Below are 140,385 nucleotides of genomic sequence, written 5' to 3'. Positions count from 1 at the left end.
CCGCTGTTGGAGGAGACCAGAAATTAGACCAAAGCATTAACCTTTCATCTAAGTGCAGCGATGGAGTCATTGGACATGCAAAGCAAAAACAGTATGTCGCCCAGTGGGACCTAATATACCATGAAATGATGGCAGTGAAGAACCTACATCGGCAATACAGTGCTGTGATTGACAGGACACATGAGACTTACAGCCACCACGAATCATCTCAAGCCACAACGAACCGCAAAGAAGGACATATTCAGGAGATGATGAGATTCATTGAAGAGAAGGGGTCCCCTCTGTCTCTAGATGCTTCCAAAACACTACAAAACTTTGTGACAAAAGAGGTTATGTCCGATGATATAAAAACTGACATGCTCAATGCCTTTTCAAAAGGAAAAGAGAAGTACCTGAAATTCAGAAAGGAAAGGTTTGTCACCAAGACTGAACGAATAAGCAGTACCATTCACCACACAAACTTGAAGACGATGAAAACTCTTCGAAAGAAGCCACAGAAGACTACCAAGACGACAGTGAAGGAGATGAACATCGCTGAGAGAAACATAGAAATAGCTCGGGAGCGTGGCCTCACCACTGATGATCTCTTAAAGTACGATGTTGTTCCCTCCCCAGTGTTGTTTGATGATGCAGGAATGATGACTAAACCAGCAAAGAGCCAGCTACTGAAGGAGTTGGAGACGCACCTAAAACCGGAAGAATTTACATATAGTCATCGGAAAGACGCATCATTTGTAGTTGACATCATGGCCACAATCCGAAAGGTTAATGTTGCGAAACTCTCCAAATTCAATGACCTTCTATCAAATTTCATGTCATTTTCGGCCATATATCATCGGTTTGGGCGGACTGACTATGTCTTTGACATGTATTCTGATGACCCATCAGTGAAGGACAGCGAGAGGAAAAGGCGAAGTGACACTCTACCCATCGAATATACTTCAATAGAGCCATCAACACCACTACCTAAGGATATGAACACATTCTGGCCTTCCAACAACAACAAACTTCTCCTTGAAAAACTGATCTACAGCCATGTTCGTTCAAATATTGCAAATACCGGTCAGTACCCAACTATACTCGGACAGGTGACCAGAGAGAACGAGGATTGGAAATGTATGAAAATGCACAACGGAGATGAGAGCGCACTGGTACACCTTCAATCCACATTTGAAGAGGCGGATCTTCGCATACTCCTTCATGTTTTGGACGCGCTCAAAGAAGGACACAAAATATGTGTTGTCATCTCCAATGATACTGATGTAGTTGTTGCCTTGCTCCACCACATGCCTGTCTTTCTCCAACATGACCTAGAAGAGCTGTGGGTACGAGCTGGAGTTGGAGATAGCACTCGGTATGTGCCCCTTCATACCTTGTTCGAGCGCATCGGATGTCAACTCTGTGCTGTTCTTCCTGCCGTACACAGTCTTACAGGATGTGATATCACTAGCAAAGTTGGGACCAAGAAAGCCGCCTTGAATGCCGAGCCAGAAAAGTTATTGAAGCACTTTGGAGGGTTGCCGACCCTTTCTCAGCCTTTGATCAAGAATGCAGAATCCTACTTGGTCAAAGTACTGAAACCAAAAAGCGATGCGAAGAAATTTTCGAACTTGCGTGCGGAGATCTTCCATCATGTCAAAGGGAGTTCTCATCACAACCTGCCACCAACCAGCCAAGGTCTCCTGCCACATATGAAGCGTAGCTTTTTCAATGCCTACAATATCATGCATGCTTTGGAGCTTCATCAAGATTCTGAAAATGTGATCGCACTTAAGCCAGAGGATTGTGGTTATATGCATGACAAGGAACAGCTGATACCTGAGACAACGTGGAAAACTCTAGAATCACATTGGACAGTTGTCTGTTCATGCACTAAGTGTGCCAGGTCAACATGCCCCTGTAGGACCGCCATAGTCAAATGTGTAAATTTTTGTCATTGCAAAAAGGCTTCCCCTGATGCCTGCAAGAATCCTGTCGCTTGATAAAGAGTACATGTATTGAAGTTGCACGGGTGGTAAATGGTGGTAATTGACAGCACGCGCTTCCTTGTTATGACAGTTATATTGGGTTTGTGGACATGTTATGATTTTAATTCATGAATCCTTAAGCTATGTAAGTGTAATAGTTTTGCTTAAGCTGAATTTTGAGCGAAATTTAGTCAACATCATTGCCAGGTGTTTGGCGGCCATTTTGAAATTATGCAAATTAGGTATATTCAAAAGGGGTTGATTATGGTTCCAATGAATAGCTTGCTATCAAAAACCCATACATAGACACCAAAATCAGCCGAATATCACACTTACTTCTAAAGTTAGACCAATTTAACCAATTTTGGTTTATACCGCTTTTTGGGGTAGGGGTAACCTTTGTTAACATTTGACCCCACTGTCACTATACAATATAATGAATCATAAATATGATGCATGGAATTATTAAAGGGATTCATAAGGAAGCTTCTGACAAATTTTGGTTGCTTTATCTACATAATTGGGTGTATGAGAGGTGATCGGATTTTGAGCGCCTTTCAAACTGAAAGTGATTTTTGGAGAAAAAGAAGCTAAATGACGTGTTTTTTTTCCTAAAAAAGACAGTTTATAGTATTGAACCATGCTAAAAATGTGTTAGTTATGTCTAAACATGATAAATAAATGTTACATTTGAATCTAAAGCTGCCTACTCTTGAATTATTCCATGAAAACTGAATTTTGCTATTTCGGCTAATTGGCCTCAAGTCATAATCACGTATTGGGGTGTGCAGAAAAAACGTACTTGATCTGGGAGTGTTACCCAGATTTTTTCCAAGGGTCTCAACATATAGAACAGGAAAATCAAAAGTTTTGCCGTAGAAGAGAGATGTACACAAGCAACCCCCCAGAGCCTATACTACTGAAGTGTTTTGTTCTGTTGTATATGATAACACACATTTTTCTTCTTCTTTACAAGGTTGTTTTCGAGTTGCTCACCAAATGTCTTCATTTCAAATAAAAATTCAATCTCTTACAGTTCTTCCTTCCGACATTGCCGAAACTCATCTGCATTCCAACCCTCCTCCAACGTATTCAAACGGATCTATGACTTGAAAATCACAAGAAACTCATTTTGCAATAAAAGTTCGTTTTCCATTAATTGTCTAACACTTTCCAAAATCCAAACTCATCCTTCCCCTCCGAAATTCCCCCCGTCACCGCCCCCTTCCAAAACTCCCCACTCGACCTTCCCCTCCTAAACTCCCTCCTCACCCCTCCCCTCCCAAACTTACCCCACACCCCTCCCCTCCCAAATTTACCCCTCACCCCTCCATTTCAAAACTCCCCCCATCCCAATAAATCTCCCCACACTCCTTTTTTCTCCAATTCTCCCTTCTCACCCCACCTCCTCCTCAAAGCGTCATCCCCACTTTCTCTCCCTTCCAACTCTTACCTCCATCTCCTCCAACCTTCTTCCTCACTCTGCCACCCTTCAAGCAACACCTCATTTGCACCTCCCCCAATCACCATCAAACCTTTTGTCCTCCTCATCCTTCCCTTTCTCCTAGCTCTTCTGAAATCTGTGACACACTATCAACAGCTCTCCCAACCTCCTCCTCCTCTTCTTCCTCATCTTACCCTATCCCTCCCCTCCCTTGTCCTCTCCTGTATCCGGTGCTCCCCCTTCCTCTTCCTTAATGGTATGCACCTCAAACATCCGGGGCCTTCGCTCAAATCCGATTGACCTCTCCATGCAGGTTGCTTCTGACAAACCAGACTAAATCTGCTTAACAGAAACTTCCCTCCTTCAAGATGTCTCTGATTCCTTAATATCTCTCCCTGGTTACTCCCTCCTCCGGTATGATAGACCTGAGCCTCGTCATGGAGGTGGGGTTGCTATCTTTATCAAAAACTCTCTTACTCACTCTCCCTGCACTGCCCTCTCTCCACCTCACCCCCAGGAGTACCTCTGGCTATGGCTTCCACTTCACTCCCACCTTTTGTTCATATGTGTTCTGTACCATCCACCAAACAGTGATGACTCCATCTACATCTCGCTGTCTGATGATATGGACCAACTTTATATCTACTCATCCCAACTCTCTCTTCCTCATATGTGGCGATTTCTACTGTCATCATGCCAGCTGGCTGGGTGTGCGTCCCTCTCTCACCAGCCATCGCACCTCAGCAAAGGACTTCTGCGACTCATTGGGACTGACACAATCTGCCAATTTCCCGACCCGGATATCAGTCAATGGAGCATCTTCTCTTCCAGACTTGGTTTTGACAAACTTCCCTGCAAATGTCTGCTGCTCTTCTTCTGCTCCAATCGGTTCATCTGACCATATGCTTGTAAAAGTAGACATCTCTCTGGCCATTCTCAGAGAGCCTCCGCAACGTCGACTAGTCTGGCATTTTACTCAGACCAACTGGCACGGTCTTCAAGCAGCCATCAATCATCTGGACTGGTCTCCCATCTCGACTGCCTCTGACATAAACTCATCCTGGGAATTCTTCCAAAGTAAACTGCTCTCTCTCATGCACAGATTTATCCCATCCCGTCTTCAGTTGTCATACCCTTACTCCCGTCCATGGTACACAGAATCTTGTGGTGAGGCAGTCGCCCTGAAACAACTTGCCTTTGCCTCCTGGAAGGCAAATCCAATGGAAGGCAATCTCATTTCCTTTCACAAAGCCTGGAACAAGTGTGTGTCTACCCTCAGGAGAGCCAGGAAACATTATCTCTCTACTCTCAAGACTGAACTCTCAAACCTGTCTCCCTCTTCCAAATCCTGGTGGTGACTTTTCAAATCTATTTCTGGTGATTGTTCTCCCTCCATCTTCTCCCTTACCTCAAACAGCTCCACAGCTGACTCAGCAAGTGAAAAAGCTGAATGCGTCTGTGTTTGCTTTGTTTCTGTTTCTGTTTGCTTTGTTTCTTTCTTTGTCAAGTGAACTCTGTGTTTGCCTCAAAATCCTGTGTTCCAAACCCGTCTCTCTCTGTACCCACCATACCCAGTCGTACCCAGCTGCTGCTAGACTCTGTGTGCTTCTCTCCTGACAAGGTGGAGAAGTTTCTGTCAATACTCGACACTGATTCTGCAACTGGACCAAACGGCATCAGCCCACAGGTCCTAAAATCCTGCTCTGCCGCTCTTTCACACCCTCTCTCTGTTCTCTTCACCCTCTCTTTTGCTCAAGGTCATCCGACATCAGTTTGGAAATCAGCCAACATCACCGCTTAACACAAAAAGGTGCAAAAACAGATCCTTGCAACTACAGACCAATCAGCCTTCTCCCAATTATCAGCAAAGTCATGGAATCCATCATTGCTTTGCATATCAAATCTTTCCTCTTCTCCAATGGCTTGATCTCTGATCATCAATTTGGATTCAGACCAAGTCACTCTACCCTGGACATGCTGCTTCTGCGGTCTCAACAATGGATGGAGGTCCTCAAGGCCAAACAGGAAATTAGAGCCGTCTCCCTTGACATATCAAGTGCCTTCGATACGGTCTGGCACCCCGCTCTGCTCACCAAACTCTCCTCCTATTATATCCATGGAAATCTCCATGCATGGCTTGCGGACTTCCTCTCTGGTGGTAGTCAACGTGTGGTCCTGAACGGGTTTCCCTGATATCCCCTTCCTGTTCAGGCTGGAGTTCCCAAAGGCAGTGTTCTGGGCCCTGTGCTTTTTCTGGACTTCTTCAATGATCTCTCCAACTCTCTGTAAAATCCTCTCTATCTCTTTGCTAATGACTCCACTCTCTGCCGCTCCATACCTCATCCCTCAGATCGGCAGTCTGCAGCCTCCTCACTCTCTGCAGACCTGGACAAAGTTAAAGACTGGTCAAACAAGTGGAAGATGTCTTTGAATCCTGACAAATCTCACACTCTCACTATGTCTCTTCGAAAAGACCGTCTGGACAATCCTCCCATCTACTTTCTCAACAATCCTCTTCAAGAAGTTCTGTCACTCAATGTCTTGGGTCTCACAATCTGCCATGATCTTTGTTGGAAAAAACACATTTCCAAGCCAGTCGCCGACTTGGCATTTTCCGTCGTGCGAAGTCCTTCCTTGGCACACCTGAGCTCCTCACCACAAACAAGGCTTTCATCCGCAGCTCAATGGAATACTGCTCTCCGCTCTGGACTGGTGCTCCTGCCTCACACCTAGCTCGGCTTCACGCCGTTGAAACCAATAGTCCAGGAGCCAGAATCTGCTCAAAATGGTTTCGTGCAACACCCACTACACAGTTGGTTTGTCACTTCCAGGTGATTGGGGAACTTCTATAGAACAAATCCAGCCCTGATGTACAGTTGAATTGTGGCAGCAACAATAAATGGCAGCCACTTTTCTATGAGGGGGGTGGTGTCCGAGGCGTAAATCTGAGATTTTGACGGATTTAATTTATTTATTTTTTCTCTGGTGTTGGCCTGGTGTTGGCTTAGAGGTTAGGGTGCCGACTTCGAATCCCAGTCGATCGCTAAATTAACGCCAGGGGGGTTGACTCAGCCTGTCATCCTTCCGAGGCCGGCAAATTGAGTACCAGCTTGCTGGGATGAATGATCCCGGTGTCTACCCCGGCTTAGAATAGGTACACCGTATCCCTGCGCATCGTAAGAGGCGACTAAGGGTTGGTGCCAGGAAGGGCATCCGGCCATAAAAACATTGCCTCAAACAGGGAACCATGATTGTCATGGACCCGCAAGGCGAACCCCTGCTCTAGCGGGGAAAATGGCCTTAAACGTTCATTCATTCATTCATTCATTCTTAGCCCCTACAGGCCACAGGGAGATATTATCCAACCGACATAAGATACTGTCCGTGCTTGTGAACGGTTCATATGCTCCCTGTACACAACAGCTCAGGCAGCAGGTGACACGGCGGACGAAATCAGATATTGGATGTTCTGCCAGAAAAGGCAGAAGAGTGAATGCCTACCACCAACATCTGACAGTATTAGGCAACACATTTATCGAGCTAACAGTCAGTCATTCATCTGGAAGGAGTGATTGCTCCCCAACCAAGCACTACCAAAGACAGATGGTAATGGATGGAACATCGAAGATGGAACTCTCCAGCCCACCCTCATGAACAAAGACCCTGCTCCAGTTGGACTAGTTGAGCTGACCACGTGCAAGTGTAAAGTGTCTGCATGTCAACGCAGCCACGTATGTGCCTGCAAGAACAATAACATGCCATGCACAGAAACCTGCACTTGCATGGGAGGTGAACAATGCAAAAACCCAAACAAAGAACCTTCCACAAGCGACTCAGAAGATGATGATGATGAGGAAGATTAATGATGACATTTTCGTGATTTGATACCACTTGGAGTATGATTCAGTAGCAAAATATGTGTGTTTATTTTAATAACACAACAAATAAGTTATATGTTCACATTGTAATGTTCAATGAATGACTATGGTTATGATACGCAGCCAGATTTGACCTGGTGAGATATTTTTGCTGAGATTACTAGTGGACTTTTGGTCATAACAGGAGTGGGGTTGATGATTTAAGGAGAAATGAAATCTATATTTTTCTGACTTTACTTATGGATTGTCCAATTTTGTTTCTTGAAAAGATCATAAAGATATATCATATTGCAATCATAACCACATTTGAACAACATAAAGATGATATTGCATAATTACAGTCGTAAAGCAAAAACTACATATTTCAGCGATTTTGTGTGTTTTGGGTATAATTCAAGGTATTGTAGTGGTTACCTTATGCACATGTCACGGTTACCTTATTCACTTATCCGCATGTGACGGTTACCATTACGATGGGTTTGTTCTAACCCACGCACACGGGTGTTTGGTTGTGTCGTCATGACACACGCGCGGCTGTTGGAGGCACGCCCTCCGAAGAGGGTGCTTGTTTTATATAAGCCGTTACGACTTCCTTTCGTGAGCAGTTGCTGGAGATTTCTGTACAATAAACTACCTTTTGTACCCAACGAAATGGCCTCTTCTTATCGTCTTCGGCAACCGCTAAACTGGTGACCCCGTTACCCCCGAACGGATTCGGGGGCCGAATGAACACGGCAGGATTGCGACCGCAATTTCTTCCACACTGGAGGGGCGAACCAGCTCCGGGACCCTCCGAAGGACGCCGTTACGGGGCGTTGGCGGCACGGCTACTTCGTCGCCTTCGCGCACACAGGCCGAGTACTGCTACTTCGTCGCCTCCGCGCTCACAGGCCGGGCACGGCTACTTCGTCGCCTTCGCGCACACAGGCCGAGCACCGCTGCTCGTCGCCTCCGCGCACACAGGCCGAGTACTGCTGCCCGTCGCCTTCGCGCACACAGGCCGAGTACTGCTACTTCGTCGCCTCCGTGCACACAGGCCGAGTACTGCTGCTCACCACTCCTACTACTGCCCCTACGGCGGATCCCGAGGCTGATGCTGCTGCACACCTCGTGGGCGCCGCCACGCCCCGCCCACCACTCCTACTACTGCTCCTACAATGGATCCCGAGGCTGATGCTGCTGCTCGCCACTCCCGCAATTCCTACTGCTGCACCTACAACTGCTACCGCTGCTCAGCACCCGCGGCCCGGCTCTGTTCCACCCGTGGCCCGGCTCTGTTCCACCCGCGGCCCGGCTCGGTTCCACCCGCGGCCCGGCTCGGTTCCACCCGCGGCCCGGCTCTGTTCCACCCGCGAACTACGTACACGCCCGTGGCGTGCCTTCTGGGGGGGGGGGGGGGGGAGGGGGGGGCGCATGTAGTGGTTACCTTATGCACATGTCGCGGTTACCTTATTCACTTATCCGCACGTGACGGTTACCATTATGATGGGTTTGTTCTAACACACGCACACGGGCGTTTGGTTGTGTCGTCGTGACGCACGCGCGGCTGTTGGAGCCACGCCCTCCGAAGAGGGTGCTTGTTTTATATAAGCCGTTACGACTTCCGTTCGTGAGCAGTTGCTGGAGATTTCTGTACAATAAACTACCTTTTGTACCCAACGAAATGGACTCTTCTTCTTCCCCAAGGTTGTCTTCGGCAACCGCTAAAGTATAATATTAAATTTTTTTAAATCATACTTGAGTTGCGGGGAAAAATGGCCTCTAAAGGTGGTTATTATTTTATATATATACTTGAACAGCATAACGAAAATCGCTTCATACTTCCCACTATCCTTTTAATTATAATGTGGAAGAATCCCTCTTGGAAGAGCTGAAAAAACAAAAATACAAAAAAAAAATGGGAAATTTCGAGCTTTGCGCTTCCCCCTTAATAGAAAAGTGGCTGCCATTTATTGTTGCTGCCACCATTTAACTGTACATCAGGGCTGGATTTGTTCTCCAGATGTATCCCAAGCACCCTGAAATGACAAACCAACTGTGCAGTGGGTGTGACACGAAACTCATTTTCTAGGCTTCTCTTGAAAACTGCCTCCTGGACGACAAAGCTTTCAGAATCATTGGAATCTCCCGAGATGAAGCTAACTCTGAGGGCCTTTCACTCTCTCACCGCAGGCAGGTTGGTGGTCTTTCTGTCTTCTATTGACTCCTCTCTGGCCTAGCCCCCCCAGCCCTGTCTGTGCTCTGCCCCCAAATACTCCTGCAGGTCGCACAAGATCTGCCTGCAACCCTCGTCTGGTCCAACTGCCAAAATCAACTCCCTGCTCACCTTCACTCTTTCATTCCTCTTTTCTCCCACCCTTGGAACAAACTCCCCCACTCCCTTCAATCGCACTCCTACCTGCAGGTCTTTAAAACAGCTGTTCACCACCATCGCTTATCTTCCCCCATCAAAATCCTTGATCTTTTCTACCCTCGCTAATTCACCACAGATCTACTTTTTTGAAATACCGACTTCTGTCTTGGAATTGCTAGCAGTGTCCATGCGTTGCCTCCTCCCCCCAAGCCCTCTGCCTCCCACAGATCTCCCGATGTCCCTGCTCTCAAATGTACTGGTGTGCTTCCCCCTCTCTCCCCATCTCGTCTCCCGCTCCCTTTATTTCGTCTTATGTATCCGTTTGTTTGTTTTTGTCATTAATGTTATCTCTTCCACGAGCCTCGATCTTGCATACAAGAAAAAAAACAAAAAAAAAACACGGTGGATGCGTTTGGTCGGTGACAAGAACAAGCTGATTCGGGTTTGGTTCAGGACATCGACACGATCTTGTACGAGGGAACCCGATCAGGACATTGACACGATATTGTATGAGGGAACCCGACCAGGACATCGACACGATCTTGTACGAGGGAACCCGATCAGAACTTCGACACAATCTTGTACGAGGGAACCCGATCAGGACATCGACACGATATTGTATGAGGGAACCCGATCAGAACTTCGACATGATCTTGTACGAGGGAACCCGATCAGGACATCGACACGATCTTGTACGAGGGAACCCTCCCCGTACATGGTGTGATTCCCCATGTAAATGTATTTAAACAGTAAACATCACGTACCGTGTCCGGACTTGTTCTCCTCAGGTCGAGCGATCCTGAACCTGCAGTCCGAGTGAAAATCTTCAGGACCGACCAAGTTCCTTCCATCGGAGAAACTCGAGGATCCCGGAGGGTTCAACCTGTTATCCTCACCGGAGAGATCTCCATTCATGGTGAACAGTACAGTGAAGAGTACAGTCCTGTACAGTGCAGTGCAGACAACGTGTGAGTGAAGACAATCAGTTCACTCAAGCAATCCCTGAAAATAGTTAATTCACAAATTCCAATCCGCAGATTCGCCGTCGATCGAGGATTTCGTTGTAAACATTCGGGTTTTGTTTAATTCCAACCCACAGATTCGCCAGATTCGCGGATTTCGTTGCAAATATTCGGGTTTTGTTTAAAAACGAACAAGAATTCGTGATCGAACCCCAATCGAGGAACCACGGCTCGTATTTGAACCTTGAACTCTAAAATGGGACAATAAGAGATTTCCGTGTGTTCTTCATTCAAATATCAATTTGTTCTATTTTGTGTTAAATGTTGAGGATTCTGAACCAGAAGACATTAATTATCCTCGCCAATGGAGAGGGTCTGCGCCACTATGTGTTACAGCCGTGGGTTGGGGCTAAAACGGGGTTACCGTGCAGGGGTTTGGAGTGGATCGGCCATGGTTTTGCCTCGTGCGGCATCATTTCTATTGGTGTGAATAAAGATGATTTTTCACCTCAGCAGGACAGGTGTTTGGTCCTGGTTGCGAGTTTGGAGATTCCTTTTTCACCAAAATGGCGCCGTTTGTCTGTTTGTTTGGCCTAGAAAAATATATTTCCGGTCTCTGGTCAGCGCGCGCATCGATTTTGACCCTGCTCATCAACAAATTAAAAAAAATTTTTTCCAACGGTACCGAATATGAATACGCATTGCGTAGAGTGAGATTCATCGACAATAGTCAGTCGATCGAGTACGCAGCCCTCGCAAACATCTGTAGGCCTAGGCCTAGCTAGGCTAGGTTGTTTGATCTTGGGCTTAGAATTAAAATTCAAATTAATTTTATTGAATGGATAGATTGGGATAGAATGCAGGACTTACCTACTGTCGGCTATATAGTCTAGACTTCTAGTCGACTGGACCAGGTACGTCGGTCCGACTGGCAGGTACGTACTGAAATCGGTGTACCTAGCTTAAATGAAGTCAGTGTAGCTGGCGGAAAACTGAAGCCGGTGTAGCTGGTGGAAAAAAGAAGTCGGTGCAGCGGCATAAATGATGAGCGGTTTCGAATTCAAAATCCGTTCTGTACAGCACTGTATTATAATTTTTTGATTTTAATCACCAGGTGAAAATAATTTTAATCAACAGGTGAAAATAATTTATCGGTCGCGCCAGACCAAAGCAAGATCACGTGAGCAAGATGCTTTTATGAAAAAGCGAACAATGAACAATAAATGAAATCATTTATAGAGAGCTGCGCAAGCGAACCTCGATGCCAATTGCCTGTATATGTAAATCCATTCAAAATTTCATTTTCATTTCAAATTTCACAAAAAAAAAATTCAAATTTTTCCCCATTCCCTTGGGAACAAAATTTCATGTTGTCATTTGAAATGTCCCTTCCATGATCCGCCATCTTGCTGACGTGATCTTGCTTTGGTCTGGCGCGACCGATAAATTATTTTCACCAGGTGATTAAAATCAATATATTGAAGGAGCTGTGCTCCAACGCGAGTCGAAAGAATTGACGCGACCAAAGACGGAAATTCGTCCGAGTTGCTTTCATGCACGTATCAAACTCGGGTACTCTGAAAAGCCCGTTTATCGGGCAGCACTATATATACACATTTATGCCGGAGCGTTTGCCCGGGAAAAGTGAGACCGGGCATGCCCGGGTGTCAAGGGCGAGTCCTGGAAAGGCGAGTCTGGACCTGCCCAGGCGTGCTGTACGAGGCCTGGCAAGTCGAGGGCGGGCATGCCCGGGCGTCCTGGACGAGCCCTGGAAAGGCGATAGCGGGCATGCCTGGGCGTTCTGGGCGAGCCCTGGAAAGGCGAGTTCGGGCATGCCCGGGAGAAGCGCGTCTGGGCCCGTCCGGACGAGCCCGGCATGGCGATTGCGCCCTGGCCCCGTCCTGGCAGGTGCATGGCGATTGTGTACACCCAGCGGTAACCGCTACACACGCCCCTCCAGAATCGACCTGCACCGGCAGGGTCAATTTAAGGGGGGTCCGGATGACCCGGCCGAAGCGACCCCTGGAGGGTCGTGGGGGGGGTTCGATGTGGTGGTGGGTGGGCGAGCGGGGGGAACTGTGGACGGGGGGCGGCCTCGCCACGGAGGAAGGGCCAACCGTGGTGGTCGGTCGACGTCCATGTGCGCCAGTTTGAGGCGGTCCACAGAAATCCGGTCCGACCGGCCGCCGAAGTCGACGACGAAGGACTTGTCGCCCCGTCGCAGGACCCGGAAGGGCCCGTCGTACGGTGGCCCCCGGTGTGCGTCATAACGCACAAAGACGTACTCCGCTGTGCGAAGCGCCGGGGGGACGTAGGACTGGGGGCCACCGTGACGGGACGTTGGCACGGGGGCAAATCGTCGGGCGGCCTCCTGGAGGTCCGAGCGCAGGCGTGCGGCGGACCAGGGACTGGTAGCGTCAGGCACGAACTCGCCCAGGACGCGGAGCGGCTGGCCGTAGACGAGCTCGGCGGCGGACGCCCGGAGGTCCTCCTTGGGGGCCATGCGGAGGCCCAAAAGGACCCACGGCAGCCGGTCGGCCCAACCGTCATCCTGAAGGCCGGCCATGAGTGCGGCCTTCATGGAGCGGTGAAACCGCTCGCACAACCCGTTGGCTTGGGGGTGGTAGGCCGTGGTGCGGTGCAGAGTGACTCCCAACGAATGGGCGACCGCACCCCAAAGTTCAGACATGAACTGTGGGCCGCGGTCGGACGAGATGTCCGCTGGTGCGCCGAAGCACGTGACCCAAGTGGCGATGAACGCCTGCGCCACGTCGGCGGTGGTGGTGGAGGTGAGGGGCATGGCCTCCGGCCACCTGGTGGTCCTGTCCACCATGGTGAGCAGGTGGGTGAACCCCCGCGATGTGGGCAGGGGACCCACCAGGTCCACGTGGACGTGGTCCAAACGCCGTTCAGGCACGGCGAAAGGTGACAGCGGGGCCTGGGTGTGGCGGTGGACCTTGGCCCGCTGGCAGGCCGTGCAGGCGTTGGCCCAGTCGTGGACGTTCCGTCGAAGGCCGTGCCAGACGAAACGCGCCGACACCAGCTTCTGAGAAGCTTTCCGGCCCGGGTGAGAAAGGCCGTGGATGGAGGCAAAGATGCGGCGCTGCCATGTAACGGGCACGATGGGGCGAGGCTGGCCCTGGGAGACATCGCAGAGCAGGACAGTGTCCGTGAAGGGGATGTCGGCCAGACTGAGGCCCGTGTCCGCCGCCCGGAGGGCCTGCACCGAGGTGTCGGTGGTCTGGTCGGCCGCCATGAGCACGAAGTCCACGCCGAGGTGGACCGCGTTCGCGCTGGCCCGAGAAAGACAGTTGGCCATGGCGTTGTCTTTGCCGGCGACGTGCCGGATGTCCGTGGTTAATTCCGACATGGCGGAGAGGTGGCGCTGCTGGCGGGCCGACCACGGCTCCGTGACTTTGGCCATTGTGTAGACCAATGGCTTGTGGTCGACGAAAGCCGTGAACGGGCGGCCCTCCAGGAGGTGTCGGAAATGGCGAACGGCCAGGAATAGACCGAGGAGCTCGCAGTCGAACGTGCTGTATTTCAACTCGTTCGGCCGGAGTTGCCGGCTGAAAAAAGCGAGTGGCTGCCAAACCCCGTCCACCCATTGTTCATGGACGGCGCCCACCGCGTAGTTGGAGGCATCCGTAGTGAGGGCGATGGGCGCGTTGAGCACTGGGTGAGCCAGCAGCGTTGCGTCGGCGAGGGCCGGCTTTGCGCTCGCGAATGCTGCATCCATGGACGCGGACCAAACGATGTCATGCTTGGCCGGCTTGCCCCAGAGGGTCTCGTAAAGGGGCCGCATGAGCTGAGCAGCGCGGGGCACGAATCGGTGATAAAACTTCACCATGCCGAGGAACTCTTGTAGGGCCTTGATGGAGCGGGGACGCGGGAACGTGGTGATGGCCTCGACCTTGGTCGGCAGTGGCACGGCCCCGGACTTGGTGATGCGGTGGCCCAAAAAGTCAACGGTCGTCGTGCCGAAGTGGCATTTGGCCGGGTTGACAATTAAGGTGTGCTCGCTGAGGCGACCGAACAGTGTTCGGAGGTGGAGGAGGTGCTCGGCGCGGGACGTGCTGGCGACGAGGATGTCATCCAGATAGACGAAGAGAAACGGCAGGTCGCGCAGCACGCCCTCCATCAAGCGTTGGAACGCCTGGGCCGCGTTCTTGAGGCCAAATGGCATCCTCAAAAATTCGAACAGGCCGAATGGCGTGATGATGGCCATCTTCGGGACGTTGGCCGCCGGGACAGGTACGTGGTGGTATCCCCGTATCAGGTCAATTTTTGAAAATATGACCCGTCCCGCCAAACGGGCGGAAAAGTCCTGGATGTGCGGGATCGGGTACCTGTCGGGGGTGGTAGCGTCGTTGAGGCGGCGGTAGTCGCCACACGGGTGCCATCTGCCCCCCGGCTTTGGCACGATGTGCAGTGGTGAGGCCCACGCGCTATCGGAGTGCCGCACGATGCCAAGGCGCTCCAACGCGTCGAACTCGGCCTTTGCCATGGCGAGCTTGGCCGGTTCGCCATCGGTAGGACGCATGCCAGTTCGGTCAGCGCGGAGCTGCTCATCGTACACGCCAGGGAGCTGAAGGTCTCGGCGTTGACAAGGCGACGTCATTTGACGTCGACCAGCAGCCCGTGCGCGCAGAGGATGTCGGCGCTCAGCAAAGCCATGGGGACAATGGCGGTCACAATGGTCCACTGAAAGCACTAGCTGCCGAAGCAAAGGGTGACGTCGCGCGGGCCGAAAGTGCGTATGGCCGAGCCATTAGCAGCGACCAAAGAGGGGCCGCAAATGGCGTTCCGCCTGTCCTGCTCGGAGGCGGGTATGACGCTCAGTTGGGCGCCGGTGTCACAAAGGAAACGCCGCCCGGACGCTTTGTCCCGAATAAAAAGCAAGTTGCCCGAGTGGCCGGCGGTCATGGCTGGTAATGAACGCCGGCCCGGCCGTTTCCCGACTTGCCGAAAGTGCACGGGGGTCGGCATGTCGGAGCCTTGTGTCCGAACCTGGCGTGGTAATAACACCACGCCTGGTCAGGTGGAGGCCCCGGCCGTCGTGTCGGAAGCGGTCGGCGCGGCGTGGCGGCCGCCAGTTGCACCGGCAGTTCGGCCTCCAACCGCGCAGGGCGCTCGGGCGTCGTGGGCGTCGCCTCGGACGGCGGCGGGCTCCAGGTAGCCGCGCCGATGTGCTGGCCCGCCAAGGAGATCTTGTCGGCTTCCCTGGTGAGGGCGCGGGGATCTGTGATCGACGTGCCAGCCAGGGCGAGGCGTACCGGGTGAGGCAGCTAGCGAAGGAACAGCTCGTGGAACAGAAAATCCGGAGAGTGCTCACCGAGCAACGAGAGCATGTAGTCCATGCACTCGGACGGGCACGTGTCGCCGAGCTCGGGCAGGTCGAGCAGGCGCCGTGCGCGTGCCGCCGGTGAGAGGGCGAAAGCGTTGAGGAGGAGCGTCTTAATCGCGTCATACTTGTCAGCAGCTGGCGGGCGCTCGAGGAGGCTCAGGGCGCGGGCCGCGGTGGCGGAGCCGAGCGCTGCCACGACATGGTGGAAGCGGGTGTCGTCCACGGTGATGTCTCGCAGGGCGAACTGGGAGTCCGCCTGGGCGAACCAAACAGCCGCGTGAGCCTCCCAGAAGGTAGGCAGCTTAAGAGCCACTGCCGTATCCATATTCGGGGTCACCAAAGAAGGAGCTGTGCTCCAACGCGAGTCGAAAGAATTGACGCGACCAAAGACGGAAATTCGTCCGAGTTGCTTTAATGCACGTATCAAACTCGGGTACTCTGAAAAGCCCGTTTATCGGGCAGCACTACATATACACATTTATGCCGGAGCGTTTGCCCGGGAAAAGCGAGTCCGGGCATGCCCTGGTGTCAAGGGCGAGTCCTGGAAAGGCGAGTCTGGACCTGTCCGGGCGTTCTAGGCGAGCCCTGGAAAGGCGAGAGCGGGCATGCCCGGACGCTCTGGGCGAGCCCTGGAAAGGCGAGAGCGGGCATGCCCGGGCGTTCTGGGCGAGCCCTGGAAAGGCGAGAGCAGGCATGCCCGGGAAAGACGAGACCGGGCGTGCCCGGGAGGTTCGGGCGAGCCCGGGAACAGCAAGTTCGGGCGTGCCCGGGAGGTTCGGGCGAGCCCGGGAACAGCAAGTTCGGGCATGCCCGGGAGAGGCGCGTCTGGGCCCGTCCGGACGAGCCCGGCATGGCGATTGCGCCCTGGCCGCGTCCTGGCAGGTGCAAGGCGATTGTGTACACCCAGCGGTAACCGCTACAATATAGAAATGAATTCATTCATTATTTATTGTTCATTGTTCGCTTGTTCTCGTCCTCGTCTGTGTGCATTGCCACAGTATTTACATGTGGCCCCGGTCGTCTGTCGACATGCTGGGAAGGTGGTCGTTTTGCCTTGTCGCTTTTGGAGAGCTGGTCCTGCTGTACTGTTGCCTCGCTGTGACATTGACAATGTCGATCAGCGGCCTTTGCTGCTCCATTGTTTTCATCCGCATGTCCGCGAGCTCCGCTGCCCGGCATGTCTCGATGGCTGTGTTTAGGGTTAAATCCCGTTCCCTCAGGAGGCGACGGCGTGTACTCTCATTAGCGATGCCGAGAACGATTTTGTCTCTAATCAGCTCGTCCTTCAATAAGCCACATTCACAAGATGCCGCTTTCCCTCTGAGACGCGTAACAAAATTGTCAATCGATTCTCCCTCTTCTTGCTTACAGCTGCCGAACACGTATCGTTCAAAAATCACGTTTCTTGCCGGCTTGAAGTACGTCTCTAACGCAATTAGTATGGCCGACACGTCTTTCTCCTGCTCGGCTGTGAGATTCAAGTTGTGCTTATAAACATGACGACATTCGCTGCCATCACCCTTCTCAGAGTTACCGCTTGCACTTCCCTTGGCTTCTCATTCAGACCGGTTGCGAGTAGATAATCCTCAAATTCAGCTCTAAAATTGTCCCAATTACTTCTCCAGTCACCACTCATTTTCATCGTGTCCGGGGGTGGAATGTTGGCAGCCATGTTGGTCATGGCCTATGCCCGAAGCGTTTCAGCACAGCACGTTGCGGCGGGAGATCACAGTTATTCAATCACTTTTGTACACGCGGTGTTGCTTGAAGGAGTCCGTTATGGGGTAACTTGCATCAAGCCACTTCTGTCACCATGTTTCAGACGCTCGTATAAAAGGACACGGAGCCGTTAGTAGTTCAAGCCATACATATATAACACTAGATGTCGCGCGACACCTCCCCGGATACGTAGAACAGTCCGCCATCTTGGGGAGGTCCTTCAAAGCTGACGCGCTGGTGCAGTTAAAAGCGGCGAAATGCCGCAATTTTGTGCAGCGTACGGCTGTACAAATAAACGTACATTGGAGTCAAGGGACAAAGGCATCACATTCCACAAGTAAGTCATGTCGATGGACTCAGGTAATCGTGTTGATGAGCGGGAAACCACCATTACTGATTGTGTTTAATTCAAAAGTTAACACGTTGACGGACTCGAGTCGAACGTGAAACAACTGGATGATTTACACGGATTATCAAGATTGAAGTTGAGATCCTGCGCGCAGCGTATGATAGGTGATCATATGAAGATTTGTTATTTCTTTTTTTTTGTATACAAAGTCGAGGCTCGTGTAAGAGCTAACGCATTAAACACAAAAAAAGACAAACAGACACATAAAACATAAAATGAAGGGAGCGGGAGACAAGAGGGGCAGAGAGAGGGAAACACACAAACACAACAGTGGAGAGCAGGGACATCGGGAGATCTATGGAAGGGAGAGGGCTGGATGTTGTTGGAGAGGGGGGGGGGGGGGCGAGTGGTACACAGAATATAACAAATGGACATTGCTAGGAATTTCCAGAATGAAGTCGGAGATTCAAAGAGGTGGATTTGGGATGTATTAACGGGGGTAGAAAAGATCAAGGTTTTGGATGGGGGAAGTTAAGAGATGGTAGTGAACAGAATGAAAGATACGCTCATTTTACCCCACAAAAACACAGACACACACACACACATAAACACACACACACACACACACACACACACACACACACGCATAAACACAGCCATATATATACGCACACATACACACAGGCACACACATAAACACATATACACACACAAAAAACGCACACAGACATGCACACACACACACACACACAGAGACACAGACACACACATAAACACACACATACACACAAAGACACACAGACACACACACACACACACACACACACACACACACACACACAAACATACACACACACACACACACACACAAACTCAAGCATACACACACACATGCACACATACACTGTCTCTGCCATGCCTGTGGGTGTCTGTCTGCCAAGCCGGTCTGTCTGTGTCTTCTGTCTCTGTTGCGCCGGTCTGTGTCTGTGTCTGCCGTGCGAGTCTGTGTATGTGTCTGTCGATCCGTGCCAGTCTGTGTCTGTCTCTTGACACAGGTGTGTGTCTGTCTCTGCCGCACCAAGCGAACAACACTCAGCCTTCCATGCACACATCTTCCATCCAAGCACAAACCGAGTTTCTTAAATGACAGCATTATGTGTGTTATACATGTACATGCATTTAAACACAACAATTGTTTGAGGTAGGGATTAATTGATTGAGCTTCATTGATAGCCTTTTAAAAAAGTATTGTTACGGATTCGGAGTACGGCGCTCCCCTTACCAAGGGTGGGGTTAATCCCCTTGTCTTTTACACTGGCCGTCTCCGATCCTGGAAACTATGATGTCACTTCCGGTCGGTAGTAGCCAGGGTCATTAGTCAATGAAGTCCCAAATACCTGCGTACTAAGACCGGCCGTAAGCGAGGAGATAATTTCCACCCAAGCCGCAGCGTTAATGGATTACGTCGAGCGAAGCGGACTGCGGCACGGGCCGTTAACAATGACTAACCCGATTCATGAGCGTTGGCCGAATCGTGCCACAGGTATTCAATCGGGAAAAGACAAAGACGATCGGACGAGAATGAAAACCAGAAGAGTACGGAGGAACAGGTATTTATTACTAATTATTTACACAACCCAAAGAAAGAGAAACGAACGTAATTTACAGAAGAAGACACAGTGCAATTCTTAGACAAGCTTACTTATACCAACAGGACAATACAAACAGACTCACACGAATAGGGAATTGCAGGCAGGAACGAAGGGCTGGAAGGAGAAGGTTCAGGTGGGACCACAGGGCTGGAAGGTTCGGCAAAATGCGCAGCAGAGAGGTCCGCTCCAGGTTCACAGTTCGGAAGCGAGCAGCCGGCGGCTCCACGTACTCGGCTTCACACGGCAGGGCTTTCTGCAGCAGCTCGTCTCTCCTTACTCGTCTGCCTCATACCGACTCTCCCTTGCATTTGCCTCAAAAGCTGCTTGCCAATCTGTTGCGTGGTGGGACGTATCTCTTCTCTCATCTGCGTGCGCGTCTCTGAAGCTCTCTCTGGGGGCCTCGCGCCAAGGGTTTTTATAACCACCCCTTGGAACCTTCCCAAATTCGCCAGATCTTTCTCTGCCACGCCCTTGGAACCTTCCCAAATTCACCAGACCTTTCTCTGCCACGCCCTTGGAACCTTCCCGAATTCACCAGACATTTCTTTGCCACGCCCTTTCAAGCCAAACCCACCGAGCCCTGGTTGGTTAAGGGCTCTGACTCCACCTTTGGTGACGAGGTGGGGCCACGCCTGTGATGTGGTAGCTCCTCCCCCTTCTTCTCCGAGATGACCTCGTGCGCAATGGAGTCTGGGGCGCAGAAAACAGCCCAATGCAATGGCGGCAATACGCCGCCTTACTGGCACTTTTACGAGGCCACGGGGATATTGCAAGGGATCCTATCTTATTTGATTTGATGCAACGTAGGGTCACGCTATTGGAAACACGTCCTTAACTGAAACACATAATAATGAAATAACTATTAAGGGAGCCTATGGTTCGCTACGTGTTGTACATGGACTAACTAAGGTGCAATCTTCAATTAACAGCCAATTAAGGGGAAATGTACACAGGGGTTATTTATAAGGAAATTTACTACTAAATTTACATGTGAAGGTTCTAAAAACCGCAATAGTATTATTTGGTTAGTCCATATTTAACATCATGTTATATGTACATCTAATCTTAATTAATTTCCTGTGAGTCACAGAGAATGTTTATTCAGTGTCTGGTCTGCTCCTGCTGTGTGGGTGGTCTGCGATTCTGGATGGGTCACTTATTCTGGCTGGTCTGTTTTTTACAGTTCCCCCAACTTTCCTCCTATAAAAACTTTGCTCTTATAAAATAGAAATTTTCCTCAGCATTAAAATGAGGTATTAATTGTACAGATCCGTTTGTGGTGCTGTGCACACACGACTCGTTTGCCAAGAAGGTAGGCCACAACGCGTTGTACAAACCAAAACACTTTATTAACAGCTCGCACGTCAGCACTGGGCGGGCTCGACTTTCGAGCCTGCATATATGTCCCGAGGCCACGCCTTGCCCCCGGGCCTGGCCGGTCGGCCGAAAGGCGGGGCATGTATCTCAGATCCACCCTGCGTCTCGTGGCGCCTTTGCTCCGGGCGTGGCCCGAGCCGCGCTTCCACGCCCGGACGCTCGCTCCACCCAATGGTGCGCGGAATTATTGCCCACTGGCATTGTGTCCGCCACACGCGCCCCCCCATAATTCCCGCGCACCTGAAGGGTGAGCTTGCGGGGAAACCAGATGACGGCGGGGATGGGGGGTGCCGGGGGTCTGCCTGCTGGGGGGCGGCCTCGACGCGGAGGCAGAGCTGCTTGCGGGGGGTGGTCCAGGTCGAGGTGGGCCGGCTTGAGGCGGTCCACGGAGATACAATCTGGAGTACCGCCGATGTCCACGGTGAAATGCTTGTCCCCGGTCTCCAGCACGCGGAAGGGCCCGTCGTACGGGGGCCGCAGTGGCGCCCGGTGGGCGTCGTGCCGGACAAAAACGTACTCTGCCGTGCGAACCTCCGGGGCGACGTGGGAGGACGGGCAACCGTGGTGTGCCGTCGGCACCGGGGCGAACCTCCTGGCAGTCTCCTGAAGGGTGGAGCGCTGTTGTGCCGCGGACCAAGGTGCCGTGGATTCGGGGATAAATTCGCCCGGTACCCGCAGTGGTTGGCCGAAGACCAGCTCTGCCGAGGCCGTGCGCAGGTCGTCCTTGGGCGCCGTCCTGAGGCCCACCAGGACCCAGGGGAGCCTGTCAGCCCAGCTGCCATCACGGAGGCTGGCCTGGAGCGCGGCCTTCATTGAGCGATGGAAGCGCTCACACAGGCCGTTGGCCTGGGGGTGGTAAGCCGTGGTGCGGTGCAGCTTGACGCCGAGCCCTTGTGCCACTGCTCCCCAGAGCTCTGAGGTGAACTGGGGGCCGTGGTCGGACGAGATGTCCGAGGGGGCGCCGAACCGGGCAACCCAAGTCGCGATGAAAGCTTGCACGACGTCAACCGCAGCCGTCGCCGCCAATGGCACGGCCTCCGGCCACCAGGTGGTGCGGTCCACCATGGTGAGGAGGTGGGCGAAACCCCGCGAGGGGGGCAGAGGTCCCACCAAGTCGACGTGGACATGGTCGAACCTACGTTCGGGCACCATAAACGGGGCCAACGGGGCTTGGGTGTGGCGGTGGACCTTCGCGCGCTGGCACGTGAGGCACGTCCTGGCCCAGTCGCAGACGTTCTTCCGGAGGCCATGCCAGACGAACTTCGCCGCAACAAGCTTCTGGGAGGCCTTTGTGCCCGGGTGGGACAGGCCGTGGATGGCGTCAAAAACCGGGCGCTGCCAGCCAGCGGGCACGATGGGGCGAGGCCGGCCGAGGGAGACGTCGCACAAGAGGGCAGTGCCCGTGACGTCGAACGGCACCTCTGTGACGCGGAGGCCCATGACGGCGGTCCGCAAGACCTGAACGTCGGGGTCGGCGGTCTGGTCCATCAGGGCATAGACGATCCCGAGGTGGACCGCGTGTGCGACGGACCGGGAAAGGCAATCCCCCTCCGGGTTGTCCTTACCCGCAACGTGTCGGATATCCGTCGTGTACTCGGACACGGCAGAGAGGTGACGTTGCTGCCGGGCCGACCATGGCTCGGTGACCTTGGCCATTGCGAAAACAAGGGGCTTGTGATCGACGAAGGCCGTGAACAGGCGGCCCTCGAGAAGATGGCGGAAGTGTCGGACCGCCAGGTGGAGCCCGAGCAGCTTGCGGTCGAAGGTGCTGTACCGGCATTCGTGCGGGCGGAGCTGCCGGCTAAAAAACGCCAGCGGCTGCCAAGCACCACTCACCCAATGCTCGTGCACCGCGCCCACCGCGTAGTCCGACGCGTCGGTGGTGAGGGCGATTGGTGCATCGGGCGCCGGGTGCGCCAGCATGGTGGCATTGGCCAAGGCCAGCTTTGCGCCCGCAAATGCCGTGGCCATCTGCTCCGTCCAGGCGATGTCACCTTTGCCCAGCTTCTGACGGAGGGCCTCGTGCAGGGGGCGCAGGAGCTGGGCGACGCGGGGCACGAAGCGGTGATAAAAATTCACCATGCCCAGGAATTCCTGGAGCCAGCTGATCGTGCGGGGGCTCGGGAAACTCCTGACCACCTCCACCTTGGCCGGTAAAAGGGATGGCCCCGAGCCTGGTGATGCGGTGCCCCAAGAAGTCGATGGCGGTGACGCCGAAATGGCACTTCGTGGGGTTGATTATCAGGCCATGCTGGCGCAGGCGTTCGAAGAGCATGCGGAGATGGAGCAGTTGCTCCTCCCGGGACGCACTCGCGACTAGGATGTCATCCAGGTAGACGTAGATGAAGGACAAGTCGTGCAAGACGCTGTGCATGAGCCGCTGGAAGGCCTGGGCCACATTTTTCAACCCAAATGGCATCCGCAAGAACTCGAAGAGGCCGAAAGGTGTGATGACGGCCGTCTTCGGTACATCGTCCGGTTGTATGGGGACCTGGTGGTCACCCCGGATGAGGTCCACCTTCGAGAAAATGGTCGTTTTCGCCAACCGGGCAGAAAAGTCCTGAATATGCGGGACCGGGTAGCGGTCGGGGGTGGTGGCGTCGTTGAGCTGGCGGTAGTCACCGCACGGCCGCCATCCGCTGCCAGGCTTGGGCACAATGTGCAGAGGAGAGGCCCATGCGCTGTTGGAGCGCCGTACGATGCCCAGCCGCTCCAGCGGACGCCACCAGGATTTGGGGTCGTGGGGTCGAGGCGGTGCGCCCAGGCATAGACCGGTGGTCCGACGGTGGGAATATGGTGTTCCACCCCGTGTTTGACGGCCACCGCTGAAAAGGTGGGCCGTGTGAGTGCCGGGAAACTGGCGAGGAGGCGGGTAAACTCGACCGCTGCCGGAAGCGTACAGATTAACCTCGCCGGGACGGAACCGCTCAGCAAGCTGCTTGGTAAGCCGCTCGGTGAGCCGCTCGGTGAGCCACTCAGCGAGCTGCTCAGCGAGCCGCTCAGCGAACAGGCGAGCGAGCTGAAGGTTTCGGCCTGGACGAGGAGTCGACGCTTAACGTCCACCAAAAGCCCATTCGCACAAAGGAAGTCCGCACCGAGCAGGGCCATTGGCATGCTGGCGGTGACGAAAGACCATTGGAAGCGCTGTCCTCCGAAACGCAGCGAGAGGCAATGCTTCCCGAATGTGCGGATGGGAGTTCCATTGGCGGCGAGCAAGGCGGGGCCCCTGCCCGCGGCTTGTTTGTCGGACGCGGAGGCAGGGAGCACGCTTACCTGCGCTCCAGTGTCGCAGAGAAAACGGCGACCAGATGAGGTGTCTGTGATGAACAGGAGGCTGCCGGAATGGCCGACGCTCATGGCCGCAAGTGAGCGCCGGCCCGGTCGTTTCCCGACCCTTCGAAAGAACACGGCGGGCGGCACGCCCTAGCCTTGTGGTCGAACCTGGCATGAGAGTAACACCAGGTTTGCCCCGGTGGTGGCTGCCGCGTCGGTCGTGACGGCGGTGGTGGACGGGTGTAGCAGCGGCCACGAGGGGGCGCAGCGCTGAAGCCTCGGCACCGGGATCCAGTACGGCAGCGCCCTGCATCGGCCGCGTGTGCGGCGCTGAAACCTCCACACCGGAATCCACTACGGCAGCGCCATACGTCGGCCGAGGGTCGCAGACCGCAAAAAACTTGTCCGCCTCTCCAGCCAGGGCACGGGGTTCCGTTATGTTCGAACCGGCCAGCGCAAGCCGCACCTGCGCAGGTAGCTGGCGGAGGAAAAGCACGTGGAAAAGAAAATCCGGGCGCTGGTCTCCAAGAAGGGACAACATGTAATCCATCCGAACGGACGGTTGTGTGTCGCCGAGGGCGGGAAGGTCCAGGAGGCGGTCGGCCTCCGTGAGCCCGAATGTGGCGAGGAGAAGACGTTTAAGCACCGTGTACTTGTGGGCGCCCGGCAGGCGCCGAAGGATGGACACGACGTGGGTGGCAGTGCCGGGCCCGAGGGCGGCGACCACGTGAAAGTACATGGTGTCGTCCGCCGTGATGCCCCGGAGATGGAATTGGGCTTCGGCCTGCACAAACCAAACGTCGGCTTGTGCTTCCCAGAACTCCGGGAGTTTAACGGCGACAGCGTTGGTAGCCATCGCGTGTTCAGGGGTCAGCTACAGCTGAACCAGTCGGGGTCACCAGTGTGGTGCTGTGCACACACGACTCGTTTGCCAAGAAGGTGTTGTGTGTCCACCCTCAGGAGAGCCAGGAAACAATATCTCTCCATTCTCAAGACCGAACTCTCTTATCTGTCTCCCTCTTCCAAATCCTGGTGGCGTCTTGTCAAATCTGTTTCTGGTGTTTGTTCCCCCTCCATCCCCTCCCTTACCTCAAACGGCTACACAGCTGACTCCGCACATGAAAAAGCTGAATGCCTCAACTCTGTGTTTGCCTCTAAATCTTGTGTCCCAAACCCATCCCTCTCTGTACCCACCCTACCCAGTCGTACCCGGCTGCTCCTGGACTCCGTGTCCTTTCCTCCTGACAAGGTGGAAAAGTTTCTGTCAACCCTCGACTCTGATTCTGCAACTGGACCTGACGGCATCAGCCCACGGGTCCTAAAATCCTGTTCTTCCGCTCTTTCACTCCCTCTCTCTGTTCTCTTCACCCTCTCTTTTGCTCAAGGTCAACTGTCATCTGCTTGGAAATCAGCCAACATCACCGCTTTGCACAAAAAAGGTGCAAAAACAGATCCTAGCAACTACAGACCAATCAGCCTTCTCCCAATTATCAGCAAAGTCATGGAATCCATCATTGCTTCGGATATGAAATCTTTCCTCTTCTCCAATGGCTTGATCTCTGATCATCAATTTGGTTTCAGAGCAGGTCACTCTACTCTGGACATGCTGCTTCTGCTGTCTCAACAATGGATGGAGGTCCTCAATGCCAAACAGGAAATTAGAGCTGTCTCCCTCGACATATCACGTGCCTTCGATACAGTCTGGCACCCCGCTCTGCTCACCAAACCCTCCTCCTTTGGTATCCATGGAAATCTCCACGCATGGCTGGCGGACTTCCTCTCTAGTCGTCGTCAACGTGTGGCCCTGAATGGGTTTCCCTGATCTCCCCTTCCTGTTCAGGCTGGAGTTCCCCAAGGCAGTGTTCTGGGCCCCGTGCTTTTTCTGGTCTTCATCAATGATCTCTCTGACTCTCTTGAAAATCCTCTCTATCTCTTTGCTGATGACTCCACTCTCTGCCGCTCCATACCTCATCCCTCAGATCGGCAGTCTGCAGCCTCCTCACTCTCTGCAGACCCGGACAAAATCACAGACTGGGCAAACAAGTGGAACATGTCTTTCAATCCTGACAAATCTCACACTCTTACGATGTCTCTCCGAAAAGACCGACTGGACAACCCTCCCATCTACTTTCTGAATAATCCTCTCCAAGAAGTTCTGTCGCTCAAGCTTTTGGGTCTCACTATCTGCCATGATCTTTCCTGGGAAAACCACATTTCCAAGCTGGCCTCCAAAGCCAGTCGCCGACTGGGCATCCTCCGTCGTGTGAAGTCCTTCCTTGGCACACCTGAGCTCCTCACCACATACAAGGCTTTCATCCGCAGCTCAATGGAGTACTGCTCTCCCCTCTGGGCTGGTGCTCCTGCCTCACACCTAGCTCGTCTTCACGCTGTTGAAACCAAAGTGTTCAGTATCATTGGAATCTCCCGCGATGACGCTATCTCCGAGGGCCTTTCACTTAATCACTGCAGGCAGGTTGGTGGTCTTTCCGTCTTCTACCGACTCCTCTCCGGCCTTGCTCCCCCAGCTCTCTCTGGGCTCTGTCCCCCAAATATTCCTGCATGTCGCACAGGATATTCCTGCAACCCTCTTATGGTTAAACTGCCAAAATCAAGACTCTCTGCTCACCTTCGCTCCTTCATTCCTCTTTTCTCCCGCTTCTGGAACAAACTCCCTCACTCTCTTCAATCCCACTCCTCCCTCCAGGTCTTTAAAACGGCTGTTCACCACCATCTCTTATCTTCCCCAATCCAAAACCTTGATCTTTTCTACCCCCGCTAATTTCACCCCAAATCCACTTTTTTGAGGTGACTTTTGACTTCTTTCCTGGAAGTCCTTGGTGTCCTTGCGTTTTATACCTATCCTGCCTCCCCCCAGGCCCTCTCCCTCCAAAAACATCTCCTGATGTCCCTGCTCTCAAATGTTGTGTTTGTGTGCTTCCTCCACTTCTCTCCCCATCTTGTCGACCGCTCCCCTTTTTATATACTTTGTTTGCTTGTTTGTTTGATTTGTTTGTTTGATAAATGTTAGCTCTTTCACGAGCCTCGAATCTGCACACAAAAAAAAAAAAAAAAAAAAAGGTAGGCCACAACGCGTTGCACAAACCAAAACACTTTATTAACAGCTCGCACGTCAGCACTGGGCGGGCTCGAATTTCGAGCCCGCATGTATGTCCCGAGGCCACGCCCCGGGCCCGGGCATGGCCGGTCGGCCGAAAGGCGGGGCATGTGTCTCAGTTCCACCCTGCGCCTCGTGACGCCTTTGCTCCGGGCGTGGCCCGAGCCGCGCTTCCCCGCCCGGATGCTCGCGCCACCCAATGGTGCGCGGAATTATTGCCCACTGGCATTGTGTCCGCCACACGTTCATTATTAACCGAGCTATGGTCAAGGAGTCCATTTTTTAGCCTTGGATCCAATGATCACACATGCTGGTTGTACCTCCGCAAGATGGCGGCGCTTTCGACGTATCGCGACAACAAGCGCTGATAGGCCATGCAGCATCTAGTAATATATCTATGGTTCATGCAATCTATGTTCCGCGTCCGGCACTCCCGGCCCGGAGGTGACTCCGGAAGTACATGTGCACAGTACACTGGGCGGTGTTATCAACACAAGCTAACACCTGTAACAGTCATCGTGTCGCTTGAATAATTCTGTAGTTCCATGCAAAAGACTGTTAAATGCTTGATGTTTAAATAAAATGATGGTCTGTCTGTCTGTTAATCTATCTATAATTCCAGTAATCTCTGTACGTTTGTACGTTTGTACGTTTGTACGTTTGTTTGTCTGTGACCGCTGTTTCTCGACAACCACGGGTCCGATATACTTTAAACTTGCCAGGTATATTGCTGGGGACCCGAGGATGTGCCTTTTCAAGGTTTTAAATTAATCGGACAAGTACTTACCGAGCTATGGCGATTTAGCCGTTCGCCGTTCGCTTTGGCGTTGCGAATGGACCAAACCATTGCATGTAAATAGAGGGGGGGGGTTCTGTGGTCGTTGCGAATGGACCAAACCATTCATGTAAATAGAGGGGGGGGGGTTCTGTGGTCGTTACTGCCACGTGGTTTCAAAGTTTTTTTTTGCTGTTGTTGTTTGCACGCATGTTTTTTTGCACCCACGTACGGGCACGCCCGAGGATGTTTACACACACACACCCCTACACAAATTTTTTTTTTTTTTTTTTTTTGGCAAGGAACGGGCACCCACGTACGGGCACGTCCTAGCTTATATATAGTACGGGCATGCCCTAGTATCTATTAATGTTAATGGTTTGTGACGAGATGAATGAATTGATAGGATTGAGGTTGCCCACAGGAAAATGATGCAACCAGCCGATTGAGGCTCATATTCCAACCTCTGTGAGATAAATTTTGTGTCTATGAATTTGAGTGTTAAATAGATGCCACAGGTGAACCAAATGCCCTCACAGTGTAAAAATGCCTCAGCTAAGCTAGTGCTTTTGGGACTGTGTAGGATCGTTAATCCCAAAAGCACGAGTTAAGCATATCCCCCATCCTCCTCTCTCCCCCTTTCTCTCCTCCTCTCTCTGTCCCTTTCTCTCTCTCTCTCTCTCTCTCTCTCTCTCTCTCTCTCTCTCTCTCTCTCTCTCTGTCTCTGTCTCTGTCTCTCTCTCTCTCTCTCTCTCTCTCTCTCTCTCTCTCTCTCTCTCTCTCTCTCTCTCTCTCTCTCCACCTATCGGCTGTCGGTGCGCTGGGTGCGGTGTCATGGCGTCTGTTCGTGTCTTGGCATTGTAGCTCCGTGCTCGTGGTTTGTATCTTTACCCTCCCCTTACCTTTTCTCACCTTTGTTCCGTCTTTTGTGTGTCACCCTTCCACGTTATCATCCCTCCCCCCCTCTTGAGAGTGAGAAAGTGAGAGAGCACACGTGGTGAGACCGGTAAAGGTTCCCCCTTAGGGCGGTTCCCTCTTCGGGTTTTTTTCGCCTCGTGTTACAAATCATAATACTTTTTCCGTTTCTTTTTTCGAAAATATTTTTATTTTTCGTTTGTTTACTGGAGCTTTTTGGCTTCATTAACCTTTTATACATTTAGCCTTTGTTTAAACGTGCAAACGATGGCGGATAGCTCTCGTTACACGTCTCTTGAAGCGCTAACCCGGAAGCATGGGTTAGTTTGCTCACCTCCGTCGGGAATCGACGTCGAGGCCATTATCCTTGCGGTCGGAGAGTTAATCGGTTTGGATAATGTAAAAGCGGCTTCTCGCATGAATAAACGCGTTGTAATCTTTGTTTCCACAGTGCCCATGGTTGCTCAAATAGTCGAGCACGGGCTCTTCTTTGCTCCCGACGTGTTTGTTCAGGTATGTCCACTCGACACGCCGGCAGTTCGGATTTCTCTCTCTAACGCTCCTCCGTTCCTTAAGAACAAAGACCTGGTTACTGAACTAAACAAACTTGGTTCTGTCGTCTCTTCAGTTACGATGGTTCCTGTACGAGGAAAAAATAACCGTTTAAAACACGTCATGTCCTTTCGTCGTTTTGTTTATATGATCTTACCGCGTGGTGTAACCTCTTTAAATGCGGTATTGCCTTTCAAGGTCGAAGGTCACACTTATCGGGTCTTTGTCTCCACAGAGTCTCTAGTTTGTTTTGAGTGTGGTCAATATGGTCATTTAAAGGACTCGTGCTCGAAAAAGTCCACAGATAGAGTCACTAGCCTGAATGGTGATGAACAGCAGGGCTCTACTGAGATCGTTGTCGATGATGTAAACAATATGGGTGGTGCTGATGCAGACCCCATTGTAGACAAACAGAGAACCAGGAAAAGAACCCTCCCACCTTCTAGCGACCTCAACGAGCCTGATAATAAGGTCTTGGCCGGTCCTCCAACTTTCGCTCAAGTGGTTAGTGAAGGTTATGGTGGAGCGCGACCTCCTCCTCAGCAGTTTCCTCCAGTTGAGGAAATTCCTCAACCTCCCCCGCCTTCAGAATACTCTGAGGGTAATGTGATAAATGCTGAAAATGTATGTGTTGGCCAGACAGCACCTGAGTCTCTCCAGTGTTCTGAGGGTAAACCTCCATGTGAGGTTGAGCCTCCATGTGTGTCCCCTGCTGAAGCTTGTGTTGATTGTGCCACCCCTCCCTCTGTGGGGAGTGGTGAGTGTGTTGAAACTAGTGATCTGTCTGTGGAATCCTCCATTGAGGCAGCTGAGCCTTGTCAAGCTCATGGTCAGCAGGGTGATAGTGCTGAAGTCTCAGATTTTCGTGTCGATGAGCCCGTTGCCTCGGCAATGGACTCTCAATGCAATGATTGTGGCTCTGATGGGGGTTCTTCCGTTGCCTCACTGAGTGATGGTGAGGCCGACTTCTCATCGGAGCATGTCTCTGGAGGCTCTGTCCCTCCTGCTGAAATCGTGGATTTCCTTCAAAAAACCTACCGTAAAAAGCGCGTGAAAATCTGCGATTTCTTCGTTGATACTCACGCCTTCATTAGTGGGGCTCAGGAAGTTGTACAACAATCTGCGGCCCTTCATATTTCTGATCAATCACTGAAAAGACTGAAGAGGTACCTTGTCACAGCAAGGAAAGAATTAAACCTGTAATGGCTGTGTTGCTGCCTATGTTTCTATGAACATAGCAAGCTTGAACATTAATGGTGGGCGCAGTCAGCTGCGTCGGTCCCAAACTGTGCAATTAGCCAGGAGGGAAAAGATTGATGTACTTTTATTGCAAGAAACTCGTGCCACTGCAGACTGCATGGCTGATTGGCAGCAACAGCTGATTGGCACTTGGTTTTTTAGTAACTAGGGCATGCCCGTACTATATCTATATCTAAAATTATATCCCCCCCCTCTATTTACATGAAATGGTTTGGTCCAAAGCGAACGGCTTGCGAGTGGTGACAATCCCCCCCCTCTATTTACATGCAATGGTTTGGTCCAAAGCGAACGGCTTCCGGAGTTTGGTAAAGAAATCGCCATCGCGTGCACAAACGCGCAGGAAAGCGAATGAATCGCAAATTCGTTTTTATTAGTTGTAAAACATAGTTTAACGCCAACATAGTTTGCAAACGTGAAATAAATGAATACGCTCTCAAATGTGCCGTCCGAGGCAGAGTGTGTCCGCCACGTTCGGCACACGTGATCGTTCGCTGCTCTCTGATTGGTTGAATCGTTTTTTGGACATAGCTCGGTAAGTAATTGTCCGATTAATATGAAACCTTGAAAAGGCACATCCTCGGGTCCCCAGCAATATACCTGGCAAGTTAAAAGTATATCGGACCCGTGGTTGTCGAGAAACAGCGGTCACAGACAAACAAACAAACGTACAGACGTACAGACAGACAGACAGAGATTACTGGAATTATAGATAGATACAGATTCTGTGAGTGCGGGTATTGCTTTTTTTGTCAGTTCACGTTTGTCTGTCTCCCCCCCCCATCTTTAAGGAAATCGTACCAGGCTATCTAGCCTCTGTAGAGCTTGCATACAATCAGCAACGATTTATGTTTGTTAACGTCTATGCTCCAAGCGATAGCACAGATAGAGGAACTTTTTTTAATCAGTCCTTTAATTTCCTGAGACACCTCTCTTCTGATACGTTGTTGTGCTTAGGGGGTGACTTTAACTGTACTGTAAACCCAACTTTAGATAGGAACAGTGCAGAGCCACATCCAGCTTCAAGTAGGCCTCTTTCCAGTATAATTTCACGGCATGACCTCAACGATGTATGGCGGCAACAACACCCAAACCTGCAGCAATTTAGCTGGTGTCGGGTTTTACTAAATCATCTTTCACTTGCTCGTCTTGATAAATTTTATATTCCTAACTCTGCTGTCAACCTTGTGACATATACGGCTATTGTCCCTTCAGGCTTCTCTGATCATTCTTTGGTAAAACTGTGCTTTTCTTTTCCTCGTTTCAAACGCCGCACCCTGCATTGGTCCTTTAACACCTCACTTCTGAGCGATCCTTTCTTTAAATCATCCTTTGTGGTTTTTTGGGACAAGGTTGTGGATTTCCAACATCGTTTCCTAAATCTCTGTCAGTGGTGGGACTATGCTAAAGCGCAGATCCGTGTTTTCTGTCAGCAATACAAAACCAATTGCTCTCAAAGTAAACAATTATGTATTGATGCCTTGAAACAAGAAATTCTACGATTGCAGGAAGGTGCTGAGGTCCTCAGTGATGAAAGACGGTGTCAACTCCTCTTTGAAAAACAAACTCTGCTTAAGGAATTAATTCAAGAAAATGGTATTGGTGCCTTAGTCAGGCTGAGAGTGAATGGTTTACTGTCGTCAGACACATGTTGTAAAGATTTCTTTAAGTTTGAGAAGACGACGAAGGCGAGCCAGCAAATGCTTAGTCTTCGGGCTAGTGATGGGCATATTCTTAGTGATAATACGGCGATTGTTCATTTTGTTCGGTCTTATTTTGAGAATGTGTTTTCCTTTAAGCCCAATGATGTGCCTGCAATGCAGAATATTACGACCAATTTACCGCAGATAGATGAGCATCAACGGCATGTCTTGGATGAGAACATTACTCTCGGTGAACTTAAAACTGCGCTCGATGGCCTTGCTGATCATAAGGCTCCTGGTTTTGATGGGCTACCAGCTGAATTTTATAAAACCTTTTGGGACATGCTTGGTCCTGCTTTGCACTCAGTGTTTTTATACAGTCTGCGTGAGGGATTGTTACCCCTTAGTTGTCGGCGTGCAGTTGTTTGCCTTATCCCTAAGAAAAATGACCTGCAATTGATACAGAACTGGCGTCCAATCTCTCTTCTCTGCACAGATTACAAGATTTTTGCCAAAACGCTAGCTAACCGTGTAAAGACTGTTCTAAGCACAGTTATACATCAGGATCAATCGTACTGTGTTATGCACAGATCTATGCACGATAACATTTTTTTGGTACGAGACCTGTCCTGTGGGATGTGTGTGCATTTCAACAACAACATACCGGTCTCTTTTTTATTGACCAAGAAAAGGCTTTTGACTCTGTTGATCATGAGTATTTGTTTCACATTTTAAAGCAATTTGGTTTTGGGGCATCCTTTATTTCATATGTATCCTTATTGTATAATCACATTTTTAGCTTGATCAAAATCAATGATGGTCTCTGTTCACCTTTGCGGATTGGGAGGGGAATTCGGCAAGGCTGTCCCTTATCTGGAATATTGTACTCTCTTTGCATTGAGCCCCTTTTGATTCGTTTACGATCTTCTCTTATGGGATTTTCAGTGACTCCCTCAGAAAATCCCGTTATCATTTCGGCCTATGCTGATGATGTATGTGTTGCTGTTCGCAGCAGTAATGACATTGCTCTGCTATTTGAGTGCCTACGGGTTTACTCTCAAGCATGTACAACGCAAATTAATTGGTCGAAATGCAAAGCAGTTTGGGTCGGCGGTACGCCACCTTCTGCCCTTCCAATTCTCCCTATGAATTTGACATGGGAAAAAGAAGGTGTGAAATACCTCGGTGTTTACCTTGGAACCCCAGGCTTTGTCAAAAGGAATTGGGATGGTTTGCTCCACAAAATCAGCAACAAATTAAACAGATGGAGAGGAATTTTGTCGACCTTGTCTTTCCGAGGTCGTGCCCTGGTCATTAACAACCTGGTGGCCCCTCTCTTATGGCATAAAATGATTGCCTTGCAGCCACCTGCAACGTTGGTGTCGTCAATCCAAAAATGTTTACTTGACTTCTTTTGGGATGGCAAACACTGGCTAAAGCCAGAGACTATTTGCCTCCCACTGGCAGAAGGAGGTCATGGGCTTGTGGACATTCTTTGTCGGGTGATGGCCTTCCGAGTCTCCACAGCTCGTCGTTTTATATTTCTGGAGGCCTTGCCCTGGAAATCGACTGCAAACTGTATACTAAAACAAGCCGGCATGCTTGGGTACAATTGTGAACTCTTCTTCATGGAGCTGCAACATGTCGATGCTTCGCTGCTCCCTGACTTTTACCAAGATGTCTTGAACGTCTGGCGGTCCATTTCAATAACTCGCCAAATGGAGACATACAACAGTGAAAGGTTCCTCCGGGAACCCCTTTTCTACAATGCCCTCTTTCCTGCTATTCCTCGCTCACGTGCCTTTGTGCAACGTTTTGTGAGTGCTGGCGTGAAAACGACTCGGGACCTTCGTGACTGTAACAGGAACAGTTGGTTCTCCACAGGACATCTTCAAGTAAGAACTGGCATCAGATCTTTGAGGAGCGTAGCCAAGGTCCTACAGGAAATCCTGTGTGTTTTTAGGCACCTGGGCCTGAGCTCAACTGCCAACATTGGTGACCACCATACACCACCACAGATCTGTGCTAGCTCTAGCCTGCCAGCTGATAGCGCCACAACATCTATCTTGCTATCCTCATCACCACTTTCCAGCAAGGATAAAAAGAGACTGTATCGTTTGTGTATCTCAGTTCGGTTTCCCTCGTTACAGCCTCTTTCTTTTGGGGCTCGATGGAAAGAGAAACTGCCTTCTGGGTCTCCCTCCCATCCGCAATGGTCTGCAATGTATGTTTCACCGATTGTTAAAAGGACTGGTGATATTGCTTGGAGACTCGCCCATATGGTGTTGCCCTCCAATGTTTTATTACATCGTTTTAATGAGGATAATTCAGTGGAATGCCCCTTTTGTATGATTTCTGAAGACCTTTTCCATGCTTACGTAGATTGTGCAAGACTCTTTCCCTTCTTTGGTTTTTTATCAACTTTTTTTAATCGTATGAACTTTTCTTTTTCTACACGTGTTTTTATCTTTGGAACACCACTTAGTTATAAAAAACGCTCTGAGACTGCTCTTGCTAATTTCTTAATTTCTATTGGAAAATTAGCAATCTACAAAACAAGAAAAGCAAAGCTCCTGGCAAATGCTGATATTTTATGTGATGTGGTAATTGTGTTTAAGGCTCTAGTCATGGCAAGGTTACGCTTGGAATTTTCTTTTTGCCAAATGAAAGATGATTTACAAACCTTTGTGGAAAAATGGTGTGCAAAGGGTGGGTTTTGTAAACTTGATCATGGTTTGTTAAGTTTTTTATTTTAGTGCTTGGTGTTTTTATTGTTGTTGTTTGGCTGCACATGTTTCGAATTGTGGTGACTTTATTATTTGCATGACTTGTATGGTTTTCTTACCTTTATAATAAAAGAGCTTCAAAAGTCAAAGTCTCTCACTCTCTCACTCCCTCCCTCCCACCTTTCTCCCTCTCCTTCTCTCTCTCTCCCTCCCACCTTTCTCCCTCTCTTTCTCTCTCTCTCCCTCCCACCTTCCCCCCCCCTCTCTCTCTCCCTCCCTCCCACCTTTCTCCCTCTCTCTCCTCTCTCTCTCTCCCCCTCCCACTCTCCATCTCTCTCTCCCTCTGCTTCTCTTGTTCTCTTCATTCATCTTCTTTTTCATCTCTTCTCTGACAATTGATGAACCGTATTAGCATATGATGTGTGATATTTTGATTTGTAATCAAAACGGGATTGAATCAACGACCCACCCCACCCCACCCCACCCCCTTCAACCCAGGTTTGTTCTGGATGTGGTGGTCGTGAGGTGGCGACCATTGTGTAATTGGCATTGGTGGGTCAATTCATTTTGACTCGCACTCGGTTGGTGATGATTCAGAGTGTGTACGTGCCTGTGACGTCATTATGTTGGATTTCTTCTGTCCCAAATTCGTTCATAATTCGTTCGTTGACGGGTGACAGTTTAGTTATTAGTTCGTTAATATTGTAATATTATTATCTATCTATAATTCCAGTAATGTCTGTACGTCTGTACGTTTGTTTGTTTGTCTGTGACCGCTGTTTCTCGACAACTACCGGTCCGATATACTTGAAACTTGCCAGGTATATTGCTGGGGACCCGAGGATGTGCCTTTTCAAGGTTTCATATTAATCGGACAATTACTTACCGAGCTATGTCCAAAAAACGATTCAACCAATCAGAGAGCAGCGAACGATCGCGTGTGCCGAACGTGGAGGACACACTCTGCCTCGGATGGCACATTTGAGAGCGTATTCATTTATTTCACGTTTGCAAACTATGTTGGCGTTAAACTATGTTTTAAAACTAATAAAACCGAATTTGCGATTCATTCGCTTTCCTGCGCGTTTGTGCACGCGATGGCGATTTCTTTACCAAACTCCGGAAGCCGTTCGCTTTGGACCAAACCATTGCATGTAAATAGAGGGGGGGGATTGTCACCGTACTCGCAAGCCGTTCGCTTTGGACCAAACCATTTCATGTAAATAGAGGGGGGGGGGGGGATATAATTTTAGATATAGATATAGTACAGGCAATGCCCTAGTTGGTATTAATTTATGCAATGTCGTGGCTTGGGATGAGAGCCACACCATTGCTTGAAAAGAATAAGTTGATATTCACTTGTTCTCGGAATCCAGATGGTAAAATTTTGTCTGATGTCATTCCAAAATTTGAAGCTATTTCAGTTATAACATCTCATCCTTATATCTGAATCCAGATCAAGAAAATATATATTTTGTTTTCGAGGGTTTTGTTCCAGCGGCCATGTTGGATGACAGGCAAATTTTACCCGAACGGCATGAAAATTGATAAGAGGGAATCTCATTTCATGTACATGTAGAATTTTAATAATGCAGGGCGATTGAATGAAAATTGCATCATGCTCATTCGGTCACAAATGAAGTCCCATGATAGAATAGAAAATGCTTTCGAATTAAATTGGACTGTGGACTTTTTAAGAGAAGCAGCAGGTGCTTCGAAGCAGCAGGTGCTTCTAAATAGCCCCTACCCCCCGCCCCACCCAACCAAAAAGGCTGGTGGGTGGTTTGTGAACGATGTGGATGGTAGGGTGTGGTCCAGATCAGAATTATGCATGGGGTTTTTTGGGGGCGGTGTGGGGGGGCTTTGTTGACCTGACTGACGGTTGGTCTTGTCTGGGGTGGGAATATGTCCTGGAGGTAAATGTTGCTGTTTTCTCTGAACCATCAGGCATGGCATGAGATGGCATTGCCCCTTGCCCATGAGATATCATATCTCAATTTTATTGTTTTATTGCAAATCAATATTGATATTGCTACGGTTTTGAGATTTGTACAGTGAGCTCAATAAAGGTTAAAGGTTGCACCCCATAGATAGTCACACAAGCAACATGTAGCCTCGTTTGTGGTATTGTTATGTCTTAGTATGTGTGAGAGTAGGCCCTTTCCAATGTTAATCCTGCGTTGTGTAAAGACAGGAGAATATGTCCCACTTCTGCAAACCATTCTACCTCGACAGCCGCGATCCATTTCGCTGCCCTTTGCTTGCTCACTATTCGAGTTAACATGAGGTAGGCCTAAAAAGGTAGGGGCGGCATTGAGGTTGGAGTGGCAGAGGCGATGACGGTAAGAATGAGCCGCCAATCAGAGCTCAGAGGTGGCGGCATCAGAGGGCATGGTGAGAAGAGTCTGGTGAGTTCCAGAAGGTTCGCGGGGCGGGCCTATATAACCCGATGCACAAAGCCCTCAACAGGACTTGCAGAGGGAAGGACTTGCAGAGGGAAGGACTTGCCGGGGGAAGAGCACTTGCAGAGGAGAGGGAGAGGACTTGCATCACTCGCACTGTATGAACTTGACTATCGCTAGAGATACGCGGGCGCAGCCAGGGCATTTATAACGAACTTGCGCGTTTCAGCCAAGCGAGTGAACGAGGCTTCGTAACCACCCTTCACCAAAAAAGCCGTCCAGCCTTTGCCATAAAAGCCATCCCTGCCGTTCGCCCCGATATATCGCCTTCGCTCAAGAGACGCGCTGCGTGGCCCTGTCTTCGTCGATCACCATTTTCGCGGACGTGCCGGGGACCGTGGAGAGCTGCAAGAGAACCATCCTTGGATGCGCTGGGGAACACCTGACCCACTGCAATACCCCGTGTGAGTGCGTGAGACGGGCCCGTTGTCTTTGGGATAATTAAGCCTGTATACGGATTGCTCTGTGTCTCTTCGTCCTGAACTGTATATACGTGTGATAACCTTTAAATCAATCTGTTCTTCCTTTTTTCTGAATTCGATCGTTCCCGTGATTTCTCCATTGACTAAGCGTGGGACGAGTAAGATCGCTCCAATCGGGTTCCACTATCTATAACTGTGTGGATCACGTGTACGCAAACCGCTCGGCGTACTCCAACCACACGTGGTTCGTGCGAGGCTTGTTTCCTTGCTTCGAGGGCAGCTTGGGTACTTAGGTATGAGCAAGAATTTGGTCCCGAAACCCTATTTTGCGCTGTCCGGAAGGGACGTAATAGGTCTCGGTTCGCGCCAGGTCAGTAAAGACAAGGGGATTAATCCCCCCTTGATAAGGGGAGAAGGCTGGCGAGAGAACCGCAACATTTGGTGTCAGAAGTGGGATTTGGAACCTGGGACAAAATTTGTTAGACAAAATTTTGGACACCAATTGTACATATTGGCCGTAACAATTGGTGTCAGGAGTTTGGGATAGGACCCGAAGTGCGCTTAAGGCACTCAAATTACGAGCGACCAAAATTTAGTTTTTAAAATCAAAATTTTCAAGTTCGTGCCATGGCTAGCCAAAGCGGTCGAATGCCGGTGGGGGGAAGATGAGGTAGATGAGAAGATAGAATCGAGGACCCAGGACCCACGGGAAGAATTGGGAGAAGAGGAGGACATTCTTGAGGGGCCGGCCATAGGGGTAGAAAATGGCGGCACCTCACACGTGGCGGCGAAGGCTCGAGCCACTGTGCAAGTGGGGGTTATGGACAAGCAATCATTCATGACACAACTGCAAGCGCTCATGAAAGAATGGAGTTGTGAAATGAAAGATGGGTTAAAGAGGTTGGAAAATAAAATGAGTGGTCAAATAAAAAAAAACGGGGGAGAACATTGGGCACATGTTGAGCGAAGAGGTCGCATTGGTACGCGACAAGGTAACGCGGTGCAAGGAATGCGTGGAGAGCAGGGTAGAGCAGGGCACGGCTACATGGACAGAGGGTATGGAAATCGCGACTCGGGGTGTGGAAAAGCCGACGGCTGCCGAATTGGAAAAGCAAATTTTATTGGCGCCGGCGGTCGTCGAGGAAAAAGAAATGTGTATCGTTGAAATTGGGGCTGAAGAGACGGCAGAGATAGACATTAAATCGAGGGAAGAAATGGAATTTGCACAAAGTTTGGCTTTGAATTGTGATGTTGTGCTTCCTAACAAAAATGAAGGTTTGCAGGTGGTGCTGCCGGGGAAGAAGGTCCTTAAGGTGAGCAGGAGTGTGTATGGAAGGAAAGGATTTTTGGCGCGCTTGGGATCGAGACGGAGCCCGGGCGCTCGTGGAAGGTCCGTGGTGCGATGTGTGAGGGTGACTGGCGCGCATGTGCGAGAGAAGTGTGCACCGGAGCGCGAGTGTATGACGGAGTATGTCGGGGAGAGTGTGTCGGAGACGAGTGTGAAACAGAGTGCGCAATGGCCGAGACAAGTGAGAGAGGATGCACACCACAGCGTGTTGTAGAGAGTGTGCAGGAGTGCACACCAGAGCGTGTTATTGGGTGTGTACCGGAAGAGTGCACACCCATGGTTGTTACTGAGTGTGTAACGAAAGAGTGTGCACGAGGGTGTGCGATGGCCGAGTGTGTTACGGAGTGTGTAACAGATAAGTGTGCGGTAAGGGAGTGTGTGGAAGGTATGAGTGCACCTAGGTGTGCAGATGCGAGTACAGAGCGCGAGGAAGAAGGTACATCGGACCGTGTGCAGAGGGAGCATGCGGTAATCGAATGCAGGGGGTGTATGAGAGGCGCTGGAGCGCCGCATTGTGCGAGTGAGGAACGGGTCGCGTGTCGTGAGAACGCGGCCCGAGCATCGACGCAGACCGGGGCAGCGTTTAGCATGACGTTTTGCCGACGCGAGCCCTCGGTGCATGGTGTGCTTTCTGTGCAGCAGGGATCAGCGGGGATCGTTGCCGCGGCGGTCTCGCAAGGAGCGCTGTGCACGATTCGCGCCGGGCCCCGCCCTGTATGGTCGGTGCCGCGCCTTGGTGGGAAAGGTGATCGGCACGGTTCGAGGGGAGGAAAGAGAGGTCGGAACCGCGCCCCCTGGCCGGTGCGGTGCTCTGACTGTGGGCGATTGGGCCATCGTGCATGGGACCGCAAGGCTCCGCGCAGGGATGGCGCCTTGAACCTTGCCCCAAGCATGCCTCCTCCCCTGAATCGAAAATGTCAGACGGACCCAACCTACAGGCGATCAACCACCTGCATGCAACGCTCGGCTTTCCGAAGCCGAGCTGTGAAAATGTATTTCCGCAGCGAGAGGCTCAGGTGGAGTGGATGGATAGCGATAGTGTTGGCAAATGGTACCCTGCATGGGGGAGTGGTGGTTTCGCCAGTCCTCACTATTTTTGGGCTCATGTGCATTAGAGTATGGGGAAGGCGGTGACATGCACATGGAGGGACCAGCAATGGTTACCTCCATGGGGCACCGAAGCTCGCCAAGGGCGGCTAGGTTAATTGCTAGGGATTTAGTAAATGACAGTAGAGGACATGAGAGTTAAGTAGGGACATTGTACAGGTAGAGGGGACGTAGGTAGCTTAGATGGATGTTAACGACGAAGGGTGTGTTTAGTGTAAGGGAAGACGGGGAAGCATGAGTTTTCGGGGAAGTAGTTAGTTAGATGATGCTGTGTGTGTGAGGCTGTTATTGAGCTTGACCAAATGAGGAATTGGTGAGAGTAACCAGGAATTGTATGGAGAACAGATGGAGTGGTGTTTGGAGTGTATGGGAAAAGGTGTAAGAGCACAAAAGGTGTGAGGATTTGGTGTGTGAGATAAATGGTGTGTGGAATGCTTGGTGGGAGATAAAAGGTGTGGAATGCATGGTGCGAAGGAGTGAATGGGGGGAGATGGACCCCTTCACGAATACCCAGGGTGGGTAGTGAGTGTAAAGCCAGGTAGAGGGTTTAGGTAAATTGTTTGGATATTGACATCTGTGGTGCAGGAAGTAGCAAGAAGTACTTGGTTGGGTGCATGAGTGTATAAAATGGCTGGGCGTGTGGGCTTTGTTGGTGCGTATGGTTATTGGGGCAGTGGGGCACTCCGTCACTGGTAGTCGGTCAGCCAGGTAAGGCCGCAGGTAGGCTCCGGGAGCCAGTTAGAGTCATGAGTAGTGTTTAGTGGGGCCCGAGGATCCTAGGGAAGGACCCGGGTAGCCCAATGCCAGAGAGGGCATCAGGGGGTGAGAGAGCCAGGAGGGGCCTTCCCCAATTTAGGTAGTCACAAGGAGCAAGGTAAGCTTGTGTGGTGACTTCAGTGGCGGAGGTGCGGGGGTAGGTAGACCTGCTAGTGGAGCCACACAACCCAGCCCTGAAATTGTGCAAAGGCACAGTGTGAAAAATTGGGGAGTGAGACCCAAATTTGGAAGGCACCAGGTGGTCAATGGGAATCAGGTTTTTAGAACCACCTAGTTTAAAGAGGCCGATTGGCAGGGTATGACCCCGGGTAGTGTAAGTAAGTTAATGCCATTAGTGTAGTTAGGAATTGAGAAATCCCTTCGCGCCATCCACATCCATTCACCAAGGTGACAAAGCTCCGCACCAGCACCAAGTGAACGATTTGAGTGAGTAAGACGCATCATGACGTGATGAGACAATGTGTTGGTTCCATCTCTTCCTTCCTGGGAGGGATTGGAGACGAATTTGGATTAGAGGGGGATATGGGAGACAGGACGTAGAGACGGATTTGTAATTTGTAAATATAGGGAAGGGCCAGGGTAGTGCAAGCTGACATTGGGGGGCACGGACGGTTATGGACGAGCTTGCTCTGCTCGCTCCCCCGCGCCCCTCATGCTGCATTACCTTGTGTTTGGGTGTACCTTTGCGCCCTTTCTGCTTTGCTGACTGTGCTTTGTCTCTGCTCCCCACCCATGGACCCACATTGGAGGAGGAGATGTGCAGCAACATCGAGTGGTGCAGGAGCACATCGCTACGCCTGTGCAGCTGCACCTGGCTACACCTGTGCAGCACCCATGCGGCATTTTGCTACACCTGTGCAGAGGAACTGCGCAGAACGTTGCTGCCGTATTCTTTATTATAACTTTGCTGCACATGTACACAGTTGCTGCCACAGACACTCTGCTGCACCACATTACACATGGACCACACGTTCTGTGGCCTTGCACTTTGCTGCAAACTTACCTCGCATCTTCGGACCACGTATTTTCAGTGGCATAAATGTCACGCAGTTGGACCACATAGGGTTGGCCCTGCTGGCAAATCAAATAAAAACGAACATGGGTTTTTGTACATTTTATTCTTGGTATGCCAGGAAAGGACATGAGAGTTAAGTGTCTTTCCCTCGCGGTCCCCATGTGCTGTTTTTGTCTTTCCCTCGCGGTCCCCATGTACTGTCTTTCCCTCGCGGTCCCCATGTACTGTCTTTGTCTTTCCCTCGCGGTCCCCATGTGCTGTTTTTGTCTTTCCCTCGCGGTCCCCATGTACTGTCTTTGTCTTTCCCTCGCGGTCCCTATGTGCTGTCTTTGTCTTTCCCTCGCGGTCCCCATGTGCTGTCTTTGTCTTTCCCTCGTGGTCCCCATGTACTGTCTTTGTCTTTCCCTCGCGGTCCCCATGTGCTGTTTTTGTCTTTCCCTCGCGGTCCCCATGTACTGTCTTTCCCTCGCGGTCCCCATGTACTGTCTTTCCCTCGCGGTCCCCATGTACTGTCTTTGTCTTTCCCTTGCGGTCCCCATGTGCTGTTTTTGTCTTTCCCTCGCGGTCCCCATGTACTGTCTTTGTCTTTCCCTCGCGGTCCCTATGTGCTGTCTTTGTCTTTCCCTCGCGGTCCCCATGTGCTGTTTTTGTCTTTCCCTCGCGGTCCCCATGTACTGTCTTTCCCTCGCGGTCCCCATGTACTGTCTTTGTCTTTCCCTCGCGGTCCCTATGTGCTGTCTTTGTCTTTCCCTCGCGGTCCCCATGTGCTGTTTTTGTCTTTCCCTCGCGGTCCCCATGTACTGTCTTTCCCTCGCGGTCCCCATGTACTGTCTTTGTCTTTCCCTCGCGGTCCCCATGTGCTGTTTTTGTCTTTCCCTCGCGGTCCCCATGTACTGTCTTTCCCTCGCGGTCCCCATGTATTGTCTTTGTCTTTCCCTCGCGGTTGTCAGCTCTTTCACGAGCCTCGATTCAGTATAGAAAAAAAAAAAAAGAAAAAAAAAAGAAGAACTCTCAGTTTTTATTGCACACAGAAGATGAAGCAAGAAGAAGATGCGGCCCAGCAGCAAATGGTGAACTGTGAACTTTTTGAACTGTGTTATGTGTCTTGGTGCTATGATGTGCTTTCTCTCCCCTCCAATCTTCTTTCCACAAAGAACAGGTCCTGGGTTATAGAAATGTAAATAATTAGGTTTTGTGGTTGTAAATAGATGCCACCCACCGGCTTTATGTTTAGTTTGAAATTAACTCCACAATTCGGTTAATTGTGGGTGCGAATCTGTTAGTTAGTTACACAATGCAGTCGGTGGGACATATCTAGTGTTGTAAAACTGTCACAAACACGGGTTAGAGTAAATGTTAGGTGGAGCCACACCTAAGTGTCACACGTAATTAAAAGCTAGTCCCAAGTCTTTCTCAAAACCGGTCGTTCCCACTTGGGTAGGTTCGACTCGGGGACGAGTCTGACGAGGGAGGGGGGCAGTGCTACGGTTTTGAGATTTGTACAGTGAGCTCAATAAAGGTTAAAGGTTGCACCCCATAGATAGTCACACAAGCAACATGTAGCCTCGTTTGTAGTATAGTTATGTCTTAGTATGTGTGAGAGTAGGCCCTTTCCAATGTTAATCCTGCATTGTGTAAAGATAGGAGAATAGGTCCCATAGACCATGGGCCAAGCAGTGGAAATACTTCTAGTTTATCATTTTCGTGACCCACATCTGGTAACCACGTGAATTTTTGTCTGATGGGAGATAAAAAATCATTGAACAAGAATTCACCACTCGGCAAGTCCAAAAGTTGCACACTAATTAGTATTCTTAATTAGTATTAATCATCCAGATGCACAGCACCCTCTTTTGTCAAGAAATTAAAAGTTATGTACAAACCTATGGAAAATAGACAAATTGAAACACAGCAACACTTACATGACAGAGAACGGTAAAAAAAATCAATGAGCTACACATACACACACACACACATACAAACACACGCACACACACACACACAAAACCAGATACACACATGCACTCACCAATATATTTCTTTGGAAATGTTTTCAAAGGAATCATTGGCACTTCTAAGAAACTTTTCCTTGCAAAATTAATGTGCCCTATTTTACACACACACACACACGCACACACACATTTACATACACATACATCTTTTATTTTCAAAGTAATTATTGGCACTTCAACGAAATATATCTTTGCAAATGAGCCCAATTCATCCCACCCCACTCTCTCATCTCTCTGTCATATTATGATTAGATTATGTCATATTAGATTATGTTGGCACACTTTAGGGCTGTAGCAAAACAACTTTTTTTTTAAAATAAACAGTTTTCAAATTATTCATAGCTATTGGCCTAATGTAACCCAAAAGATAATAATCAGACTGTTGACTCATGGAAATACAGCTCTATTATAATATTCACAATGTCTGAGTCCAATCTGGGGGCCAAATAACAGGCTTCTCTGCTACCCTCTCATCCAGAACTTACACGTATATCTGTGTCACAACAGAGTAGCTAAATGGAATGAAGCTACAGCAGCAGGTTAACAGTGTGAAGTTGTGAATACTACACATCTTCATCTTCTGTGTCGGAGTCTTCATCTAAAGATTCTCCAGCCACTGGATTTTGGCAATCAGTGCACTTGCACAGATTAGTACATGGTACATTATGCTGCCGGCAAGAACATCTTCCCTTGTTTTTACCAGTTGGCATCTGGCAGTTTGTCTTTTTGCAAGTGCAGTACGTCAGTTCAAGCAAACTGCTAGGAGCAGGGGGTTGTTCACCCCAGACAACATCTAGACCTCCATCTTCCACTTTCCATCCATGTCCATGTGGGCTTGGAATGTCTGGGGTCTGCTCCAGACAGAGATGATGTACTGCAGCCTGGTAATTTGCTCTCTTTATGTGCTGTCTCAGTGAGTCCTGTGTTGGTGGAAGACGAGCTTCTGACTTAATCAGCATGAGGAACATGTTGTGCCGTGCTTTATTAACACTGTCGCATTCTTGTCCATACAACTGGCAAACAAATCTCTCAAGTCCAGAAAAAACATCCTCGCTCACTGTGAATGATCTCCCTAACTGTTGGAATGTGGCCTTGAACTGTGCACTCTCTGCCATTAACTTGTATGCTTTTGCTTTGGGCTTGCCATGGAAACTGCTAACAGAGTCACATCCAGTGAAACAATGGAATGAAATAAGTGCATTGCAAACATCTTCCCCGAGGTAGGTATTTATGGCAGACAAGCTCAGAGTCCTCCTGTTGTTGCCCCTTCCTGTATGGAATAACAACTCACTTCCTATCTCTTTTGCTCTCGCTACTCCTATGATAAAGACATCAGTATCCGGGCTCTTCATCACAACTGGATTAGAGGCACTTTCTGATGAAGTACCAGGATAATTTGTGGCTGCATACTGGGCATGAAGCAACAAGCGAGTGTCCGCTTCTTCATGGTTGCATCTCAAGCCTTGCACTTCATTCACAACCAGCACTCCATGGTCATCTTCCAGTTCATGATATTCTTCATCATGAGTCACAAAAATGTGGACCTCCTTGAGGACAGAACTTGGTCTGCTGCTCCAAGTTTTAAAGAAAAATCGTAGTAGTTCTGCCCTGTTTTCACTGCCAGCAAGAAACTTTTTCCACTGCTGTGGCACCCGTTGGTCTTCCCCATAGATTTTTGTCATCAGACTTCCACTTGATCCTCTTTGTCCCCTCTCAGCATTTTTGATGCTCATGTTTCTGTACGTGTCTACCACAAAGTGTATAGATTCACTTCTTACGCTCCTTGCAAGATCAACAAGTTGTTTCAAGACATGATCAGCCAGTTGACCAAATGTAGATGGTATACTCGTCTGCTGAAGTTCTTGCATCATGGCCATAGCATCTATAATCCAGATGCTTCCTGAGGGGATCTCCGTGACTGGAGTTGGCGGAACTTGGGATTCAATATAGTGTAGTAAAGATGATTTCGTTGTCTTGTTCAGTGAACCATCTTGGTGTGCTAGAGAAAGTGGGAGAGGGCCCAAGTTGAAGGTAAGCATGTTTTCAATGTCTAGTTTCCTGACATTTGCAATGATAAGAAGTCGCTGGAAAAGATTTCTGTCTGCCTGCAGTGATACTTGTTTACCTTGCGCTTTGGTGTGAACTACCTTGTTCATTGACTTGAAAGTCTTTGTCTTTGATTTCTTTATTGGAGCAAATATATCTTGGGTGCCTTGCAGTCTCTCTTTGCAGTATGTTACAAGTTCTTCATCACCTTTCTCCCATGCCTTGATGTAGCATTCAGCAACATCTTTTGATGCAACCACCCCAGATGCAAGATGCAGTAGGTGATCATGAGACCCATCGAAGGGATTGATTATTGCATCAATCACACTCATCACTCTGCAAATATCTTCTTCATCTCTCTTGATGCGAGACGGCTGCAAGTCTTTCCGACCCTGTGTTATTTCGTCTTTACCTGCCATCTCTCCACACTTCTTTGATATGGCAGCCCGTTCTCGTTGAGAGAGAATCCATCGCGAGACGGCTCCTTTCTGTGTAGTGAAACCAATCATTCCACCTTTGGTCTTTGTGTCCCGATTACAGGTTTGTTCTATTGTTTGGTCGCATGCAGTCTGAGAAAATCCATGGCCATCTTGATGCTGGACAGAGAATCGTCCTTTGACAAACTCTTCATGGACAGCAGGGTGTAAGGCAGGTAGTTCACACATCTCGAGCCAGTACGCTGGTAGGTAATGGGAATAATTGATGTGGTCATAGGCAAAAAGCCAAGGAAGAAATGACCGAATGGATGATAGGTGCAGGTCCCAATTTCCTTCTCTGGTAGCTCTGATGAAGAGCATCAACACCTGCACCATCTCGATGTACGAGGACCACACTACAAAAGTTGGACTCTTTTGGCACTGTTCCCCGATGAAGTTGAGGTAGAGTGTCATGCATTGCCTGTAATCATCTGACTGCAAACACTCTAGGAAAGCTGATCCTGGGAAAGATGTGTGCAGTCTCATCAGAACTTCCGACACTTGATCCCTGTCATGATCACCGAGCGAATCCATGAAGCACTGCCAGCGAGTCCGTTCCACCGCTTCTACCAGGCACTTGTGCATACGTAAACTTCTGTTATAGTGGTGGCCATTCATGGCACCATTCAGAGAACCTTGAGCCACAAGCCCAGATTCAATTACTAAGTTCTCTAGGCCAGCATCCCTGAATCTTTTTCCTATGCATGCTAGCATTGCAAGGGAAGAGTGGAAAGCTCCAAGACGAAGAACTAATCTCTTTGAAAATCTTTCATTGCTCCATCTGATCTGTTGCGCCTTGGAGTAGATGGCTTGATCGAAAACTGCCACTATCTCTTGCTGCTTAAGTGTGTCTGCTATTTGAAGACTTGTGTCAAGAATAGTGTACACAGTGTCATATTCCGTGGGACTTGCATCAATAATTGGCAAATAGCCTATTGTCGAGACACTTGGAACTTCATTTTGCAGCAAGGTGTTGCATCCAGTCCACCCAGGAAAGATCTTGTCAGATACTTCGGCCATTTTCATCAGTCTCAATGCCAAATCCAAGTCCCTTGCAGATTGTTGGACTGGACGGTGATTTTCTTCCATCAGAGAAACATCAACTCCATATGGCTCAGGACCAGCACGTTTGTTTCCAAAGTACTTCTTTATGTTGGATTCTGGGGGTTGAATTGATCTCTCTCGAGTTCTTGGTAAAGGTATGGGTTGTGGAGACTGTATATCAGTACACAGTGATGTGGAAGGCCATTGCAGTAGGATACCGTTTGTGTTGTGCGTAGTACCTTTACCAGACAGGGTTTCTTCACCGAAGTCATTATTGTCCCAGACAACAGTGGTAAATGAAGACTGAGTACCTGCAGGAAGAATGTTAACACCCAGGGCAAGATGCCTCTTTGCAAGAGCCGTGTCATGTTCTAAAGTGACTGAATTGGACACACTGTGGCCTAGTCCATTTAGGATTCCTATCAACTTGGCCGAGCCCGTGATGTGTCTTACGGACATTGCCAAAGACGTGTGCTTCGGAAGAAGCATCCTTCCTTTTGATCTTACTAGGGCATTGCCCGTACTATATCTATATCTAAAATTATATCCCCCCCCTCTATTTACATGAAATGGTTTGGTCCAAAGCGAACGGCTTCGGGAGTTTGGTAAAGAAATCGCCATCGCGTGCACAAACGCGCAGGAAAGCGAATGAATCGCAAATTCGGTTTTATTAGTTTTAAAACATAGTTTAACGCCAACATAGTTTGCAAACGTGAAATAAATGAATACGCTCTCAAATGTGCCATCCGAGGCAGAGTGTGCCCGCCACGTTCGGCACACGCGATAGTTCGCTGCTCTCTAATTGGTTGAATCGTTTTTTGGACATAGCTCGGTAAGTAATTGTCCGATTAATATGAAACCTTGAAAAGGCACATCCTCGGGTCCCCAGCAATATACCTGGCAAGTTAAAAGTATATCGGACCCGTGGTTGTCGAGAAACAGCGGTCACAGACAAACAAACGTACAGACGTACAAACGTACAGAGATTACTGGAATTATAGATAGATGTACATTAGATCCTGCGCCACAGCAAGCAGATGTCGTTGTGATTCATCAGGGACTGAAACCTTTTCAGACTCATTTACATCCTCACTTACCCCAGTGCTCCATGCTAGAAAATTGTACAACTTGGTAGGGATGAGCTCATTTATCTTATCTACTGACATATCATTGGCTAATGGAGGCCATACTGTATTTGCTTGCACATTACTCATGGATGCCTTCAATTCTTGAGCAGCTTGGAATAGTTCCCTTAAAGGTTGTGCTATTCTACATGTTTGGTCTGGGAGAATTGATTCACTGCTCTCGCTGTCCTCACTAGTCACATCTTCAACAACATCTTCTACCACCTCCTCAACATCAAGTGTTTCAACAAATACTATGTCACTCTCACTTTGACGTGATGGCTTGCAAAAGCAGAGAACAGGATATGATCTCCTAAGCCTTGTCTTCAGACGACCAGATTTGAATGAAGAGGCATCAATGCTTTCCACATGTTGCACCTCTTTAATGAATAATCTGTTTAACTTAGTAAGTCGCAGAATCTCTTTTCCTTTGATTATCCTCTCCTCAACCACTTTACTACAAAAACTCTGGTATGATTTCTCATACAATTGCTGTGAACTCTCTACTTTTGTCTGAGATTTATGAACTACTTTAGTATACCTTAGGTAACATGACTTGTGGTACTTTGCTTCCATTGCGACAAGGTCTTTATCCCTAATATCTAAGAGCAACCTTTGATCTTGTTTCATCATTGCAGCATTTAATAATTGTCCCCCACTCATGGTTTCACAATTCATTAATTTCTCAACCTTTCTCTTCCCTGTTCCCGAGTCCTTCACATACTGGTTGGTTCTGCAGATGACACATCGTACTGGCAACACATGCTCACGTCCTGCAACAGATGGTGTCGCTTTATCAATTGAGGAGCGAAGACATCTCTTGGGTGGTTCTTCATCTAGCGAGTCTTCAACTTCTGGAATAACAGCCAGTCTTGATGTGCTCGTTGCAGCCTCTGAAAATTACACAAAATTAAATTCATCATTACGAATATGTACATACATACCAATATATGATTTGCAAGATGGGGGTTTTTTTTTTTCCTGTACTAATTTGTGAAATAATCAATTACAATTGATATAACCTATTGAATTATAAATTAGAAATATCTATCAAAAAATTAAGCAAATTTAGGTAAATGATTTTTGGTTACAAAATTACTAAGCCAAGATAGGTCGATCAATGAAAGGCAATAAACTTGATTTTGGAAATTACAATATCAACTCATAATTACCCTTTTACGTGAGTATAACTATTTTCAATAGGATTTGGTTCTTGGTTTTCCACTTAAAACACAATTGCAAAATGTTTTTTGTTTTTTTGTAGATGAGAAAACAAAAGTAAAGTTGGTATATTTTACCTTTTTGCCTTTTATTCCTCCGAATGGCCCGGTTGATCTCAGTAATATTGCAAAAATGGCGGTAGCATTCAGCATGATATCCTGGAGTGCCTCGTTTTCTCCTGAGGTTAGAAAAAATACAGGTAAATTAATTTTTTTAAATATCTATTACTATGAGCATCGTCCTAAAGGTGAGGAAGTATGTAGAAAATATAAAATTTATTCATCTCAAGAACAGTGTAGAGGTGAAATTTCCCGTCTGTCTGATTTCCCGTCTGTCCGAATCACCTGATCACGGAGGTTTTCAAATTTCAACAGTCCGAGCCACGGAAAGCTTTCTAAATTCTAGACTTAAGTTAGAGTCTGAACTTATATCTAGACTACCCTATTACTAGAATTAAAGTTAGATCTAACAAAAAGTTAGTCAAGATCTAGGTACTTACCTCCCACTTCTTTCATCATCATCGTCGACATGCCGCGGCTGTTTTGCCTTTGCCGCGGTGCCTCTGCCGCTGATACACAGTCCCAGCCATAGCGGTCTGCGTTGTGTGCTACTTTACTTTCGGGCGTGTTTTCGATTTCCTTCCAGAGATTAGCACATTCTTTGAATTTTTTGAAGGATTTCTCGGCAAGAGGAATAACCCTGCTGTGCGTTGCAATGACGTGCATACAGCAAAATCCAGATGATGTCCCTTCTGAATCATCGGCAGATGCACCACTGGCATCAGCATCCGAAGACGACATGAGCGTCGCCATGTTTGCTAGAGTCGCTTCTTTGAAACGCGTTATCTGATTGGCTGTTGCTTATGGGATAGTCCGATGCGTTTATGAAAGGACAACTATGACTGGATAATTTTAGCGAGGTCCTTGTCGAAATTATTGAGGTTTTTTTTCCACTTTTTAAAATAATGGTGGAGTTCTGAGATTGCCGAGTTATATGGTATGCTTTTAAACATGTTTTTGGACAATAATATTTCAACATTGATTAGTTACTCGATGTGGGTCACGAAAGTTAAGAATTCTGACCGACGGCCCACGGTCTACCACTTCTGCAAACCATTCTACCTCTACAGGCGCGATCCATTTCGCTGCCCTTTGCTTGCTCTCTAGTCGGGTTAACACGAGGTAGGCCTAAAGAGGTGGGGGCGGTGTTGAGGTCGGAGCCGCAGAGGCGATGACGGTAAGAATGAGCCGCCAATCAGAGCTCAGAGGTGGCGGCGTCAGAGGGCGTGGTGAGAAGAGTCTGGTGAGTTAAAGAAGGTTTGCGGGCGGGCCTATATAACCCGATGCGCAAAGCCCTCAACAGGACTTGCAGAGGGAAGGACTTGCAGAGGGAAGGACTTGCCGGGGAAGAGCACTTGCAGAGGAGAGGGAGAGGACTTGCATCACTCGCACTGTATGAACTTGACTACCGCTATAGATACGCGGGCGCAGCCAGGACGTTTATAACGAACTTGCGCGTTTCAGCCAAGCGAGTGAACGAGGCTGCGTAACCACCCTTCGCCAAAAAAGCCGTCCAGCCTTTGCCATAAAAGCCATCCCTGCCGTTCGCCCCGATATATCGCCTTCGCTCAAGAGACGCGCTGTGTGGCCCTGTCTTCGTCGATCACCATCTTCGCGGACGTGCCGGGGACCGTGGAGAGCTGCACGAGAACCATCCTTGGACGTGCTGGGGAACACCTGACCATCTGCAATACCCCGTGTGAGTGTGTAGACGGCCCGTTGTCTTTGGGATAATTAAGCCTGTATAAGGATTGCTCTGTGTCTCTTCGTCCTGAACTGTATATACGTGTGATAACCATTAAATCATTCTGTTCTTCCTTTCTTCTGAATTCGATCGTTCCCGTGATTTCTCCATTGACTAAGCGTGGCACGAATAAGATCGCTCCAATCGGGTTCCACTATCTATAACTGCGCGGATCACGTGTACGCAAACCGCTCGGCGTACTCCAACCACACATGGTTCGTGCGAGGCTTGTTTCCTCGCTTCCAGGGCAGCGCGAGTACTTAGGTACGAGCGAGTATTTGGTCCCGAAACCCTATTTTGCGCTGTCCGGAAGGGATGTAATAGGTCTCGGTTCGCGCCAGGTCAGTAAAGACAAGGGGATTAATCCCCCCTTGTTAAGGGCAGAAGGCCAGCGAGAGAACCGCAACAATATGTTATGTATGTAATATCACCATTGTAAGGAGCTAAGGAAACAGCAATTAGAGATTGCGGGTCTTCGTCAGGATGTCTTTTTCAGTGATTTAAGACTGACGTGTTGAAACAATTATGGTGCCTATACCATGTGATATATGACATGACCATGATTTTACAAACTTGTACAGGTGATGTTGCACCTGTGATGAAAGTTTCCTGTCATTCATATGAACGAATGCAGAGAAAATCAAAATTGTTCTGTGCAGACAGACAAACAAACAGATTTAAATGTAATGTCCTCTCTTTTGACGGAGGTAATAGGACGAGAGAGATGCATATGTCGCTTCTTGGAGGGCCCCCAGGAAGCGGTATTGTGTTTCCTACTCGTTGAATGAAGAATCAGGCTGCATTGAGCTAAATGGTGTTCTATTGGATTTTATTGGGAATTTTTTGCTGATGTATTTTTTTTTTTTTGGTGGGTTTCAACAACACAATATTGTTCACTTTATAGAGCTTTTGATTTTCCATTCTCTTCCAGGTTCCTCGGTAAGATTTGATAGGGAAATGGATTAGAGTGGAGGTCAGCAGATTGTGAAAATAACTTTTCTTTTTTTCTCTCTTTTTTTTTGTATACTGAATCGAGGCTCGTGAAAGAGCTGACATTTACTTCACAAACAAATCAACCAGACAAACAAAATATATAAAAGAGGGAGCGGAGGCCAAGAGAAGGGGAAGCACACAAACACTTGAGAGCACACAACATTTAAGAGCAGGGAGATGTGTGGGAGGGAGAGGGCTTGGGGGGAGGATGCGTGGGGAGGGTGGGGGGGGGGGGGGGGTGGGAGAAGTATAAAACACAAGGACACCAAGGACTTCCAAGACAGAAGTTGGTATTTCCAAAAAGTGGAATTGGGGTGAAATTAGCGGGGATAGAAAAGATCAAGGTTTTGGATGGGGGAAGATAAGAGATGGTGGTGAACAGCTGTTTTAAAGACCTGGAGGGTGGAGTGGGATTGAAGAGAGTGAGGGAGTTTGTTCCAGAGGCGGGAGAAAAGAGGAATGAAGGAGTGAAGGTGAGCAGAGAGTCTTGATTTTGGCAGTTTAACCATAAGAGGGTTGCAGGCAGATCTTGTGCGACCTGTAGGAATATTTGCGGGACAGAGCCCAGAGAGAGCTGGGGGGGGGGGGGGGGGTGCCAAGGCCAGAGAGGAGTCGGTAGAAGATGGAAAGACCACCAACCTGCCTGCAGTGAGTGAGTGAGAGGCCCTTGGAGTGAGCTTCATCGCGGGAGATTCCAATGATTCTGAATGCTTTGGTTTCAACAGCGTGAAGACGAGCTAGGTGTGAGGCAGGAGCACCAGCCCAGAGGGGAGAACAGTATTCTATTGAGCTGTGGATGAAAGCCTTGTATGTGGTGAGGAGCTCAGGTGTGCCAAGGAAGGACTGACTTTGCACGACGGAGGATGCCCAGTCGGCGACTGGCTTTGGAGGCCAGATTTGAAATGTGGTTTTCCCAGGAAAGATCATGGCAGATAGTGAGACCCAAAAGCTTGAGTGACAGAACTTCTTGGAGAGGATTATTCAGAAAGTGGATGGGAGGGTTGTCCAGTCGGTCTTTTCGGAGAGACATCGTAAGAGTGTGAGATTTGTCAGGATTGAAAGACATGTTCCACTTGTTTGCCCAGTCTGTGATTTTGTCCAGGTCTGCAGAGAGTGAGGAGGCTGCAGACTGCCGATCTGAGGGATGAAGAATGGAGCGACAGAGAGTAGAGTCATCAGCAAAGAGATAGAGAGGATTTTCAAGAGAGTCAGAGAGATCATTGATGAAGACCAGAAAAAGCACAGGGCCCAGAACACTGCCTTGGGGAACTCCTGCCTGAACAGGAAGAGGAGATGACAGAAACCCATTCAGGGCCACACGTTGACTACGACTAGAGAGGAAGTCCGCCAGCCATGCGTGGAGATTTCCATGGATACCAAAAGAGGAGAGTTTGGTTAGCAGAGCGGGGTGCCAGACCGTATCGAAGGCATGTGATATATCAAGGGAGACAGCTCGAATTTCCTGTTTGACATTGAGGAACTCCATCCATTGTTGAGAAAGCAGAAGCAGCATGTCCAGAGTAGAGTGACCAGGTCTGAAACCAAATTGATGATCAGAGATCAAGCCATTGGAGAAGAGGAAAGATTTCATATCTGAAGCAATGATGGATTCCATGACTTTGCTGATAATTGGGAGAAGGCTGATTGGTCTGTAGTTGCTGGGATCTGTTTTTGCACCTTTTTTGTGCAAAGCGGTGATGTTAGCAGATTTCCAAGCAGATGGCAGATGACCTTGAGGAAAAGAGAGGGTGAAGAGAACAGAGAGAGGGAGTGAAAGAGCGGAAGAACAACATTTTAGGACCTGTGGGCTGATGCGGTCAGGTCCAGTTGCAGAATCAGAGTCGAGGGTTGACAGAAACTTTTCCACCTTGTCAGGAGGAAAGGACACAGAGTCCAGGAGCAGCTGGGTACGACTGGGTACGGTGGGTACAGAGAGGGATGGGTTTGGGACACAAGATTTAGAGGTAAACACAGAGTTGAGGCATTCAGCTTTTTCACGTGCGGAGTCAGCCATGTGGCCGTTTGAGGTGAGGCAGGGGATGGAAGGGGAACAAACACCAGAAACAGATTTGACCAGACGCCACCAGGATTTGGAAGAGGGAGACAGATAAGAGAGTTCTGTCCTGAGAACGGAGACATATTGTTTCCTGGCTCTCCTGAGGGTGGACACACACTTGTTTCGGGCTTTGTGAAAGGAAATGAGATTTCCTTCCATTGGATTTGCTTTCCAGGAGACGAAAGCAAGTTGTTTCTGGGCAATAGCCTCACCACAAGATTCCGTGTACCATGGATGGGAGGAAGGGTACGACAACTGAAGACGAGATGGGATAAATCTGTGCATGAGAGAGAGCAATTTACTTTGGAAGAATTCCCAGGATGAGTTGATGTCAGAGGCGGTAGAGATGGGAGACCAGTCCAGATGATTGATGGCTGCTTGAAGACCGTGCCAGTTGGCCTGAGTGAAATGCCAGACTCGTCGACGCTGAGGAGGCTCTCTGAGAATGGTCAAGGGGGGGGGGGGGGGAGCGGTAGGGTAAGATGTGGAAGAGGAGGAAGAGGTAGGGAGAGCTGTTGAAGGTGTGTCAGAGATTTCAGAATAGCTTGGAGAAAGGGAAGAATGGGGCGGACAAAAGGTTTGATGGTGATTGGGTGAGGCGCAGTGAGGTGTTATTTGAGGAGGGGGAAGAGTGAGGCAGAAGGTTGAGGGAGATGAAGGTGAAAGTTGGAAGGGGGAAGAAGCGGGGAGGACGCTTTGAGGAGGAGGGGTGAGAGGGGAGTCTAGGAGGGGAGGAGTGAGGGAGGGTCTCGGAGGGAAGGGGCAAGGGGGGAGATCTGAAAGGGATGGGTGATGGGGAAGATTTGGAGGGGAGAGGGGCAAGGGGGAAGATTTGAAAGGGATGGGTGATGTGGAAGATTTGGAGGGGAGGGGCAAGGGGGTGGATTTGAAAGAGATGGGTGATGTGGAAGATTTGGAGGGGAGGGGCAATGGGGTGGATTTGGACGGGAGGGGTGATGGGCAAGTTTTAAAGGGGAGGGGTGATGGGGAAGTTTTTGAGGTAAGGGGTGATGGGGAAGATTTGGAGGGGAGGGGTGAGATTGGATTTTGAAAAATGTACGATTAATGGGAAACGAACATTTCTTGCAAAATGAGTTTCTTGAGACCTTCGAGTCAAAAATACGTTTGAGGACGCTGAAGGATGGGTGGAGTTCTGGAGAGTTTAGGGAATGTATGAAAGAGGCACTGTAACTGTAAGAGATGGAATTTTTTTTTGGAATGAATAGATTTGGTGAGCAAGTCGAAAGCATCCTTTTATAGAAGAAGAAGAAAAAGGTGTTATAGTATATGACAGAATACAGTTCTTCAGGGGACAGTTGAAACATTTTTTAATGACGTGAACACGTGATCACGAACAACGTGGTCAAAGAACCAACGAACAAATAAGAACGAACAACAGATAAGAACAGAGAAGGGAATTTTTTTTTTTTTTTTTTTTGTTTGAGTTGAGATGAAAACAGAGACAGAGACCGAACGTGAACATGAAAAATAGAGACCGAAAGTAATTGCGAGCGCAATCGAAGAACCGTTGAGACAGAAACAAAGCCTCAAGCCAAGGTCAGACACGGTAGCCTACTCATACTACACTAGGCCTCAGAATACGCGACATGAACTAATCGACGATTCTGTACACAGGTATGAAAAACCAACACCAAGAATACTATTAAAGACACACCAAAAGTTACACACACCGAAAGAAAGATACAGTTTCGACAAAAACACAATTGTGAAAAGTTACTTAACTTCGAAAGCGTGCGCGCATGGACAGCTTTGAAGAGACGTGACGTGACGTGATGAGAAGAGACGTGAAGAGACTTTGAAGAGATTTAAAACGTTAGACAAGTGTTCGATGTTCGGGGAAGTTATGGGGAGAAGAGAAAATCTAAGAAATAAGCAATACAGCGAAGGAAAGAACTTAAATTCACAGAACACCTATTGGGGTAGGGAAGCCGAGAGAAACCAGGCCGCGCACGCGGTGGGACAGAAAACGATTAAATTATACAAAAGTTTGCAAGAATTGCAAATCAACACCAACTGGAAAACACCCTGCAACACATGCACAATAAAAAACGAGTAGAAATTGACGAAGACACGAATGGAAAAAATACTATAACTTTTGCTGCAGTGCAGAGGTCGAAGACGCTTCCTTGCTCCAGGGACCGGAAACAGAATCTTTGATTTTTTGGGGAAAAATTTGATAGAACAAGATGAACCATTCTGATTTTTGATTTTTGATTTGATTGAAAGATAATTTGATTAAAGAATGTGATAAATTTCACATTGTAAAATCAATGTGGAATCTGAATATTTATGTCAATGTGAAGATACCTTGAAAAATGAGCAAGGTGGTAAGTTGAGAAAAGCGAAGGAAGGGTCCAAATATATGTATAATACATATGTGCTTAACATCTGGTGTGACTCCTCCACAGGGAATGCAATTACCTGGACTCCGCAAAAGTGTTTTGGCTTTGGTGACAAGGGACCGATAAGTGGTTCTCCACCTATCTGTGGTGATTTACCTGCGTGATCAGTCTGGGGATCGGTTGGTGAAACGGTTGAAGAAAAAGGAGGTGTTCCTGGAGTCAGCTACTACCATCAATTGAAAGCTGTGGAGAGACCCTTCTAGTCAGGTTCACCATGTTTTTTCGTTCACAATTTTGGTAGATGAGCAAAACTATACATTTTTGGAATATTCAGAGCATGAGGAATCCAAAAATTAATGTTTACATTTGCGTAGACACCTTTGCGAAAATGACACTCAGGACAGTGATGAAGATCTGCAAAAGCATATTCCTGAACGGTATAGACCTTGTAGATCCTGTGTATAGGACTTATAGTTCAATCTGATACTACCTATAACTTCCTAGAACAACCTATAACTTCAAAGGACTTGCAATATCATGTATTATGTAATACAGTTATATCACAAATATAAAGACAATGGTTTTCAACTACCTTTGTTTGTTGCTTTTCTATAATCCTGAGCACTATTTTGAGGCCTTTATTGGATTCCTTGACCCAGAAAACATAGGATTCGCATATTTAATTAAGTCTCTAGGTTGACTAGAAGCCGAGATCGCGCAAAATATGTATTTTATGGCGGCCATTTTCAAAATCAAAAATGGCGGCCATGCAGGTGTCTGTGCAAATGCCAACATTGATTTTCAGATTCTCCATGCTCTGAAGATTCCAAAAATGTACAGGTTTGCTAATCCCAAAATTTTGAAAGAAATTCTATTTGTTAACATCGTGAACCTGGTTATCTTCATCACTGTCCTGAGTGTCATTTTCGCAAAGGTGTCTACGCAAATGTAAACATAAATTTTTGGATTCCTCATGCTCTGAATATTCCAAAAATGTATAGTTTTGCTAATCTACCAAATTTTTGAACGAAATTATATTTGTTAACATAGTGAACCTGACTATTCCTGGAATCACCAGTGAATAACGGCTATAATACCAATCACAGAAGACGAAACATCCAGGCTGTTGTGAAAAACCAATCGGGGCCACAACTTTAGTCCATCTGGTGGTTTAATTCCATTAAGACCATGACATCATTCTGTAAATACAGGAAATGCAATAGGAATAAGGATTGGCATCACATAGGTCCATTCATAACATTCAATGCAAGCAAGCTTAATATTCTATGCAGGCGTACCGTTAGCGAGTCCACGAGATGTAACATGTCACAGGAGAAGTCCCCCTGAGCACCGACCGCAGCGGGTCTTATAGCCGCGCCCCTAGCGGTGTCAGCGAGCAACGATCATCACCTGGGTTCAGCATTAGTACGAATACGATTTCACTACATTCTCCCCACCGTTAGAATTATACTGCAGAGCGGCTAGAATCGAGCGAGCGTCAGCATTAACAGGGTGTGGAACATGGTATCAGTCGACCCAACCGTACCGGTCCGGGCGGCGAATTTCTCTGCCAGCACGCGTCCGAAATTCCCCGGGTACGGCATCACATATCCCAGAGACCCCGGCGTCGGAGGAGCTACCGGAGTCAGGTGACGAAGGGGGTACCGCCAAGCCTTCGGGCACGGGTAGATGCGGCGAAGGGAGGGTCGGCAGACTTTCAGCGACGGGAGCGTCGGAAGAGTCCATAGTCTCATAGATTGGTTCGATCGGTTCGTCCGATTCCCTACAAGGGTCGGCGATCCCACATGGGGCAAGATGACGTACGGAGACAGTGGTCTCACGTCCATCAGCTGTCATCACATGAGCATGCTCAGGATTAGCCTGGAGTATCTGCACTATGTCCACTAAGGGGTCGTACTTGCTCGTGCGAACTGCCCGTTTGAGGTAGGCCGGCCCGGGCTCAGCGAGCCAACTGGGTGAAGACCGTATACACCCCGTGCTCCTGGGGTGGTGGAAAAGTCTCTCGTGGGGAGTCTGGTTGGTGGCCGTACACAGTAGAGCCCTGATCGAGTTCAACGCCGCAGGTAGCGACCAAGCCCATTTATCGAGGCCCCAGCCGAGGGTCCGGAGGTTGAGCATGACGGCCCTCCATATAATCCCGTTGAAGCGTTCGATCTGCCCATTTGCCTGGGGTCTGTACGGCGTGGTGTAACTAGAAGCGATGTTATTTTGGAGCAGATAGCCTCGCACCTCCTGAGACAAGAAGACCGCACCCCGGTCAGTATGCACATAGGCCGGGTACCCGAACATAGAGAACAAATTCTGTAAGCATCGCATTACCGTGGCAGCAGTTATGTCCACGCACGTATAAGCGAAGGGAAATCGCGAGTACTCATCGACGATAGTGAGCAGATAGCGAGAGTTACTCGACACCGGCAATGGGCCCTTGAAATCCATCGCCAAGCATTCCCACGGCCTCGTAGCCCTAACCAGAGTCCCCATGGGTGGGTTATAGAAACGCAGTTTGATTTCCGCGCATATAGCGCAGTCGCGACAGATACGGCGGATATCGTCAATCGAGTATGGTAGATTGCCACGCCGCACAAAATGAGCGAAACGCGTTATGCCTGGATGCCCCGCAGTGGCATGCAGCACGCGTAGGCCCTCCAAAGTGGCGATACCCGCGCACGTAGCCGGTCTCGATAAGGCGTCGGCGGCCTGGTTATCCTTCCCCGGGCGGTATTTGATAGTGTAGCAGAAGTCGGCAAGCTCTATACGCCAGCGAGTGATTTTCTCATTCTTAATGCGCTGGGCGTGTAATGTGTCGTACATGAACGCAACACTTTGCTGGTCCGTGATGATTTGGAAACATCGCCCGAGTAAGTACTGGCGCCATCGCCGAATAGACTCGACGATCGCATACGCTTCCTTTTCGACAGACGAATGTCTCCGCTCAGCGGAGGTAAGAGTCCGTGAAAAGAAAGCCACCGGACGCCCTCCTTGGGAGAGGGTCGCCGCGATGGCCTGATCCGAGGCATCACTTTCGAGGACGAAAGATCCGCTCTCGTCGATCATCGCCACAGCGGCACTGGCGATGTCGGCCTTAAGGCCTCCAAAGGCCGCCAATGCGGCCGGACGCAGAGGGAATGTGTCGCAGGCCACAAGGGGGCGAAGTTTCACGGAGAAATTTTGGACCCATTTTGAGTGATGGGCGAATAGCCCGAGGGTGCGCTTCAGGGACGCCCAATCGCAGGGAGGGGCCATGTCGAGCAAAGGTCGCAGACGCTCCTTATCCAGAGCGACAGAGCCATGGGTCACAGTGTACCCCAGAAGATCTATCTTGCGTAGAGAGTATTGACACTTATCCTCGTTCATGGTGAAGTGATACCTCTGCGCGACCTCGAGGAAGCGCTTCAGATTAGCATCATGGTGCCCTTGGTCATACCCACAAACCGTAAGATTGTCTAGGTAGACGAAAACATCAGTTAAGTTCTCCCTTGCAATGAGGTCATCCATGGCCCTCTGGAAACAGGCGACCCCGTTCGTTACCCCAAAAGGCAATCGAGTAAACTGGTACAACCGTTGCCCCGACTCAAATGCGGTATAGATACGATCTGCCCTAGAGATGGGGATCTGATGGTACGCACTACGGAGATCGAGAGTGCTGTAGACCGAGTACTGGACCACCTGTCGAACCAGCGCGTCCATCCCCGGAAGGGGGTAGGCATCCAGCTGTGTAAAGCGGTTAATCGTTTGGGAATAGTCAATTACCATGCGTCTGCGGTGTGCATCGCTTAGCACCACCAAGACCTGGGCTCGCCACGGCGACCGGCTAGGTTCTATGATACCGTCTTTCAAGAGCTGAGCCGTTTCGTCCGCAATGAATTGCATGTCTGCTCGAGAGTAGCGCCGTGATTTTACCGCTACAGGGGTACAGTCGGAGGTTAGATTGGGGAACAGCGAAAGCAGCTGGATTTCCATTTTCGCTAGGGCACACACAGCAAGCGCGTCAGCCCCCACAACAAGCGTGTCAGGCCCACCAAACTCCATTTCCAGACGTCCATGTCGCTTAAGAAAATCGTGTCCTAACAGAATATCAGCACATAAAGCAGGTAAGACCATAAGGTGTACATCTGGGAAAACCCGTCCCTTTATCACGAGTTTCAATCGGCATTCCCCCTTCGTGCTGAGTCGAAGTCCCTGGGAAGCCATGAAGATCCGTCTCGTAGACCTCAAGACCTGCCAACCATGCCTGTGCACTAGTCGCTGGTCGATAAAACTATCCGTAGACCCTGTATCCACCAAGGCCCGCACACAATGGCCCTCGACCATGAGGGGAATAAGGGCTTGAGCCAGGCCGGACGAGCCTGCTGGGAGTGGGACCGAACCTCCCGAGTGGGTCGGCCTTGCCTCGTGGGCGGATCCTATGCCAGCGGCAGTTTTCCGGGCATCAGAGGGTGCCCGTGGAGTCTCGTATAAGTTGTTAGGGTGTGTTCCCATGCAATCTGCAGTTTTGCGGTCGTTGCCGGAGTATTAGTTGTTCATGGGGAATCCGTTAAAGCCGTCAGAGAGCTTTCCCATGCATTCTGCAGTTTTGCGGTCGTTGCCGGAGTATTCGTTGTCCATGGGGAATCCGTTAAAGCCATCAGAGAGCTTTCCCATGCATTCCGGTGCTTTGCGATTCGAAATCGCCGTTTGATGTGTATGGGCCTCCGTAGTATTCGAAATCGCCGTTTGATGATCCAAAATCGCCGTTTGATGTGTATGGGCCTCCGTAGTATTCGAAATCGCCGTTTGACGGGTATAGGCCTCCGTAGTATTCGAAATCGCCGTTTGACGGGTGAGGGCCACCGTAGTTGGTACCGAACTCGTGTCGCCGCCAGTGGACACTGTACGCTCTTGAGAGACATGACGAGAACGTACCGCTGGGGCTTGGCGAGGCTCCAAAGCCCCTCGCGTGGCCCGGAGTCTGGTCAAGGATGTATGTGCCATGCCCGATTGAGGATGAGACTGTTGTGGCTGTTCGGTGACTCTCGCCAAGGTCGATTGAGCGACCAGGGGCCCGCGAGGAGGGGCCCTGTCCTTCAAAGCCGGGTAAGGCGCCGTGTTCCGAGCTCGGCTCGTAGGCTCCGCAATGAGCCCATTCAAGGTCGCGCGCGGCCGCGAGCCGCGTGCGGTTTTCCGGCACACTTTTGCGTAGTGCCCCTTTTGCGAGCACAAATGGCATATGGCGTCCCGAGCCGGACACACTGTCCGGAGATGTCATTGTCCCCCACAGAAATAGCAGGTGGCTCCGCGTAAGGCCTTGGGTTTGGTCGTTGCGGCAGCCATCAGGACCGGATCCTCCTCCGGAGCATCCTGGAGTTCCGTGAGCAGTTCCGCTCCCTCGGCGGTAGCACTCTCCGGCCGTGCGTGTAGCGAGGTTCCCGCCAAGAGGCGCATGCGATCATAGGCGTTCGACTGCAACCGCGCTTCAGTGTGTACCTTTCCTTGCTCGAGTGCCGCAGCGAAGGTCAGGTCGGTCTTCTCCAGGAGCTTGAGCCTTAGGTCCTGAGAGGAGACCCCGGCGACATAGGCGACTAGGAGGTCATCCTGAGCCTGCTCGTGAGTCCGTGGCTCCCAGGTGCTGTCCAGCAGGAGTTGCCGGAGCTCCTGGGCATAGTGATCCATCGGCTCGTTGGGTTGCTGGCGTCGCGTTAATAGCAAATGCCGAGCATACACCGGGCTCTTTTCCTTTATGTACAATCGTTTGAGCTCCGCAATAGCAAGGTCGTACGTCGCACATTGTGCGATACTGTTGTACACCTTGTAGTCGATTTTGGAGTGCAGCGTTGCTAGCTTCGCGACAGCCGTCGGCTCGGTCTCAGGCTCAGATCGGGCACGGCACATGCATCCTTGACCAGACTCCGGGCCACGCGAGGGGCTTTGGAGCCTCGCCAAGCCCCAGCGGTACGTTCTCGTCGTGTCTCTCAAGAGCGTACAGTGTCTACTGGCGGCGACACGAGTTCGGTACCAACTATGGTGGCCCTCACCCGTCAAACGGCGATTTCGAATACTACGGAGGCCTATACCCGTCAAACGGCGATTTCGAATACTACGGAGGCCCATACACATCAAACGGCGATTTCGAATCGCAAAGCACCGGAATGCATCGGAAAGCTCTCTGATGGCTTTAACGGATTCCCCATGGACAATGAATACTCCGGCAACGACCGCAAAACTGCAGATTGCATGGGAACACACCCTGGCAACTTATACGAGACTCCACGGGCACCCTCTGACGCCCAGAAAGCTCTCTGACGCTGGCATAGGATCCGCCCGCGAGGCGAGGCCGACCCACTCGGGAGGTTCGGTCCCACTCCCAGCAGGCTCGTCCGGCCTGGCTCAAGCCCTTATTCCCCTCATGGTCGAGGGCCATTGTGTGCGGGCCTTGGTGGATACAGGGTCTACGGATAGTTTTATCGACCAGCGACTAGTGCACAGGCATGGTTGGCAGGTCTTGAGGTCTACGAGACAGATCTTCATGGGTTCCCAGGGACTTCGACTCAGCACGAACAAGGTTGTACTGTGTACAAGGTGGAATAGACCCAAACAGATTTTACTTATAGTACACACCGTGGATAGCGTGTGCAGTTATTCACATACAGGTACAGGCATTGTCCTAGTACATTGAGTGAGTACTGAGTGTTATTCACATACAGGCATTATGGGTAATGGGGCTTGCAAGGGCAAAAAGGTGAACTAGATATTTCCCAAAAAGGTGCCTGCATAAATTACATGTGTAAAGAATATGGTACAGATTCAGTTAAAGATGTTGAATCCTGGTATGAATGGACAAAAGGATGCAAGAAGGAATTCCCAAGAGACGGCACATTTGAGAGGAGCCGATTGGAAACATTAAGAAAAGAATTGGAAGCCAGGGGGAAACAAAAATTAAACGTAGATTGGAAATCATTTCATTACTGGGATATCGAATCTAGGAACAGAGACACCAGAGCAAAAATGCGGGGCTTGTAAAAGGAGGTGAAACAGATACAGAATAGCTGTATCTCCCGCAGCGGCTTTCATCCGCAGCTCAATGGAATACTGCTCTCCCCTCTGGGCTGGTGATCCTGCCTCACACCTAGCTCGTCTTCACGCTGTTGAAACCAAAGCATTCAGAATCATTGGAATCTCCCGCGATAAAGCGAACTCCAAGGGCCTCTCACTCACTCACCGCAGGCAGGTTGGTGGTCTTTCCGTCTTCTACCGACTCCTCTCTGGCCTTGCCCCCTCAGCTCTCTCTGGGCTCTGTCCCGTAAATATTCCTACAGGTCGCACAATATCTGCCTGCAACCCTCTTATGGTTAAACTGCCAAAATCAAGACTCTCTGCTCACCTTCACTCCTTCATTCCTCTTTTCTCCCGCCTCTGGAACAAACTCCCTCACTCTCTTCAATCCCACTCCTCCCTCCAGGTCTTTAAAACAGCTGTTGACCACCATCTCTTATCTTCCCCCATCCAAAACCTTGAACTTTTCTACCCCCGTTAATTTCACCCCAAATCTACTTTTTTGAAATACCAACTTCTCTCCTGGAAGTCCTTGCTGTCCTTGTGTTTATACTTCTCCCACCCCTCCACCCCCTTTCCCATGCCACCTCCATGCAAGCCCTCTCCCTCTCACACATTCCCAATGTCCCTGCTCTCATAATGTTGTGTTTATGTGCTTCCCCTTCTCTCCCCATCTTGTCGACCGCTCCCCTTTTTATATACTTTGTTTGTTTGTCTGTTTGATTTGTTTGCGTGGTAAATGTTAGCTCTTTCACGAGCCTCGATTCTGTATAAAAAAAAACCCACCTTTAGAGGCCATTTTTCCCCGCAAGCGGGGGTTGGCCTTTTTCGGGGACCGTGGTTGTTGTTGTTTTTCGGTCCCCTTTTTGAAGCAATGTTTTACGGCCGGATGCCCTTCCTGACGCCAACCCTTTTTGCCGCCTTTAACGACAAACAGGGAACAAATTATACTAACAAAACAAAATTGTAAATTGTAAATTGTAAATATACAAAACAAACAACAAAAATTTGTAAATCAAATGTCTAAGAGTTAAGGGATAAGGGAGCAAAATTCTAGGAGTATACAACTGGTTGCAAGGTTAAGATAGATCTATTTGGAAGAGTGGTATTTAAAATATTTCAAGATGGCTATGAAATGAATTTGTTGACTCTTTGAAGTTAATTGTTCGAAGTTTTGTTTAAACTTACATTTTGAGTTAAATTGATGATTGTTCATGGAAATAGTTTGGTGGAGGCTTGTTAAAAAAAAACCCCTTGGTTATAGTGTTTTGGAACAAATTAATAAACCATGTGATTCTGATGAGAATAGAAACAAATATGGAACCAAAATAGAAAGACTTTTATGATGACATGAAGTACGAGATAAAAAAGAAGATTGAATCAAGTAATGGTACAAATGAATAGAGTAGCGTCAAGATAAGGACATAATAGAAATGTCATGAATTGTGCCGGTCTTATAAGATCAAATATTCGTAGTTGACACGATGGAACCGATTCCTCATGTAAAAAAAAAAAAAAAATTGGGGAATCCATGATAATGATACATTTTGCATAGTTTGTTTGTTTGCATAGTTTGTTCGGAATTAGATATTCCTATTTGTGATTTTAACCATTACTAATGAATGATTTAAATGCATGAGTGAAGCATTTGTGAGAAATATGAAGGACTCATTTTATTTCTGCTTGGTAATGATATAAAAGGTAAGATAGTGATTACATTCCTCATTTGTTTGTATAACAAGAATCACATAATTTTATATTGTCAATTAATGAATCAGAAGGTTAGAGATATCTGAGTTGGTGGAGATATCATAAATTAAACACATCTGGTGTTTTGCCATTATAAATATACATCGGATGTTGGACCTTCTGTCTTTGCGATATATATGAAAATATATTCTTTGAATGTTTGAATGAAGCTGTAATAAGATAAACATGATCAGTTGGAGCATGGTAACTTAATGTTAAGGTGTACTCACTCTGTCTGATTCAGAGTGTGTGGAGAGCAGACTCATATATGGCTGGGTGAAGAGACCAGCTGGCACTTAAAGAACTGAAGTGGTAACTGCTTTGGGATGAGCTACGAGCAGTAAATTTGGAGAGAAGGGTTTAATTTAGGGCATACACCTCCCTCCAAAGCATGGAAAAGGTACCATCCTCTGGAAGATTTGGAGAAATGATGTTTTCCATCACCACGGGGAAGTCATGTGACCATTCGTCTGAACCACACTGTTATGCATGAGCTAAGAGCGGCCACCTGCTTCAGTTCGGTGCTTGGAAGACCCATTGAGGCAGCAGCCAAATGGGCTTTAATGTCAACAGTCAAGGGCGTTTCTACTCCTCTTGGATGCTTGGGCTGGATGTCATTACTCCATCGACGACCAGGAAATGAAGTCCTGCCTGTGACTGTTGACCAGTGTGGAGTTGTAAGTGGATGGCCTTGCCTTTTCAACACTGGGCCTCCATGTTTCTGGCATGGGCTACGGACCACTTGGACACAATGATCCTAATGTCTCCATCGATGCAACTTTCATCTCAGGCCCACACCTGGCATCGTTTGGATGATCAAGCAACATCTCATCTGCACCCTCTGCCCACTGACGTTGTGTGAAAGGCAGATCAACTGCAACTGGATGACAGCCTTGGTCAAGGTCAACTAAGGCTCACTGCAAGAGTGGCAATGATGCTACGTACGGAGCAGGGTCATTTTATGATCTTGCCCACCTTCTACGCAAAATTATGCAGGTGCTACCATGACGACAGAAGGAGAAGGAAGGTCCATACTTGATTTTCAACCACACAAGTGATCGGTCTCTTTCTCAAACAGAGTTCCAACATTCTCTCTGCAGCAAAGCATCCTGGAATCATAATTGCCAAATGTTGCAGATGTTTTATTTTGAATATTGAATCATGCTGACAGTAAAATAACAGGAATGATTTTATGTTGAACTGATAATTGTTGTGCATTTGCATTTGTGTGCATTTTTGTGCAAAAGGTAAGGTTTGTTTGCAGAGATACTTGTGCTGCTTACTGATGTTAAAGCAATGGAGTAGTGTGTGGTATGATTTCTGCTGGCACAACATCTATCAGTCATTGCAGATAACGTCATATGGCTTCGTGGTCAACAGTGACTCACCTGAATACAACAAACTGAATTGTCAACAACGGATGGAGCAACGAAGAAGAAAACGCCTATGGTCGACCAGATCTTCTCATGGGGATGCAGATTGAACATGAACATGGGTATGCAGATTGAACACCCAAATTTTGTAATTTGAGTGCCTTGTAAATTGTTGTCTAAATTAGTTGTTTAATTTCAACAAAAATAAAAAATTGAGGAATTATAGAAGTTATGAAGACCCTCTACACATTTGTTAGGAGTCCGCAAGTTATCGCAGGCAGTCAAATTCAAACTTGTCCCTGACCCACTTAATTAATAAAATGTATTGCAATGACAATAATCAGAAATAGTTTCATCATTTGCTGAATCTTAATAATACTATGCTCTGGTCCATAATGATCTTGTAGAAAAGGAGTAATTATCTTATTGAGATGTGTGTATTTCTATGCATTACAAACTTAGGAATTCAAGAGTATATCTCGGACTCTGGTAGACTCAAAAGTTGCCTTGTGATGGAAAGATAGACACATCTCTCTTATTTGCAGTGCTGTGTAAATACTAACTTGGGGATAAGATCTGTTAATGCTTTGTTTTACAAAAACGGAGCATCTTCTGACGCTCCTGATTGAAGTGACCAACTGGTGAGATAATGGGTTATCAAGAATTCCCCGTCCTCCGATCTCCCCCCTCCCTACTTCCTAATGTGTTTTCAATAACTCCCCAGTTAGAATGTGTAGATTAGTGCAGTCCGAATGTCGTGAAGACGAAGAACCATCTCGATGTACCATAAATAGGGAATCTGTATAAGACCGTGTTTCGGGTTAAGGGTGTAGTACTGGTGAAAAATTGAGAAAACTACATAGGTACCTTTGAGAGGTATCTAATTTTCAGTTTTTCTTGAAAGATATAATCTTGGCTCTCAGACCAGTTTCAACGCTTCTTTGTCATATTACATGCATATAATTTGCATAAATTAGACCGTCAATAAAAAACAAGGAAAACAAAGAACACATTTCTACTTCTATCTTCTATGTCACCTATCATACTTTTCACACAAAACTTGGTACATGTATTATACATGTGTTACTCTACTATCTGATGAGAGGATTTAGTGAAATTATGTCAAATGTTCACTAATTAGCTAATTATGCCAATTACCAGATAAAACTTGGTTGTCCTTCAATAAATCCACAATGGCTACTCCTAGAAACAAAAGCCTTCATCATTTTAAAGGAAGTGATATTCTGAATATCCTGTCCAAATTCCAGCCCAAAAGAATAATGCAAATTAAAGTTATAACAAATAATTCTACTTCCGGTTATTGAGGGGCATGTATGATGTTAGAAAATTTGGAAATTTTTCAATAATTATGGGTACTTCTATGACCTCTAATAGCATGATTCTTGTTTATAAGACTATAAGGAAACTGTTCAGCTAAAAAAAAATAAAAAAAATTAAAAAATCACCTGTTCACCAGTACTACACCCTTAAGCTTGTATATTCGTCAGCATCACGAGGGGTGGGGCTTGTTAATTAGCTTCGAGATTATGGGTAAATTAATCCCCTGTGTGTCGTTGCCTCTGTAAGCTATTGCTTTGGTCCTTATGACTGCACTAGACACCGAGCCAAAATCGCCCATTAACCGCACTAATTAATATGAAAACCACCGGAAGCCAGGCATGAAGCACTACCGCTGATTACCCCGACTTGGAAATCACACAGGACAGGCAGCTCTGTGGAGACAGCCCAAAGAGCGGCGATTGGGTGGTGAATTGGATTGACACAAAGACGAGTAAGAAGGGACTCGCTGATTAGTGAAGGGAGGACAAATGACGTAAGGGCCTTAATGATAAAGGAACGTGCTGGCGGACATTGTCTCTCCCTGCTTCTTAGTCCATGAGCTGGAGGGGCCCACCGAGCACCCCCCCCCCCCCTACCAATCAACGAAACTATATTTTTTTGAAACTCTGAAATGTACTGTTTGAGAAATTATATGTTAACATGTGATAAATTGGGACTCAGTATGGATTTTGAGAGACTGAAAGTTGCTATTTCCTCTGTTATGATGGTATATTGGCTATATTGGATGTTATGATGGTTATACACGATGGTATACATAAGCAGATTTTGTTTTTTAATCCAACCAAAGATGGCTGATTGGCGGCCTTTAACTGCAGTGCATTCAGAAAGTATTCAGACCCCTTCACTTTTTTCACATTTTGATATGTTGCAGCCTTATGCTGAAATCATTGAAATTCATTTTTTCCCTTATCAATCGTCACTCAATACCCCACAATGACAAAGAGAAAACAGGATTTTAGAAGGTTTTGCAAATTTATTAAAAAGAAAAAACTGAAATATCACTTTGACATAAGTATTCATCCCCTTTGCTATGACACTTGAAATTTATCTCAGGTGCCTCCCATTTCTCTTGATCATCTTTGAAATGTTTCTACACCTTTATTGGAGTCCACCTGTGGTAAACTCAACTGATTGGACATGATTTGGAAAAACACACGCCTGTAGATATAAGGTCTCACAGCTGACAATGTGTATCAAAGCAAAAACCAAGCCATGAGGTCGAAGGAACTGCCTGCAGAGCTCAGAGACAGGATTGTGTCGAGGCACAGATCTGGGGAAGCCTACAAAAAATCTCTGCTGCATTGAAGGTTCCCAAGAGCACAATGGCCTCCGTAATTCTTAAATGGAAGAAGTTTGGAACAACCAGGACTCCTCCGAGAGCTGGCCGCCGGCCAAACTGAGCAATCGGGGGAGAAGGTCCTTGGTAAGAGAGGTGACCAAGAACCCGATGGTCACTCTGGCTGAGCTCCAGAGATCCTGTGTGGAGATGGGAGAAACTTCCAGAAGGCGGGTTTCCAAGACAACCTTCCAGACGGACTGAGAACCGCGGGTTTCCAAGCAGGAACGGTGAGTGGACAGGCGCGGCCCATTTGATTCATGCGCGAGGCTAGAAGTGAAAAGACTCACAGTGAGGCCTGGCTTCCCGCCCACACGCTGCGCGCCAATGAATGTGCGTTTCACCGCCAAAGCCTCGGATGATCACTGACGAGATTTCGGAGACGCTATGAGCGAATTCCCCCACTAAAATTACACACATTTATTTTCGTTCTTATATATTTCCCTTTGTCTGTGTGGAGGGTCCCTCAATTTAGGATTTTAGTTTTATCATGCTTTCTTTGTTACCGGCATTTTCAGAAATAGACCTGTTTATTTTTTTACATTTTAATTACGTGTTGTTTGAGTTACTTTATCCAGGTGTGAAGACGTCGGGTGGAAGCCGTTCAGGTAAGCGCTCCGGTCCCCTCTCCTCCCACCCCCCTCACTTACCCCAACGAGTATCCTCCGCTATATTTTTGGCTGAACGCCTCAGAGTTAAAGCTTGTTCAGCAATCCGTTTCCTCAAACGATATTAATCGCGAGGAACATGACAATATATCTGGTTATTTGACAATATACGTTTTGTCTTAATGCTGCTGTCTGTTTGAGGAGACATGCATAATAAAGAGAACTAGCTTTTTCACATATCCTTTATTACCCTCTTTGAGGAGAGGTTATTGCATTTGAGTTCGTTTGTTACTTGCCGGAATAGATTCCGGCAAGTATGTTGGTTGGTTGGTTTGTCTGTCTGTCTGTCTGTTTGTGCACAGTACTATGTCTACACCATTACACATAGCATCGCCATACTTCACACATATTTGGCCTTGACCTGGAATAGACTGTTCCCAATTTTTAACTCTCCAGGCCCAAGGTCAAGGTCAAGGTCACCCTAAACGTGAAAACCGCGAGAATTTAATCTTGCAGCCACCATGTTGGTGCTCGCCGTCACTGCGATGCGAAGCGAAACACGCCTCAGAGCTGTCACATTCACAATCGCTATGTCGTATGTACTCCCGATACGTGCTTCATTGTAAAAACTACCAAGTCAACAGTTAAAAGGATTTTGAGCCGATAGGCGTTACGGCCTTGGCAAGATCGACAGGGATCTGTTAGCTTATACACCGCCCAAATAGCTAGGCTGGCTATACAACACCAACAACAACAACAGGCATTTTAAGGCCATTTTCCCTGCAAGAGCCGAGGTTAGCCTTGCGGTCCCCATGACAATCTTCTCCATTTTGCCCTATTTTCTGCATCTCCCCTTGTTAACCCCCTTGCCCGCATTTCTTCTTCGACCATCTTCAGCCAAGTCTTTCTCGGTCTTCCCCGTCCTCTACTTCCTTCTGCATTCATTTCCATCACTCTTCTCAACCAGTCACTTTCATCCTTCCTCAACACATGACCAAACCATCTCAAACTGTTTCTCTTCACAGCATCCATCACAGGCTCCATTCCCATCATCTTTCGCAATTCATAATTTGTCTTCCTCTCTCTCAACGATACTCCACACATCCACCGAACCATTCGCATTTCCACCCTTTCCAGCCTTCGTTGCTGCTCTGCGTTCATTACCCATGTCTCGCTCCCATAAATCATAACACTTCTCACACATGCAGCACGCACCTTTCCCTTCAGCTTCAACGACATTCCCCTCCTCGTCAGCACACCACTCAGTTCCCAAAACTTCTTCCATGCACATCTCACTCCAGCAACCGTTGCCGAGTCTGTCCACCTTCTCCATTCAGCATGTCTCCAAGGTAACAAAATGTTTTCACACCTTCCAGCTTCACCCCATCTCCAAGATCCAACTCAACCTGTCCTCCATCTGCAGCTCCCTCTGTGCACACCTTACATTTGAAAGTAGCTGCCACACTGGTTAATGACCCTCTCAAACCACGACATTTTTGATGAACCCACTCAGCGCACATTGTACAGTGAATGGAGTTCACTCCGACACCCTTCCTGCACACAGCACATGGCCACTTCCCAGATCTTTCCACCTCACCACATGCTTTACCACTTGCCATCACCTTCGTTTTTCCGATATTCACCTTCAGACCTTTTGTCTCCATGCATTCCTTCCACTTGTTCATCTTCTCCTTCAGTCCATCCATACTTTCTGCAATCAACGCCAGACCATCTGCATCCAACTACTCCCACGGTAAACCCTCCTTTACGTTCTGAGCCAGCACCTCCATCACAGTTACAAATAGTAGTGGACTTAGTACCGACCCCTGATGCACTCCCACCTTCACCTCAAACTCACCACTGTTCCCATCCTTCCAGCTGTGCGCGCTATTTTGTACATTGCCATCACTACTCTGATCAACCATTCCTCCACTCTTAACTTCCTCAATGCCCATGTCACTACTTCACGTGGAACCCTAACGAATGCTTTCTCCAAATCAACAAACCCAAGAAACAACTTCTTCCTCTTCTCCATGTACTTCTCCTGCAACTGCCTCACAATAAAAAGCGCGTTTGTCGTTCCTCTTCCTGGCATAAATCCAAACTGCATTTCGCCAATCTTCACTTTCTTCCTTATCCTCCTCTCCAACACCCTTTCCAATACCTTCATTCCATGCTCCAATAACTTTATCGCTCGATACGAGCCACACTCCAGAGGGTCACCTTTCCCCTTGTATAGAGGGACGAGGGTACTCAGTTCCCAATCCACTGGAATGTGGCCTTCTGTCACCACCAGTTTGCAGATCTCTGTCATTCTCTTCACACCCCAACTTCCTGCTGCCTTCAACATATCTCCCACAACTCCCGTCAGCCCTCCCGCTTTTCTGCTCTTCATTGGTTTTGTCACTTCCTCAACTTCCTTCTCGGTTATCTTCTCTGCCGGTCCTAAAAGTGGGTTGCTCTCTGTGTTGCCATCCCATTCATTCTCTGCATTCAACAGTATTTCCATATATCTCTTCCATCTTCTTTAATTCCATCTGGGTCCACAAGGATTTGTCCCACTTCATCCTTCAAGCAACTCACCCCCATCACATCACACCTCTCTTTCGCTATCTGCTTTGCAATCCTGAATACCGCTCTCTGACCCTCTTCCAACTCCAAGCGTTTCGCGAACATTTTCCGACATGCCTCCTGCGCCTTTGCTACCCCTTTCTTTGAAGCCTTCTATCTTTCATGCTCTGCCTTTTCTGCCCCCATACCCTTCGCCTTCGGCCACTCCTTGAACTTCTTCCTCTTCTAGTCAATCTTCTTTCCAACTTCATCATCCCACCACCATGTTTCCGAGTGCCTCGGTGGTCCTTTTGTCCATCCACATACCTCACCAACGGCTCCCAACAGACTAACTTTCATTGACATCCAACCACTTTCAAGCTCAACCACATCATCCTCTACCCTACTCAGCCTCTCTTTTGATGCCTCCCTCACAGTCACCTCTTTCAACCTCCACACCTTAATTCTCGGTTGGTACTTCACCCGCCGAGCTCTCCTCACGGGTATGCTGGCTATGCTGCTAGTTATACACCGCCAGCAAGAGTATACATGTATAGATTTCAAGAGTATACTTGTGTCGACATAGATTTCCCGCCATTTTGATCCAAAATGGCCGATAAAAAAAAAGTACATTCCGGGAAGTGTTCGGTCTCTGACCGATTTTTCATTTGATTGTCTGACTGTATGATTGTTTGTCCGCACAGAATCAATATGATTTTCTCTGCAACCGTTGGTCCGAATGACAGGAAATTGTCACCATATATGCAACTCCACCTGCATTATTTTTTTTTAATGACAATTATGACGTCATAGGTCACGTGGTTCGGCCGCCATCTAGGAAAAACCGAAAAACTTTGCATCTCTATATCTCCGAAAGCGCTGAATAGAGAAAATTGAGACATGGCTCATTGGAAAGAACGCTCCAAGTGGAATAACATCTGTTAATCATGATGTCATAGGTGCCTCCATTTTGACGTCATAATTTGACAAGTACAAAACTACATCCGATCAAGATGAAATTTCTTGAGCATAATCTCGGAATAAATTGGTAGAGAATTTTTTAAAATAATGATGACGTCATTGGTCATGTGTTCGACCGCCATCTTGGGAAAACCGAAAAACTTTGCACCCCGATATCTCTGAAAGCCCTGCATCAAAAAAATTGAGACGTGGCTCATTCTAAAGAACTGTCCATTGGGAATAACATCTCTTAATGATGATGTCATAGGTGAATCCATTATGATGTCATAATTCGACAAGTTCAAAACTTCATTTGAGCAAGATGAAATTTATTGAGCATCATCTGAGGTTAAATGAGTGGAGAAAAAAAAATGATGACTATCGGTGACGTGGTTCAGCCGCCATATTTGTTTTGATACAAAAGCCTTAAAAACAACTCAAAACATGTCCTGGGGAGGGTCTGCAATCCCTGATTGGTCTTTGCAGTTGTAACTTCAGTGATCATGACTAAAATGTCCATCCAGCTCACTCCTTGCAATACTTCTGTCTTTTTAACACATGGTGAAATGGACGAACACAGATACTCGTTGGAGAAGAAAGATTGGATTATCAGTCATTGCATTGTGAGGATAGGGCTGTCCAAAAAGTTTGGATTGCCCACAGATGTTATGAGAGATACCGTGGAACCATGGGATGAGCCTTCCATGATGCCAAACCAGTCAAATGAAACTGGTCAAGGGAACTTTCTAAAATTGACTTTTCAACTCTGTAATGGAAATGATCCTGGCATAAAGTTATTTTGATAATGAAATCAGAGTTCATGGTTGTTTTCTCTTCATTTATTGCAAACTTAACCACAAGCCTTGACAAAATAAACGACAAATAAACGAAACAAAACCACAAACAAGTCTTCTCGTCTGCATTCGCAGGTGGGCCTTGTACTTTATCTCCCCAACGGTGGGTCTGCATCGTATCATTCTGTTATGTTCCGGTCTTGCTGTTGGGCTTCTGGTATTGAGCCGTGGTCTGAGTTCCCATCCTGTTTCACAACTTCTCTTTCAGTTATTGTGAATTGGTTGTCATTATCTTCTGCTTCTCAAGAAGAACAGTATCTCAGTTTCTCTTGTCGTGCTGCACTCACCTCTTGTCTCTCCATCTGCTGTGCAGTTCCATTGGTCTGTGAGTGCTCCTAATCTTCCAAAGTTTGTACTGTGGGATTTTCATCCCAAGTATGTGTGATATTCATCCGTTGTGGCTGTGAAGGAAGTTCTCCATTTGTTGGTCACCATTCACTTCTTATTCCATCTTCGACTTGTCCTTGCTGCAACCGCTTATGTTTTCATAAGAGTTTAATTTGGCTCCACCAAAGTGATATTTTAATGACAATGTTTTTGGAATAGCCGCTCCCAAGTGTTTGCATTTGTAACATTATGCCCTTTCCTTCTCAACTGTGTGAATTTCTCCATGTCTGATGAGGAACTTGCAAAATCTCTTGTGCATAACTTACAGAGCATTTATTTGTGAGGCCCCTCTCACCTCTCCAGGGTGTACTTTTTGATGTTTATATAAATTTGATGAACAAGCATACGCGTTGCCACACACAGAACACTTGTACGGCTTCTCACCTGTGTGAATTCTATTGTGGGTTTTCATTGCCGAGGAATTTTGAAAATCCTTATTGCAAACGGAGCACTTATACGGTCTTCTTCCACTGTGTACTTTTTTGTGTTGATATAAATGTGAAGAATGACCAAAATCCTTGTGGCAAACCAAACACTTGTATGGCTTTTCTCCTGTATGTATTCTTTGATGATTCTTCAAAATATGCGAAAAAGTAAAGGCTTTAGGACACACAGAACATTCGAAAGGCTTCTCACCTGTGTGTATTCTTTGATGCTGATGTAAATATGATGAATTATCAAAGTCCTTATTACAAACTGAACATTTGTTGGGGTTTTCTCCTGTATGTCTTCTTTGATGATTCTTCAAAATGTGCGAAAAAGTAAAGGCTTTCGGACACACAGAACATTTGAAAGGCTTCTCACCCGTGTGAATTCTTTCATTGATGAGGAAGTTATAAAATCCTTGCTGCACACAGAACACTTGTACGGCTTCTCACCTGTGTGAATTCTTTCATGTATTTTCAATGATGAGGAAGTTATAAAATCCTTGCTGCACACAGAACACTTGTACAGCTTCTCACCTGTGTGAATTCTTTCATGTCTTTTCAATGATGAGGAAGTTATAAAATCCTTGTTGCACAAAGAACACTTGTACGGCTTCTCACCTGTGTGAATACTTTCATGTATTTTCAATGATGAGGAAGTTATAAAACCCTTGCTGCACACAGAACACTTGTACAGCTTCTCACCTGTGTGAATTCTTTCATGTATTTTCAATGATGAGGACGTTATAAAATCCTTGTTGCACAAAGAACACTTGTACGGCTTCTCACCTGTGTGAATACTTTCATGTCTTTTCATTGATGCGTACATTCGAAAATCCTTGCTACACACAGAACACTTGTACGCCTTCTCACCCGTGTGTATTTTGTTATGATGATGCAAAGATGATGAAAAAGTAAACGCTTTGCCACAGACAGGACACTTGCACGGCTTCTCACCTGTGTGAATTCTTTCATGTTTTTTCATTGATGAGGAAGTTATAAAATCCTTGCTGCACACAGAACACTTGTACAGCTTCTCACCTGTGTGAATTCTTTCATGTACTTTCAATGATGAGGAAGTTATAAAACCCTTGCTGCACACAGAACACTTGCACAGCTTCTCACCTGTGTGAATTCTTTCATGTATTTTCAATGATGAGGAAGTTATAAAATCCTTGCTGCACACAGAACACTTGTACGGCTTCTCACCTGTGTGAATTCTTTCATGTATTTTCAATGACGAGGCAGTTATAAAATCCTTGTTGCAAACAGAGCACCTGTGCGGTCTTCTTCCAAAGTGTATTTTTTTATGTTCGGAGAAACGTGCAGATTGACCAAAAACCTTGCCACAAAAAAAACACTTGTACGGCTTCTCACCTGTGTGAATACTTTCATGTCTTTTCATTGATGCGTACATTCGAAAATCCTTGCTGCACACAGAACACTTGTACGGCTTCTCACCTGTGTGAATTCTTTCATGTATTTTCAATGATGAGGTAGTTATAAAATCCTTGCCGCACACAGAACACTTGTACGGCTTCTCACCTGTGTGAATTCTTTCATGTATTTTCAATGATGAGGCAGTTATAAAATCCTTGTTGCAAACAGAGCACCTGTGCGTTCTTCTTCCAAAGTGTATTTTTTTATGTTCGGAGAAACGTGCGGATTGACCAAAAACCTTGCCACAAAAAAAACACTTGTACGGCTTCTCACCTGTGTGAATACTTTCATGTCTTTTCATTGATGCGTACATTCGAAAATCCTTGCTGCACACAGAACACTTGTGCAGCTTCTCACCTGTGTGAATTCTTTCATGTATTTTCAATGATGAGGAAGTTATAAAATCCTTGTTGCACAAAGAACACTTGTACGGCTTCTCACCTGTGTGAATACTTTCATGTCTTTTCATTGATGCGTACATTCGAAAATCCTTGCTACACACAGAACACTTGTACGCCTTCTCACCCGTGTGTATTTTGTTATGATGATACAAAGATGATGAAAAAGTAAACGCTTTGCCACAGACAGGACACTTGTACGGCTTCTCACCTGTGTGAATTCTTTCATGTTTTTTCATTGATGAGGAAGTTATAAAATCCTTGCTGCACACAGAACACTTGTACAGCTTCTCACCTGTGTGAATTCTTTCATGTACTTTCAATGATGAGGAAGTTGTAAAACCCTTGCTGCACACAGAACACTTGCACAGCTTCTCACCTGTGTGAATTCTTTCATGTATTTTCAATGATGAGGAAGTTATAAAATCCTTGCTGCACACAGAACACTTGTACGGCTTCTCACCTGTGTGAATTCTTTCATGTATTTTCAATGATGAGGCAGTTATAAAATCCTTGTTGCAAACAGAGCACCTGTGCGGTCTTCTTCCAAAGTGTATTTTTTTATGTTCAGAGAAACGTGCGGATTGACCAAAAACCTTGCCACAAAAAAAACACTTGTACGGCTTCTCACCTGTGTGAATACTTTCATGTCTTTTCATTGATGCGTACATTCGAAAATCCTTGCTGCACACAGAACACTTGTACGGCTTCTCACCTGTGTGAATTCTTTCATGTATTTTCAATGATGAGGTAGTTATAAAATCCTTGCCGCACACAGAACACTTGTACGGCTTCTCACCTGTGTGAATTCTTTCATGTATTTTCAATGATGAGGCAGTTATAAAATCCTTGTTGCAAACAGAGCACCTGTGCGGTCTTCTTCCAAAGTGTATTTTTTTATGTTCGGAGAAACGTGCGGATCGACCAAAAACCTTGCCACAAAAAAAACACTTGTACGGCTTCTCACCTGTGTGAATTCTTTCATGTATTTTCAATGATGAGGTAGTTCCAAAATCCTTGTTGCACACAGAACACTTGTACGGCTTCTCACCTGTGTGAATTCTTTCATGGCTTTTCATTGATGAGGAAGTTCTAAAATCCTTGCTGCACTCAGGACACTTGTACGGCTTCTCACCTGTGTGAATTCTTTCATGTTTTTTCATTGATGAGGAAGTTCTAAAATCCTTGCTGCACTCAGAACACTTGTACGGCTTCTCACCTGTGTGAATTCTTTCATGGCTTTTCATTGATGAGGAAGTTATAAAATCCTTGTTGCACAAAGAACACTTGTACGGCTTCTCACCTGTGTGTATTCTTTCATGTATTTTCAATGACGAAGAATTTGGAAAATTCTTACTGCAAACAGAGCACTTTTGGAATTTCTCACATTGGTCAATTTCTCCACTTTCTGGCTTTAGGATATGGGAGGAGGTTCTCCCAGAACTCAAAATCTCCACATCCTTTTTCGGTGAAGGATCATTATTCAGGGGATTCTGACCTGTGTGTATTTTTTGATGAAGATTTAAAGATGACGAAAGAGTAAATGATTTGTCACACACAGAACACCTGTATGATCTCCCACTTCCTTGGATGTTGATTAATGTCTCTGTACAACTTTTGCAACTGCGGTTGCCAGACACGATGCCAAACTTGTCAGTTTCATCACAAATAGTCGGAGTCATGTGTGGATTGAAAACTTCTGGGTTAAACAACTTGGAACAGTTGGAACAAGAAACCAGTTTCATTTGTTTCTCTGTAAAGACAAATCACAAAAAGCATAAAAATTCAAACCATCTTTGAAAAGTATTGGATAATTGACAAATATTTCACACAAGATACATTTGAGGAAACACAAACTACATTATCAGACGTTATTCTGGAAATGTATTCAATCAAAAGTGTGGCTCCATCCAACGAAGGGTTAACACTCGAAACATCAGCTCCTTGCTTTTCATGACAGTTACCAAACTTCAATAAAAATCTGTGGAATTCAGAATGCTTCGTTCTACTTGTCCGCAGACAAGGAATGATTGTCAAAGCTCGAGCTTCTCCAATTTCCAGAGAAGAGGGGTGAAACAACTTAAGGGTCCCAACTCTCGAGGGAGAATAAGAATTCACAGTGCTCTGAAAAGGTTTTTTTTTTACGACGTAGCCCATGGGGCAAAGCCATCTAGAACACAGTTTGTCCATCCGTATGTATGTCGGGGGCAGGGCATGGGGGGCCATGGGGGGCACCACGTGACCCAGGGCACCTGAGAAATATATATATAATTGTCTTTCTTTTACTTGCTTCAAAAAAGCTAGATTCAATTGCAAAACATGTTGTCCATGGCTCGGTCAGATCCAGCCTGGAGAGACGTTTTTTCAGCATCTTCTGAAGGAAGAAAGTTATGGGAATAGTTGTAAGTTAACCTCGAACAGGGGATGATGTAAGATGTATCCTTTGATTTGTTCCTTTGATTTGTATGTGTTTTACTGCCAAAAGTAAATACCATTGAACTTTACTATGGGAACGCATCCCTGGGCCTTGGAAAGCCCAACTCGTTTGGAATTAGAGCCTGAGAAATATCTTACTTTCTGTGTCTTCAAAGGCCCTCTCTTGTCTGAGGTCATACTTTCGCGCAGCGTTTTTTCTGTTATTTCATGTATATAACAAATTGTATTTTGCTGAGTTTTGAGGGCGGCTTGGACTTGCATGGTATGGTGTGGCAAAGCCTTGCGATTTCAAGACGTGCTCCACAATATTGTGTTTGCTCGATTTTTCATTAAACCTCACTTGCTGCTTCGAAGGTGCCTCTTCTTGAGTTCCAAAGGGGGGGGACAACCCGTCATTTGGTGTCAGAAGTGGGATCATCCAGGTGCATGTCGAGGGGGGCACGCTCCTCAGGTCAGGGAGAGGCAAAAAGCCAGCGCTGGCACCATTTGGGCTGAGGTAAGCATATTTGCATACCTAAATTTAAAGCCTCTCTCTTCCATTTGGATGCGTGGGGCCTCTGGACTGTACTTGAGCATGTATCTCGAACCAAATTGAAGCAGCAACCAGTGGATTAATGAATCGAGCAAGGAGGGCGCCCTAGGTTAGGAGGGATAGCCCTTGAGGGATAGCCCTCAGGTTAAGGTATGAGACCCCCGGCGTGGGAGTAGGTAGCTAGACCCCGGCGTGGGAAGAAGACTAGACCCAGGCGTGGGTGGATAAGGATAAGGATAAGGATAAAAATAAGGATAAGAATAAGGATAAGAATAGGTCATAGGTATAAAGACTAGACCCCGGCGTAGGCTTGGATAAGTAAGTTAAGCTACGCACTGGATGTGTGTATCTGATAAATCCCCACCCCTAAGGCCTTCTTTGTCCTGTTCCAGGATCTAAGGCATGCACATCTGGTGCGTTTTTACCTAAAGGTAGGGAGTTCTGACAATATATGCTATAGGCAGCAAGTGTTAGGAGAAATAACAGAGGATTATAATGTACGAGGTGTGTGGAATCCAGCTGTGAACACGCGAGCCGACACGTGCAGGCAGGTCGCCGTGGCAACGGGGTAACCGCGGTGAACCGCGAGGCGGGGACAAAGGCAAGACAGGAATGCGGATATTCCATGCTGTGCATGGCATGAACGCATTCGCATGCCCGAGGCAGGCGAGGGAGGATTATAACAAGCCAGAGACGATGTTTAAACAGTGAGACATGAAAAGTAAATGATGCAGCCAGGAGTTGTGGTTGCACCTTTGTGAACAACGTGAGTGATGAGATAGCTTGGAGTGATGTGTTGTGGTGAGCACATGTATGTTGTGCGCTGAGTGGAAGTGGTGCTGCATTGTGAAGCATGCTTCCAAGGAGGGCTGTGGAATGCCAGAGTTGGAAGCGTTTTTGTTTTGCATTTCGAGGGAGATATCGGTGATTTTTATATTTGGAAATAGGAACCTTATGTGATTTTTGGAGAAGGATATATTAAACTGGAAGAAAAGCGCAGGTACCAGGTAGGAGAAAGGCAGGAGAAGTGCTGAGACTTCAAGAGCAGAGGAAGAAGCAGATAAAGCACAGGAAGAAAGAAATCCAGGTAGAAACCAACAGGGCAGGTGAGCCTGAAGGGGATGGATAGGCTCACAGCAAGGGGCCAGGTAAGTTCACAGGTAGGAAGTATATGGAGTGTGCATGAGTGTGCATGAGAACAAGATTAAGAATAATCCCGTGTGCATGAATTTCTACTGTATTGTATGGAGAATGAAGTGTCAGTCACATGGTATGTGTGTATAAGGGAACGAATGCTCTGTCATTGAAGCGTGTATTTGTGTTTATTGTGTGTGTGCCATTGATGTGTCATTGACATGTGATTGACTGACAAGGGGTTCCCTACATTGCCTGCAGGCGTTAGGCAATGCGGATGGATGTGTGTCATTGACGTGTGATTGACAGTTGACAAGGGGTTCCCTACATCGCCTGCAGGAATTAGGCAAGTCGAGGAGTACCGGCCACTTGTGTATTGTATATGGGTATTGGATGAGTATGCATTTTTGAGTCAGAGGTCAAGGGTGAGATATCCTGTTGTTGCGACCTGACCACATTGGGTATGATGAAGTGATATTATATTCATGTAAAAGTAGAAATTGATTGAGTAAATTTGGGGCCAATAAATAAAAGGTGTCAGTTTGGATTTTTATTGAGTCAATCAATATGGGATTCAGTCTGCTTGGGGAAAATGGCAGGCGAAAGTGAGCCTGTGTGAAGAGCATGTCTAGACAGGGTTTTAAAACATGTATTTAATTATACACATTAACAGCTCTCCAGATTTAGCATGGGAGTAAAAGTCAAAGATGACAGGCTGAGTCAACCAACTGGGTGTTTATTCAACGGCAGGTAGGGGCTTGTATTTGGCTGACTTGGGATTGCAGAATGCGTTGAATAAAGGGAGATACTTAAAGACGGGAACTCTGAGCTCTCTCGGTCGTTCTCCAGATCGGAGGAAACGGTTTCGTGAAAGGGGTTACACTTGATGGGCCGACTTATGGGCAGGAATAGGGAATTTGTACAGAATGCAGGCGATAACCCACCTGTGTCTATCCCTGTGTGTGTGTGTGTGTGTCTGTCTGATTTTCTGGCCGTCCATGGAGTCATGTTTCTGAACACTGATTTTGAGGGAGTTGCGGGTGTGCCACGGAGCTCAGGTGCACCTGCAGTGGTTGGAAGGTGGTGTGAACGGTGTTGTTCGTGGTGGAGGCCTCGTGTTAAAGATACTAGGGCATGCCCGTACTATATATATATCTAAAAGTATATCCCCCCCCCTCTATTTACATGCAATGGTTTGGTCCAAAGCGAACGGCTTGCGAGTACGGTGACAATCCCCCCCCTCTATTTACATGAAATGGTTTGGTCCAAAGCGAACGGCTTGCGAGTACGGTGACAATCCCCCCCCTCTATTTACATGAAATGGTTTGGTCCAAAGCGAACGGCTTGCGAGTACGGTGACAACCCCCCCCCCTCTATTTACATGAAATGGTTTGGTCCAAAGCTAACGGCTTGCGGAGTTTGGTAAAGAAATCGCCATCGCGTGCACAAATGCGCAGGAAAGCGAATGAATCGCAAATTAGTTTTAATTAGTTTTAAAACATAGTTTAACGCCCGAGCGAGTTTAACGCAATCGCAAATCGCATCGCAAAGCGAAAGAATCGCAAATTAGTTTTAATTAGTTTTAAAACATAGTTTAACGCCAACATAGCGCCAACATAGTTTGCCGACGGGAAATAAATGAATACGCTCTCAAATGTGCCGTCCGAGGCAGAGTCTGTTCGCCACGTTCGGCACACGTGATAGCTCGCTGCTCTCTGATTGGTTGAATCGTTTTTTGGACATAGCTCGGTAACTACTTCTCCGATTAATATGAAACCTTGAAAAGGCACATCCTCGGGTCCCCAGCAATATACCTGGCAAGTTTAAAGTATATCGGACCCGTGGTTGTCGAGAAACAGCGGTCACAGACAAACATACAAACATACAAACATACAAACATACACACAGAGATTACTGGAATTATAGATAGATGACGTGTTGCTAGGGATCTGGGTGGCTGCACGCGTGGTGGAGGTGTGGCTGGCACGTGTGGTTGAAGGTTACAGTTTCACAGGAGGAGAGGGATTGACGGAGACGGGCGATGTTTTTCAGGTGAAAGAAGGCTGTTTAGTGTCTTTGTGATCTGTCTAGTGTATTTGTCGAAGGAGAGGGGAGTCGTCTCTGGTGCCTTGCTCCACGGGGCAGTACTATTGTTGTCAAGTCTCATGTAATCTTGGTTAACGTATATCTACGGACAAGAGCTGCACTTTATTTTAGTAAGTGACTGGGAAAGTTTGTTTTAAAAGTGCCAGTGGATTTGTTTAGAGTTATGGAGGTCACAGCTCGCTGGAACCTCTTTGTTTATGTTTGGCTGGCTTACACTTAGGCTATGAGCCGAGGGGTCGACCATGCTCAATCAGAGGGAGGATGGCTAACAGTTATTTTTGGCAAGGCCAAGGTCCCTAGTGCTGAAAAAAATGTGATAGCAGTGTGAAACTCTTAGCCGTATCTGTGTTATCATCACATTTGTCAGATCACCCATTTATCGCTTTTCGGGTCATTTTTCCCGCTTAAGATTTAGGGGGTGGGGTTAGTTTTTTGGCTCTCAAATAATATCACGTGTATATATCAGCCAGTGTGGTATATCAGGTAAAAGGTTATTGAATTACCTTTCAAATGATGTATAGAAAGTGCCTGTGTGATCTATAGTAACCTCTTTATAATGATTATTAAAACATAATTATTTCCACCAACTCTCAAAACTTCATCACAAAATCCCCAATTTTAGGAACAAAAATAGGCAAAAATCAAAAGGTATGTAAAAGGTATGTTTCGATTTGAGACACACATACAGTATAATTAGAGTCAATATCCGCACACATATGATCATGATGTGCTATGAAATTCAATGCAATATGTGTAGACATGCTAATATGAATGTTGTCATCGATGTCAATATTTTCATTATATTTTAGGTGATTTGCAACCATGACAGCAGTGCACGACATCTAATGTATTTCTCTTTGTAGATTTGTTGGTGCAGAATACATTTTTAAGCAACTATATCAACTGATGCTAATTTGTAGTAGTGGTGGTGGTGGTGGTGGTCTCATTCGATATTATGTGTCTTTCCAGGTGAGACGGTGGTGGTGATATTGGTGGTGGTGAAACAGAGTGTACCGCAGATAGACAATTGAACAAATACTTGCAATGGAGATTGCGATCACTCAGAAAGTTCCCAAGGACGTTTGTATCATTCATAAGCTATCGTTTGATTTCAAACCAGAAGATCCGCTCATAAGCCCTCAAACATTCGATTCGTGGACTACATTGCTGGATGCGGCCAAAATACGGAACCATGCACCCATTCTCGACCTTGCTCAGTCGCTGCCAGAGAAGGAGATTCCCTGAGTATTCTACCACAGGCAGTGCAGGAGCGTGTTCACCATGAAGCGAGATTTGGAAGCACTGAAACGAAAAGCTGAATCCAATTTAACCGACGATGCTGCTGCAACATGTTCAGCGAGCAAGAGACAAGCCAGAAGGGCATCTTCGGAATCACGCATCTATGAACCGGATTGTATATTCTGTGGAAAGACCAAGTGGTGCAAGGGAACGTCATCCCGTGAAAAGTTGAGCAAGGCTGTTGATCTGAGAGCAGATGAAACACTGCGAAACAGCGCCGTGCGTAAATGTGACACGAAAATCATGGCTGCCACAAGTAGAGACATTGTGGCAGCTGAAGCACGATACCATTTCTCTTGCTACAGAAGTTACACCAGACCAAGCACTAAAGATGCACATGACAGAAACACGGCCGCCACAAACGAATCTGACTACACTGAAGAAGAAGCATACAATGAGTTGCTCGTATACATCCGGAACCATATAATCCCGAATAAGGAAATTGTTAGGATGACAACGCTGGTAGAGCACCTACAATCGATAATGACATCAAGAGGGTTGCATGGGATAAGAACTGCTACAAGAAAAAACCTCGCACGGAAACTGGAAACTGATCTTGGAAATAGCGTTCACATCTTTCAAGACAACAGTGGAAAACTGATTGTCGTACCTGATAATGTAACATTACAAGATGCTGTCAAAGAAATACAAACACTTAAACAACAACTGAGCATTTGGAAAGGGAAATCATCAAACATGTCCAAAGTCATTGATCAGACATCGACACACATCAGATCGATGATAAGGAAGGATAACAAACCAACTCCATGGCCCTATCATCCAGCCGACGTCGACAATGACTCTTTCGTCGTTCCCGTCTATCTCCAGCGCTTTATGCTTGGCCTCTTGACTGGAGATCCGGAAAACGAGCTTCCATCAAACAGGGTCATCATGCTGATGCAATCTTTCAGCCAGGACATTATCTATGCAGTGAGCTGTGGACAACAAAAGCCTCCGAAACACATGTTGCTCCCATATGCAGTTAAGACTCTCACAGGGAACGTAGAACTAATTCGCACATTGAACCATCTTGGACATGCAATATCCTACACTCAACTGGAGGAAAATGACACTGCACTATGTCTTCAAAAACTTGCAGCAAACTTAAATGAGCAAACAGTCCTACCAAGCAGCATCCAGCCGTATGTATTCACAAACTTGGCATGGGATAACATTGATAGACTGGAAGAGACGCTGACCGGGAAAGGAACAACACATCGAGTCAATGGCATTGCAGTGCAGGCCAAAATGTATGGACCACACCTTCCAAAGGAGCCACTTCCGAAGATCGAGAAGCTCAAGCAAAGAACAGTCTGCATAACAGAAGAAACACTGCCTGTCTACATTGCAGGTGAACGTGTTGGGCCTCATCCACTACAAACATTATCAACAGCTGCAGCGGAAAACAAGATGGCTACGGAAGTTGCTCAAATCAAGAATCTTCTTCGGGTCATTGCCCGTCAGGTGGACCCAGTAACACAAAAAACACCAAGTTGGACAGGATTCAACATCACCGTCAGGGCATCTATCAGCGTCTCTCAGGATATTGTTAGATATATGCCTACAATAAATGCACCAGCTACAGAGATGTCCACAGTCGCAGAAATCTTGAAGCAGTCTGAAAGCGTCCGACAGATCCTACACTTGCAGGACATCGTCGTCGTCATGGATCAGGCCCTGTATGCTAAGGCTGCCGAGATCGTCTGGAAACACAGACACATATGCTAACATCGTACTTCGCCTCGGCACGTTCCACACAATCTGCAATGTGATGTCGATTCTTGGTGCTCGTTTCCAAGATGCTGGTCTTAGAGACTTTTGCATCGAAACAGGAATCGTCGCAGAAGGCTCACTCAATCGGGTTATGGAGGGGAAGATGTACAACCGAGCAGTCCGTGTACATAAGAGCATCTACGAAGCATTCATGAGGCTTGCGTGGATTGAATTTCTCCCTTGGTTGGAAAAGATGCGACCAGAGGCAACACAGACGGTCACTACGTTGTTAGCAGAAGTTGCTGAATTGGGACAAGATGAGAGCCAGTGGAACAACCTGTTGGAAGATCAATCGTGTGAAGAAGTTCAGGCTGTTTGGAAGCAATTCCTGCATCACCTTCGTCATGATAATGGTGAATTGTCGTCATTCTGGATGTCGTACGTGGATATCGTTGAAACGGTCTTGCTTGCTCTACTGCGCGCTTCCCGAGAAGGTAATTGGCCATTACATCTATCTGCTATCCAAGCCATGATTCCTTGGTGCTTCGCATACGACAAAATCAACTATGCACGGTATTTATCAGCATACTACGCACAAATGACAAACCTTCCAACGCAGCACCCTGGCATCTTCCAAGCGTTCTCGGATGGGTACTTCTCAGTTCAAATGTCAAAAAGCAATCCGTTTGGACGCATTCCAGTTGACCAAACTACTGAGGTCACTGTCAACAAAGACACACAGACACCAGGTGGCACTACCAGGTTCAACTTGAAATCTGGAGCAGTGAAGCGCTACTATGTCACATCCGAACACAGGAGTGCGTTTCTCCGCCAGATGAGGGAAATGGTGAATGTGAGCAACACACACGTACAACACGCGGATCTGCAGCAAACACGGATCAAGAAAGATGAGGACGCTGTATCATCACTGATAACTCTGATCCAGAGTTGGGTGAACCCATTCACTATGGCCAGCTCTCTCATCAGTATTTCCACCGCACGCGCAGCCCCTCCAAATATTGCCAAGGATCTGGAGAAAGCATGGGAAGTCGGACACAAGTGCTACACAAACTTCAAGATTGAGCGACTTGAGAGCAACCCACCAATCAAGAAATTCCACGACCCTTTGCAACTGAACAAGCTGAAGACTTTCAGCAACCTCACTAAGAAGAAGGAATGCAGAAGCAATGGCAGGGCAGTAATTCTTCAAGCAGACAGAGCTCTATTTGGTAGAATTATCGTGATGGCACAGGGCCGAGATCTTCACATGGCAGAGGTGCTATCTCATCCTCTAGGTCCCTTGCCATGGGCCCTGGCGACACCCGAAGGCCTTCTACGGAAAACCAACAAAACTGCCCTAGCCACGGCCTTGCAAAGGACTGTGACCCCGGCTGAAAGGATACCCGACAATTCGGCAACAATTATTGACGGGATGCTCCTTATACAGAAGGTGGCAGGTGATCAAACTACATTTGCCGAAGTGGCCATGATTGTCCTATCCATGGCCCTGAAGGATGGATGCAGTAGCCAGAGGATCGATGTCGTCTTTGACACCGACAAGGAGACTTCCATCAAAAACAGCGAACGGTTAACCAGGGGGGAAGAACTTGGACTTGAGCTGAAAAACATCACGGCATCTCAAATTGTAAGGCAATGGTGCAAGTTTCTCAGCTATGTTGGGAACAAGTCAAGTCTTATCATGTTCCTGGTCGAAGAGTGGAAGAAACCAGAGTACATCAGACGCCTACAGGGAAAGGTTCTCTTTGTAACATGCGATGACAAGTGTTATCAGATCACATCTGATGCTAGCCAAGAAGTAGTGGCCCTGGAAAGCACACACGAGGAAGCAGATGGTCGTCTGTTCTTGCATGCTGCCCATGCTGCCGCACATGGATACCAGTCTGTGCTTATTAGCTCAGATGACACCGACGTACTTGTCATCGGCTTGGCATTTCATACCAAGATTCATGCCAAGTTGTTTCAGAAATGTGGCACCAAAGCAAGGGCTAAAATCCTAGACATAGGGAAAATAGGAAAGTCAGTCGGCACAAATGTATGTCAGGCCCTAATTGGAATGCATGCCTATACCGGATGCGACACAGTCAGCACGTTCGCTGGACGAGGAAAACTGACTGCACTAAAACTCATCAGAACCAACAAAGATGTGCAGGATGCATGTACACAGCTGGGAGAGGACTGGGACGTCAGTGAGGAACTGATGGATAAATTGGAGAACTTCACTTGTCTCATGTACGCACCGAAGTCGGGGACAGTGAAGGTGATATCACCTGTTCTGTGCCAAGAGGGGAGAGATCAACAGTCACCAGCTACCTCCGTGCAAAGACTGCTTAACCAAACATGCACAGCGAGCCAACTATCAAGCCGCTATTTGGAAGAGGAGTCTCAAGATGGATCCAGCAGTACCGAGTCCAATCGGGAAAGGATGGCACTGGGATACCCGGGATGGTCGCGTGCAGCTGGCAGTCGACTGGATGCAAGGACAGCCCGCACCACAGGCGGATGACTTGAGATATCACCTGTTCTGTGCCAAGAGGGGAGAGATCAACAGTCACCAGCTACCTCCGTGCAAAGACTGCTTAACCAAACATGCACAGCGAGCCAACTATCAAGCCGCTATTTGGAAGAGGAGTCTCAAGATGGATCCAGCAGTACCGAGTCCAATCGGGAAAGGATGGCACTGGGATACCCGGGATGGTCGCGTGCAGCTGGCAGTCGACTGGATGCAAGGACAGCCCGCACCACAGGCGGTTCTGGATTTACTGGCATGCACCTGTTCGAAAAGATGCACACTACCCATGTGTGTCTGCATGGCCAGTGGTTTGAAGTGCACAGACATGTGCAAACTCACCACATGTGACAACCAGAGAGTGTATGGTGAGAGTGATGACAGTTCGGCAGAAGACGATGAAGAAGACGACGACGATGACGAGGATAACTTCTGAATTGTAGAACTGTATGGAGAAAGATCATGTACATATGTGTAACAAATATGGTGTACGCTGAATTGATAACTCGTGTACTTTATGGTATGATGTCTATAAATATATGTTGCTTAAATAGAAAGTACATTGTTTTCCTTTGGTTTACTTTATGTATAGCTGGTAATATAAGAGAACCATACAACACTACAAGACTAAAAACGTTTGCATGAATATGATGTAAATTATCTCGCCAAGTTAGGGTACATCAGGATACATACATATACATGGAGTAGGTTAATCATCACATGCATCATACGTCTGTGGTATATTCAAGAACACCACATACAGTTTGGTCATAATGCCTTCATATTTTTAGAATTAGACATTTCTGACACCAATTTCAGTACTTTTTGACCTATATATGGCTGACATCCCAATATTATATATACTATTTTTAGACCAATAATGGTATACAAACTATATACATGCTGTCGGTCAAAAATCGTAAAATGTAAATCAATATATCATAAGAGCGGAAAGATATACATTTATGGATTTTAGGTCATGGTTACAGCAACTACTGTATATTAGATTTTCTCATCTTTATCAAGGTGTATGAGATTTAAGGCCCAAATTTGACTTTAATCATACTGTGTGTTTCTCAAATTCAAAAATTCATTTAATATCCGCCAAACTGAATTTTTGCCTAATTTTGTTTTCATTGGGGATTTTGTGATAAATTTTTGAGGGTTGGCAGAAATAATTATGTTTTAATGATCATAAAGAGGTTACTATATATCACACAGGCACTTTCTATACATCATGTGAAAGATAATTCAATTACCTTTCACCTGGTATACAACACTAACTGATACATATAGGAGATATTATTTGAAAGCCCCAAAACGAACCCTACCCCCTAAATCTTAGGCGGAAAAATTACCGAAAGCGTTATTGGGGTGGTCTGACAAATGTGTTGATAACACAGATACGGCTAAGAGTTTCACACTGCTATCACATTTTTTTCAGCACTAGGGTCCCTGGCCTTGCCAAAAATAACTGTTAGCCATCCTCCCTCTGATTGAGCATAATGTCGAAAATTTGAGGGTCTGGCTCATAGCCTAACTGGCTAGTGTATGTGAAAAAGGGGGACTGAAAATGCTTTGATTTTTGCAGCCTGGTGGACAAGAGCTGTGTTTGGGAAGGTTATAATCCAGCATTTTGCAGCCCCGAGCAGAGTGGATTGCCCATTGGGCATGTTTAAATTTAACAGAGTGGTGGAGTTCTGTGGAAATATGAATCCAATGTTTGATGTATACTGTGTCAGTGTGCTCTGAGTTTGAAGGAAGATGATGCGATTATTTCAGATTTATCATAGTTAAGTTTGAGAAAGTTGATTTGAAGCCAGGATTTATTTCAGTGATGCAGATTGTCAGGATAGATGGGAGCAGTGGAGGATTTGCAGTTGTTGATGGGGATGACTTGGTGTCTGTCAGAGGTAAGATTTGAACCAAGAAAGGGCAGTGCCGGTAATGTTAAAGGTGCGATTCCAAGGAGGGCTAATTGAGAGCTTTGAAGTGATTAACATCGGAATGCATCTCATGGAGGACCACCAGCTGTTCCATGGAGGAAAGGTGTGAAATAGTGACGTCATCTTCGCTGGAAATGTGGTTGGGAAATATGGCAGTGTAAGCTCGCCGAGGGAAAGTTACCTGTAGTAGTGGAGACGTAGCGAGATTAGATGGATGATAATGACGAGGGATGTGCAGTAGAATAAAGGGATGACAGGGAAAGCACGAGTTTTAAAGGGGCAGTAGTTAGTTAGATGATGCAGTGTGTTTGTGGTGTAGTTTATTAAATGAGGAATTGAATGAGTCTTGCTGGTGAGCATGTTGAAATGAGGAATTGGAGCGTGGGAAAATCTGAGCGAATGAGGCAATGGTTTGGAGAAGTGATGTACTGTGAGGGTATTGTGGATGAGTGTAATGGTGTTGAGTGAATGATTTGCATAGGATGCAAGTGGAGATTTGGGGTGTAGGGAAGGAGGTGATGGAGCAGTGTATGAGTGAGTAATTGTGATTGTGAACAGTGTAGATGCAAGAAGAGAGACAGGGACACAATGAGCTACTTGGCGAGCCATTGAGATGGATGGATGTTTTATCGTTGTTGTCTTGGGAGTTCAGTTGTTGACATAAGTTACATGTTTTGTTTGTGGATCTGGGGACAAGCTAGTTCGATGGGACCCTGGGATCTTCAGTGTGTCTATGTGTTTGTCTGTCTGTTACACTGGACTCTTGGATGGGTTTTCATGAGACGAATTTCAGACATAACAACAGTGAGAATCTATTTTGAGTGAGTCACAGTGGGTGAGAAAAATTGGCCAGACTAAGACATATGAGAACTATTTTTTATTTCAATAAATAGATCAGGTTATTTTCTTTTTATTTGTTTATGGGAATATTGGGAATATTCATAATATTGGGCAGCTATTGGGCCAGAGGCTAAAACAGGTGCCTACAACAGGTGCATGTGATGCTAAGAGAGGTATTAGAGGACATTGGATTGACTTTAAATTGAAATGAAAATTGAAAAGGTGGATTAGGCAAATGGGTTTGTTAGAATAATCATAGGAATAATGGCAGTAGGTTTAGACAGGTATTGAAAGGGTTCGTGCAATGTCATTTTGGGGCACCACTCGACACAAGAGTGGTGGAGAGCTGAAGTGAATTCTGCCAATATGGTGCAATAGGGTGACAATTGATTTTTATTGGAAAACTATTTGTTTGCAGTCTTGGTTCGTACATAAGCTGGCAAAGAGATTATGCCAGTCTGAGGGAGTTTGTATCCTTTGGATGGGAGCTGGAGCCTAGTAGGGTTGGGGCTTGTGGCTCACCATTGTCTGTCTGCCAGTTATGATGGGCAGAGGGAAGAGGGAGTGATACTGCTCTGGCCTCTTGCTTGGCAGAAGGTAATTGAGTATTGCTGGTTTCACCCCTGTCTGTCCGTCCGATTTGTGTTCATGAAGTTCATGGAGCTCAAGGGCCAAAATTGAGCTCTCGAGAGCTGATTAACATTAGGATGCATCTCTCAAGGGACCCCTGGGTGGTCTCGAGAGCTGAGGTGTGAAATATGGTGATTTTGTCTTGTGGACAATTTGTGAGTGGCTAGACAGACGCGCCTGGAAGGGGACATTGTATTGATGTGGGTTGAGTCTGAAGAAAAGAGTTCGGGAGGAAGTGTTGAAGAAGGTTGTTGAAAGTGCAAAGATGATAAAGGAAAGTCGGATCAAATGAATTATTTGTCAATGACAAGTGAATCTGCAGGATTTGCTGAGAAAAGGGAGAAGGTTGGAAAAAGTTGATGGTAAAGGCAGGAAATAAAGGAAAGTGGTTAGTTATGGACTGTTGTTTTTGTGATAGGAAGGTGATACAAGGGGTTAGCTTGCACTGGGGGGGATCAATGAATGTAAAGTTGTGAATTTCGTTTAATAACGTTGCGTTAGATTGCTACAGGCAGGATGACCCCAATCGAAGAGGTGATTGGGTGCTGGTGCAGATTGGATCACAGCTCTGCAGACCAGGTGAACAAAACTCCACCAGGTACGTTGGGCAATTGAATTATTGCTCATAAGGGAGAGGTTATCAAAGGAAGAATACCAGTTGATGTATTTTGATATTTAACTACGAGCTGCTAATAATGTAAATAGTGATATGGGTCAATGTAAATAATTTTCTTACACAGGTGAGATGAGATGTATAGGAAAATTGTGCTTCAGATTTTGAGACACTTCTGGGATAGAAGCAATACGAGATGATGTTTACAAATATGTGTTTACAAAAAATGATGGTTGCACATAGGAAGACAACAAAGCAGGATGGGGAAAATGTAGTGAGTTTCTCCATTGACTGATCATAATTGGGGGGCTAGGAATTTGATCATGGTGTGTGTGAGAAAATGTTTCACAGGATAACCGGCCAATTCTGTCACTTCGTGGCAAGATTCGAACACCAACGACTGGATCGTCGACGGCCTAGACGTTTCGTGGCTAGAGGATGTGGCTTTAGAGGTCTACGATTCCTGGCTTGAAATCAACGAATCTGCTGATGCGTGGAATTCTGATGACGATTATGATTTTAGTTCACTTCATTGGGATTGGGATTCTTTTACCCGTGATTTAAGTAGTGTAGGTTCCTTTAAGAGCTATTGCTATTATGCAAGTAGTGAGGAGCGGATGGCAAACAAATATCTGGGATATCCGGGAGAACCACCTTCACCACCACTTACACCACCACCTACACCACCTGTAGTAAGCAATTTGGGGTCGTTTCAGCTTAAGGCACCCGACACTATGAATACTGACGTTGATGCAGACTATGAGGAGATGGAGATTTGTGACTATGAGGAGATGGAGATTTGTGATGATGGATGTGCCACCCTCTCTCCCACAGAACAATCACATGTGCCAGGCTTGATGGCATTGGACGTGGATCGTTTGCCCTGATTCGCAAGGATCACACCTGCATAAGGAGGGCCCCTAATCTGGCTGGCGACTGGGTTGCACCTACGCTGGTGCGAGGGTGGATTCAGAACCCGGCCGGGCGGCAGCTATCTTCTAACCAGGAGTCTTCGTCGCGAATTATGGCTAACAATTCATGTGTTGATGTCAGACGGCCACAATTAGGGGCCGGTATCCCTCTCTGAGCATGCGTGACGCATGGCGCGCCTGGCATGTGACTGAGGGGGATGCTGACCCGCTGGGGTAATACGTTGTCTTTCCGAAGAGTTGTCGTAAAGACAAAAGGGAGAAATATGTCGGGGGCAGGGCATGGGGGGCCATGGGGGGCACCACGTGACCCAGGGCACCTGAGAAATATATATATAATTGTCTTTCTTTTACTTGCTTCAAAAAAGCTAGATTCAATTGCAAAACATGTTTTCCATGGCTCGGTCAGATCCAGCCTGGAGAGACGTTTTTTCAGCATCTTCTAAAGCTGGGGTGGGGAACCGCCGGCCTCCGGGCCGTATACGGCCCGCGAGACCGTTTGATCCGGCCCGCGAGGCAATTCATGTATCTATAAAAAAAAAAAAAATTTTTTTTTTTTTTTTTGTATACAAGATCGAGGCTCGTGAAAGAGCGAACATTAATCACACAGAAAGACAAACCGACACATAAAACATATAACATCGGGAGCAGTAGACAAGATGGGGAGAGAGGGGGAAGGACACAAACACAACACTTGAGAGCAGGGACCGAGAGACATGGAGACATCGAGAGATCTGTGAGAGGGAAAGGGCGTTGGAGGGGGGGGAGCATGGGAAGGGGGGTGGGAGAGGTATAAAACATATGGACACTGCCAGGACTTCCAGGAAAGAAGTTGGAATTTCAAACAAGGTGGATCTGGGGTGAATTAGCGGGGGTAGAAAAGATCAAGGTTTTGGATGGGGGAAGATAAGAGATGGTGGTGAACAGCTGTTTTAAAGACCTGGAGGGAGGAGTGGGATTGAAGGGAGTGAGGGAGTTTGTTCCAGAGGTGGGGGAAAAGAGGAATGAAAGAGTGAAGGTGAGCAGACAGCCGAGATTTTGGCAGTTTAATCATCAGAGGGTTGCTGGCAGATCTTGTGCGCCCTGTAGGAATATTTGGGGGACAGAGCACAGAGAGAGCTGGGGGTGCAAGGCCGGAGAGGAGTCGGAAGAAGACAGAAAGACCACCTACCTGCCTGCGGTGAGTGAGTGAAAGGCCCTCAGAGATAGCTTCATCGCGGGAGATTCCAATAATTCTGAAAGCTTTGGATTCAACAGCGTGAAGCCGAGCTAGGTGTGAGGCAGGAGCACTGGCCCATAGGGGAGAACAGTATTCCATTGAGCTGCGGATGAAAGCCTTGTATGTGGTGAGGAGCTCAGGTGTGCCGAGGAAGGACTTCGCACGACGGAGGATGCCCAGTCGGCGACTGGCTTTGGAGGCCAGTTTGGAAATGTGGTTTTCCCAAGAAAGATCATGGCAGATAGTGAGACCCAAAAGCTTGAGCGACAGAACTTCTTGGAGAGGATTGTTGAGAAAGTAGATGGGAGGGTTGTCCAGTCGATCTTTTCGGAGAGACATAGTAAGAGTGTGAGATTTGTCCTCCCTTTGCTCGAGTTCTACAAACTGTATGTACGTGCTGAGGATTTTCCCATTCTGAGGAGACATGCACTGAAGTTTGCATCACTGTTTGGGACGACCTACAGCTGTGGGCAGTTCTTTTCAAAACTGACTCTTGCAAAGACTCGGTTTCGCTCAAGACTGACTGACCCAAACCTGCAAAACCAGCTGCGAGTAGCATCATCATCACTACCACCTGACACCAAACGCCTCGCCAAAGAGAAACAGTTCCAGCCATCGCATTAGGTGAGTCCGATATATGTATTCAATAATTTAGCATGGCCCTCGAAGGATGTTCTAAAAATCGAAATGGCCCTCGACAGGAAAAAGGTCCCCCACCCCTGTTCTAAAGGAAGAAAGTTATGGGAATAGTTGTAAGTTAACCTCGAACAGGGGATGATGTAAGATGTATCCTTTGATTTGTTCCTTTGATTTGTATGTGTTTTACTGCCAAAAGTAAATACCATTGAACTTTATTATGGGAACGCATCCCTGGGCCTTGGAAAGCCCAACTCGTTTGGAATTAGAGCCTGAGAAATATCTTACTTTCTGTGTCTTCAAAGGCCCTCTCTTGTCTGAGGTCATACTTTAGCGCAGCGTTTTTTCTGTTATTTCATGTATATAACAAATTGTATTTTGCTGAGTTTTGAGGGCGGCTTGGACTTGCATGGTCTGGTGTGGCAAGGCCTTGCGATTTCAAGACGTGCTTCACAACACAATATTGTGTTTGCTCGATTTTTCATTAAACCTCACTTGCTGCTTCGAAGGTGCCTCTTCTTGAGTTCCAAAGGGGGGGGACAACCCGTCATGTATGTACGTCCACTTAAATGTATACTACTCAGAGCTGAGGATCTGGTCACAGGACAGGGTGATGTGATTCCGTGTAATATCATTACGGTGGAAAGGCAGCTGATTCTGTACACCACCATTTTGATCCCAATTTCATTCAGGCCGAACATATCGTCGAACCTGTCATATATCACAATCGCTATGTCGTACCTTGTCGTTTTTCATTCAGTGTGAAACGCAAACAAACCGATAGTTAAAATGACCATCAAATATCAAACGCATGGGCGTTACGGGTCTTCCAACGACATAGTCCTTATAGGCCTTGAGCTTCATGGCTCACCTTCAGGCTGCTTTGGACAAATTATCCCAGGTTTCTTTATACAGTAGTATTGTTTTCATGATAATAATAACAGCATTCATATTAACTAGTGATGTACCCATGCTACGCATGGGTGGGAGGCCAGAAGCAAACAGACAATGCAGAAACGGCGAATGCCAAAGTATGAAAGCAATAAATTCCACATTCCTGTAGCACCTTCAGTCGCACGTCAGACATGTACAGCAGTTCGTTAAGGACTTCCATTAAAAACGTACAAACAAACGGGTACGTTTGTTCCATACACAGTGAATGGCGAATCTGCATGTGGCGATCCACGAATTCACGTTTAGAAAGTAGAAACCATCACGGCATTCCATCATTCACTTGAACTTGATATCCCGTTTTTCATTCCAAACAACATAACTCCAATCACAAATGAAATAACATTAATATAAAAAATAAACTTTTAACAACATTCGTGACAAACAAATATTTAAATCCTGATGTGAAGTTCCATACGGTTGGGTGAATACAATTACGAATTCAAAATCATAATTGTATTCACTCAATTCCAATCATCAATTGATACTTTAACAAAATGATCAACACGATGAACGTTTAACGACTTAACATTATGATTGAATGACTTGTATTTGGATATTATCAAACCCACGCATTGCCGTCATCTGTCCACTTCGGCATTCACGGCAGGTTCATAATTGTCATCAAAATCGAAACAGTATTTGTATAATTTCAATAAAAGCCACATCACTGTTCATATCGGTAAATATTATTCCATCGTGTTTGGAAAAACTGGAAAATTGGAAAACTTGGAAGAATTGGAAAAACAATACAGCCTATTTTCCTCCCAGCGGTCCCAGGAATACCCACCCAAAATATCGTTGTGATCGGTTGAGCCGTTTTTGCGGTACCTTCGAACGGACAGATGGACATTTGGTGAATTATAGTAAGATAATATAGTAAATATATTCGTAACACTGGAATCCATTTGTCATTATTGCAAAATTTTCAGATTGAAGCGGTGTATGGTTTGTTCATTGTTGACTCGAAAAACAGAATAAAGTAATGCAGTCGTATCGTTTTTGTAACAATAGAAATGGCGTTAATACTCCCACACTCTCTTCAATCCCACTTCTCCTCTCCTTGGTTTTGTCCGCAACGTTTTGGATCTGCCTTAGCATCACAGATGGGCACTCACTCCCTGCCACGGCTGCCCTCCCTCTGCTCATGAGTTGATCTGCTCGCCATCGGGCCCACCACCATGCTCGTTCCTGCGTCCCTCCACCCACTGCTTGGTCTGCATGTGGACCTTGGTGTCTCTGCTGCGTGTGCATGGGACTTCTCAGTGTTTTTCCACGCAAACGCTGTGGATATCGCCGGAGTTGTGGGATGGAGGTCGGGGAGAGGGTCAATGTCGCAGCCTCCACGGCTTCTTCGGTCTGATTAAACTTTTTGTTGATGGGGAGGTTTGGTACAGCTTTATTATTTATATTTTTTGTCATACTATCCTATCCTCTATCATACTATCCTCTTCAACTAAAGTATCAAACAAGCCCGGCTTCGCCGATGTTACACTTTCGGTCTTCTTTTTTGACAGCGCGAAGAATTAAGGGAAGAAAAGCCTGTTGTAGAATTTATAGTCGACTTGCACTTGCCTTTGGAAGCTCACATGGAAAACTAGCCCTTTCATGGAGACACCATCGGGAATGGTGATACCAACAAAGTTGTCAAAAATAAATGTCTTTCAAAATAGCACAAGGTTAATCCAAGAAGTAAATATGAGAGTTGGTTGGTTTCTCCTTTCAGAGAGGTACTGTGAGTATTTAGGACTACCTGGGTTAAAACTCATGCTTCAGGTGTGGGAGTATTTTTTGATCTTCTGCTGGTTGTCTGTGAGAGATGGAATCACTGTTTTACGGGCAATGGGCTGAAGTATTTTCAAATGTCAGATGGTACGTGAAATGTTAAGAAAGGTTTCCAGAGAAAATAAAAACAGCAATCAGGAATGGAATCTAGAATGGGGTCATAGCGCAAGCTGGTGTCCAATAGGAGAGACGGTGAGATGAGATTGAACCCGAATGGTGTGATGTGCAACTCGAATTTCGCTGGGAGAGGCTACCATTAAATCAAAATATGTTCCAGATTTATTGTTCTCGGAAATGTTCCAGGTTTAACACATTGTGGAGATGGAAACATCAAATAGTAGATATATTAAGATTGTTATGAAACTGATTTGGACAACGTACTTCCACAGCAAGTCATCCAAACACGGTGCATTCATCTCACTTGATTTGTTATTTCCAATGCTATTTCCGAGGTGTATGTTAATAAAGCAGAGACCTTTCCAACTTGGCTTTATGTGTCCGATGAATCCTGAGCAAATGCCAGAAATACAAATTGCATTAAAATTTCGAGGTATTTTATTCAAATACAATCCCTGTCCACATCTGCGTCTTTTATAAGCAACTAATATCCATGTCCAGTGAATGTAAACAAGCTCACTTGGTTGACCACAATTTAATGGATCTGTTATTCCAGAGTTTGGAACAAAAAGGTTTCATCTTTAAAAACAACAAACAAACAAGTCAAAGCCATGTGATATGTTCATTACAAAGTTTGGCTTACCCTCAAGCAGCTGAACAGCTTTGCTGGACTCCGTGGGATGAGAATCACGTGTTTCCTCCTTTTCATGTTCATTGCTTAAAGCATCTTGGGAAGTCTCGAAATAACTTTGGAAAGTTTCCATCGTCCCCACAAGCACTTCATCTGCAAACCATTTGACAATTTATTGCTTTCCCATGAAGGCATGTGTGAGAACCATCACTGAAGATTAATATTGTTATGGTTTTTCACGACCCCTGTTCCCTTACCAAGGGAAGATTAAGCCCCTTGTTCTCTTTGGGTCTTCGAAACCGCGAGACTCGAGTCGCCACTTCCGGTCGGACGCGGGACAGGGTTTCGGGACAATGTTCGCACGTAGCTAAGTACCCGCGCCGCCGCGGAAGCGGGGATCAAATCTCGCACGAACCACGCATAATTTGAGTGCACCCGAGCGGATGGCGCACCACGTGGTTTGTGCAGTTACCTTGTATTGGAACCCGATTAAAGCGATATAATTCGTACCACGCTCAGTCAATGATGGAAGGGACAAAAGCGGTAGAATCAAAGAAATAACAGGTTTAATTATTATTTACAATGATCGGTAGAAGAACAGACACAGGGCAGATCTTATACAGTCTTAACTTATCTTCCCAGACAATGGGCCCAATCACACTCACAGGGGGATGAAGGAAGGAATGTTCATGTGCTGAACGTGCCGGCTTTGTCGTTCAGGAACAGCTCACCCGGCGTGGCCCTCTGCCGGTCACAGCACGTCCCTCGACGAAGACAGGCAGGTAGGCGGGAGGGATCCTCGCAGCGCGTATCTTGAACAAAGGCAGGCAGGCAGGCGGGCAGGCAGGCAGGCGGGCAGGCGGGAAAATATACGCGCGTCTCTGTAGCCCGACGCGGCTGTCCTTCAGAGCGCGATTTATACAACGGCGCGCTTCCACTCTCGTAACTCAACGGAGGATCTGACTCAAGCTCAACCGAGCACTCAACTTGTAACTCAATTCAACAGCGCGCACTCTCAGGACTCCAACTTGGTTCAGCGCACCTCTCCTCCGAACTTGCAATTCAACACAGCGCTTCGAACCGATAACTCAAGCTCATCACTCAGCGCATGTCATCCTCCTAACTACTCCAGCGCACCTCTCCTCAGAACTGAGGTGGGGGCTTCGGGCACAGGGTTATATTGCCACGCCCTGGCCTGCATCGAATGTTCCAAACCACGCCTTTTGCCGCAGTGCTGAGCCACTCCCCTTGAGCCCTGATTGGCGGCTCGTGCTTACCGGTCACTCCCACTTCTCCTGTCCCGCCTTCCTTCGGCCTGCCTCGACTTGTCAGGCCGGCCTCGTGGTAATTTGCGCCAAAACCAAAGCATCGAGGCGGCATAAGCATTGGAAGGAGAGCTAACTCTCATTATTCTACTCAAAGCAAAACTACACATAGGAAAGGTCGACGCTTACACTGGCTAAGAAATAACTGAGCTTAAAAGAGGCTACATGTTGTAGTGTGACTAACTATGAGGGGAAAATTAACCTTTATTTGTAAAAACACAAAACTGCAACACTACCCCCCTCCCTCGTCAGACTCGTCCCTGAGTCGAAACCAACAACTGAAACGACCGGTTAGAGAATGACATGCAAAATTAACTTTACTTTTACATGTGACATATAGGTGTGGTTCCCCCTTACATTTACTCTAACCCGTGTATGCGACAGTTTTAAAACACTAAATATGTCCCTCCTATTGCGTTGAGTAGCTACCTATCAGATTCACACCCACAATTAACCGAATTCCGGAATTTGTCAAACTAAACACATAGCCGGTGGGCAGCATTTTCATATGTCAAGCACAAAAACTTAACCTTATTTACAATTCTATGACGCAGGACCTGTCCTTTTTGGAAGAGAAGATTGGAGGGGAGAGAAAGCACAGCAAAAACACAAAACACACTCATCAATCATGACATTTGCTGCTTGCTTCTTGCATCTTGCTTCTTCTGTGTGCCTATCAAACCGGATAGCCCCTGGACAGGCATACAGGCCATTTTTGATCTTCAGGGCTACCTAAACTTACACATCTTCTCATCCCTAGCACACCATAATAAAAATGCACAAAAAATGCTTTTATTTCATTTCTTTGCCAGGCAGGGCCAACCTTATGTGGTCCGACTGCGTGACATTAATGCCACTCAAAACAAGTGGTCCGAAGATGCAAGATGATTCTGCAGCAAGGTGCTGCACAGCAGAGGTGCAAGGCCACAAGACTTGTGGTCCATCAGTGTAATAATGTGCAGCAAAGGGTTTGTGGCAGCCAAGTGCTACACAGGTGCAGCAAAATTACAACAAAAGGATACGGCAGCAAATGCTGCGCCGTTCGACTGCACAGAGGTATCAACGTGCAGCAGGGATTCTGCACAGATCGATGGTGCTGCACAGTTCCACCTCCAAAATGGTCCTGGGGTGGGGGAAGAGACAAAGCACAACCAGCAAAGCGGAAAGGACGCAACGGCACACAGAAACACAAGGTAATACGATGCGAGGGGCGCGGAAGAGCGAGCAGAGCAGGCTCGTCCCTAACCATCCGTACCCCCCACCGTCGGCTTACACTACCCAAGCCTCCTTGTATTTACAAATTCGTCCCTACGTCTTCTCTAATCTCTAATCCCCCTCTAATCTCATATCCCCCTCTAATACAAATTCGTCTCCCAATCCCTCCCAGGAAGGAATGGAACAAACACAATGTCACACTACGTCATGATGCGTCTTTACTACTCAAAGAGTTTCACAGAGTCTTGGTGTGGAGCTTCGTCCTCCTTGGTGACTGGCTGTGGATGGTGCGAAGGGATTTCCCATCTCCTAGGTACACTACTGACATTTACTTTTAACCTACCCGGGGTCGTACTCTGCCAATCGGCCTCTTTAAACTAGTGGTTCTAAAAACCCGAATTCCCATTGTCCACCCTGTGGTGCCATCTGAATTTGGGTCTCACTCCCAACGAATTTTCTCTCTGTGCCCTTGCACAATTTCGGGGCTGGGTCGTGTGGCTCCACTAGCAGGTCTACCAACCTGCGCACCTCCGCCACTGAAGTCGCCACCCCGAGCTTACCTGCTCCTGCGACTAACTAACTGGGGAAGGCCCCTCCTGGCACTTTACCCCCTGATGCCCACCTTGGCATTGGGCAACCCGGGTCCTCTCCTGGGATCCTCGGGCCCTACTCACACTACAACTAGCCAGCTCCCAGCGCCTACCTGCGGCCTCACCTGGCCGACAAACTACCAGTGGTGGAGTGCCCCAAAAACCAACGCCCCCAGGACTCCTGATCTCCCCCCTTGCCCTTCCCCTTAATTCGTGTCGTCTTGAGGCCTTGTACAGTGTACACTGTACAACCTTGAGGCTTTGTTTTTCTCTCAGCGCCTGTCGTTTGTGATCCAATAACTTTCGTTCTCTGTTTTCCCAGTCTTTCCACCCCAAAGCCTACTTCCTTATGTAAATCTCAACTAAAAAAAACAACAAAAAAAGACATTACCTTCTCTGTGCTCATTCGTTTATTCATTCTTATTCGTTCGTTCGTTCTTCGACCACGTGTTTCTCCCCCATTTCCCCAGATAGATTGTCAAATTTCAAATCGTTATTTTATCGTCCATGTGATATTGTTTGATTATAGTTAGTTTTGGTTTGAATTTCCTGTAACTCGTAATTAATTAATCGTGTTCTGCTCCTCGTGTGTGGCCTTGTAGTTGTACCCCCGTCGGTGTTTTGTTAACTTAAGCGTGTTTTGCTTGGCTCTTGGTTTTTTCCCTTCTACCCCGAACATAATACTCTGTCTAACGTTCTAAATCCCCACCCCCCCCCACCCCCCCCAAAAAACAAAAAAACAAAAACATTTATTTTCTTTTCTCCACGTGTACTGTTGTCTCATCCTGTATTTTCTGTCCAGGTGTGCTGTTCGCCCCGCCCCAATTATCTCCTTGCCATCCACCGTTTGCCCTGTTCACGTGACTCGTGGTGGTCCCTCTCGGCTCTCCCCCCGTTGGTATTTTTGTGCATATAAGATTGTTCACGTTTCTGTTTAAATATTATTTAAATATGTTTAACCTTTCCCCTTCTGTGTTTTATTCAGTGGTATATTACAACACGCTGTTTTTCTTCCTATTTAAAAGGCTTTTCTCAATTTCCTCTCCAACTCATTCCACTTCAAAAAAAAGAAATTCAATATCTTATACGTCTGTGCTGTTCGCCCCGCCCCAATTATCTCCTTGCCATCCACCGTTTGCCCTGTTCACGTGACTCGTGGTGGTCCCTCTCGGCTCTCCCCCCGTTGGTATTTTTGTGCATATAAGATTGTTCACGTTTCTGTTTAAATATTATTTAAATATGTTTAACCTTTCCCCTTCTGTGTTTTATTCAGTGGTATATTACAACACGCTGTTTTTCTTCCTATTTAAAAGGCTTTTCTCAATTTCCTCTCCAACTCATTCCACTTCAAAAAAAAGAAATTCAATATCTTATACGTCTCCCTCACTACATGGTCTAAATTCACATTCATTCCATCCCTCCTCCATCGTTCTGAATCGGATTGCTAACTTGAAAATCACAACAAACCCAATTTGTTATCAATGTTCGTCTTTCATTAATCATCCACTTTCTAAACTCCCCTCTTGCCCCTCCCATCCAAATCCCCCCCCTTGCACCTACACTCTTAAACTCCCCCCTTGCCCCTCCACTCCTGAACTCCCCCCTTGCCCCTCCACTCTTAAACTCCCCCCTTGCCCCTCCACTCCTGAACTCCCCCCTTGCCCTTCCCATCCTAAACTCCCCCCTTGCCCCTCCCCTCCAAATCCCCCCCCTTGCCCCTACACTCCTGATCTCCCCCCTTGCCCTTCCCCTCCTAAACTCCCCCTTTCCCCCTCCCCTCCATATCCCCCCCCTTGCCCCTACACTCCTAAACTCCCCCCTTGCCCCTCCACTTCTAAACTTCCCCCTTCCCTCCAAAACTCCCCCCTTGCCCCTCCCCTCCTAAACTCCCCCCTCACTCCTCCCCTTCAAAACTCCCCCCCAATCCCTCCCATTCAATTCTCCCCCCATACCATTCCTCTCCAATTCTCCCTCCTCCCCCCTCCTCCTCCAAGCTGCCTCCTCCCCACTTCGTCTCCCTTCTATCTCATACCTCTACTCCCCCAAACCTTCTACTTTCCTCTGCCCCCCCTTAAACAACCCCTCACTGTGCCTCATCCCTTCACCATCAAACCTTTCATCCTCCTCTTCCTTCCCTTTCTTGGAACTCTTCTGCAACATCTGACACACTATCAACTGCTCTCCCTACCTCCCCCTCTCATCCTTCATCTTACCCTACTCCTCCCCTCCCCTGTCCTGTACCCGATGCTCCCCCTCTCTCTTCATTGACGGTATGGACCTCAAACATCCGGGGCCTTCGCTCAAACCTGACTGATCTCTCCATACAGGTTGCTTCTGACAATCCAGACTTGATCTGCTTAACAGAGACTTTCCTCCTTCAAGATGTCTCTGATTCCTTAATATCTCTTCCTGGTTACTCCCTCCTCCGGTATGATAGACCTGAGCCTCGGCCTGGTGGTGGGGTGGCTATCTTTGTCAAAAACTCTCTTCCTCACTCTCCTTGCACTGCCCTCTTTCCTCCTCACCCGCAGGAGTACCTCTGGTTACGGCTTCCTCTCCGCTCCCACCTTTTGTTCATATGTGTTCTGTACCGTCCCCCAAACAGTGATGACTCCATCTACATTTCACTGTCTGACAACATGGACCAACTTCTATCCACTCATCCCAACTCTCTCTTCCTCATATGTGGTGACTTCAACTGTCATCATGCCACCTGGTTGGGTGTGGGTTCCTCTCTCACCAGTCATGGCACCTCAGCAAAGGACTTCTGTGACTCACTGGGATTTTTTTTTTTTTTTTTTTTGTATACAAGATCGAGGCTCGTGAAAGAGCGAAAACCCTATCCCTTTTCACCCTATCTCTCTGTTCTTTTCACCCTATCTTATGACTTGGTCTTCTTGACTTGATTGACACAATCTGTCAATTTCCCGACCCGGATCTCAGCCAATGGAGTATCTTCTCTTCTAGACTTGGTATGACTAACTTCCCTGCTAATGTCTGCTGCTCTTCTTCTGCTCCAATCGGTTCTTCTGATCATGGGCTTGTCAAAGTGGACATCTCTCTGGCCATTCTCAGAGAGCCTCCTCAGCGTCGACGAGTCTGGCATTTCACTCAGGCCGACTGGGACGGTCTTCAAGCAGCCATCAATCGTCTGGATTGGTCTCCCATCTCCACTGCCTCTGACATCAATTCTTCCTGGGAATTCTTCCAAAGCAAACTGATCTCTCTCATGCACAGATTTATCCCATCTCGCCTTCAGTTGTCTTACCCTTCCTCCCGTCCATGGTACACTGAATCTTGTGGTGAGGCAGTTGCCCTGAAACAACTTGCCTTTGCCTCTTGGAAGGCTAATCCAACTGAAGGCAATCTCAGTTCCTTCCACCAAGCTCGGAACAAGTGTGTGTCAACCCTCAGGAGTGCCAGGAAGCACTATCTCTCCTCACTCAAGGATGAACTCTCAAACCTGTCTCCTTCCTCCAAATCCTGGTGGCGTCTGGTCAAATCCGTTTCTGGTGTTTGTTCCCCCTCCATCCCCTCCCTTACCTCAAATGGCCACACAGTTGACATCGCACGTGACAAAGCCGAATGCCTCAACTCTGTGTTCGCCTCAAAATCCTTAGTCCCAAACCCATCTCTCTCTGTTCCCACCTTTCCCAGTCGAACCCAACTGCTCCTGGATTCTGTGTCCTTCTCTCCTGACAAGGTGGAGGAGTTTTTGTCAAACCTCGACTCTGATTCTGCAACTGGACCAGACGGCATCAGCCCACGGGTCCTAAAATCCTGCTCTGCCGCTCTATCTCACCCTCTCTCTGTTCTTTTCACCCTATCTTTTGCTCAAGGTCATCTGCCAGCATCCTGGAAATCAGCTAACATTACCGCTTTACACAAAAAAGGTGCAAAAACAGATCCTTGCAACTACAGACCAATCAGCCTGCTCCCAATTATCAGCAAAGTCATGGAATCCATCATTGCTTCGGATATGAAATCTTTCCTCTTCTCCAATGGCTTGATCTCTGATCATCAATTTGGTTTCAGACCAGGTCACTCTACTCTGGACATGCTGCTTCTGCTGTCTCAACAATGGATGGAGGTCCTCAATGCCAAACAGGAAATCAGAGCTGTCTCCCTTGACATATCACAGGCCTTTGATACGGCCTGGCACCCAGCTCTGCTCACCAAACTCTCCTCCTATGGTATCCATGGAAATCTCCATGCATGGCTTGCGGACTTCCTCTCTGGTTGTAGTCAACGTGTGGCCCTGAATGGATTTCTCTCATCTCCCCTTCCTGTTCAGGCTGGAGTTCCCCAAGGAAGTGTGCTGGGCCCTGTGCTTTTTCTGGTCTTTATCAATGATCTCTCCGACTCTCTGGAAAATCCTCTCTATCTCTTTGCTGATGACTCCACTCTCTGCCGCTCCATTCCTCTTCCCTCAGATCGGCAGTCTGCAGCCTCCTCACTCTCTGAAGACCTGGACAAAATCACAGACTGGTCAAACAAGTGGAACATGTCTTTCAATCCTGACAAATCTCACTCTCTTACTATGTCTCTCCGAAAAGATCGACTGGACAACCCTCCCATCTACTTTCTCAACAATCCTCTCCAAGAAGTTCTGTCGCTCAAGCTTTTGGGTCTCACTATCTGCCATGATCTTTCTTGGGAAAACCACATTTCCAAGCTGGCCTCCAAAGCCAGTCGCCGACTGGGCATCCTCCGTCGTGCAAAGTCCTTCCTCGGCACACCTGAGCTCCTCACCACATACAAGGCTTTCATCCGCAGCTCAATGGAATACTGTTCTCCCCTACGGGCTGGTGCTCCTGCCTCACACCTGGCTCTGCTTCACGCTGTTGAATCCAAAGCTTTCAAAATCATTGGAATCTCCCGCGATGAAGCTATCTCTGAGGGCCTTTCACTCACTCACCGCAGGCAGGTAGGTGGTCTTTCTGTCTTCTACCGACTCCTCTCCGGCCTTGCTCCCCCAGCTCTCTCTGTGCTCTGTCCCCCAAATATTCCTACAGGTCGCACAAGATCTGTCAGCAACCCTCTGATGGTTAAACTGCCGAACTCTCGGCTCTCTGCTCACCTTCACTCTTTCATTCCTCTTTTCTCCCGCCTCTGGAACAAACTCCCACACTCCCTTCAATCCCTCTCCTCCCTCCAGGTCTTTAAAACAGCTGTTCACCACCATCTCTTATCTTCCCCCATCCAAAACCTTGATCTTTTCTACCCCCACTAATTCACCCCAGATCCACCTTGTTTGAAATTCCAACTTCTTTCCTGGAAATCCTGGCAGTGTCCATATGTTTATACCTCTCCCACCCCCCCACCCCCTTTCACATTCCTCCCCCCCAAAGCCCTCTCCCTCCCACAGATCTCTCGATGTCTCCATGTCTCTCGGTCCCTGCTCTCAAATGTTGTGTTTGTGTCCTTCCCCCTCTCTCCCCATCTTGTCTACCGCTCCCGATGTTATTTGTTTTATGTGTCTGTTTGTCTTTCTGTGTGATTAATGTTCGCTCTTTCACGAGCCTCGATCTTGTATACAAAAAAAAAAAAAAAACCAAAAAAAAAAAAAACCACACGCCCAGCCATTCAACATACTCATGCACCCAACAAAGCACTACTTGCTACGACCCGCACCACTGGTGTCAATATTCATACAAATTTTGCCTATGCCCTCTACCTGGCTTTACACTACCCACCCCGTACCGTGCGTCCGTGAATGGGTTCCACCTCCCCCCATTCACTTCTTCGCACCATGCATTCCACACCTTTTATTCTACACCAAGCATTCCACACCACTTATTCGCACACCAATTATTTCCACTCACCACTACTCTCGCACAGCAAATATCTGGCACACCTTTTGTCTCACACACCTTTTGTGCTCACACACCTTTTTCCATAAACCTTTTGTTCTCACTCCTCAAACCAATTCCATTTATTCTCAAGCACACAGTTCCGGTTATTCTCAACACAATTTCTCATCAAACACACAGCATCATCTATCTCACTACTTCCCCTGCAACTCGTGCTTCCCCGTCTTCGCTTTAAACTATGCACTCCCTTTGTCATTATCAACCACCTAATCTACCTCCGTCCCCACTATAGTACAGTGTCACTACTTAATTATCATGTCTCTACAGTCTTCTAGTTCCCTAACATTATCCTAGCCCTCCCTCGGCTAGCTTCGGTGCCCCATGGAGGTAACCATTGCTGGCACCCCCATGTGCCTATCACTGCCATCCGCCTGAACTAATGCTCATGGGCCCCGGTCGTGCGAGGAATGGTGAAACTACCATTCTTCCACAGAGGGTACACTACTCTCATCAGTCCACTACACTCAAGCCTCTCCATGTGGATGTACATTGTCATCACGGCTCGACCTCGCAGGGCCGAGCGATCCATTCGGGTGGTTGGTCTCCTGTATGGGGTGTCCTTCCGGCATTTTCGATCCAAAGGGGGAGGTATGGATGGGCCAAGGTGCAAGGCTCAATCCCTGCGCGGGGCCTCGCCGTCCCACGCACGGTGGCCCAACCGCCCACGGTCGGAGCACCGCACCCGCCAAGGTGCGCGGCTCCGAAATCTACCCCCCCCCCCGCCCCCTTGAACCTCGCCGAGCGCCTTTGCCGTCACGGCATGGCACCAACCATACAGTGCGGGGGCCGGCACGAATCGTGCACGTGGGTCCTTGTGAAACGGCCTTGGCACCGATCCCCGCTGGTCCCTGCTGTACACAACTCACCGGGGGCTCGCGTCGGCTATCCGTCCCGCGAAACGCTACCCCGGTCGGTGTCGATGCTTGAGCCGCATCCTCACACCTCGCGACCCACTCCGCACTCGCACACCCAGGCGTCCCCGCGCCTCCCATACACTCCGTTATGCACTCTTATTCTACACACTCTAATACCGCACAACCAGGCGCACGCACCCCTCACACATCCCGTTATCGCACTATCTTTTTCCACACTCTCGTGTGTGCACTCCTGCACACATTCTGTAACACACTCTCCCGTTACACACTCTTTTTCTGCACTCTCGGGTGTGCACTCTTCCTTCGCACCCTCAATCATCGCACACCCTGGCGCACACTTTTTCTCCACGCAGTCTTCTCATGCACATTCTGTCGCACACTTTTCTCGCTCACGCTTCGGCGCACACTCTCTCTCATACTGCACACCAGTTTCCCTCGTACACCGCACAATGGACCTTCCGCGACCGCCCGGGTCTCGTCTCTTTCCCAAGTGCGCCAAAAACCCGTTCGCGCCAAACACATTCGCGCCATTATTTCTCACCTCGGGGTCCTCCTTCCCCGGCTTCTTTGCCAGCACATGTAAACCTTTATTGAGGTTAGCAAGCACGGCATCACGGTGTGAATACAGACTTTGTGTGCATTCCATTTCTACCTCCCGCGATTTGTTCTCCGATTCTACCGTCTCTTCGGCCCCAATCATTTCTTTTTTCTCGACGACCGCCGGCGCCCATGAAATTTCCTCGTCCAATTCGGCAACCGACGGCTCTTCTACACCCCGCGTCGCGATTTTCAAAGCCCCCGTCAACTTAGTTGCGCTCCGCTTTACTTTGCACTCCACGCATTCCCCACATCGCTTCACCCCGTTGCGTACCAATGTGACCTCCTCGCTCAACCCGCAGCCTCATGTCCTCCCCCACCTTTTCCATATCCCTCTTTGATGCTGCTTTCAATTTTTCCACATCACATCTGGATTCCTTTATTTCGTTTTCCAATCCTTTTAACCCATCTTTCATTTCCTTGTATTGGTGGATTTGTCACTCGCTATTTCTATGGATGCTCGTAGTTGAGTTATGAGTATGTACAGGTCCGAAACCGCTGGCACCGCAGGCTCGGCTCTCGCCGCCACGTGCGAAATGCCGCCATTTTCTTCGCCAGCTACCGCCCCCTCTTCAGCTTCCTCCACTACCAAATGTCTCTCCTGCAGGTCCTGGGTTATCCATTCCTCCTCTTCATCTACCCTCACCGGCATTCGACCGCCTTGGCTAGCCATGGTACGAATACAATTTTTGGATTTAACAGCTAAATTTCATCCGCTCGTAATTTCGAGTGCGTGAAGCGCACTCCAGGTCCAATCCCACTCCTGACACCAAATGTTACGGTTTTGCCGCGACCCCCGTTCCCTTACCAAGGGGAGAGTAAGCCCCTTGTTCTCTTTGGGTCTTCGAAACCGCGAGACTCGAGTCGCCACTTCCGGTCGGACGCGGGACAGGGTTTCGGGACAATGTTCGCACGTACCTAAGTACCCGCGCCGTTGCGGCAGCGGGGATCAAGTCTCGCACGGACCACGCGTAATTTGAGTGCACCCGAGCGGATGGCGCACCACATGGTCCATGCAGTTACTTGTATTGGAACCCGATTAGAGCGATATAATTCGTACCACGCTCAGTCAATGATGGAAGGGACAAAAGCGGTAGAATCAAAGAAATAACAGGTTTAATTATTATTTACAATGATCGGGAGAAGAACAGACACACAGGGCAGATCTTATACAGTCTTAACTTATCTACCCAGACAATGGGCCCATTCACACTCACAGGGGGATGAAGGAAGGAATGTTCATGTGCTGAACGCACCGGCTTTGCTGTTCAGGAACAGCTCACCCGGCTTGGCCCTCTGCCGGTCACAGCACGTCCCTCGACGAAGGCAGGCAGGCAGGCGGGAGGGAGGGATCCTCGCAGCACGTATCTCGAACAAAGGCAGGCAGGCAGGCGGGAAAATATACGCGCGTCTCTGGAGCCCAACACGGCTGTCCTTCAAAGCGCGATTTATACAACGGCGCTTCCACTCTCGTAACTCAACGGAGGATCTGACTCAAGCTCAACCGAGCACTCAACTTGTAACTCAATTTAACAGCACGCACTCTCAGGACTCCAACTTGGTTCAGCGCACCTCTCCTCAGAACTTGTAATTCAACACAGCGCTTCGAACCGATAACTCAAGCTCATCACTCAGCACATGTCCTCCTCATAACTACTCCAGCGCACCTCTCCTCAGAACTGAGGTGGGGGCTTCGGGCACAGGGTTATATTGCCACGCCCTGGCCTGCCTCGAATGTTCCAAACCACGCCTTTTGCCGCAGTGCTAAGCCACTCCCCTCGAGCCCTGATTGGCGGCTCGTGCTTACCGGTCACTCCAACTTCTCCTGTCCCGCCTTCCTTCGGCCTGCCTCGACTTGTCAGGCCGGCCCCGTGGTAATTTGCGCCAAAACCAAAGCATCGTGGTGGCATAAGCATTGGAAGGAGACCTAACTCTCATTATTCTACTCAATGCAAAACTACACATCGGAAAGGTCTACGCTTACACTTACTAAGAAATAACAGCTTAAATGAGGCTACATGTTGTAGTGTGACTAACTATGAGGGGAAAATTAACCTTTATTTGTAAAAACACAAAACTGCAACAATATGTTTGTTTTTACTGTTGTAAATGATGTCCTTTGACAATCTCCACACCTTTGACAAGCGAGGGGTAATCGTCAATGAACTCGGACTTCACCTTTACTTCCACAATAAAATCTGAAAATAAAAACACCCCATTCAAACTGTACATTAAATGGTACTTCCAAATTCACGAAAATTCCCAATGCAGTTCTGGACAGCAAGTGTTCAGTTTTTGGGGAAATGGACAGAATTCAGGAAATCGGTGACTGGAAACGGAAAAGTAAATCTGACACAGAAAAAATAAAATTCAACATGTGGCACTCACAGACAAAGGCAAAAATAATGTGTGCACTATATTGTCTGATATATTGATTATATTGATTATAAACACGACATTAAAAAGAAAAAGTCCGATGTGGAATAGAAAAAATCCGACGTGGCAAAGAGAAAAGTCCCACGTGGAAAATTGACAAGTCCCACATGGCAAAGAGACACGTCCCACATGGCAAAGAGACAAGTCCCATGTGGAAAAGAGAAAACGGTGTCCATGACAACAATTTCACCCCCATTAAAATAAATCAAATGGAATGTTTTTGTGATTTTATTTTTGACAAACCTCAGGAATCTTTCAAGATCTCAGAATGAAACTTGCACATCTTATTTCTATGCATTTTTGGGATTAAATATTGTCAATATTCGTCAAAGGTCAGGGTAATTGCCATCCAAAACATGTAAAACACCTATTTGGCATCAATTTGAAAATTTATCATCCAAATTTGTGATGACAATTTATCATGTAAACACTTCATAGGCCAAATTTTCCAAATGACAAACTGATTCGATGTTGGTGAAGATCTGGATCCGCATAGGATTTATAAATTTTTTTAAAGATAGGGCCACAAACGATATACAAACATGATGTTTCAAAAAGTTGTGGATGGATTTTGATAACACTTTGAGATCATCATCCCTTCCACTTCCGGTTTTGCCGGTGAGGTCGTGTGTTTTTGCCAGCTCTCCATGCTACCAAAGTTAAGAATTTTTACCATTTATATTTTTGTCAAAACTGTATTTTTATTTTACGGTGCGAGTGCCTACTGTATGTTTCCAGTTAGATCTCGGTGTAAATCGTGCATACCTGTGTGTAATTGTCTGTTGGTTCCTGCCTCGTTTTCAGGCCTGGTTTCCCAGGCCTCGAGGCTTTGTTGTCTCCTCTCAGCAGTCGTTTGTGGTCCATTCACTTTCGTTTGTGGTCCATTTTTCCGGGATTTTTTCACCCCATACTTCCCAGAACATCTTACCCTCTGTTTCGTCTAAATACAAAAAAAAAAAGAAAAAAGGAATGTCCTTCTATTTCCCGTGTTCATTCATTCTTCAACCACTTGTTTCGCCCCACCCGTTTTTTTTCTGTTTTTTCCTCTCCTTCCTTCATAACTCAATCCTCTCCAGCCAAACGACACCTTTCCAATTCCAGTTCTCACCATACTTCTTCAACTTTATCCTTCTTCCTCTGATCCACTTTCACCAAACCTTCAAAAAAACATTAATGAAAAATATTAAAAGTAGGCCTCTCCTTCAGTACTAAAATATTGCTTATACACCTCCCTGTTCCTTAGTTCTCTGCTCTCCTTTCTGTCAATCTCCTATCCTTCTGTTCCTGCTTCTGAACCTGTGCTGGAATCCTGAAGCCCCCTTAGGAATCCTTCATGCCCTCATTTCAGGAATTTCCCAAGCTAGTTTTCACTGCTTAGTTTTAAAATGTTTAAACTTTCCCCTGAAGTGTTTTGTTCTGTTGTATATTATAACACACATTTTGCTTCTTCTTTACAAGGTTGTTTTCGAGTTGCTCACCAAATCTCTTCATTTCAAATAAAAATTCAATCTCTTATAGTTCTTCCTTCCTGCATTGCCGAAACTCACCTGCATTCCAACCCTCCTCCAACGTATTCAAACGGATCTATGACTTGAAAATCACAAGAAACTCATTTTTCAATTAAAGTTCGTTTCCCATTAATTGTCCACCACTTTCCAAAATCCAAACTCATCCTTCCCCTCCGAAATTCCCCCCTCACCCATCCCTTTCAAATCTCCCCCCTTGCTCCTCCCCTCTTAAATTCCCCCCTCAACCCTCCCTTCCAAAACTCCCCACTCGACCTTCCCCTCCTAAACTCCCTCCTCACCCCTCCCCGCCCAAACTCACCCCACACCCCTCCCCTCCCAAATTCCCCCCTCACCCCTCCATTTCAAAACTCCCCCCCATCCCTTTAAATCTCCCCACCCTCCTTTTTTCTCCAATTCTCCCTTCTCACCCCTCCTCCTCCTCAAAGCATCATCCCCGCTTTCTCTCCCTTCCAACTCTTACCTCCATCTCCTCCAACCTTCTTCCTCACTCTGCCACCCTTCAATCAACACCTCATTGCACCTCCCCCAATCACCATCAAACCTTTTGTCCTCCTCATACTTCCCTTTCTCCTAGCTCTTCTGAAATCTGTAACACACTATCAACAGCTCTCCCTACCTCCTCCTACTCTTCCTCATCTTACCCTATCCCTCCCCTCCCTTGTCCTCTCCTGTATCCGGTGCTCCCCCTTCCTCTTCCTTAATGGTATGGACCTCAAACATCCGGGGCCTTCGCTCAAATCCGATTGACCTCTCCATGCAGGTTGCTTCTGACAAACCAGACTAAATCTGCTTCACAGAAACTTTCCTCCTTCAAGATGTCTCTAATTCCTTAATATGTCTCCCTGGTTACTCCCTCCTCCGGTATGATAGACCTGAGCCTCGTCCTGGAGGTGGGGTTGCTATCTTTATCAAAAACTCTCTTACTCACTCTCCCTGCAATGCCCTCTCTCCACCTCACCACCAGGAGTACCTCTGGCTACGGCCTCCACTTCACTCCCACCTTTTGTTCATATGTGTTCTGTACCATCCAACAAACAGTGATGACTCCATCTACATCTCCCTGTCTGATAACATGGACCAACTTTATATTTACTCATCCCAACTCTCTCTTCCTCATATGTGGCGATTTCTACTGTCATCATGCCGGCTGGCTGGATGTGGGTCCCTCTCTCCCCAGCCATGGTACCTCAGCAAAGGACTTCTGCAACTCATTGGGACTGACACAATCTGCCAATTTCCCGACCCGGATATCAGTCAATGGAGCATCTTCTCTTCCAGACTTGGTTATGACAAACTTCCCTGCAAATGTCTGCTGCTCTTCTTCTGCTCCAATCGGTTCATCTGACCATATGCTTGTTAAAGTAGACATCTCTCTGGCCATTCTCAGAGAGCCTCCTCAACGTCGACTAGCCTGGCATTTTACTCAGGCCAACTGGCACGGTCTTCAAGCAGCCACCAATCATCTGGATTGGTCTCCCATCTCGACTGCCTCTGACATAAACTCATCCTGGGAATTCTTCCAAAGTAAACTGCTCTCTCTCTCATGCACAGATTTATCCCATCCCGTCTTCAGTTGTCATACCCTTACTCCCGTCCATGGTACACAGAATCTTGTGATGAGGCAGTCGCCCTGAAACAACTTGCCTTTGCCTCCTGGAAGGCAAATCCAATGGAAGGCAATCTCATTTCCTTTCACAAAGCCTGGAACAAGTGTGTGTCTACCCTAAGGAGAGCCAGGAAACTATCTCTCTGCTCTCAGGTCTGAACTCTCAAACCTGTCTACCTCTTCCAAATCCTGGTGGCGACTTTTCAAATCTATTTCTGGTGTTTGTTCCCCCTCCATCTTCTCCCTTACCTCAAACAGCGACACAGCTGACTCAGCAAGTGAAAAAGCTGAATGCCTCAACTCTGTGTTTGCCTCAAAATCCTGTGTTCCAAACCCGTCTCTCTCTGTACCCACCATACCCAGTCGTACCCAGCTGCTGCTAGACTCTGTGTCCTTCTCTCCTGACAAGGAGGAGAAGTTTCTGCTAATACTCGACTCTGATTCTGCAACTGGACCAGACGGCATCAGCCCACGGGTCCTAAAATCCTGCTCTGCCGCTCTTTCACACCCTCTCTCATTTCTCTTCACCCTCTCTTTTGCTCAAGGTCATCCGACATCAGTTTGGAAATCAGCCAACATCACCGCTTAACACAAAAAGGTGCAAAAACAGATCCTTGCAACTACAGACCAATCAGCCTTCTCCCAATTATCAGCAAAGTCATGGAATCCATCATTGCTTCAGATATCAAATCTTTCCTCTTCTCCAATGGCTTGATCTCTGATCATCAATTTGGATTCAGACCAGGTCACTCTACTCTGGACATGCTGCTTCTGCTGTCTCAACAATGGATGGAGGTCCTCAATGCCAAACAGGAAATTAGAGCTGTCTCCCTTGACATATCAAGTGCCTTCGATACGGTCTGGCACCCCGCTCTGCTCACCAAACTCTCCTCCTATTATATCCATGGAAATCTCCATGCATGGCTGGTGGACTTCCTCTCTGGTCGTAGTCAATGTGTGGTCCTGAATGGGTTTCCCTGATCTCCCCTTCCTGTTCAGGCTGGAGTTCCCAAAGGCAGTGTTCTGGGCCCTGTGCTTTTTCTGGTCTTCATCAATGATCTCTCCGACTCTCTGTAAAATCCTCTCTATCTCTTTGCTGACGACTCCACTCTCTGCCGCTCCATACCTCATCCCTCAAATCGGCAGTCTGCAGCCTCCTCACTCTCTGCAGACCTGGACAAAGTCACAGACTGGTCAAACAAGTGGAACATATCTTTCAATCCTGACAAATCTCACACTCTCACTATGTCTCTTCGAAAAGACCGTCTGGACAATCCTCCCATCTACTTTCTCAACAATCCTCTCCAAGAAGTTCTGTCACTCAATCAATGTCTTGGGTCTCACAATCTGCCATGATCTTTCCTGGAAAAAACACATTTCCAAGCTGGCCTCCAAAGCCAGTCGCCGACTTGGCATTCTCCGTCGTGCGAAGTCCTTCCTTGGCACACCTGAGCTCCTCACCACAAACAAGGCTTTCATCCGCAGCTCAATGGAATACTGCTCTCCGCTCTGGGCTGGTGCTCCTGCCTCACACCTAGCTCGGCTTCACGCCGTTGAAACCAATAGTCCAGGAGCCAGAATCTGCTCAAAATGGTTTCGTGCAACACCCACTACACAGTTGGTTTGTCACTTCCAGGTGATTGGGGAACATCTATAGAACAAATCCAGCCCTGATGTACAGTTGAATTGTGGCAGCAACAATAAATGGCAGCCACTTTTCTATGAGGGGGGTGGTGTCCGAGGCGTAAATCTGAGATTTTGACGGATTTAATTTATTTATATTTTCTCTGGTGTTGGCCTGGTGTTGGCTTAGCGGTTAGGGTGCCGGCTTGTGATCCCAGGATCCTGGGTTCGAATCCCAGTCGATCGCTAAATTAACACCAGGGGGGTTGACTCAGCCTGTCATCCTTCCGAGGTCGGCAAATTGAGTACCAGCTTGCTGGGATGAATGATCCCAGTGTCTACCCCGGCTTAGAATAGGTACACCGTATCCCTGCGCATCGTAAGAGGCGACTAAGGGTTGGTGCCAGGAAGTGCATCCGGCCATAAAAAAAACATTGCCTCAAACAGGGAACCATGATTGTCATGGGACCCGCAAGGCTAACCCCTGCTCTAGTGGGGAAAATGGCCTTAAAACGATCATTCATTCATTCATTCATTCTTAGCCCCTACAGGCCACAGGGAGATATTATCCCACCGACATAAGATACTGTCCGTGCTTGTGAACGGTTCATATGCTCCCTGTACACAACAGCTCAGGCAGCAGGTGACACGGCAGACGAAATCAGATATTGTATGTTCTGCCAGAAAAGGCAGAAGAGTGAATGCCTACCACCAACATCTGACAGTATTAGGCAACACATTTATCGAGCTAACTATCAGTCATTCATCTGGAAGAAGTGATTGCTCCCCAACCAAGCACTACCAAAGCCAGATGGTAATGGATGGAACATCGAAGATGGAACTCTCCAGCCCACCCTCATGAACAAAGACCCTGCTCCAGTTGGACTAGTTGAGCTGACCGCGTGCAAGTGTAAAGTGTCTGCATGTCAACGCAGCCACGTAAGTGCCTGCAAGAACAATAACATGCCATGCACAGAAGCCTGCACTTGCATGGGAGGTGAACAATGCAAAAACCCAAACAAAGAACCTTCCACAAGCGACTCAGAAGATGATGATGATGAGGAAGATTAATGATGACATTTTCGTGATTTTATACCACTTAGAGGATGATTCAGTAGCAAAATATGTGTGTTTATTTTAATAATACAACAAATAACAGTTATATGTTAACATTGTAATGTTCAGTGAATGACTATGGTTATGATATGCAGCCAGATTTGACCTGGTGAGATATTTTTGCTGAAATTACTGGTGGACTTTTGGTCATAACAGGAGTGGGGTTGATGATTTAAGGGGAAATGAAATCTATATTTTTCTGACTTTACTTATGGATTGTCCAATTTTGTTTCTTGAAAATATCATGAAGATATATCATATTGCAATCATAACCGCATTTGAACAACATAAAGATGATATTGCATAATTACAGTCGAAAAGCAAAAACTACATATTTCAGCGATTTTGTGTGTTTTGGGTATAATACAAGGTATTGTGGTGCTGTGCACACACAACTCGTTTGCCAAAAAGGTAGGCCACAACGCGTTGTACAAACGAAAGCACTTTATTATAAGCTCGCACATCAGCACTGGGCGGGCTCGACCTTCGAGCCCGCATATATGTCCCGAGGCCACGCCTTGCCCCCGGGCGTGGCCGGTCGGCCGAAAGGCAGGGCATGTATCTCAGTTCCATGCCCGGACGCTCGCGCCACCCACTGGTGCGCGGAATTATTGATCACTGACATTGTGTCCGCCACACGCGCCCCCCCAGAATTCCCGCGCACCTGAAGGGTGAGCTTGCGGGGAAGCCGGATGACCCGGCCGAAACACCCTCTGGTGATGCGTGCAGGGCTGGGGGGTAGCGGGACGGCGGAGATGGGGGGTGCCGGGGGTCTGCCCGCCGGGGGGCGGCCTCGACGTGGAGGCAGAGCTGCTTGCGGGGGGTGGTCCAGGTCGAGGTGGGCCGGCTTGAGGCGGTCCACAGAGAAACGATCCAGAGTACCGCCGATGTCCACGATTAAATGCTTGTCCCCGGTCTCCAGCACGCGGAAGGGCCCGTCGTACGGGGGCCGCAGCGGTGCCCGGTGGGCGTCGTGCCTGACAAAAACGTACTCCGCCATGCGAAACTCCGGGGCGACGTGGGAGGACGGGCAACCATGGTGTGCCGTCGGCACCGGGGCGAACCTCCTGGCAGTCTCCTGAAGGGTGGAGCGCTGTTGCGCCGCGGACCAAGGGGCCGTGGAGTCGGGGATAAATTCGCCCGGTACCCGCAGTGGTTGCCCGAAGACCAGCTCTGCCGAGGATGCACGCAGGTCGTCCTTGGGCGCCGTCCTGAGGCCCAGCAGGACCCAGGGGAGCCTGTCGGCCCAGCTGCCGTCGCGGAGGTTGGCCGGGAGCGCGGCCTTCATTGAGCGATGGAAGCGCTCGCAGAGGCCGTTGGCCTGGGAGTGGTAAGCCGTGGTGCGACGCCGAGCCCTTGCGCCACTGCTCCCCAGACCTCCGAGGTGAACTGGGGGCCGTGGTCGGACGAGATGTCCGAGGGGGCACCGAACCGAGCAACCCACGTGGCGATGACGGCTTGCGCGACGTCAGCCGCAGCCGTCGCCGCCAATGGCACGGCCTCCGGCCACCGAGTGGTGCGGTCCACCATGGTGAGGAGGTGGGTGAAACCCCGCGAGGGGGGCAGAGGTCCCACCAAGTCGACGTGGACGTGGTCGAACCGACGCCCGGGCACCGTAAACAGGGCCAACGGGGCTTGCGTGTGGCGGTGGACTTTCGCGCGCTGGCACGCGAGGCACATCCTGGCCCAGTCGCGGACGTTCTTCCCGAGGCCATGCCAGACGAACTTTGCTGCGACGAGCTTCTGGGAGGCCTTCGTGCCCGGGTGGGACAGGCCGTGGATGGCGTCAAAAACCGGGCGCTGCCAGCCAGCGGGCATGATGGGGCGAGGCCGGCCGAGGGAGACGTCGCACAAGAGGGCAGTGCCCGCGACGTCGAACGGCACCTCGGTGACGCGGAGGCCCGTGACGGCGGTCCGCAAGGCCTGGACGTCGGGTTCGGCGGTCTGGTCCGCCGCCATCCAGGCATAGTCGATCCCGAGGTGGACCGCGTGTGCGACGGACCGGGAAAGGCAATCCGCCACCGGGTTGTCCTTACCCGCAACGTGACTGATGTCCGTCGTGTACTCGGACACGGCAGAGAGGTGACGTTGCTGCCAGGCCGACCATGGCTCGGCGACCTTGGCCATCGCGAAAACAAGGGGCTTGTGATCGACGAAGGCTGTGAACGGGCGGCCCTCGAGCAGATGGCGGAAGTGTCGGACCGCCAGGTGGAGCCCGAGCAGCTCGCGGTCGAAGGTGCTGCACCGGCGTTCGTGCGGGCCGGCTAAAAAACGCCAGCGGCTGCCAAGCACCACTCAGCCACTGCTCATGCACCGCGGCCATTTGCTCCGTCCAGGCGATGTCACCTTTGCCCGGCTTCCCACGGAGGGCCTCGTGCAGGGGGCGCAGGAGCTGGGCGACGCAGGGCACAAAGCGGTGGTAAAAATTCACCATGCCCAGGAATTCCTGGAGCCCCTTGATCGGGCGGGGGCGTGGGAAACTCCTGACCTCCTCCACCTTGGCCGGTAAAGGAATGGCCCCGTGCCTGGTGATGCGGTGCCCCAAGAAGTCGATGGCGGTGACGCCGAAACGGCACTTCGCGGGGTTGATTATCAGGCCATGCTGGCCCAGCGTTCAAAGAGCATGCGGAGGTGGAGCAGGTGCTCCTCCCGGGACGCGCTCGCGACCAGGATGTCGTCCAGGTCGACGTAGATGAAGGACAAGTCACGCAAGACGCTGTCCATGAGCCGCTGGAACGCCTGGGCCGCGTTTTTCAACCCAAAGGGCATCCGCAAGAACTCAAAGAGGCCGAACGGTGTGATGACTGCCGTCTTTGGTACATCGTCCGGTTGTACGGGGACCTGGTGGTAGCCCCGGATGAGGTCCACCTTGGAGAATATGGTCGTTTTCGCCAACCGGGCGGAAAAGTCCTGAATATGCGGGACCGGGTAGCGGTCGGGGGTGGTGGCGTCGTTGAGCCGGCGGTAGTCACCGCACGGCCACCATCAGCCGCCGGGCTTGGGCACAATGTGCAGAGGAGAGGCCCAAGCGCTGTTGGAGCGCCGTACGATGCCCTGCCGCTCCAGCGTGGCGAACTCCGCTTTCGCCACGGCGAGCATCGTGGGGTCGAGGCGGCGCGCCCGGGCGTAGACCGGTGGTCCGACGGTGGGAATATGGTGTTCCACCCCGTGTTTGACGGCCACCGCTGAAAAGGTGGGCCGTGTGAGCGCCGGGAAACTGGCGAGGTGGCGGGTAAACTCGTCCGCTGCCGGAAGCGTACAGACTAACTTCGCCGGGACGGAACCGCTCAGCAAGCCGCTTGGTGGGCCGTTCGGTGAGCCGCTCAGCGAACAAGCGAGCGAGCTGAAGGTTTCGGCCTGGACGAGGCGTCGACGCTTAACGTCCACCAACAGACCATTCGCACAAAGGAAGTCCGCACCGAGCAGGGCCATTGGCACGCTGGCGGTGACGAAAGACCATTTGAAGCGCTGCCCTCCGAAACGCAGCGAGAGGCAACGCTTCCGGAATGTGCGGATGGGTGTTCCGTTGGCAGCGAGCAAGGCGGGGCCCCGGCCCACGGCTTGCATGTCTGACGCGGAGGCAGGGAGGACGCTTACCTGCGCTCCCGTGTTGCACAGAAAACGACGACCAGACGAGGTGTCTGTGATGAACAGGAGGCTGCCGGAATGGCCGACGCTCATGGCCGCAAGTGAGCGCTGGCCCGGTCGTTTCCCGACCCGTCGAAAGAACACGGCGGGCGGCACGCTCTAGCCTTGCGGCCGAACCTGGCATGATAGTAGCACCAGGTTTGCGGTGGCGGCTGCCACGTCGGCGGCGGTGGTGGTGGCGGCGGCGGTAGTGGGCGGGGCGTGGCAGCGGCCACGAGGGAAGCAGGGGGCGCTGTAGCCTCCGCACGAGGATCCACTACGGCAGCACCGTACACCGACCGCGTGTCGCAGGCCGCAAAAAATTTGTCCGCCTCTCCGGCCAGGGCGCGGGGTTCCGTTAAGTTCAAACCGGCCAGCGCGAGGCGCACCTGCACAGGTAGCTGGCGGAGGAAAAGTGCTCGGAACATTAAATCCGCGCGCTGGTCTCCAAGAAGGGACAACATAAAATCCATCCGAATGGACGGTCGTGTGTCGCCGAGGGCGGGAAGGTCCAGGAGGAGGCGGTCGGCGCGTTCGGCACGTTCGGCCTCCGTGAGCCCGAACGTGGCGAGGAGAAGACGTTTGAGCGCCGCGTACTTGTGGGCGCCCGGCGGGCGCAAAGGATGGACATGACGCGGGCGGCAGTGCCGGGCCCGAGGGCGGCGACCACTTGGTAGTACATAGTGTCGTCCGCCGTGATGCCCCGGAGCTGGAATTGGGCTTCGGCCTGCACAAACCAAACGCCGGCTTGTGCTTCCCAGAACTCCGGGAGTTTAACGGCGACCACGTTGGTAGCCATGGCGCGTTCAGGGGTCAGCTACGGCTGAACCAGTCAGGGTCACCAGTGTGGTGCTGTGCACATACAACTCGTTTGCCAAAAAGGTAGGCCACAACGCGTTGTACAAACGAAAGCACTTTATTATAAGCTCGCACATCAGCACTGGGCGGGCTCGACCATCGAGCCCGCATATACGTCCCGAGGCCACGCCTTGCACCCGGGCGTGGCCGGTCGGCCGAAAGGTGGGGCATTTTGTCCGCCACAGTATAATATTTAAAAAAATTTAATCATACTTGAACAGCATAACGAAAATCGCCTCATACTTCCCACTATCCTTTTAATTATAATGTGGAAGAATCCCTATTGGAAGAGCTGAAAAAACAAGAATACAAAAAAAAAAAGATAAATTTCGAGCTTTACGCTTCCCCTCAATAGAAAAGTGGCTGCCATTTATTGTTGCTGCCACAATTTAACTGTACATCAGGGCTGGATTTGTTCTACAGATGTATCCCAAGCACCCTGAAATGACAAACCAACTGTGCAGTGGGTGTTACACGAAACTCATTTTCTAGGCCTCTCTTGAAAACTGCCTCCTGGACTACAAAGCTTTCAGAATCATTGGATTCTCCCGAGATGAAGCTAACTGTCTTTCCTGTCCAACTAACTGTCTAACTAACTGTCTAATGAAGCTAACTAACTGTCACAGGACTGTCTTTCCCTCGCGGTCCCTCTGTGATGTCTTTCCCTCACGGTCCCCCTGTACTGTCTTTCCCTCGCAGTCCCCCTGTACTGTCTTTCCCTCGCGGTCCCCCTCTACTGCCTTTCCCTCGTGGTCCCCCTGTGCTGTCTTTCCCTCGTGGTCCTCCTGTGCTGTCTTTCCCTCGCGGTCCCCCTGTGCTGTCTTTCCCTCGCGGTCCCCGTGTGCTGTCTTTCCCTCGTGGTCCCTCTGTGCTGTCTTTCCCTCGTGGTCCCCCTGTGCTGTCTTTCCCTCGTGGTCCCCCTGTGCTGTCTTTCCCTCGCGGTCCCCCTGTGCTGTCTTTCCCTAGTGGTCCCCCTGTGCTGTCTTTGCCTCGCGGTCCCCCTGTGCTGTCTTTCCCTCGTGGTCCCCCTGTGCTGTCTTTCCCTCGCGGTCCCCCTGTGCTGTCTTTCCCTCGCGGTCCCCCTGTGCTGTCTTTCCCTCGTGGTCGCCCTGTGCTGTCTTTCCCTCGTGGTCCCCCTATACTGTCTTTCCCTTGTGGTCCCCCTGTACTGTCTTTCCCTCGCGGTCCCCCTGGACTGTCTTTCCCTCGTGGTCCCCCTGTACTGTCTTTTCCTCGCGGTCCCCCTGTACTGTCTTTCCCTCGTGGTCCCCCTGTACTGTCTTTCCCTCGCGGTCCCTCTGTGATGTCTTTCCCTCATGGTCCCCCTGTACTGTCTTTCCCTCGTGGTCCCCCTGTACTGTCTTTCCCTCGCGGTCCCTCTGTGATGTCTTTCCCTCACGGTCCCCCTGTACTGTCTTTCCCTCGTGGTCCCCCTGTGCTGTCTTTCCCTCGTGGTCCCCCTGTGCTGTCTTTCCCTCGTGGTCCCCCTGTGCTGTCTTTCCCTCGTGGTCCCCCTGTGCTGTCTTTCCCTCGTGGTCCCCCTGTGCTGTCTTTCCCTCGTGGTCCCCCTGTGATGCCTTTCCCTCGCGGTCCCTCTGTGATGCCTTTCCCTCGCGGTCCCCCTGTACTGTCTTTCCCTCGTGGTCCCTCTGTGATGTCTTTCCCTCGTGGTCCCCCTGTGCTGTCTTTCCCTCGTGGTCCCTCTGTGCTGTCTTTCCCTCGTGGTCCCCCTGTGCTGTCTTTCCCTCGTGGTCCCCCTGTACTGTCTTTCCCTCATGGTCCCTCTGCGCTGTCTTTCCCTCGTGGTCCCGCTGTGCTGTCTTTCCCTCGTGGTCCCCCTGTGCTGTCTTTCCCTCGTGGTCCCCCTGTGATGTCTTTCCCTCGTGGTCCCCCTGCACTGTCTTTCCCTCGTGGTCCCCCTGTACTGTCTTTCCCTCGTGGTCCCCCTGTGCTGTCTTTCCCTCGTGGTCCCCCTGTACTGTCTTTCCCTCGTGGTCTCTCTGTGCTGTCTTTCCCTCGTGGTCCCCCTGTGCTGTCTTTCCCTCGCGGTCCCCCTTGTGCTGTCTTTCCCTCGCGGCCCCCCTTGTGCTGTCTTTCCCTCGCGGCCCCCCTTGTGCTGTCTTTCCCTCGCGGTCCCCCTGTACTGTCTTTCCCTCGTGATCCCTCTGTGCTGTCTTTCCCTCGTGGTCCCCTTGTGCTGTCTTTCCCTCGTGGTCTCCCTGTGCTGTCTTTCCCTCGTGGTCCCCCTGTGCTGTCTTTCCCTCGTGGTCCCCCTGTGCTGTCTTTCCCTCGTGGTCCCCCTGTACTGTCTTTCCCTCGTGGTCCCCCTGTGCTGTCTTTCCCTCGTGGTCCCCCTGTACTGTCTTTCCCTCGCGGTCCCTCTGTGATGTCTTTCCCTCGCGGTCCCCCTGTGCTGTCTTTCCCTCGTGGTTGTCAGCTCTTTCACGAGCTTCGATTCAGTATCCAAAAAAAAAAAAAAAGCAAACTCTGAGGGCCTTTCACTCTCTCACCGCAGGCAGGTTGGTCTTTCTGTCTTCCTTTGACTCCTCTCTGGCCTAGCCCCCCCAGCCCTGTCTGTGCTCTGTCCCCCAAATACTCCTGCAGGTCACACAAGATCTGCCTGCAACCCTCGTCTGGTCAAACTGCCAAAATCAAGACTCCCTGCTCACCTTCACTCTTTCATTCCTCTTTTCTCCCGCCTCTGGAACAAACTCCCCCACTCCCTTCAATCGCACTCCTACCTGCAGGTCTTTAAAACAGCTGTTCACCACCATCGCTTATCTTCCCCCATCAAAAACCATGATCTTTTCTACCCCCGCTAATTCACCACAGATCCACTTTTTTGAAATACCGACTTCTGTCTTGGAATTGCCAGCAGTTCCATGCGTTGCCTCCTCCCCCCCAAGCCCTCTGCCTCCCACAGATCTCCCGATGTCCCTGCTCTCAAATTTACTTGTGTGCTTCCCCCTCTCTCCCCATCTTGTCTCCCGCTCCCTTTATTTCGTCTTATGTATCCGTTTGTTTTTTTTGTCATTAATGTTATCTCTTCCACGAGCCTCGATCTTGCACACAAAAAAAAAACCACTCGGTGGATGAGTTAGGTCGGTGACAAGAATAAGCCGATTCGGGTTTGTTTCAGGTCTGGATCCAGATCTGCCAAAATCAAGATCTGATATTTTACAAATCAAGATCGATTTCCTTCTAACACAAGAAGAACTGAAGGACAATTTAACCTTCAAACCACGAACATCCACTCAACGCACAATATACATCCCATCTGAAACAATTGGTTCAAAAAGCCTCGTTTCTCCCATCACCATCTGAAACTCCCACCTTCGTCACCTTTCACCTTCCTTTTCACCTTCACCTTTACAACTTTCACCTTCCTCACCTGCATCGAAAAACGTCTCCCGTCCTCAACCTTCTGCCATTTTGTGTTTCTGACGTAACAAACAACACGAAATCAATAAACTCAGCACCAAAACTGATAAAGAGTTCCGAAGGTGTACAGGTGATTATAACAAAGGTAAAGGAGAGAGTAGTTTTGTAGAATCCGAGGGAAGAGGAGGAAACGATCGAACTTCTCTCACACCTCGTCCATTAACGAATCTGCTCTCAGGAATCAAAATCTCCGTTCGAGCTTCGATAACAACGAGCGGAATCGATTCACCGGGTCAGGACATCGACACGATGTTGTACGAGGGAACCCGATCAGAACTTCGACACAATCTTGTACGAGGGAACCCGATCAGGACATCGACACGATCTTGTACGAGGGAACCCGATCAGGACATCCACACGATCTTGTACGAGGGAACCCGATCAGGACATCGACACGATCTTGTACGAGGTGACCCGATCAGGACATCGACACGATCTTGTACGAGGGAACCCGATAAGGATATCGACACGATCTTGTAGTTGTACGAGGGAACCCGATCAGGACATCGACACGATATTGTACGAGGGAACCCTCCCCGTACATGGTGCGATTCCCCATGTGAATGTATTTAAACAGTAAACATCACGTACCGTGCCCGGACTCGTTCTCCTCAGGTCGAGCGATCCTGAACCTGCAGTCCGAGTGAGAATCTTCAGGACCGATCAAGTTCCTTCCATGGGAGAAACTCGAAGATCCCGGAGGGTTCAACCTGTTATCCGCACCGGAGAGATCTCTATTCATGGCGAACAGTGAAGTGAAGAGTACAGTCCCGTACGGTACAGTACAGTGCAGACAACGTGTGAGCAAAGACAATCAGTTCACTCAAGCAATCCCTGAAAATAGTTAATTCACAAATTCCAATCCGCAGATTCGCCGTCGATCGAGGATTTCATTATAAACATTCGGGTTTTGTTTAATTCCAACCCACAGATTCGCCACAGATTTACGCATTTCGTTGCAAATATTCGGGTTTTGTTTAAAAACGAACAAGAATTCCTGATCGAACCCCAATCGAGGAACCACGCCTCGTATTTGAACCTTGAACTCTAAAATGGGACAATAAGAGATTTCCGTGTGTTCTCCATTCAAATATCAATTTGTTATATCTATATATATAAAACACTGTGTGTGTGTGTGTGTGTGTGTGTGTGTGTGTGTGTGTGTGTGTGTGTGTGTGTGTGTGTGTGTAATGTTACCGATAGACTCCTAAACGGAGAGGCTTACGTGCTTGATATTTGGCATAGACATGGCCATTGAGCCTGGGACGAACATGGCCGAACTCAAAATATTTGACGATCCATATTTTTTTTCATATTTACCTCAGCGCATTTCAGCACACGGAATCAACGGAATCAGAGCAGGTGGGCGCTGATTCATTCAGAGCGATCACGTGATGATGCTATGAACGCTATGACGCTATGAACGATATGACGCTATGACGCTATGAACGCTATGAAAAAGAAAATCGCTATGACGCTATGAAACGCTATGAACGCTATGACGCTATGACGCTATGAAAAAAAAAATCGCTATGACGCTATGAAACGCTATGACGCTATGAACGATATGAACGCTATGACGCTATGAACGCTATGATGCTATGACGCTATGAAAAAAAAAATCGCTGTGACGCTATGAAACGCTATGACGCTATGAACGCTATGACGCTATGACGCAATGACGGTATGAAAAAAAAAATCGCTCGCTTTGCCAAGGGGCTCGCTCCCCCCCCCCCCCTATTCTCCTCCCCTCCCCCTCCCCTCCCCCGCCCGGCAATGACGGGTACTTCTGCTAGTCTTCTATATATATAAAACACAGTTTGTGTGTGTGTGTGTGTGTGTGTGTAATGTTACCGATAGACTCCGAAACGGAGAGGCTCACGTGCTTGATATTTGGCATAGACATGGCCATTGAGCCTGGGACGAACATGGCCGAGACCATATTTGACGAGATCCATATTTTTTCTTCATATTCACCTCAGCGCATTTCAGCGAAGTACCTGCTAATCTCAGCCAGTGCGAGCAGCTCGCTGATTCGCTCAGAGCGATCACGTGATGTTCCAACCCGTCACACGTCACACATTTGCACGTAATTCAGGGCGAAAAGCCATTGCGTTTTTTCACCTTTATGCGACCGTGTTTTGTGTCGATTTTGTGCGATATGAATTAAATTTTAATTCATATTTCGTGTTTACGAATTCGAATACGAAGGATTTCCCCTTTCCCCTTTCGATTTCGAATACGAATCAATACGAGCTTGAGTCGAGAGGGCGAATGTACGGGTTGGGAATGTGCGGATCTCCCCTCCCCCACCCGGCAATGCCGGGTACTTCTGCTAGGATCACGTGATGTTCCAATTGCCGCCATAATCTCACAGTTATGCGTTCGCACGTAATTCAGTTTTTTCACATTTCAGCGAGGAACATTGCCATTCACACCACATAGGTTTTTTTTCAATTTCATCTGATATTTGTGATTTATTTCAAACAAACTGTATTTCCCATCTACACGGCCATGTATTCCTATTAACGTTATGTAAAGTACATAAATTGTGTGGATTACATCATTTGTGGATGTGATCAATTGCCAGTAACCATCTATATCCCTCCCCTCCCCTTCCCTCCTCCCCCTCCCTTTCCCCCCTCCCCCTCCTCCTACCCTCCCCTCCCTCTCCCTTTCCCCCTACCCCTTCCTTTCTGCCCTACCCCTTCCCCACCCGAACGAAGGGCTGGAAGGAGAAGGTTCAGGTGGGACCACAGGGCTGGAAGGTTCGGCAAAATGCGCAGCAGAGAGGTCCGCTCCAGGTTCACAGTTCGGAAGCGAGCAGCCGGCGGCTCCACGTACTCGGCTTCACACGGCAGGGCTTTCTGCAGCAGCTCGTCTCTCCTTACTCGTCTGCGTCGTACCGACTCTCCCTTCCATCTGCCTCAAAAGCTGCTTGCCAATCTGCTGCGTGGCGGGACGTCTCTCTTCTCTCATCTGCGCGCGCAACTCTGAAGCTCTCTCTGGGGGCCTCGCGCCAAGGGTTTTTATAACCACCCCTTGGAACCTTCCCAAATTCGCCAGATCTTTCTCTGCCACGCCCTTGGAACCTTCCCGAATTCACCAGACCTTTCTCTGCCACGCCCTTGGAACCTTCCCGAATTCACCAGACATTTCTTTGCCACGCCCTTTCAAGCCAAACCCACCGAGCCCTGGTTGGTTAAGGGCTCTGACTCCACCTTTGGTGACGAGGTGGGGCCACGCCTGTGATGTGGTAGCTCCTCCCCCTTCTTCTCCGAGATGACCTTGTGCGCAATGGAGTCTGGGGCGCAGAAAACAGCCCAATGCAACGGCGGGAATACGCCGCCTTACTGGCACTTTTAGGAGGCCACGGGGATATTGCAAGGGATCCTATCTTATTTGATTTGATGCAACGTAGGGTCACGCTTTTGGAAACACGTCCTTAACTGAAACACATAATAATGAAATAACTATTAAGGGAGCCTATGGTTCGCTACGTGTTGTACATGGACAAACTAAGGTGCAATCTTCAATTAACAGCCAATTAAGGGGAAATGTACACAGGGGTTATTTATATGGAAATTTACTACTAAATTTACATGTGAAGGTTCTAAAAACCGCAACAGTATTATTTGGTTAGTCCATATTTAACATCATGTTATATGTACATCTAATCTTAATTAATTTCCTGTGAGTCACAGAGAATGTTTATTCAGTGTCTGGTCTGCTCCTGCTGTGTGGGTGGTCTGCGATTCTGGATGGGCCGCTTATTCTGGCCGATCTGTTTTTTACAGTTCCCCCAACTTTCCTCCTACAAAAACTTTACTCTTATTAAATAGAAATTTTCCTCAGCATTAAAATGAGGTATTAATTGTACAGATCCGTTTGTGGTGCTGTGCACACACGACTCATTTGCCAAGAAGGTAGGCCACAACGCGTTGTACAAACCAAAACACTTTATGAACAGCTCGCACGTCAGCACTGGGCGGGCTCGACTTTCAAGCCCGCATATATGTCCCGAGCCCACGCCTTGCCCCCGGGCCTGGCCAGTCGGCCGAAAGGCGGGGCATGTATCTCAGATCCACCCTGCGTCTCATGACGCCTTTGCTCCGGGCGTGGCCCGAGCCACGCTTCCACGCCCGGACGCTCGCGCCACCCAATGGTGCGCGGAATTATTGCCCACTGGCATTGTGTCTGCCACACGTGGCCCCCCAGAATTCCCGCGCACCTGAAGGGTGAGCTTGCGGGGAAGCCGGATGACGGCGGGGATGGGGGGTGCCGGGGGTCTGCCCGCCGGGGGGCGGCCTCGACGCGGAGGCAGAGCTGCTTGCGGGGGGTGGTCCAGGTCGAGGTGGGCCAGCTTGAGGCGGTCCACGGATATACAATCTGGAGTACCGCCGATGTCCACGGTTAAATGCTTGTCCCCTGTCTCCAGCACGCGGAAGGGCCCGTCGTACGGGGGCCTCAGTGGCGCCCGGTGGGCGTCGTGCCGGACAAAAACGTACTCTGCCGTGCGAAGCTCCGGGGCGACGTGGGAGGACGGGCAGCCGTGGTGTGCCGTCGGCACCGGGGCAAACCTCCTGGCGGTCTCCTGAAGGGTGGAGCGCTGTTGCGCCACGGACCAAGGTGCCGTGGATTCGGGGATAAATTCGCCCGGTACCCGCAGTGGTTGGCCGAAGACCAGCTCCGCCGAGGACGTGCGCAGGTCGTCCTTGGGCGCCGTCCTGAGGCCCAGCAGGACCCAGGGGAGCCTGTCAGCCCAGCTGCCATCGCGGAGGCTGGCCCGGAGCGCGGCCTTCATTGAGCGATGGAAGCGCTCGCACAGGCCGTTGGCCTGGGGGTGGTAAGCTGTGGTGCAGTGCAGCTTGACGCCGAGCCCTTGTGCCACTGCACCCCAGAGCTCCGAGGTGAACTGGGGGCCGTGGTCGGACGAGATGTCCGAGGGGGCGCCGAACCGGGCAACCCATGACGCGATGAAAGCTTGCGCGACGTCAGCCGCAGCCGTCGCCGCCAATGGCACGGCCTCCGGTCACCGGGTGGTGCGGTCCACCATCGTGAGGAGGTGGGTGAAACCCTGCGAGGGGGGCAGAGGTCCCACCAAGTCGACGTGGACATGGTCGAAACTACGTTCGGGCACCGTAAACGGGGCCAAAGGGGCTTGGGTGTGGCGGTGGACCTTCGCGCACTGGCATGCGAGGCACGTCCTGGCCCAGTCGCAGACGTTCTTCCGGAGGCCATGCCAGACGAACTTCGCCACGACAGGCTTCTGGGAGGCCTTCGTGCCCGGGTGGGACAGGCCGTGGATGGCATCAAAAACCGGGCGCTGCCAGCCAGCGGGCACGATGGGGCAAGGCCGGCCGAGGGAGACGTCGCACAAGAGGGCAGTGCCCGTGACGTCGAACGGCACCTCTGTGATGCGGAGGCCCGTGACGGCGGTCCGCAAGGCCTGGACGTCGGGGTCGGCGGTCTGGTCCGCCGCCATCAGGGCATAGACGATCCCGAGGTGGACCGCGTGTGCGACGGACCGGGAAAGGCAATCCCCCACCGGGTTGTCCTTACACGCAGCGTGTCGGATATCCGTCGTGTACTCAGACACGGCAGAGAGGTGACGTTGCTGCCGGGCCGACCACGGCTCGGTGACCTTGGCCATTGCGAAAACAAGGGGCTTGTGATCGACGAAGGCCATGAACGGGCGGCCCTCGAGAAGATGGCGGAAGTGTCGGACCGCCAGGTGGAGCCCTGAGCAGCTTGCGGATGAAGGTGCTGTACCGGCATTCGTGCGGGCGGAGCTGCCAGCTAAAAAACGCCAGCGGCTGCCAAGCACCACTCACCCACTGCTCATGCACCGCGCCCACCGTGTAGTCCGACGCGTCGGTGGTGAGGGCGATTGGTGCATCGGGCACCGGGTGCGCCAGCATGGTGGCATTGGCTAAGGCCAGCTTTGCGCCCGCAAACGCCTCGGCCATCTGCTCCGTCCAGGCGATGTCACCTTTGCCCGGCTTCCCACGGAGGGCCTCGTGCAGTGGGCGCAAGAGCTGGGCGACGCGGGGCACGAAGCGGTGATAAAAATTCACCATGCCCAGGAATTCCTGGAGCCAGCCGATCGTGCGGGGGCGCGGGAAACTCCTGACCGCCTCCACCTTGGCTGGTAAAAGGGATGGCCCCGAGCCTGGTGATGCGGTGCCCTAAGAAGTCGATGGCGGTGACGCCGAAACGGCACTTTGTGGGGTTGATTATCAGGCCATGCTGGCCCAGGTGTTCGAAGAGCGTGCGGAGATGGAGCAGGTGGTCCTCCCGGGATGCACTCGCGACTAGGATGTCATCCAGGTAGACGTAGATGAAGGACAAGTCACGCAAGACGCTGTGCATGAGCCGCTGGAACGCCTGGGCCGCATTTTTCAACCCAAATGGCATCCGCAAGAACTCGAAGAGGCCGAAAGGTGTGATGACGGCCGTCTTCGGTACATCGTCCGGTTGTATGGGGACCTGGTGGTCGCCCCGGATGAGGTCCACCTTGGAGAAAATGGTCGTTTTCGCCAACCGGGCGGAAAAGTCCTGAATATGCGGGACCGGGTAGCAGTCATGGGTGGTGGCGTCGTTGAGCTGGCGGTAGTCACCGCACGGCCGCCATCCGCCGCCGGGCTTGGGCACAATGTGCAGAGGAGAGGCCCATGCGCTGTTGGAGCGCCGTACGATGCCCAGCCGCCCCAGCGTGGCGAACTCCGCTTTCGCCACGGCGAGTTTCGTGGGGTCGAGGCGGCGCGCCCGGGCGTAGACCGGTGGTCCGACGGTGGGAATATGGTGTTCCACCCCGTGTTTGACGGCCACCGCTGAAAAGGTGGGCCGTGTGAGTGCTGGGAAACTGGCGAGGAGGCGGGTAAACTCGTCCGCTGCCGGAAGCGTTCAGATTAACCTCGCCGTGACGGAACCGCTCAGCAAGCCGCTTGGTAAGCCGCTCGGTGAGCCGCTCAGCGAGCTGCTCAACGAGCCGCTCAGCGAACAAGCGAGCGAGCTGAAGGTTTCGGCCTGAACGAGGCGTTGACGCTTAACGTCCACCAACAGCCCATTCGCACAAAGGAAGTCCGCACCGAGCAGGGCCATTGGCACGCTGGCGGTGACGAAAGACCATTGGAAGCGCTGTCCTCCGAAACGCAGCGAGAGACAATGCTTCCCGAATGTGCGGATGGGAGTTCCGTTGGCGGCGAGCAAGGTGGGGCCCCGGCCCGCGGCTTGCTTGTCGGATGCGAAGGCAGGGAGGACGCTTACCTGCGCTCCAGTGTCGCACAGAAAACGGCGACCAGACGAGGTGTCTGTGATGAACAGGAGGCTGCCGGAATGGCCGACGCTCATGGCCACAAGTGAGCGCCGGCCCGGTCGTTTCCCGACCCGTCGAAAGAACACGGCGGGCGGCACGCCCTAGCCTTGCGGCCGAACCTGGCATGAGAGTAACACCAGGTTTGCCTCGGGGGTGGCTGCTGCGTCGGTCGTGACGGCGGTGGTGGACGGGTGTAGCAGCGGCCACGAGGGGGCGCGGCGCTGAAGCCTCGGCACCGGTATCCAGTACGGCAGCGCCATGCATTGGCTGCGTGTGCGGCGCTGAAACCTCCGCACCGGGATCCACTACGGCAGCGCCATACGTCGGCCGCGTGTCGCAGACCGTGAAAAATTTGTCCGCCTCTCCAGCTAGGGCATGGGGTTCCATTATGTTCGAACCGGCCAGCGCGAGCTGCACCTGCGCAGGTAGCTGGTGGAGGAAAAGCACGTGAAAAAGGAAATCCGGGCGCTGGTCTCCAAGAAGGGACAACATGTAATCCATCTGAACGGACGGTTGTGTGTCGCCGAGGGCGGGAAGGTCCAAGAGGCGGTCGGCGCGGTCGGCCTCCGTGAGCCCGAACGTGGCGAGGAGAAGACGTTTAAGCACCGCGTACTTGTGGGCGCCCGGCAGGCGCCGAAGGATGGACACGACGCGGGCGGCAGTGCCGGGCCCGAGGGCGGCGACCACGTGAAAGTACATGGTGTCGTCCGCCGTGATGCCCCGGAGCTGGAATTGGGCTTCGGCCTGCATAAACCAAACGTCGGCTTGTGCTTCCCAGAACTCCGGGAGTTTAACGGCGACAGCGTTGGTAGCCATCACGTGTTCAGGGGTCAGCTACGGCTGAACCAGTCGGGGTCACCTGTGTGGTGCTGTGCACACACGACTCATTTGCCAAGAAGGTGTTGTGTGTCCACCCTCAGGAGAGCCAGGAAACAATATCTCTCCATTCTCAAGACCGAACTCTCTTATCTGTCTCACTCTTCCAAATCCTGGTGGCGTCTGGTCAAATCTGTTTTTGGTGTTTGTTCCCCCTCCATCCCCTCCCTTACCTCAAACGGCTACACAGCTGACTCCGCACATGAAAAAGCTGAATGCCTCAACTCTGTGTTTGCCTCTAAATCTTGTGTCCCAAACCCATCCCTCTCTGTACCCACCATACCCAGTCGTACCCGGCTGCTCCTGGAGTCCGTGTCCTTTCCTCCTGACAAGGTGGAAAAGTTTCTGTCAACCCTCGACTCTGATTCTGCAACTGGACCTGACGGCATCAGCCCACGGGTCCTAAAATCCTGTTCTTCCGCTCTTTCACTCCCTCTCTCTGTTCTCTTCACCCTCTCTTTTGCTCAAGGTCAACTGCCATCTGCTTGGAAATCAGCCAACATCACCGCTTTGCACAAAAAGGTGCAAAAACAGATCCTAGCAACTACAGACCAATCAGCCTTCTCCCAATTATCAGCAAAGTCATGGAATCCATCATTGCTTCGGATATGAAATCTTTCCTCTTCTCCAATGGCTTGATCTCTGATCATCAATTTGGTTTCAGACCAGGTCACTCTACTCTGGACATGCTGCTTCTGCTGTCTCAACAATGGATGGAGGTCCTCAATGCCAAACAGGAAATTAGAGCTGTCTCCCTCGACATATCACGTGCCTTCGATACAGTCTGGCACCCCGCTCTGCTCACCAAACTCTCCTCCTTTGGTATCCATGGAAATCTCCACACATGGCTGGCGGACTTCCTCTCTAGTCGTCGTCAACATGTGGCCCTGAATGGGTTTCTCTCATCTCCTCTTCCTGTTCAGGCTGGAGTTCCCCAAGGCAGTGTTCTGGGCCCTGTGCTTTTTCTGGTCTTCATCAATGATCTCTCTGACTCTCTTGAAAATCCTCTCTATCTCTTTGCTGATGACTCCACTCTCTGCCGCTCCATTCCTCATCCCTCAGATCGGCAGTCTGCAGCCTCCTCACTCTCTGCAGACCTGGACAAAATCACAGACTGGGCAAACAAGTGGAACATGTCTTTCAATCCTGACAAATCTCACACTCTTACGATGTCTCTCCGAAAAGACCGACTGGACAACCCTCCCATCTACTTTCTGAATAATCCTCTCCAAGAAGTTCTGTCACTCAAGCTTTTGGGTCTCACTATCTGCCATGATCTTTCCTGGGAAAACCACATTTCCAAGCTGGCCTCCAAAGCCAGTCGCTGACTGGGCATCCTCCGTCGTGTGAAGTCCTTCCTTGGCACACCTCAGCTCCTCACCACCGACAAGGCTTTCATCCGCAGCTCAATGGAGTACTGCTCTCCCCTCTGGGATGGTGCTCCTGCCTCACACCTAGCTCGTCTTCACGCTGTTGAAACCAAAGTGTTCAGAATCATTGGAATCTCCCGCGATGACGCTATCTCCGAGGGCCTTTCACTTAATCACCGCAGGCAGGTTGGTGGTCTTTCCGTCTTCTACCGACTCCTCTCCGGCCTTGCTCCCCCAGCTCTCTCTGGGCTCTGTCCCCCAAATATTCCTGCAGGTCGCACAAGATCTGCCTGCAACCCTCTTATGGTTAAACTACCAAAATCAAGACTCTCTGCTCACCTTCACTCCTTCATTCCTCTTTTCTCCTGCCTCTGGAACAAACTCCCTCACTCTCTTCAATCCCACTCCTCCCTCCAGGTCTTTCAAACGGCTGTTCACCACCATCTCTTATCTTCCCCAATCCAAAACCATGATCTTTTCTACCCACGCTAATTTCACCCCAAATCCACTTTTTTGAGGTGACTTTTGACTTCTTTCCTGGAAGTCCAGAGGCGGGAGACTTTTGACTTTCTGCTCCAATCGGCTCTTCTGATCATGTGCTTGTTAAAGTGGACATCTCTCTGACCATTTTCAGAGAGCCTCCTCAGCGTCGACGAGTCTGGCATTTCACTCAGGCCAACTGGCACGGTCTTCAAGCAGCCATCAATCATCTGGACTGGTCTCCCATCTCTACTGCCTCTGACATCAACTCATCCTGGGAATTCTTCCAAAGTAAATTGCTCTCTCTCATGCACAGTTTTATCCCTTCTCGTCTTCAGTTGTCATACCCTTCCTCCCGTCCATGGTACACGGAATCTTGTGGTGAGGCTATTGCCCAGAAACAACTTGCTTTCGTCTCCTGGAAAGCAAATCCAACGGAAGGAAATCTCATTTCCTTTCACAAAGCCCGAAACAAGTGTGTGTCCACCCTCAGGAGAGCCAGGAAACAATATATCTCCGTCCTCAGGACCGAAATCTCTTATCTGTCTCCCTCTTCCAAATCCTGGTGGCGTCTGGTAAAATCTGTTTCTGGTATTTGTTCCCCCTCCATCCCCTCCCTCACCTTAAATGGCCACAAGGCTGACTCCGCACATGAAAAAGCCGAATGCCTCAACTCTGTGTTTGCCTCTAAATCTTGTGTCCCAAACCCATCCCTCTCTGTACCCACCGTACCCAGTCGTACCCAGCTGCTCCTGGACTCTGTGTCCTTTCCTCCTGACAAGGTGGAAAAGTGTCTGTCAACCCTCGACTCTGATTCTGCAACTGGACCTGACGGCATCAGCCCACGGGTCCTAAAATCATGTTCTTCCGCTCTTTCACTCCCTCTCTCTGTTCTCTTCACCCTCTCTTTTGCTCAAGATCATCTTCCATCTGCTTGGAAATCTGCCAACATCACCGCTTTGCACAAAAAAGGTGCAAAAACAGATCCCAGCAACTACAGACCAATCAGCCTTCTCCCAATTATCAGCAAGGTCATGGAATCCATCATTGCTTCAGATATGAAATCTTTCCTCTTCTCCAATGGCTTGATCTCTGATCATCAATTTGGTTTCAGACCTGGACACTGCACTCTGGACATGCTGCTTCTGCTTTCTCAACAATGGATGGAGGTCCTCAATGCCAAACAGGAAATTAGAGCAGTCTCCCTTGACATATCACGTGCCTTCGATACAGTCTGGCACCCCGCTCTGCTCACCAAACTCTCCTCTTTTGGTATCCATGGAAATCTCCACGGATGGCTGGCGGACTTCCTCTCTAGTCGTAGTCAACGTGTGGCCCTGAATGGGTTTCTCTCATCTCCTCTTCCTGTTCAGGCTGGAGTTCCCCAAGGCAGTGTTCTGGGCCCTGTGCTTTTTCTGGTCTTCATCAATGATCTCTCTGACTCTCTTGAAAATCCTCTCTATCTCTTTGTTGACGACTCTACTCTCTGTCACTCCATTCTTCATCCCTCAGATCGGCAGTCTGCAGCCTCCTCACTCTCTGCAGACCTTGACAAAATCACAGACTGGGCAAACAAGTGGAACATGTCTTTCAATCCTGACAAATCTCACACTCTTACGATGTCTCTCCGAAAAGACCGACTGGACAACCCTCCCATCCACTTTCTGAATAATCCTCTCCAAGAAGTTCTGTCACTCAAGCTTTTGGGTCTCACTATCTGCCATGATCTTTCCTGGAAAAACCACATTTCAAATCTGGCCTCCAAAGCCAGTCGCCGACTGGGCATCCTCCGTCGTGCAAAGTCCTTCCTTGGCACACCTGAGCTCCTCACCACATGCAAGGCTTTCATCCGCAGCTCAATGGAATACTGCTCTCCCCTCTGGGCTGGTGCTCCTGCCTCACACCTAGCTCGCCTTCGCGCTGTTGAAACCAAAGCATTCAGAATCATTGGAATCTCCCGCGATGAAGCTAACTCCAAGGGCCTCTCACTCACTCACCGCAGGCAGGTTGGTGGTCTTTCCGTCTTCTACCGACTCCTCTCTGGCCTTGCCCCCCCCCAGCTCTCTCTGGGCTCTGTCCCGCAAATATTCCTACAGGTCGCACAAGATCTGCCTGCAACCCTCTTTTGGTTAAACTGCCAAAATCAAGACTCTCTGCTCACCTTCACTCCTTCATTCCTCTTTTCTCCCGCCTCTGGAACAAACTCCCTCACTCTCTTCAATCCCACTCCACCCTCCAAGTCTTTAAAACAGCTGTTCACCACCATCTCTTATCTTCCCCCATCCAAAACCTTGATCTTTTCTACCCCCGCTAATTTCACCCCAATTCCCCTTTTTGAAATACCAACTTCTGTCCTGGAAGTCCTTGGTGTCCTTGTGCTTTATACTTCTCCCTCCCCCCCCCCCCTTCCCATTCCTCCTCCCCCCAGGCCCTCTCCCTTCCACACATCTCCCTGCTCTCGGATGTTGTGTCTGTGTGCTTCCCCTTTTCTCCCCATCTTGTCTTCCGCTCCGTCTTTTTGTGTATTTTGTTTGTCTGGTCGATTTGTTTGTGAAGTAAATGTTAGCTCTTTCACGAGCCTCGATTCAGTATCCAAAAAAAAAAAAAAAAAAAAAAAAGTCCCTGGTGTCCTTGCGTTTTATACCTATCCTGCCTCCCCCCAGGCCCTCTCCCTCCAAAAACATCTCCTGATGTCTCTGCTCTCAAATGTTGTGTTTGTGTGCTTCCTCCACTTCTCTCCCCATCTTGTCGACCGCTCCCCTTTTTATATACTTTGTTTGCTTGTTTGTTTGATTTGTTTGTTTGATAAATGTTAGCTCTTTCACGAGCCTCGACCCTGTACACAAAAAAAGAAAGAAAAAAAAGAAAAGGTAGGCCACAACGCGTTGTACAAACCAAAACACTTTATTAAGAGCTCGCACGTCAGCACTGGGCGGGCTCGACTTTCAAGCCCGCATATATGTCCCGAGCCCACGCCTTGCCCCCGGGCCTGGCCAGTCGGCCGAAAGGCGGGGCATGTATCTCAGTTCCACCCTGCGCCTCGTGACGCCTTTGCTCCGGGCGTGGCCCGAGCTGCGCTTCCCCGCCCGGACGCTCGCGCCACCCAATGGTGCGCGGAATTATTGCCCACTGGCATTGTGTCCGCCACACGCACTGATCTGTATATACTACTGGATAGAGCATCGGCTAATAGGCTTGTACAAAGCTGTGAAGCCGGCGCGCGACAGCGGCGGCCATCTTGCCACTCGCACAAGGAGGCGCGGCCTGTGTCAGTTCCTGGCGTTTGCACAACTGTGGAATGAACTACCTCGTAACATCGCAACTGAAAGTCACTCAACAAGCTGTTTTAGAAAGAAACCTAGATTATATGTGCAAAATTTTCAGAATTATACTTTGTAAATATATACAAAGTGTCATTTTCAAAACTCAATGATTGACAGACAATGTATATATGTTTATGTATTTGGCACGCCAATGTTCTCTTGTAATATCCTTTCGTTTTATTGTTCTTAACTCTCAAT

At 48.8% G+C, this 140,385-nt stretch overlaps 1 protein-coding gene and 1 long non-coding RNA gene across 2 annotated transcripts; both read right to left on the bottom strand.

Moving 5' to 3' along the window:
- Positions 1 to 49,758: 49,758 nt before the first annotated feature.
- LOC137428492 (uncharacterized) lies at positions 49,759 to 50,911 on the bottom strand. Its single transcript, XR_013623511.1, has 3 exons — positions 50,858 to 50,911; positions 50,436 to 50,536; positions 49,759 to 50,030 (listed from the first exon to the last, which is right to left on the bottom strand). It is a non-coding gene; the product is annotated as an uncharacterized LOC137428492 (long non-coding RNA).
- Positions 50,912 to 64,374: 13,463 nt separating this feature from the next.
- LOC144892140 (uncharacterized) lies at positions 64,375 to 127,562 on the bottom strand. The gene is made up of 8 exons (XM_078777367.1): positions 127,412 to 127,562; positions 100,122 to 100,262; positions 79,632 to 79,818; positions 78,998 to 79,421; positions 78,025 to 78,913; positions 77,570 to 77,940; positions 76,765 to 77,485; positions 64,375 to 64,394 (listed from the first exon to the last, which is right to left on the bottom strand). The coding sequence occupies exons 1-8, from the start codon at positions 127,560 to 127,562 to the stop codon at positions 64,375 to 64,377; spliced, it is 2,904 nt and encodes a 967-aa protein (XP_078633493.1).
- Between the last annotated feature and the right edge of the window lie 12,823 nt (positions 127,563 to 140,385).

The sequence above is a fragment of the Myxine glutinosa genome, chromosome 5 (genome assembly GCF_964187855.1).
Source record: "Myxine glutinosa chromosome 5, kmMyxGlut1.1, whole genome shotgun sequence".
In the NCBI taxonomy this organism is placed as follows: Eukaryota; Metazoa; Chordata; class Myxini; order Myxiniformes; family Myxinidae; genus Myxine; species Myxine glutinosa.
This window is presented reverse-complemented; position numbering and strand designations above follow the sequence as displayed.

Bases quoted from the DNA above. Each gene is read 5' to 3' on its own strand.
- LOC144892140 (XM_078777367.1), bottom strand. From the start codon at position 127,562: ATGAATAGAGATCTCTCCGGTGCGGATAACAGGTTGAACCCTCCGGGA. The intron at 79,422-79,631 runs GTGTTCTGTGTG...CTCTGTTTGCAG, and splicing joins GGAAGTGGGAGATCATACAG to TAAGAATTTTCCAAATTCTT. The intron at 77,941-78,024 runs GTGAGAAGCTGC...GTATTCACACAG, and splicing joins ACATGAAAGAATTCACACAG to GTGAGAAGCCGTACAAGTGT.